General features: G+C 37.2%; 6 protein-coding genes and 1 long non-coding RNA gene across 13 annotated transcripts in view; 4 read left to right on the top strand and 3 right to left on the bottom strand.

The window, feature by feature from the left end:
* Positions 1-38,465: 38,465 nt before the first annotated feature.
* Positions 38,466-43,894, bottom strand: LOC137833246 (uncharacterized). Its single transcript, XM_068641606.1, has 2 exons — positions 43,640-43,894; positions 38,466-39,185 (listed from the first exon to the last, which is right to left on the bottom strand). Exons 1-2 carry the CDS (start codon positions 43,892-43,894, stop codon positions 38,466-38,468), a joined length of 975 nt encoding a protein of 324 aa, XP_068497707.1.
* A 2,241-nt stretch (positions 43,895-46,135) lies between these two features.
* On the bottom strand, positions 46,136-67,086 carry LOC137830955 (long chain acyl-CoA synthetase 8-like). The gene is made up of 11 exons (XM_068638387.1): positions 65,775-67,086; positions 65,601-65,681; positions 65,193-65,462; positions 64,814-64,945; positions 64,549-64,722; positions 63,293-63,522; positions 62,783-62,900; positions 62,435-62,566; positions 62,187-62,321; positions 61,900-62,106; positions 46,136-46,504 (listed from the first exon to the last, which is right to left on the bottom strand). The coding sequence occupies exons 1-11, from the start codon at positions 66,219-66,221 to the stop codon at positions 46,340-46,342; spliced, it is 2,091 nt and encodes a 696-aa protein (XP_068494488.1). The 5' UTR covers positions 66,222-67,086; the 3' UTR covers positions 46,136-46,339.
* A 9,655-nt stretch (positions 67,087-76,741) lies between these two features.
* Positions 76,742-80,336, bottom strand: LOC137830956 (heterogeneous nuclear ribonucleoprotein 1). 2 transcript variants are annotated; one of them, XM_068638388.1, is made up of 6 exons: positions 79,479-80,336; positions 79,362-79,402; positions 79,063-79,226; positions 78,877-78,976; positions 78,015-78,184; positions 76,742-77,749 (listed from the first exon to the last, which is right to left on the bottom strand). In XM_068638388.1, exons 1-6 carry the CDS (start codon positions 79,529-79,531, stop codon positions 77,216-77,218), a joined length of 1,062 nt encoding a protein of 353 aa, XP_068494489.1. In that variant the 5' UTR covers positions 79,532-80,336; the 3' UTR covers positions 76,742-77,215. The 2 variants fall into 2 exon arrangements, with proteins under 2 accessions (XP_068494489.1, XP_068494491.1); XM_068638390.1 differs by having other exon boundaries at positions 79,345-79,402; positions 79,479-79,639.
* Positions 80,337-89,094: 8,758 nt separating this feature from the next.
* LOC137830957 (zinc finger protein CONSTANS-LIKE 9) lies at positions 89,095-94,600 on the top strand. 5 transcript variants are annotated; one of them, XM_068638392.1, is made up of 6 exons: positions 89,095-89,485; positions 90,163-90,836; positions 91,375-91,602; positions 93,040-93,344; positions 93,749-93,880; positions 94,016-94,600. In XM_068638392.1, exons 2-5 carry the CDS (start codon positions 90,285-90,287, stop codon positions 93,876-93,878), a joined length of 1,215 nt encoding a protein of 404 aa, XP_068494493.1. In that variant the 5' UTR covers positions 89,095-89,485; positions 90,163-90,284; the 3' UTR covers positions 93,879-93,880; positions 94,016-94,600. The 5 variants fall into 5 exon arrangements, with proteins under 5 accessions (XP_068494493.1, XP_068494492.1, XP_068494496.1 ...); XM_068638395.1 differs by having other exon boundaries at positions 89,124-89,311; XM_068638391.1 differs by having other exon boundaries at positions 89,098-89,485; positions 93,749-94,600.
* An 18,039-nt stretch (positions 94,601-112,639) lies between these two features.
* Positions 112,640-113,377, top strand: LOC137833247 (uncharacterized). Its single transcript, XM_068641607.1, has one exon. The coding sequence runs from the start codon at positions 112,640-112,642 to the stop codon at positions 113,375-113,377; it is 738 nt and encodes a 245-aa protein (XP_068497708.1).
* Positions 113,378-135,582: 22,205 nt separating this feature from the next.
* On the top strand, positions 135,583-135,960 carry LOC137833248 (uncharacterized). Its single transcript, XM_068641608.1, has one exon. The coding sequence runs from the start codon at positions 135,583-135,585 to the stop codon at positions 135,958-135,960; it is 378 nt and encodes a 125-aa protein (XP_068497709.1).
* A 3,732-nt stretch (positions 135,961-139,692) lies between these two features.
* Positions 139,693-144,179, top strand: part of LOC137830958 (uncharacterized) — a 9,465-nt gene continuing 4,978 nt past the window's right edge. Inside the window, exons 1-3 of one of the 2 annotated variants that reach the window (XR_011084296.1) lie at positions 139,693-139,936; positions 140,032-140,263; positions 142,698-144,179. The exon at positions 142,698-144,179 is cut by the window's right edge and continues 3,386 nt beyond it. This is a non-coding gene — a long non-coding RNA (uncharacterized lncRNA). The remainder of the gene's footprint in view (positions 139,937-140,031; positions 140,264-142,697) is intronic. The other variant, XR_011084297.1, reaches the window with a different exon arrangement.

Raw genomic sequence — 144,179 nt, forward strand, 5'->3', positions numbered from 1 at the left:
TCTTGGTAAAGCTCTCTTATGTGGTCAAATCCAAGAATTTGGGCACCTAGTTTTGAAAAGAGTGTGTGCCGTCTTGAAAGAGCATCGACCACTATATTGGTGCTCCCTTTCTTGTATTTGATTACATAAGGAAATTGTTCAAGAAATTCCATCCATTTAGCATGTCTCTTGTTGAGCTTGTGTTGGCCCTTTAAATATTTTAAAGACTCGTGATCACTATGGATAACAAATTCTTTGGACACAAGGTAGTGTTCCCAAGTCTTTAGGGCTCGCACAAGAGCATAGAGCTCTTTGTCATAGGTGGGGTAGTTGAGGGTGGCACCATGGAGTTTTTCACTAAAATAAGCAATGGGGTGTCCACCTTGCAACAAAACCGCACCTATGCCTACCCCCGATGCATCACACTCTATCTCAAAAGTTTTGGAAAAATTTGGGAGAGATAGGATGGGTGCATTGGTGAGTTGAGCTTTTAGCCTTTGAAAGGCTTGCTCATGCTTTTCATTCCAACAAAATGCAACATCTTTTTTTACAAGTTCATTCAAAGGAGAAGCTAGGCTAGAAAAATTAGGCACAAACCTTCTATAGAAGCTAGCTAACCCATGAAAACTTCTTACCTCACTTACATTTTGTGGAGTTGGCCACTCGCGGATGGCTTTGATTTTCTCGGGATCTACATGCACCCCCTTTTTGTTTACTATAAAGCCTAAGAAGACTACACTATCTACACAAAAGGTACACTTATCCCTATTGGCAAAAAGACTATTTTTCCTAAGGACTAGAAGAACTTCCCTAAGGTGGCTTAGATGGTCTTCTAGGGTTTTACTATATACTAAGATATCATCAAAGTAAACTACTACATATTTACCTATACAATCCCTCAAGGTGTGATTCATAAGCCTCATGAAAGTGCTTGGAGCGTTAGTAAGCCCAAAAGGCATCACCAACCACTCATATAATCCAAATTTGGTCTTAAAAGCGGTTTTCCACTCATCACCCTCCTTGATTCGAATTTGGTGATATCCACTTTTAAGGTCAATTTTGGAGAATAGAGTTGACCCATGCAATTCATCAAGCATATCATCAAGCCTCGGGATTGGATGCCTATACTTGATGGTGATGTTGTTGATTGCTCTACAATCACAACACATACGCCATTTTCCATCCTTTTTGGGCACCAACAAGACAGGTACAACACAAGGGCTTAGGCTCTTTTGAACCCAACCCTTCTCCAACAAGTCTTGAACTTGTGATTCTATCTCCTTTGTTTCCTCGGGGTTGGTTCTATAAGCAGGCCTATTTGGTAGGCTTGCCCCCGGTATAAAGTCAATTTGATGTTCTATCCCCCTAAGAGAAGGAAGCCCAATGGGTCCTTCTTGAGAGAATAGATCTTCAAATTCACTCAAAAGGTTTTCTACTTGAGGAGGTAAAACCATGAGTTCACTACTTGTGGCAGTGCATGTAAGTGCTCCTTTACAAAAGATAAGGCTTGGTTGTTCAACAAGAAGCAAGTTTTCAAAAACATTTTCAAGAGGTTTTTCTTGTTGACCAACCTTGTAGGAAGGAACACTCTTCTCCCACGCCTTTCTATCCCTAAGGATTTTCTCTTTTTCTAGCTCTCTTTTTTTTGTTTTCCTCATCCCTCTTTTGTTTCATTTGTATTTGGTCTTTCACCACTTGAGAATGTGGTAAAGGACTAAGTACAAACTTCTTATATTTATGGGTGAAGGAAATCTTGTTAGTGAGACCATCATGCAAGGTTTTCTTATCAAATTGCCATGGTCTCCCTAATAAGATATGGCAAGCTTCCATAGGCACTACATCACATAAAACTTTGTCTTTGTAGTTCCCTATGGAAAACTTGATTTCCACTTGCTTGTCTACATGTAGTTCCCCATTTTCATTAAGCCATTGAAGTTTGTAAGGTTTTGGGTGAGGAACTACTTGTAGCTTAAGCTTTTCAACCATCCTAGCACTACAACAATTACAACTAGATCCACTATCCACAATGAGGAAACATATATTTTCTAAAACATTGCATCTTGTATGAAAGATGTTCTCCCTTTGTGTTTCCATGGATGTGCTAGGGTGATTGTTGAGGGTTCTCCTAATCATAAGCAATTCTCCCTCTAATGGAGCTACCCTCTCATCCTCTCCCCCTTCCTCTCTCTCACAAGGCTCATCCTCGCCACTAGTGTACTCATCTACACCTTTAAGAAACAAAGTCCTTTGGTTTGGACATTGTGCTTGCACATGCCCTCTACCATAGCACTTAAAACCGTCCAGCCTCAAAACTTTCGGCCAAGAAGATAGACGAAGATCGAGCTTTAATGAAGAGTTTGTAAAGTCTTTTTCTTCTTCTTAGCCTTGTAAAAAGTGTATAGAGTAGTTAGGAAGTTTTGGGCATTGTATTTTGGGCCAAAGTAAAGAAAGATGTAAATAGAAAACAAAGTAATGTGTAAAATAGTAAAAGAGGGGTGCAAATAGAAATGTAGGCAAGGAAGGCATGAGTCTCCACATGTCTTCTCCTTAATGGAGAGGATTTGCACCAATAAGGTGGTGACATTTGTCACACTCTCATTTGAGAGTTTTTGAGAGACTTTATCCTATAAATAGGAGTCTCTTATACATGTATTTCTTTAACTTTGAATTAGTAATGAAATGCTGCCTAATTTTGGCCATTCTACTTGTTCTTAAGTTCTCCCTAGGTTAGTCTCCTTCAAGACTTAGCCTAGACTCTTTCCTAGTGAGTTGGCCTCACCTCTCACTCTCACAAATTCCTACTCCACTTCAGTCCATGGAAACTCCTCTTGAGTTTCTTTAATGCTTCCGCTCATCATATCTCTTTCATCATTCATCCAAAGAAGAAATTACAAAGATCATTACTAGAAGAAGATCGTTTTTCCATCATTTGGTATTCAGAGCTATGATTGTAAGATCTTCTTCTATTTTTTTCTAAATTCCGTGTTGTTCATAATGTTCTTGATTGTCTTGAATGTTTACCGATTGATTTTGTGTTTTTTTGTCTTTTTGTTCGGTTCAAATTAATTGTTCTTACTTGAACCTTCATGTATGTGCTTTTAGGTGTTCTTGTGTTCATGTTCATGTGTGCTTTTGAATTTTTTGAGTTTTCTTCAAATTTGTTCGGTGAAATTTTCATATAATTGAGTCATTTTGATTTTATAATCATATATGTTTTGTCTAGAGTCATGTTTAGTCAAAATTTGTCATAAACTCCATTAATTGAACTTTTTGAAGTTTTTTTTCAAATATCTTCATAGATTAGAGCTCTTGAGTGCTTTTGATTTTTATTTTTGAGTTCATAAATTGCTACTAGATCATTAGCAATTTTCTTTAAAGTTAGGTTTCCATTATCATCTTCTCCAAAATTCATTTTCGAAAATTCTCGAAAATTTTCCGAAAGTTTTTCGTGGTTCAAAAAGCGATTCCAGTGCTGTGCATGTTAATCTGAACCTGTTTGGAGATCTCATTGGATATTTTGTGCGGACAGTGAATCCAGAGGTACGAATAGCATATTTGGTGTGATTTGTGTTGATTGTTCTTCATCTTCTGCTTCATTTTTCTTCTTCGGCTTCATTTTGAATCGGTGTGCGAAGATTGATCGAAGAATAGTAACCGCCAATCGGAGGTTAGTGATTTCCGATGACCTAAATCGGAATCGCGCGTGGAGGTATTGGAAACGGAAGAATAGCAAACGGCAGTGGCGTTTTCCAGCGAAACCGGTGAACGGAGAAGACGATCAGAGAAATCTGTTTGAATCACGATCGAGTTGGTTTGGTGAATCGAAAATAGAAGAATTAAAACAGTGAAGAATGAATTTATTCATGTAAGTTCTTCTTCCGCTTCACTTCCGATTCCGAAGATTTGTGATTCTGCTTTTGCGTTCATCTGGTTCTTCATTTCATTTTGGAGCGATTTTGGAAATCTATGATTGGAATCGGTTTCTGTACTGGATTGTTAAAGCATTGAAGCAATTTGTTTTATTCGTCGTTTTGTCCTGAGCAATTTGAACACTAAAGTTCTTTTCGGTACAAATCGAGAATCGTGATTGAGACGTTGAACGAACGGATTTGTGTTGGATTAATCAAAGAACTGGTGCGGCGTTCTCTAGTGACTAGAGTAGAGGAACGAAGAAACTGCATTATATGATTGTGCACACAGCTTCGTCTTCTCAAACGTGGAACTGAAATTGAAGATGTGTATGAGAAGAAAGTTTGTTCCACCTTCATATGTGAAAAAGAAAAAGCTTAGAGAAGAAATGAAAGAGCTTGTAGAAAAAGGAAGAAATTTTATATACAGAGAAAAAGAATATGTTAGAAGAGAAAAGGAGTTTAGAGAAAAATTCCAAGCTCTTGTCAGAAAGAAAGAAGAGAATGAGAAAAAGGAAAGTACAAAAAACTCTTTTTTTCGAGTTGAATCAGATATCGATAACATTTTATCTTCTCTAGAAAACCCTTGTGAGGATGTGCTTGAAGAAAAATCTATGTTTGGAGCTGAACCAAATATAGATATAAATATTTCCTCCACAGAAAATACAGAAGAATGTTTGATTGAAAAGGAAGAAGAAGAGGAAACCCACAAAGAAGAAGAGTCTTTTATGACACCCCCTGAAAGCATGGTTGAGAAAGAATCCTTAAAGGGGGATTGCAATACTTTGAACTCTTCTTTTCAATTATATAATGCTCATTCTTCTTCACAAAAATATCAAAAACAACACTATGTGATGTTGTTGCCTAGCTTGGGCAATAAACAACACAAAGTGAACAAAAATATTTTTGAAATGGGCCTTATGTTTTTCTTTAAAAAGAATTTTAAAGAAAAGGGGACTTATTTTTGTTTAGTTTTCTTTTCTTTTAATTTTCTTCTAAAAAGGAAATTTATCTCATGTTTGTTTGATGTTTATTGCAGATTAACATTTGACCCAGGAGGAAACCATCAAATAAACAGAGGTTGCTGTCATTGAGCATCATTCAGATCTGAGGACAGATCCTTTTCAAGAGGGAGGGGATGATGGAAACCGTCCAGCCTCAAAACTTTCGGCCAAGAAGATAGACGAAGATCGAGCTTTAATGAAGAGTTTGTAAAGTCTTTTTCTTCTTCTTAGCCTTGTAAAAAGTGTATAGAGTAGTTAGGAAGTTTTGGGCATTGTATTTTGGGCCAAAGTAAAGAAAGATGTAAATAGAAAACAAAGTAATGTGTAAAATAGTAAAAGAGGGGTGCAAATAGAAATGTAGGCAAGGAAGGCATGAGTCTCCACATGTCTTCTCCTTAATGGAGAGGATTTGCACCAATAAGGTGGTGACATTTGTCACACTCTCATTTGAGAGTTTTTGAGAGACTTTATCCTATAAATAGGAGTCTCTTATACATGTATTTCTTTAACTTTGAATTAGTAATGAAATGCTGCCTAATTTTGGCCATTCTACTTGTTCTTAAGTTCTCCCTAGGTTAGTCTCCTTCAAGACTTAGCCTAGACTCTTTCCTAGTGAGTTGGCCTCACCTCTCACTCTCACAAATTCCTACTCCACTTCAGTCCATGGAAACTCCTCTTGAGTTTCTTTAATGCTTCCGCTCATCATATCTCTTTCATCATTCATCCAAAGAAGAAATTACAAAGATCATTACTAGAAGAATATCGTTTTTCCATCAGTAAGAGCTCTACTCTATCTCTTATCTCAAGTGATAGGCCACTAAGGAACCTAGCTATGATGGTTTCCTCTTCCTCTCTAATAGAGGCTCTCATCATATAGAGCTCCATCTTTTGTCTATACTCCTCTACACTCATATTTTTTTGTTGGAGTCTTTGGAGCTTGTCCATCAACTCCCTATGGTAGTAAGAGGGTATATGTCGACGTCTTAGGGCTCCCCTAAGGTCATTCCAATATGTAATGGAAGGTTCCCTATGAAGACGTCTATCTCTTTCGAGAGAGGTCCACCAATACATGGCATTCCCTTGGAAACTAAGGGTGGCTAAGGGTACTTTTCGTTCCTCACTTACCCTATGGCAAGCAAAAAGTTGCTCTACCTTCATCTCCCAATCTAGATATACTTCTACATTTTCCTTTCCATGAAAATGAGGTAGGTCTACTCTTGTTTCCCTTGGCACCTCTTGTTCCCTTTGCCTAGTTCTTCTAGGGGGTGGTTGGTAATAATCATTGATTCTACGGCTTCCCTCCCCTAGAGACTCAATACTTTGAGAATGGGATGCATGAGTTTTTTTTTATTTTTGTGATTTTTGTGACTTCTCTTCTTGAGCTTTAGCCAACTCATTGATTTTGTTCTCATTCTCCAATTGTCTAAAAGATATCAATTGTACCGCTTGGGATACTTCTTTTAAAAGAGTTTTCAAAGATTTTACTTCACTTTCTATAGACTTTGGAGAGTGAGAAGAAGAAGACATGGCTAAAACTTTGTGTATATAGGTGTTTTACTTTGAGAAAGTTTAGGAAAGTTAGAGAAGGTAGTTTTCCAGGTAAGGGAGGTGAGTCACAAAGGACTACTTAAGTACCAAGCCTTTTCCTTGCCAAAAACTATCCCCCAATATCTTCACACAAGACTTTCTCTTAGTGAAACACTTAGAACACAAATAAGTTGAGAAATAAATGCAAGAAAACAATGCAAGCTAACTATGCAATCAAAGCTAGTCGGTTTAGCACACAAATTAAACAAAAATAAACATGCAAAACGTAGTTATGAAAGCAAAAGAAAAGCAATTACAAACAAGTAACAATTACTAATCAAGAATGCTATACTATTCGGCCCTAGGTGAGGCTTCTTGGACACTTTGAGCCCTTGAAGACACACTCACCGTCTAAAACGTAATTAAAAGAGGTAATTAACAATAAACCAAGTTGCAAAGGAAATATGAAAACTCCCTTTGTTGTTCCTCCTTTTGGTTAGTGCACCTCTTTGTTGTCTTGATTGTTGATCTCCTAAGTGTTTGTAGTGTTTGTTTCAAGGAAGCTTGTTTCGGTTTTGGCTTTGTCTCCTCCTTAGAATGTTGGCTTTAATTCTCCAATTTCCAGCACCTATTCACAAGGGCTAAACCTTAAACCAAGTCAAATTCCATGCACATAAGCACCAAGGGAGAAATTAAATTCCAGCACCCAAGAAGAGAGGTCAAGGAACAAAAGCAAGAAACAAATTTAATTGAAAGAAAACAGTACCACCAAAAGGATTTATAATATGACAACTTAGAAAGAGATTCAAGAAATTAAAGCAAACAATTAAAGGTACTCAATAAAAGGTTGGCACACAAAAGAATTCCTAAAGAAAAGCACTAGATTAGATGACCAAATAAATAAAAAAACAGCACCACTGGAAAATGTTGTGGGCCAGAAAACGTGTTTGTTCCCCGATTTATGCTGATCTGTATTTTTGGAATTTGGCTCTGAAATTTGTTATGCAAGATATTCAGGATCTTATCTAAAATCTGGCTTTGGATTCACTCAAAACGGATGCACCATTTTTTTTTAATAAATTTTGCAAAATTGGTGTTCGGTTAGGCCAGCTGGAGCGCTTAAGATTTGCACTCTGATTTTGTAAGATTTATCATTTTTTTTCTGTTGCTTCTTTTGACCTCATTCTTTTTTTGTCTTTTCTATAACACTTTAAACTTTCATTTTCCAGAAAATCAGAATTTTCCTATGGGTGGAAATATTTTTCTGGGTTAAAACAGCCAAAACAGAGAAGGTGTAAACAGGGGAATCCTGGAAAACTGGAAAAAACAGCAAGATAACCAAAATTTAACACAATGGAATTGTAAGACGGAAATTGTGTAAGAACTAAGACACAATTATGAACTCAAACTAAAAATAAAAAAACACCAAAGGATCAAAGAACAGCAGATTCAAACAATTTAAAGAGACCCAAAAGCAAGAAACAATCAAGCCAATAATAGGACTACTAAGAATTGTTGACAAATATGGATTCACATGACTTGACACAACATTTATAGATTCAGAAAATAAAGACTCAAAGCATAAAATGAAGCAAAATTAAGAAAGCAATAAGGACTCAAATTCCTAAAAGAAAAACAGCCACTCCATGGTGTAAGGAATCCTATCACAAGCTGCACAAAATTTGTTCAAGATCAATTGAACAATTGTGCTTTGGTTGGATCTTCCATAAGCACACCAAGAACAATTTAAAAAGTAAAAAACAGCAAGACAAGTATGGAATTTAAATGACAATATGAAATAAAGAAGAACTAAAATTGAAAAGACAAGGAGCTACTCATCTTGAAGAACCAAAGCTCATGATACCAAATGATGGCATTTTCATGTGTTCTTCTTGAATCAAAGTAGAAAATAGGGTGCGGAAGCAATGGGTGAGATGATCAAGACCCTCCTAGGAGTTGTGTTGGCCTTGTAGGTGCATGATGAGTATGGTGTTTGAGTGGTTCGGCCAGCTCAAGGGAGAAGGTGAAAGGATTGAAGTTTAGAGCCTAGATTTCTAGGAGAAGTAAAGCTTGTGCACAAAAATGGCAGCATAACCTTACTCAATTAAACTTGAAAAATACAATGAGATAGCTTTCCTATTTATAAGCTATCTTGGACGTAAATGGTAAGCTAACATCTAAGGAAAAGAAAACCAAAATTAAATCTAAATGCTAAGCCATGTGCCATGTGCAATGACCGGCCACATAACCCTAGTTTCTAGAATGTTTCCATCAAAAGTGCTTTCTACACTATCCTATCTACTAAGCACCCCTAATGGGCCTTTATGCAAACATATACAAAGCCTTCTCTCTTCCATCCGTGGCTTCATTTACTTGTGTGTGAGCATGTTTGGCCATGGATCTTGTAAGGGGGCCTAGACGGTCTAGCTCCATGGATAGCCTCCCTCCTTCACGTCCTAGACGCTCACCTTCACGTCCTAGACGCTCACCTTCACGTCCTAGACGCTCACCTTGGTCTTGGTCTTGGTCTAGACGCTCTCCTTGGCTTGTGCCTTGGCTTCCTTGGGTAGGTGTGCTTGGCCCTCCTCCATCACCTACACCTTGTATTTGCAAGTTTATTGTGAGTAAAGTTATGCTGCCATTTTGTGCCAAGCTTTGCTTCTCCCTAGAACTCTAGGCTCTAAACTTCACATCCTTCACCTTTCCTTGGGCTGGCCGAACCTCCCAATATTCATACACACCATGCACCTTCAAGATCAACATCACTCTTAGGAGGATCTTGCACACACTCATACATAGCTTCCGCACCATATCTTACATGATTCAAGAAGACCTTCATGAAATTTGCCATCAAAATGGGCTGCTGATCTTGTAGGCTCTGCGGTTTGTTTTTAAGGCCAGTAACAATCAGGCGGAGTATGAGGCTTTGATAGCTGGAATGTTGCTAGCTAAAAAGATGGAGGCGAAAAGTAACTATCTGTTGGTAACAGGACAGGTTACAGGAGAATACCAAGCCAAGGACCCCAGATGGACGCATACCTATAGTATGTCCAGATTCTGAAGGAAACTTTCGTGGTGTTCGAGTTAGTACATGTCCCTCGAGAACAGAATGCCTGAGCTGACTTGCTAGCAGAGCTCGCTAGTTCAGGCAAGGGAGGCAGGCAGAAGATAGTCATATAGGAGACCCTGAGGACACCTCGAACCACCATAGATAGCACAGTGGAAATCCAGCAGATAAGCACCTCAGAAGGTATTAAGAAGTCACCGGTTGTTGACTCAAGAAACCCTGAAAATGCCCAGAATAAGAACATACACGTTATCGGGGGTAGAGTCAATGCAAGTTTGCCTGGTTGAAGGAGGCGAAACCTGGATGACACCCTATCGATGCTACTTGGCTTATGGGATACTCCCGCTAGAACCCACATAGGCTAAGGTCGTTAAGAAAAATTCGAGCAAGTATACCCTGATCGACGGGGATTTGTTCAGACACAGGTATACTCAACCTACCCTAATATGTGTAAGTGGTGAGCAGTGCACGCGCATTATGGCAGAACTTCACGAGGGGATATGCGGGAGTCACATCGGTGGTCGAGCTCTCTCGTCGAAGGCCGTTCCCGCAGGATATTATTGGCCAACCATGGGGAAAGACTGCACGAGGTACGCACATTGGTGCAAGCAGTGTCAACAACATGCTGACTTGCACAAGGCGCCCCCAGAAGAGTTGAGGTCGATCTATAGCTCATGGTCATTCCATACCTGGGGAATCGACATTCTGGGGTCATTCCCTTTAACAGTGTGACAAATGAAGTACCTCGTGGTTTCCATAGAGTACTTCACAAAGTGGATAGAGGCTGAGCCAGTAGCGCAGATCACAACCCATAAGGTCCAGCACTTTGTGTGGAAGAATATAGTATGTCGCTTTGGTGTCCCAAAATGGTTGGTGTCCGATAATGACACCCAGCTTGCAAGCCAGCAGTTGGACAAGTTGTGCATAGAGCTTGGGATAACAAGGTGTTTGCATCAATCGAACACCCCCAGACGAACAGGCAGGTCGAGTCTGCCAACCGAGTTCTGCTCAGAGGTCTGAAGAGAGAGTTGGAGAAAGCCAAGGGGACATGGGCAGAAGAGGTTCCTAGAATTGTGTGCGCTTACCACACCACTTCCCAGTCCACTACCAAGGAAACACCCTTTAGCTTGATTTATGGTTTGGACGCGATGATTCCTGTAGAAATCTAGGAGAACACACCACGTTTTCAGAACTTCGTGGCTGAAGAGTCCAACTAAGAAAGAAAGGTGAACCTGGACCTACTGGATGAACAAAGAAGAAGCAAGAATCAAGGTTGAAGCCTTGAAGAGAAGGGTGGAGTACAAGTACAACTCTAAGCTGAGACGTTGGCAGTTCCAGGTCACTGACCTGGTGATGTGAAAGGCCACCTATACCAGCTAGAAAACAAGTTGTCTCCCAAGTGGACTGCTCCCTTCCGCGTGACAGAGGCCCTTGGGAATGGAGCGTACAGGCTTGAGACCTTAGAAGGTGGAGCAATCCCTCGTACATGGAACACGACCAACCTTAAGTTTTATTTCAGTTAAGTTATTGCATTGTACATAGTTTTTAGGGAACACTCTTTTTCCCTTATACGGGTTTTTTAATGAGGTCATCCAATAAAATATTCAGTTAAAGAGATATATTTGTAAAGTATTTTGTGCAGTGTAGCAGGTGAACCTCTCCCTTAGGTTGGAAACACATAGATTGGGAACAATATGGTTCCTAGTGAGCCTCCCTCTTGCGTGGGAACGCCAAGGTCGAGACAGAAGGTTCCCAGTTAAAATCCTCCCTTGTCCCTAGACAGCAAGGACAAGGTCAGTTAATGGACCTCTCCCTTGGGTTAGAAACACCAAGATTGGGAACAATATGGTTCCTAGTGAGCCTCCCTCTTGCGTGGGAACGCCAAGGTCAAGACAGAAGGTTCCCAGTTAAAATCCTCCTTTGCCCCTAGACGCCGAGGACAAGGTCAGTAAATGGACCTCTTCCTTGGGTTAGAAACACCAAGATTAGGAATAGTATAGTTCTTAGTGAGCCTCCCTCTTGCGTGGGAACGCCAAGGTCGAGAATAGTATGGTTCCAGTTAAATCCTCCCTTGCCTCTATACGACAAGGACGAGGTCAGTAAACAAAGTAAACACCTCCCTTGGGTTAGAAACACCGAGATTGGGAACAACATGGTTCTTAGTGAGCCTCTCTCTTGTGTGGGAACGCCAAAGTGAAGAGCAGAATAATTACCAGTTAAAATCCTCCCCTGCCTCTATGCGGCTAGGGCGAGGTCAAAAAGAAGAACCTCTCCCATGTCTTGTAAGGCAAGGCCAGTGTGGTTCCCAGGTGTATATCTCCCTTACCCCTATGTGGAAAGGTCGAGTACAACCAAGTGAACCCCTCCCTAATCTTGTAAGACAAGATCGAGAACAGTACGGTTCCTAAGATCTCCCTTGCCCTTATGTGCCAAGGTCGAGAGCAGCGCCCCCCCCCCCCATCTTTGTTTAACAAAGGATAGGACGAGGTAAGAGTTCAGCTAACACCACCTCTACCCTCATACTACGTCGAAGAAAGGTCAAAACCAAGCGAACGGTAAAGAAGCGCGCTACCTACGTCAGAAAGGCCACTAAAGCGTTGTTAGACTAAAGGCAAAGTAGTTAACAACAAGTAGATATATCTAAGAAACATATATATATATATATATATATATATATACATTCACAGATGACAATTGTTCATCAAACAGCCAAATAATTACAAAAGAGGTCACTCTTTGGCATTGACCAGCTGCCCATCAACGACCTTCTTGGACAAACCGGTTTGAGAAAGATCCACCCCAGGGTGCGCACAGGCAACCTGGGCCATGGCATCCTCAAACCCAGCAGCATAGGCGTCGACAACATCGTTGGTCAACTCCTCCTTGGACTGTTTGAAGAGTTCTTCCTTGCGGGCTAACTCTTTCTCTAGTTGGCCAAGCCGTATCTCTTGCTGAGTTTGTTAGAATATTTGGCCTTAAATGAGAGGGGGTGTATTGTTTAAGAGAGATTTTTTAAAAAATTTTCAGGTTTAACAAAATTCTTTGTGTGAATCCAGAAAAGGAATCAAGTTTGCCAAGAGTTTAAGCAATAAAACAACAAAGCAACAAAAAAACAATCGGTTGTTTCTTCGAAACAATCGGTTGTTTATATCAGTAAAGCTTAAAACAGAATGTAAATGAGTTCAGAGTAAGAGAGAGATACACCAACAGTTTATACTAGTTCACTGTTAAGCCAAAAGCTACATCCAGTCCCCAGAATACCACTGGGTAATCCACTAAGCAATCAAACCAGATTACAAAACACAAACCACCAAAGTAGTGACCTTGAACCCTTCAAGAAACACACTACCTTTGGAAAAACACACCAAGAGTATTGATCTTGACCACCTCAAGAACACACAACATTCTTTGGCAACACAACACCAGAAACACAGCAGGTTTAGAAGGGATTACACTTGTTCGCAATACAAACTGAAATTAATACAATTGCAATCCTATTCCACTCTCTTTGAAAACCCAACGCTTGATGTGAATGTTCAAATATTAGAATTAATCCTTTCACAACTGAAAAACTCAAAACTGATTCTCTTTCTTGTTTGAAAACATAAACAAACCATTTATATTTTCCAAAGATTGGTCAAAGCAATTAATAAAGGAGCGTATTCAGTTGAAAAGCCTTTAAAGCAAATTCAACATTCAAAACATAATTATGTTAGGATTTTCAAAGAAACAATCGGTTGAAACCACAAAACAACCGATTATTTGGCTTGACAGTTAAGTCAACAAAACTAAAACAGTTTTCAACCTTTTCAAAACTTCTAAGAGTAAAACAACTGGTTGATTCGACAAAACAACAGGTTGTTTTTCACTTAGTTGGAAAAACACTTGATATCAAAAAAGGTTTTAAATTACATCAGTTTTAGATTCAACAAAGGACTGGATCAGATTCTATTCTACGTAGAACCCACCCAGAAACAACAGCAACACCAGCCTTTCATCAAACATCTTGGATTTGGATTCTTCAAAGCACTTGATCACTCTTGATCAACAGAGTTTATCTTTCCTCAAGCCTAGTCATCTTCGCCTACGACTCTTTTGCTTTCTCCTGCAAGCCAATGATCTCATTTCGGAGAGCCAAGATCTTTGCGTGAGCCCTTAGAGTTTCCTAGGACTTCTCGAACATAAACTTCTTGGTCTCCTTATCAGTTTGGCGAAGAACTGACACTTCCAGATACAGAACGGTTTCACGACGTTTGAGCTCCTTGATCTGAAGTGCATGTTGGCTAGCAGCCTCCTTCAGCTCCCGCATTTTGGCCAGGTTGAGGATAGAGGCAACAAGGAAGTCCCCGAGGCACTTGGTTGCGTGCTCTTGCAGGGGGTCTTCGTCCATACTCTCCATCCTGTCCCGGTCTTGGAAGGATTGAAAGGCCTGTTGGAGGAACGTGAGCAAGTCAGCAGGAGTTGTGCCATGATCACCTCCAGAGGCACTCTCCCTTCCACCTTCGTGTACCACGATGTCGTGAGGAGAAGAGGCACCTCCAGTTGGAATCACGACATTAACTTTTCTTTTCCTCTTGAAGACGAGCCCTAAACAGGTGTCCTCGTCCTTAGAGGAAATGGCCTCAACAACCCCCTTCTGCCTATGATCTACAGGGGCTAGAGCAGGAGGGCCTGGGGCAGAAGCAGCAGGAGCCGAGATATCGTCATCAAAAGGGCCAGGAGCAGCTTTACGATGGAGGGCCACCTCAGCTAGTTACCTCCTCTTCTCAGCTGTAAGCACCATGCCTGCATCAGAAAACAACAATGAGCACATAAGTCAAGAGTAACACACGAAGCAGAAACAAAAAAAGGTACCAATGTAGCCCTTGAGAGCCTTAGGGTTTGTTCCTGCCGGTTGACTTGTTTCGTCGGTTGATGCTAACGACTCCTGCCTCCCTTCAGTCTCGGCTGAGAACATACCTTCTTGATCAAGAAACCTCTCACCTGCAAAAGACAAAGGGGCGCCCTAACGGTCGTTTGCACTCCGACGCTTAAGTCAGTATTAGGGCAAAGAAACACCAAGTGTGTATATTAGCTTCAGTCTTAGAAATTGCGTACCTTACTAGGGTTCTTGGCACCCTTTATATAGGCTGAAACTAGGGTTTACCTTTGTGTTGTTGCCCTCGACTAGGGTTCCTTGGAAATGTCCTTATGCCGCTATTCGTAGAATCTTAGCGAATCTGGCACATGGATTTCCCTTAACTGGAGTGCAACGACCGACAGAGTGGTCACTTGGGTACCAACTTGTGCACCTATTCTCTAGCGCCATTTGCTTCGTGGGTGCTCTAAGCATTCATGTGCCATGCATGCAGCTTCCTGGGAAACCCTAACCCTAATGAGCCTTAACGCCCCCTAGGATTATGCATACGTGTTGCGCCTTCATGCGTCATACACACCACGTGCATGGATCCCTCGTGACTTAGGCTTCCCACACATCTCGTGTCTTTAATTGTTATCTTAATAAAACTTTAGGGCCCACCTTTTGAGCCCCCTCCCCCCCCTCACAACGTCCTGACGACCGATGCCCGATTTTCTTCCCCTTTTAGTGGGGTTCGATCTCGATCACCAACATCGGGGCTTAGGATGCGAATAAAAGACTAACCAATTCTTCGGTAGGTGAGCCTGGGGCCCACCTCACGTGGCCCCCTTCCATTACCAAGCATCGGTGCATTATGTTTGAGGTCAGTCTCTAGGTCGATGGTCGAGGACTGGTCAGGACATAAGCTCCCCAGTCTCGAGCTGTAACTTGTTCCAGCGAAGAGACTATGTGGTCGCGCTGGGTGACCTACGTGGCACTGAGTAACGGGTATGAATAGTGCCCCAAAGTGACATCTCATCATTTCTTTGTTGGTGAACGTACACGTGTTAGGATCAATGGTTGAGCCTCGTTGGTGCTTGAACTTCTTCGTGTACTGTTTAAACACTTTAACCCTTACGCTCTCTCCACTGTTTCACCACTTACGATTACACGAACCTTAATTTGGCATTTGCGAAAGAACGCTCTTTTCACTTTCTTCCAAAACTTCAAACCCTCGAACCTCATCACCCGAAAGGTAATATTTTTACTTCCCAGTCATTCCGCTATTTGTGATTTTCGTTGTTTGTAACATGCTCATTTCTGCCAAAGACTGTTTATGATTTCTACTGTTTAAGCTTCAAGTCTCTGTTTCCTGGGTTTCTCTACTTTTGTCGAGTTGGGCCACTTTCGACCTTCTAAAGTTTTTCTTTATCTTCTTCCTTTTAGCTTTTCCATCCGAGATGACCGAATGAGCCAAACGAGTTCCCGAACCGGCTCCTCCCTTGGACTCCAATTCCACATCGACTTCGTCGTCGTCCCCTGTTCCACCTTCTTCGCCAGTGCCCCCCTTCCTGCCTTGTTCTATAAGTCTCTATACGGCTGGGCTCCGGTGGACCTTTTGGAGGAAACGTCCACCTTTACTACCCTTAAGAGCATAACAGCCTATAGGAAGAAGCAATCTTGCCATCCATCATGTATCTTTGGCAAAGACCATGATAAGTATGTGCGGATGGTGGAGGGCTTAGGCGACAATCTCCTTCAGCAGCAAGTGGCCGAGATTCTTGGGGACCTCTTGTTTGCCTCCAACCTTGCACTTAACAAGACCCAAGAGTCCGAGGACCTCAAGGATAGGATGGCAAATCTCGAGGAGGACTTGGCCACCAGAACCAAAATCTTTACCAACCGCGAAACTGCCCTATACCTGGAACTGGAAAGCCTTCGCCAATCTAAGAATGACGCCAAGGCCCTCCAAGACAAGGGCCTAGAGGTGGTTGAACTAGAGGCGAAGATCTTGCCTATACGTATTCGTGCAGTTGAGCTTGAAGATCTCGTGGCCGAACTGAAAGGAAAGGTGTGATGAATATCAAGAAGAAGAGAATGAGGTTGAAATTAAAGATGCTCAAAGACACATTAGCTCATAATCCTTTTTACCTCAAAGGATTACAAGGAGCAAAGCTAAAGAGTTAGGAAGTAGGCTTCAAATGTTTTCTCTTTTTGTAGTTTATTTTGTATAAAATTTAAAACACATAGAGTAGTGTTTAGGAAGGTGCTAAAGAGGGAAACCTAAGACACCTCTTTTGTATAGCATTTATAAGCGTTAGCTTTAGGAAAAATCTAGAAGGTGCCTCTTCACTCTCCATTTAGGCACTAGAATTGGAAGAGTTAGAAGGCTACCTTGTAAAGCTTCTCTTGTAAGCTTATTTTGTAATAAGTGATCAGTCCTTCTCCCTATAAAAGGAGGGCTTGAGTCTTTGAAATGATAGAATTGATTTTGTGAGTAAAGAACCTCTCCCAAATTGGTGAGTGAAATTGAGAGAGACTTGTGTCTTCTTCTCTTCTAGTCTTATCTTGAGTGCATTCTTGGACTCTCAAGTGGCGGCAACTACACTCATCTTGAAGTCATTCATCCTTCAAGTGGCGTGCACACCTCCAAGATCTTCAACCACATAAGTTTCCTTGTGCTTTTCATCTTCTTATTCCATTTCCATTCCAAATCAAAATTCTAAAACATGTCTTTGAAGTTTCTTGTCTTTTCAATCGGTAGAACTTGTTGTTTTGTGTTTATGTTCGGTAGTTTCTTTTAGTTTGTTGGTCTTGTGATTGTAGTTGTGTTTTCTTGATTTTTAATCGGTTCATTTGTGTTCTTTCTTTTTTAATCGGTTCATATGTCATAATATGGGTTTCTATATGAGTTTGGCTTGGCTACTTGTGTTTTGGTGAGTTCTTGAATGTTAAGAACATTGATCCAATTCTTAAAACGTGCCTAAGCATATTCCAACTCTTGTTGAATCCATAACATGTTCATATTATATCCATATCATGTTATTGGAATCATATCAAGGTGGCTAATATGGAAAAGAGGGGCACGTAGCGTGAGATCCTTCTGGGGCGGGTTAAAGGCAAGTTGGCCGAGAAAAGAGAGTCCTTGGTCGGGGCGATTGAATCCTTCAGAAGGACAGAGGAGGAGCTTACTAACGATGTTGTTAAAGCTTACGATGAGGGGTTTCAAGACGTTGTCGCTCAGTTTGCCTGTGCACATCCTGAGGTGGATCTTACCCTTTTTGGTGAGTCCAAATGCGTTGTGGACGGCCAGATCGTGCCACGAGAGTGACTCCCTTTGTAATTTTGTTTTTGTCAACATCCAAACTTTCTTATATGTATACTTTATAAGTATTTATTCCCTTTAACTGTTGCCTCCATTCACTGTGCTCTCCCTACAACGCCTCCGGTTTAGGTTCGCCCTTTAGGTAGCACGTTAGCCCCGCATGCTTGTTCGAACATTGGAGTTAATACGCAAGAAGGGACGTATGTCTCCCCTTCCTTTTGATGTTTCTACCCCAAGTGAACGACACTTTCTCAATTTCACCCTTGTTGTACGAAGTCGGGAAATAGCTGATCTCGCCCTTGCTACAAAAGTCAAGGGACGAAACTTTGATATTCGAACCATACTTCCTTTCGCCTTGGTGTGCTTATGTGGGAGGGTTCTATTGGGAAGGCCAAACTACCTCTGTTCTCCGCGTATCACTTCAAGGAAGGAGGTTCCTTTAGTTTTAGCGAACCGTACTATTCTTCGCCTAGGTGAATTTACACAAGAGGGGCTTATTGGGAAGACCAAACTACCTCTGCTTCTCTGTGTATCACTTAAAGGGAAGAGGCTCCTTTATTTCGGCGAACCATACTTTTCTCAGGCTTGGTGAACTTACACAAGAGGGAGGTCCACTTGGGGGACCATACTACTTCCGCTCTTGACTTATCACTACAAGGGAGAGGTTCGTTTATTTTGGCGAACCATACTATTCTCGGGCTTGGTGAACTTACGGGTGGGCCTTCCTCATCACCAGGTCAACGACCTGGAACTGCCGAGGTCTCAGCTTGGAGTTGTTCTTGTACTCCACCCTCCTTTTCAAAGCTTCAGCTATAATCCTTGCTTCTTCCCTCACTTCATCCAGTAGGTCCAAGTTCACCTTTCATTCCTTGTTCGATTCCTCGACCACGAAGTTCTGGAAACGTATTTTTTTCGGCAGAATTGCACACTTTTCTTTTTTAATTTATCATTTTTTTTGTACTTGGAATTTTTTAGTACTTCTTTTTTCTAATCTTTTATAACACTTTGAAGAACACAAATCCAGAATTTCAGAAATTTCCAATGAGTAAATCAATTGTGTTGAAGCTGGAGGAAGCTTCTTCCCTACCAAGGCTTGATGTGTGTTTGATGAAGAAAATGGCTTGAGTGCTTTGAAGATTGTAATAGGTTTCTAGATTGATTTGTAATTAGGCTTGTAAGTGTGTATGATTGCCTTTTGCTGTGTAACCTATCCTAGATGCCTAACCAAGTCTAGATCAAGCACATGATGTGGTTAAATGGTTTTTGAAAAGTCTTTTGAAATGTTTTTAACAGTTTTAAAACAGTACACAAATAAATCTGTTTTATGGAGAAAGAATCTGTTTATTTCTTCTCTGTTAAAAAGGCTTTCGTTAAATAGTTTTTGAAAAGCTTTTTAAAATGTTTTTAACAGTTTTAAAACAGTACACAAATAAATCTGTTTTATGGAGAAAGAATCTGTTTATTTCTTCTCTGTTAAAAGGCTTTTCTAAATTTCTGTTAAGGCACCAAGGGAAAGCTTAGTTCGTTATTTCAGTTAAGCTGAGCTGGTCTGTGTGTTATACTTTAATCTATTTTACTGTGAAAGAATAGGTTTATTCTTTGGTGTGCTGAAAGGTTTTTCACAAGTTAGTTAGGGCACCAAAGGTACCACTCAGACAGTTATTTCTGTTAAGCTGAGTTGGCAGTTTTTACAAAATAAATCTGTTAAGTTCAAAACTGAATCTGTTGTTTTCTTAACTGCTTTTCAACTATTTTTTGAAAAGAAGTTAGAAACTGTTTTCTATATAAACAATAACTCTCTCACATGAATAAGGGCTGAGAAATTACGCTTTTGACAGAGATCAAACAATTTCCATGTGAGAAGAAGGATTGAAAGAGTTTTTGAAAGGTTTTCCAAAGAGATTTTCAAGTGTGCTTGTTCTAGGAAACCTTGAATCTTGGTGAAGGTGCTGGTGCAGTTCTGCAGCAAATTGAACTACTGGTTTTGAGTTCTTGCATCTTCTTTTCAGGTGTAATCTTTCCTTTATTATGTTTTGTAAAGGTGTAAGTGTTAGTCACTCCTTGATAGGGTTTCTTGGAGTGCAAGGTGTGCTGAAATAGGGTTTTTCAGCATTGTGTGTGTTGTTCTTGTAGTGTTCAAGAATTGCTGGTTTTGTAAGTGATTGGTACTGCTTTTAGTGAATTCCACCTTGGGGTAAGGTGAGACTGGATGTAGCTCTGTATGAGTGAACCAGTATAAAAACGTGTGTATCTTGTATTCCCATCCCTGCACTCTTTTCTGGTTTTTTGCTTAATTCTGTCAAGAACTAAATCTGTTCTTTTTAAATTGAATCTGTTAATTCTGGGTTAAGTGAAAACTGTTCTTCCTGATTTGTTGAAGTTTTCTGATCATAAACAAGGTTGCTGCATATAATGGTTTAAGTGAATTGTGAACAAACTGATCATTCATTAAAACCTGAGAAAGGATCATACTTCTTGAAAGCTTGTGTTGTGTAACTTTTGATTGATTTCTAAGCATAGCTGTATCTTTCATCCTCACAATATTAAGCTGATCTGGTTCTGGTATAATTCTTTGTTGAACACAATTTTACATTGAACAAAATTCAAATTGTGCCAAGACTGCTCTGAAGAATCAATCTGTTTCATGCAAAAACAATCTGTTCTTTTTGCCTCTGGAATACTGAAAAATTGTGTGTTCTTGCGAAAATTTTATAAGCTCAATTCACCCCTCCCCTCTTGAACTTAGACACTAATAGACCCAACAAATTGCAATAAATCGAAACAGTAAGCACGTTTTCAGAAAACAGAGAAATCCTAACAGGAATAAAAAACAGAATTAAGAACTAGCAAAGACATAATGAAAATGATGTATAGGAACTTGTATAGATCTAAAATACAAGTATGAACTCAAAACTAAAACAGAAAATGCACAAAAGGATCAAGAATCAAACACATAAAACTGTATTACACAAAATCAAGAAACAAAAATCACAATAAAAGGACTACAAGGAATTGATAATATTCTTGGAAAAACATGACTATGACAAAACTTGTATGGATTCAAAAAGGAAAAAACACAAACACTTGATAGGCACAATTAAGAAAACAGCAATAAAACTCAAAATAAGCCTAAAAACATAAAGATAAACCGCAAGAATTAAAGAGCTCTTGAATTAAAGTGCAACACAACTCAAAATTAAACAAGAACAAACCTAAAAATCATGATACCACATGATATGATTCCACTAGGTAGATATGAATGATTCTTTGACATTCTATGGAATAAACTTGAGTTGGAGATAGCTTAGGCACTTTTAATAGAATTGGATCAAGGTTCTATGTTTCAAGAACTCACCAAAACTTGCACCAAACACCAAACTCATATGGAAGATCCATCTATTGTCAATTGAACCGAACAAATTGTGTAAAAAGGCAAAAGCACCGATTAAAATGAGCAAGAACAAAAATGCACCGAACAAATCAGCTAGAATTGAAGAAGAAACAAATAGAAACAGCCAATGAAACTAAGAACCGAAGCAAAGCTGAAAATAGACTGAATTGCCGAACCAAAAAGAAGCTAAACATGTTTTAGGAATTTCATATGAATATGGAGATGAAAGAAAGAAGAACTTATGGAGATGGATGCTTTGGTTTGATGATCACGCCACTTAGAGGATGAAGACTCCAAGATGAGTGAGCTAGTGCCGCCACTTGAGAGAACCAAATGCTCTCAAGATAAGACAAGGTGAAGGAGAAGACAAGTTCTCACAAATTCTCTCTCAAATTGAGTAGAGTTTCTCTATTGCTAATTTCCAATCTGCATTTTACAAGAGCCCACACCTCTATTTATAGTGTGAGGATGCTGAAAAATAGGTGGGAAATTTCAAATAAAACTCATTTGAAATTCCCACCAAAAACAAGTCACATGGGAGGTGTGACCTTTTTCTACTATGACACCTCCTAAAAACTACACCTACACCACTCTCCTAAGTCACATGGATAATGTGACTTTATTTTACATTTTCACACTTCTTTATTTAATATCCACACCTCCTACAACTATACAAGAGTAATTCAAATGATGCTCTTTTATTTAATGCTTAGCCTTGCCCCTCATGGGATGGACTTGGGCTTTTTGGGCTTTGGCCTTCTTGGGCTTGGGCTTGGGCTTTGGGCTTGGGCCTCATCTTTATTTTATGTTTTCTTTTAATTTTGAGAAGACTAGAAGGAAGAACTTCAAATGTGAAGGTGAATGTCCTCTTCCTTCATTAATAAAAGCCTCATTTATTTGATTCTCATAAGGAAACGTGGTGAGTTTTCCTGGATTTCTACTGGATCATAGCGTCTGAACCGTACACCAAGCTGAATGGTGTTTCCTTGGTCGTGGATTGAGGGGTAGTGTGGTAGGCCCACACGATTCTAGGAATTTCTTCTGCCCAGGTCCCTTTGGCTTTGTCTAGCCTTCTTTTCAGACCTCTGAGCAGAACTCGGTTGGCCGACTGGACCTGTCCGTTTTTCTGGGGGTGTTCTACTAATGCAAATATTTGCTTTATTTCCAACTCCGCACATAGCTTGCCCAATTGTTGGCTTACAAACTAGGTACCATTATCGGATACCAACCTCTTCGGGATTTTGAAGCGGCACACTATGTTTTACCACACGAAGTGCTGGATTTTATGGGTCGTGATTTGTGCCAGTGGTTCGACCTCGATCCACTTCGTGAAATATTCTATGGCAACCACGAGGTACTTCACCTGTCGTATCGCCAAAAAGAAAGGCCCCAGAATATCGACTCCCTAGTTATGAAATGGTCATGGGCTGTATATCGATCTCAACTCCTCTGGGGCGCTTTGTGCCAATCAGCGTGTTGTTGGCACTGCTTGCAACGTTGGGTGTATCTCGTGCAATCCTCCCTCATGGTTGGCCAGTAATTGTAGAATCAAGTGTGATCAAAGCTTTGAAGAATCCAAATCCTAGCATTTGATGGAAGGTTGGAGTTGCTTCAAGTTGTTGTTGTGTTTTAGAGTAGGATCTAGGGTAGTTTATCTTTGTAATCCACTCTTTGTTGAATCTAAATCTTAAATGTTTTCAAATCTTTTAAGTTTAAAGTGTTTTTCAAACTAAGTGAAAAACAACCTGTTGTTTTGTCGAAACAACCGATTGTTTTATACTTAGGTGTTTTTCAAAAAGTTTGAAAACTGTTTTGGTTGGTTGACTTGCTTTCAAACCAAAACAATCGATTGATTCGCTCTTTCAATCAATTGTTTGTTTAAAAACTCTAACAGAATCAGTTTTGTTAGTTAAGTGAGCTTTAAATGATTTTATAACCGAATACGCTCCTGCTTTAAATGCTTTGACCATTCTTTGAAATGCTATAAATAGTTTGTTTATGTTTTATAACAAGCAACAAGAAAGAAAAACATATTTGAGTCTCTCAAAGTGCTTTCAAAGATTTGAGTTTTCACTTTGAGCTTTGGTTATTCAAGAGAGAAGTGGAATAGGATTACATCTGTATTGATTTCAGTTCATTCTATAACAAGTGTAATTCGTTTTGAATACCTTTGTACATTCTGGTGTTGTGAAGCCAAGTAGGGTTGTGTGCTCTTGAGGTTGTCAAGATCAACATTCTTGGTGTGTGTGCTGAGCCAAAGGAAGTGTGTTTCTTGAGGGGATCAAGGTCACTTCTTTGGTGGTGTGTGTATGTAATCTGGTTTCTTGCAAAGAATTTCATTCTAGCTTAAAAAGTTTGCGAAAACCCCCTTTAAACAATTCACCCCCCCTCTAGTTTAAAGCCATACATTCTAGCAATAATATCATGCACAAATGGCTTTTGACGAGAGAGACCAGCAACTGATATGGCTACCGCATATCCCTTCGTGTAGTTTTGCTATGATGCACGTGCATTGCTCACCGTCCACACATACGAGTATGGGATGAGTGAATCCGTGCCTGGATAACTTCCCATCGATCAGGGTGTACTTGCTCGAATTTTTCTTGATTTTCTAAGCTTCTGCAGGATCTAACCGGAGTATTTCATCGGCCAAGTAGCGCTGGTAGGCCGTCATCCACATTTCTCTTGATTTGAACTGGTGAACTTGCGACACTATCTCCCCAACAACCGGGTACCTGCTTATTCTGGGTGTTTTCATTGTCTCCTGTGTTAAAGACCGATGACTCATCTTCGTCCCTTCCGACGTGTTGTTGTGCTAGACTTCTGCCATATTTTTCGTGGTAGTTCGAGGTGTCTTCAGGGTCTCCTGAATCACTGTCCTATACATGCCTTCCTTGCCCGAACTGGCGAGTTTCACAAGCAAGTCAGCTCGGGCATTTTGTTCTCTGGGTACATGGACTAACTCGAACACTTTGAACGACTCCTTCAGGACCTGGACATAGTCTAGGTATGCGGCCATATGAGGGTCTTTAGCTTGGTATTCTTATGAGAATCAAATAAAGGAGGCTTTTATTAATGGAGGAAGAGGACATCCACTCTCACATTTGAAGTTCTTCCTTCTAGTCTTCTCAAAATTAAAAGAAGACATAAAATAAAGATGAGGCCCAAGCCCAAAGCCCAAGCCCAAGCCCAAGAAGGCCAAAGCCCAAAGAGCCCAAGTCCATCCCATGAGGGGCAAGGCCAAGCTTTGAAATACTCTTGTATAGTTTTAGGAGGTGTGGTTATTAAATAAAGGTGTGTGAAAATGTAAAATAAAGTCACATTGTCCATGTGACTTAGGAGAGTGGTATAGGTGTAGTTTTTGGGAGGTGTCATAGTAGAAAAAGGTCACACCTCCCATGTGACTTGTTTTTGGTGGGAATTTCAAATGAGTTTATTTGAAATTTCCCACCTATTTTTCAGCACCTTAGGCTATAAATAGAGGTGCTTCCTTTGTAAAATTCAGATTGGAATTTTATAGTAGAGAGACTATACTCAATTTTGGAGAGAATTTGTGAGTTTTGAGTCTTCCTCTTCTTTGCCTTATCTTGTGAGCTATGGTGAGCTTCAAGTGGTGGCACTCCATCACTTATCTTGGTTCAAGGTTCCAAGTGGCGTGAATGGCTTCTTCCAATTCTCAAAATCCAGCAAGAATCTTATTCTATAAGTGTTCTTCTTCCCTTTTCTTCAATTTTCCATTCGGTAGTTTTGATTCCTAGAGTTTACTTCTTTTTCTACCATTTATTTTTGTGTTTCCAGCATTGTGTTCTTAATTCTGTCCAGTTTTAATTCTTGTTCTTCTTTCCTTTTGTTTTGATTCAATTTGACAATACATGGACTTCAATATGAGTCTTGGTTGGTGCTTAGTTTTGGTGAGTTCTTGAATTTAGAACATTGATCCAATTCTAAAGTAAAGTGCCTTTCAAATCCAGCTCAAGTTGTTCCTAAGAATGTCAAGAATCATGTGTTCTTGTAGTTACATTCACATCATGTGGTATCATGAGTCTTAGGTTCTTCTTGTTTAATTGTTGAGTTGTGTGCACTTTATTTTCAAGAGCTCTTTAATTTTCTTGCAATTTAAGTTTCTGTTTTAGGAATTAATTGAGTTTTCTTGCTGTTTTTTTCTTTTATACCAAGTGTTTGTGAAAAGGTTTATGGCACTCATTCTTCTTATGAGTATGGTTGCTCTTTTGGAATGGCATTATCCTTCCTAGAGTTTACCTTAAGCTTCCTTGCACTTGTTGTTAAAATTTGTGTTGTGTCTTTTAATTTTGTAATCATGTCAAGTTTTGTCTTAGTCATGTTATTCCATAATTGTCATTACTTCTAGTCGTACTTTTATTGCTTTGATTGTTTCTTGCTTTGGTGTCATATAATTTTCTGAATTGATATTGATCCTTTGTGCATTTTCTTTTTAGAATTGAGTTCATACTTGTATTCTAGACCTATACAAGTTCCAATACATCATTTTCTATTATGTCTTTGCTAGTTCATCATCCTGTTTTTTTATTCCTATTAGGATTCCTCTGTTTCTGAAAAAAGTGCTTACTGTTTTTCCTTATTGAAATTGATTTACTCACTGGAAAATTCTGAAATTCTGGATTTGTGATATTCAAAGTGTTAGAAAAGAATAGAAAAAAGAATCATTCAAAAATTCAAAGTACACAAAAAATGATAAATAAAATAAAAAAAGTGTACAATTCTGCCGAAAAGAATACGGTAATCTGGCAGCGATGTTTAAAAATTTATTTCTCTCAATTGGCTTACTGTTTTTACTTCTTTCAAGTGCCATTATTGAGTTAACATCTTGAAGTTTCTATGGTTTAAATTTCATAATCCAGTTCGCTCTACATCATTCCAGTTAAATCAGTGAAAATCAAGCACAGTTTGCATTAAAAAAAATTTCCAGTAGCTAAATTTTTGTTTTCTTCATCTACTCTAGTGCTTTTCCTTAAGTATTCTTTTGTGTGCCTACTTTTCTCATTGAGTTCTTTATTTTCTTGATTGTCTTTCATTCTTACTCTTTGAGTTTGTCTTACATATAGTATTCCTTTTGCAATTACCTTTCCTTGCTTATACCTTTTCTTGTTTGTCTTTATTGTTTCATTGGTTTTGTGGTGGTTGCTTTTGAGATTGGTGTGCTTGCTTTGACATATTTCATTTGAGGATTCCAAGGCCTCAAGATCAGATTGGTGCAAGAACATTATTTCTTTGAGAGTGATCTCTTTTTTCAGCCTCATTTCACTTCGGCAGTTTCATTGCCAAGCTCACTGTTTTTGCTAATTTTGTTTCTTAACTTGTTTGTTGTTTTTGTGTGTTTGCTGTTTTTTATTTGCAAAATGGCTGGCTATTCAAGTGGTGCATCTTACAAACAGCATTCTCCTTCCAAAGCTTCAGTCCTTGGTGAAGAAGAACATAGAAGAAGGAGGCATCACCATCATTCTCATGAAGAGAGCTATAACCGTGACCAAAGATATCACCAAGTGTTCAACATTTCTTGTAAAAAAGTCCCTAGTTTTAATGGTGATAGTGATCCTAATGTGTATTTAGAATGGGAGACTAAGGTTGACCATTATTTTCATGAGTATAAGGTCCAAGATGACCAAAAACTTAGATTAGTTTCTTTATCCTTTTTGGGCTATGCCAAAGAATGGTGGCATAAAATTGTAATGGACATTATATATCGCAAGAAACCTCCCGTGGTTTCTTGGAATGCTTTGAAAGAGTGTATGCGCGCGAGGTTTGTTCCTCCTTCTAGGAAGGAACACTTGTTGAAGTTCCAAAGGCTTCCTCAAGGACATAGGATGGTAGATGAATACTTTAAAGATTTTGAAACAACTTTGACTAAAATGAATATGCATGCTAATGAAGAGTCAAAGATTAAATTGTTTGTACGTGGTTTGAAAAGAGATATTAGAGATTTTGTAGAATTAAAAGAATATTCTTCTTTAAAGAGCGTGTTTCGCAAAGCCATCAAGGTAGAATCATATCTTTTGAACAAAACTTTCAAAAATACTCATGATGATGATTTCTACAACTCTTCTAGGAAGGATGCAAACAAAATTTCTCCTTCCAATTTTTCCAAACAAACCATGTTTCCAAACAAAGTTTCTACTACAAATCTTTCTACTCCTAAGTCACCTACCAAAACTCCCTCGTGACCTGGCCTGTAACTAACAAGGAATCGCTTTTTGCTAATAGCCCTTTTGATGCCATCTCTTTCGCTAACAGCATTCCCGCGATCAGGGCCTCACACTCTTCCTGGTTGTTGTTGGCCTTGAAAGCGAACCGTAGGGCCTTCTCGATCAGCAACCCATCCAGACCCTCCAAAATAAAACCCACTCCACTACCTTCTTGGTTTGAGGAACCATCTACAGAGAGTACCCACTTGAAATCTGCCCCTTCCTGGTGTGTGGCTGCCGATGAGAGTTCTACTACGAATTCGACATAGATTTGGCCCTTAATGGGGCCTCTAGGTTCGTAGTGTATGTCAAATTCAGATAATTCCACCGCCCATCGTGCCATCCTTCCCGCCACATCTGGTTTTTTGCAAAACCTTGCAGATTGAAAGGTCCGTCATCACTATCACGGTGAAGCTCTGGAAGTAGTGGCGGAGTCTTCTTGCTGAGAAAACCACCGCTAAGGTTGCTTTTTCTAAGGCCTGGTATCTCACCTCCGACCCCTGCAATACCTTGCTGACGAAATAGATTGGCCTTTGTACCTGGTCTTGCTCCTGTAATAGGACCGAACTGATCGCCCTTTCCGTAACTGCGAAGTATAAACGGAGTGGGGTACCTAACTCTGGCTTGCACAACACCGGAGGGCTGGCCAAGTACTCCTTCAATTTGACGAACGCCTTCTCACACTCACAGGTTCAGACGAACCTGTTGTTCCTCTTCAAATACTGGAAATAAGGGTGTCCCTTGTCTCCTCCTGCTGATATGGATTTCACTGAGATTGGGCTTCTCATAGTTATTATGGCAGCGCACTTCTCGGGATTTGTCTCGATTCCTCGTTCAATGAGTAGGAATCCCAAGAACCTTCCTGCCTCCACACCGAATACGCACTTCTCCTGATGTGATTCCAATAGCAAGATATAGATTATTCTTTGACATTTTATGGAATCAACTTGAGTTGGAGATTAAATAGGCACTTTTATAGAGATGGATCAATGTTCTATGTTTCAAGAACTCACCAAAACTTGCACCAAACACCAAACTCACATGGAAGTTCCATTTCTTGCCAATTGAACCGATTAAATTGAACAAGAAAGTAAATGAACCGATTGAAACTCTAAAGAAAGCAATTGAACCGAACAAAACATGAAAAGAAGCTACTGAACCGAATTAAAACAGTGAGAGATTGAAAAGAACCGAACAAAAGTGTAAGAAAAGGAAGATGAACCGATTAAAAGAAACTACACTTGTTTTGGAGTTCATATGGACATGGAAATGGAAGAACTAGATGGAAAAGAGAGAAGACTTATGTGGTTGAAGAACTTGGTTGATGAACACGCCACTTGAAGTATGAATGCTCCAAGATAAGTGTGGGAAGCCGCCACTTGAGAGAACCAAGGCACTCAAGATAAGACAAGGTGTAGGAGAAGACAAAGTTCTCACAATTCTCTCTCAATTTGAGTAGAGTTTCTCTATTATAATTTCCAAATCTGCATTATGAAGGACCTAAGCCCTCCTTTTATAGGAGCAAGGGCTGGTCATGAAGCTTACAAAACAAGCTAACCAAAAGTCCCTTGCATGCTACTCACTTCTAGCACCTAAAGTGAAGCATGAAGAGTCACCTTCTAGAAAATTCTAAACTAATGCCTAAAGATGCTTTTACAAAAGAGGTATCTAAGGTTTCCCTCTAAGCACCTTCCTAAAAACTATATATTTAAACATTCTACATTTTATAAAAGAAACTATAAAGAGAGATATTTATTTGAAGCCCATTCTTTGACGGCTTGTAGACTTCTTTGGCTTTAGGCTTGATCCTTACTTTATTTTATGTCTTCTTTTAATTTTGAGAAGACTAGAAGGAAGAACTTCAAATGTGAGGGTGGATGTCCTCTTCCTCCCTTAATAAAAGCCTCCTTTATTTGATTCTCATCATACTCCTCGAGTTGGAGAGAATTCGTCCACGAATTCTGAATCCCTGCATATAACAAAGTCAGTTTAGTTTTACAATTAAAAGTGGAAGAAAAATGTAAACATGACTTATCATTTGTAAACAATGGGAGTTCAGAAAAGGAGGTTCTATAAATCGACCAAGTTGGAAAAATTTGTTTGGGAATGATGATATCTTTTTTAAAAAGACCTCTTAAATGGTGAAAACCATTAGGAGGTATGAAATCATCCGTAACACTTTTTAACCAAGATGGTGTTGAAATAGAAACCTTGGGTAATGAAAAAGATAAGGAAGGAAAACACCATGGAGGTGAAAGGATAAGACTCATGTCAACTTGGCTTTCTTTGTCTTTTTCATTTTTACGTGAGGGAGGTGGGTGAGGTAGGTCTTCTTTTACCTTGTTTGTCATTAAGGTTTTTTGTGGACAATGAAGAGTTATGTGCCCAAAACCTAAACATTTAAAACATTTTATATTGGAAGTTTTGGTAGGTTTTAGGAGTAGAAGAATTTGTAGTAGAAACTTGTTTTGTAGACGTGGTTTTCAAAAGATATAATTCCATCTTGATGGCTATGCGAAGCACTTGCTTCAAACAAGAGTACTCATTTAATTCTATAAATTCTCTAATATCTCTTCTTAAACCACGGACAAACCATTTTATCTTTGACTTTTCATTAGCATGCATATTCATTTTAGTCAAAGTGGTTTCAAAATCTTTAAAGTATTCATCTACCATCCTATGTCCTTGAGGAAGCCTTTGGAACTTCAACAAGTGCTCCTTCCTAGAATGAGGAACAATTCTACACTTCTCCGGATACAACTTTAGCCTATACTTTGCTATCAGCTACGTGATGTTCCCTCTGCTGGGAGGTGACCACCATGTCGTCTACGTACGCTTGGACATTCCATCCCAACATGGGCGCTAGTACTCTGTCCATTAGTCGTTGGTAGGTGGCCCCTGCATTCTTTAGTCCAAAGGGCATGGCCTTATAGCAATAACAAGACAACTCTGTCATGAACGCGGTCTTAAACTCATCCCTGGGGTGCATCATGATCTGGTTGTAGCCAGAGAAGGCATCCAGGAAGTTGAGTAGCCTGCACCCGGAGGCACTGTCCATCAAGGCATCGATATTGGGCAGCAGGTAAGAATCCTTTGGGCAGGCTTTGTTGAGATCCGTGAAATCTACACACATCCTCCATTTCCCATTTGCTTTCTTTACAAGTACCACGTTGGCTAGCCATTCGGGGTACTGGATTTCCCTGATGTGGCCAGCTTTCAACAGCTTCTTTGTTTCTTCCCGTATGACCTTACGCTTCTCCCGTTGAACTTTCGCCTTCTCTAGCGGACAGGTCGGACGCTAGGGTCCATAGTGAGGTGATGACACAGAAAATCAGGGTCAATACCAGGCATGTCGGCGGCGATCCATCCGAAGGCGTCAAGGTGTCGCTCTATGACCCCGGCGACTTGATCCTGTGACTCCTTACTCAAAGATTGTCCAAGTTTGAACATCTTTCCTCCTATCTCCTTCTGCACCACACCAAGCAATGGAGGAGGGCCCAAGCTCACCACACTATGAAAGCCAAGCTTCCAAGACTAAGACCGTCTAGCCATGACGAGAGCGTCTAGCCTCAAAAAGGAGCGTCTAGCCCATGATGAGGAGCGTCTAGGCCATGAAGAGGAGCGGCTACATAAGGAGCATCTATAAAGAGTCCTAGACCGTCTAGCTTCACATACACATGGGTCAAGCTACGGTTTGTGAAGAGAAGGCTTTGTTGCATAAAGGCCCATTAGGGGTACTTAGTAAATAGAGTAGTGCTAGAAAGTAAAAGAGAGTGAACATTCTAGAATGGTGCTTACTTGGCCGGACATGAAGCATGTGCCATGTGCCTTGTCATTGTTGCATTTCATTTGGCTCTCATTTCATCTACACTTTGCTTAAAACTTACGGCCCTATAGCCTATAAAAGGGAAGGCCATCTCATGTATTTTCCAAGTTTATTGTGAGTAAAGTTATGCTGCCCATTTGTGCTCAACTTTGCTTCTCCCTAGAATCCTAGGCTCTAAACTTCAATTCCTTCGTCTTTTCCCTTGGGCTGGCCGAACCACCCAATAACCACACATAACATGCACCTACAAGATCAACACCACTCCTAGGAGGATCTTGCACACACACATCCATTGCTTCCGCACCATCTCTTACATGATTCAAGAAGACCTTCATGAAATGCCATCATTTGGTATCATGAGCTTTGGTTCTTCAAGATGAGTAGCTCTTGGTCTTTTCAATTTTAGTTCTTCTTTATTTCATATTGTCATTTAATTTCCATACTTGTCTTGCTGTTTTTTACATTTTAATTTGTTCTTGGTGTGCTTTGTGGAAGATCCAACCGAAGCACTCTTGTTCAATTGATCTTGAACAAGTTCTTGTGCAATTTGTGATAGGATTCCATACACCTTTGAGTTGCTATTTTCTTTTAGGCTTTTGAGTCTTTATTGCTTTCATTATTTGGTTCATATTATGCTTTGAGTCTTTAATTTTCTGAATCTATACATGTTTTGTCAAGTCATGTTCATCCTTATTGTCAACAATTCATAGTAGTCCTTTTATTTGGCTTGATTGTTTCTTGATTTTGGGTCTCTTTAATTGCTTGAATCTGCTGTTCTTTGCTCTTTTGGTGCCTTTTTTAATTTTAGTTTGAGTTCATATTGTGTTTAGATCCTACACAATTCTATTTCACAAATTTCCATTGTGTCTAAACTTTGGTATCTTGCTGTTTTTGTTTCCAGTTTTCAGATTCCCCTGTTTTCACCTTCTCTGTTTTGGCTGTTTTGATCCAGAAAAATATTTTCACTCATAGGAAAATTTTGATTCTCTGGAAAATGCAAGTTTAAAGTGTTATAGAAAGGACAAAAAAAGAATTAGATCAAAAGAAGCAACAGAAAAAAAATGATAAATCTTTTAAAATCAGAGTGCAAATCTGAGGCGCTCCAGCTGGCCTAACTGAACACCAAAATTGAAAAATTTATTAAAAAAAAATGGTGCATGCGTTTTGAGTGATTCAAAAGCCAGATTTTAGATAAGATCCTGAATATCTTGCATATCAAATTTCAGAGTCAAATTTTAAAAATACAGCTCAGCATAAATTGGGGAACAAACACATTTCTGGCCCACTTTCCAGTGGTGCTGTTTTTTTTTTTATTTGGTCATCTAATCTAGTGCCTTTCTTTAGGAATTCTTTTGTGTGCCAACCTTTAATTGAGTACCTTTTATTTGTTTGCTTTAATTTCTTGACTCTCTTTCTAGTTGTCATAATCTAAATCCTTTTGTGGTACTGTTTTATTCAATTAAATTTGTTTCTTGCTTTTGTTCTTTGACCTCTAATTTGGGTGCTGGAATTTATTCTTCTTTGGTGCTTATGTGAATGGGAACTTGACTTGGTTAAGGTTTAGCCCTTTGCTAGGTGCTGGAAATTGGAGAATTAAAGACCATCATTCTAAGGAGAAGACAAGGCCAAAGCCGAAACAAGCATTCTTGAAAAACGCTACAAACACTTGGAAGATCAACAAGCAAAGACAACAAGGAAGTGCACTAACCAAAAAGAAGATCAACAAAGGGAGTTCTCTTATTTCCTTTGCAACTTGGTTTATTGTTAATTACCTTTTTTAATTACGTTTTAGACGGTGAGTGTGTCTTCAAGGGCTCAAAGTGTCCAAGAAGCCTCACCTAAAGGCCGAATAGTATAGCATTCTTGTTTAGTAATTGTTACTTGTTTGAATTTGCTATTCTATTGCTTTAGTAGAAATGCTTTGCATGTTTAATTTTGTTTAAATTTTGTGCTAAACCGACTAGCTTTGTTGCATAGTTAGCTTACATTGTTTTCTTGCATTTATTTCTCAACTTATTTGTGTTCTAAGTGTTTCACTAAGAGAAAGTCTTGTGTGAAGATATTGGGGGATAGTTTTTGGCAAGGAAAAGGCTTGGTACTTAAGTAGTCCTTTGTGACTCACCTCCCTTACCTGGAAAACTACCTTCTTTAACTTTCCTAAACTTTCTCAAAGTAAAACACCTATATACACAAAGTTTTAGCCATGTCTTCTTCTTCTCACTCTCCAAAGTCTATTGAAAGTGAAGTAAAATCTTTGAAAACTCTTTTAAAAGAAGTATCCCAAGCGGTACAATTAATTTCTTTTAGACAATTGGAGAATAAGAACAAAATCAATGAGATGGCTAAAGCTCAAGAAGAGAAATCACAAAACTCACAAAAATCAAAAAAAACTCATGCATCCCATTCTAAAAGTAATGAGACTCTAGGGGAGGGAAGCCTTAGAATTAATGACTATTACCAACCCCCCCCTAGAAGAACTAGACAAAGGGAGCAAGAGAGCCCAAAGGAAGTAAGGGTAGACCTACCCCATTTCTATGGTAAGGAAGATGTAGAGGCCTACCTAGATTGGGAGATGAAAGTAGAGCAACTCTTTGCTTGCTATAGGGTGAGTGAAGAGAGGAAGGTACCCTTAGCAACCCTTAGTTTCCAAAGCAATGCCATGTATTGGTGGACCTCTTTAGAGAGAGACCGACGTCTTCATAGGGAGCCTTCCATAGAATATTGGAATGACCTTAGGGGAGCCCTAAGACGTCGCCACATACCTTCCTACTACCATAGGGAGTTGATGGACAAGCTCCAAAGACTCCAACAAAAGAACTTAAGTGTGGAAGAGTATAGGCAGAAAATGGAGCTCTACATGATGAGAGCTTCCATTAGAGAGGAAGAAACCACCACCATATCTAGGTTTCTAAGTGGGCTCAACCTTGAGATAAGGGATAGAGTAGAACTATTACCCTACCAAGACTTGAATGATTTGTTTCAACTTTGCATTAAAGTTGAACAACAAAATTTGCGCAAAACTTCAAGTCTAAGGGTGGGTTCTTACTCCAACTCTTATCCCAATAAAGACTTTAAAAGGGAGGGTAGTGCACCTAGAGACGAATCCAAAGAAACTACCAAACCCTTAGTGAAAGATGCCTCCACCCCATATATCCGTGCTAGGGACACCAAGTGTTTTAAATGTTTTGGAAGAGGGCATGTGCAAGCGCAATGTCCAAACCAAAGGGTTTTGTTTTTAAAGGGAAAAGATGAGTACACAAGTGGTGAGGATGAACCTAGTACACAAGAAAAGGGGGAAGGAGAGAGGATAAATCCTTTGGAGGGGGACTTATTGATGATTCAAAGAATCCTCCACAATCAACCTAGTGCATCCAGTGAGACACAACGAGAGAACATTTTTCATACTAGATGCAATATTTTAGAAAATATATGCTCTCTTATTGTGGATGGTGGATCATGCTGCAATTGCTGTAGCACTAGATTGATTGAAAAACTAAAACTACAAGTAGTTCCTCATCCAAAACCGTACAATTTACAATGGATCAATGAGGATGGAGAACTACGTGTAGACAAACAAGTGGAAATCGAGTTTTCTATAGGTAACTACAAAGACAATGTTTTATGTGATGTAGTACCTATGGAAGCTTGCCACATCTTATTAGGTAGACCATGGCAATTTGATAAGAAAACCTCGCATAATGGTCTAACTAATGAGATCTCGTTCATCCACAAGCACAAAAAGTTTGTACTTAGTCCTTTACCACATTCCCAAGTGATAAAAGACCAAATACAAATGAAACACAAAAGGGATGAAGAAAAAATAGAAAAAGAGAAAAAAATTGGGAAACAAAAGGCGTGGGAGAATAGTGTTCCTTCCCACAAGGTCATTCAACAAGTCAAGCACATTGAAAACACCTTTACAAACATGCTTCTTGTTGAACAACCTAGCCTTTCCTATGGTAAAGGAACACTTGCAAGCATGAGCACAAAAAAAGAGTCTTTCAAAGAAGCTTGCATAGACCAAGACTATTTCTCAAATGTGTTAAGATATCCCCAAAACAATGACAAGTTATCTATAAGCACCTACCAATTTTTGTATGAAGTAGTGCCTAGAACAACTTGCCATGTCTTATTGAGACAACCATTGCAAAATGTACAAATTTTCATAAACAATGGTTGTACCAACGAGACTCTCTTTGCACATAAGAGAAAAAGTCTACAAGAAGGAGAACTCATGGGACAAATGAGCGTTGATGACACTCTCGAGCTTTTAAGAGGAAAACTTTTGTCACCCATGAGAAAAGAGGTTCAAAGACATTACTTTAGGTACAACTCGTGTTTTCAAAATACACCTAAAGCAAAGTCTCAAGAACTCTACCCTCCTTCACCTTTTGTAAAAGATCCTTGGGAAGACACACATTTCAACTTAGAGCTTCCTAGGGCGACAAAAGGTCTTGATTCATTCTTCATGGATATGGATAAACTCGTCCTAAGCAACGTGACAAGCCTCCATGATTTATTGTCAAAAGATAGAACTTCAAAATTTGAAAACATAGCTCTTACTTCTATGCTTCACGAAATCATGAAGGACACTCACAAATCTTAGGATAAGAATCCTATTCCTTATAAGCATGCATACAATGGAGTAATCCACAAGATTACTCATATTTCTCCATTTGAAGTTGTATGTGCTCTATGTCCTCTTGCCTTTTTAAAGTTGTTACTATTTCTTCAAAGGATTATGCCTAAGGGAAAAGTAACTACTTTTGGAAATTTTCGAAAACATAAGAGGATTAGAGGGCACCTACAACCCTCAAAAGGGAGATATTGTGAGAAGTTGGCCAAAACAAGAGAAAAACAAAAATGGCAACTTCACACATTTATTTGTTCTCCAAAAGCTCACCCTAACTCATTTGCTTTGTTTCAAGATTCACATAGATTGATATTTGATCCGGGAGGACACATCTTGACGAAGCAAGAGGCTGCTATCCGAGATCAAGAATGCAAATCTGAGGATAGATCTTCTCAAGACGGGGGAGATGATGGACACCATCCAGCCACAACCATTCCTTTAGCAAAAGCCTTGGATTTGAGGACAAATCCTTTTCAAGAGGGAGGGGATGATGGAGGAGGGCCCAAGCTCACCACACTATGAAAGCCAAGCTTCCAAGACTAAGACCGTCTAGCCATGACGAGAGCGTCTAGCCTCAAAAAGGAGCGTCTAGCCCATGATGAGGAGCGTCTAGCCCATGAAGAGGAGCGGCTACATAAGGAGCATCTATGAAGAGTCCTAAACCGTCTAGCTTCACATACACATGGGTCAAGCTACGGTTTGTGAAGAGAAGGCTTTGTTGCATAAAGGCCCATTAGGGGTACTTAGTAAATAGAGTAGTGCTAGAAAGTAAAAGAGAGTGAACATTCTAGAATGGTGCTTACTTGGCCGGACATGAAGCATGTGCCATGTGCCTTGTCATTGTTGCATTTCATTTGGCTCTCATTTCATCTACACTTAGCTTAAAACTTACGGCCCTATAGCCTATAAAAGGGAAGGCCATCTCATGTATTTTCCAAGTTTATTGTGAGTAAAGTTATGCTGCCCATTTGTGCTCAACTTTGCTTCTCCCTAGAATCCTAGGCTCTAAACTTCAATTCCTTCGTCTTTTCCCTTGGGCTGGCCGAACCACCCAATAACCACACATAACATGCACCTACAAGATCAACACCACTCCTAGGAGGATCTTGCTCACCTTCATTCATTGCTTCCGCCCCATTACTCTACATTGATTCAAGAAGAACTTCATGAAAATGCCATCATCTTTCCTCCTATCTCCTTCTCCACCACACCCCCAACGGGCTCGGGCCAGTTTTCTCGGATGATCTCTTCACGGGTCATTCTATCTTCCCTCGGTGGTCTGGTTGTGATTAAAAAAACATTCCTCTCTTCGTCTTGAGGTTGTTCTCGTAGCACTTCTTAGCCTCCCTTTGGTCAGACTTGATGGTGATGATTGCTCCCTCGAGGGAAGGCAATTTCATCTTCATGTGCCTCGTGGAGGGAACTGCTCCCAGCCAGTTCAAGGTCGGTCTCCCCAACAGTATGTTGTAAGTCGATGGTGCGTTGAAGACTGTGAATGTTGTCTGATCCTGCCTGTTGACCGGAACGCAGGAGCTTGCCTCGTCTCAGGATCGACTTGCGCACCGCTTCAAACGTCCGTCCTTCTCCAAGATCCACCTCAAGAACCTGCAAAAGAACAGAGCGGCGCCGCTGTGGCCGATCGCACTTCAATGCCCAAGTCAGTAACCGAACCACCAAATACTAAGAGAACAAGAACCGTGCAAATTCTCTCTCACAGTGTGCTCTAGAACTCGCAAGCGTAAAGAGTATAATCTGAACGTGCGTACCTTAGAAAGTTCGTTGAGAACTCTTATATACCTGGTTTCTTTCTCTCTCCTGGCAGTTACAGACTTGGACACGTGGCTCGCATCTAGTCGTACACGTGCCTTCACCTGGAGCCTCCTTGACTTGGGCGCTGCTTCTGACTCTCTTCTTGGCTAAGTTATTTATGCATGGTGCTGCCCAATACATAGATAACTTGGGAGTGCGATCTCTACTGGAACTGGCGAGTTAGGGTGCCCTCATACACCTTCCCTGTGGTCTCGCCGGCCGCCTTCATAATCTGCACCACCTTCATCTCTGGCGATGTGCTTTCTTTGGCGATCTCCAATCACTAGGTCGCCTGAGTTTACATCTGGCGACTTCATCTTTAACCCGGTGATCGCCGGTTCTGGTATGCTGGAGATCGGAACACGCCAACTTAATAACTGGCGACTTCACGAGCCCCCCGACTTCCTTCCCTTCTGCCAACTTGGCGCCTTGTCAACACGCCTATACTGTAGCTGGATGCCACGTCATCACTTCCGACTACCAGGGCGGTACATTGTCCTCAATTCGATGTGCTCGCAAACCTCCACCTCGTCCCCTGCAAAACCATACAAATATCCAGTGTAGGGCTTTAATTGGTCCGTAGACAGCTGTAACCGGTTGAAGGTTGTCAGGAACATAACATCGGCCGAACTTCCTAGATCTATAAGGACACGACACACCCTTCTCCCGATTGTGACCAGCGAAACTACCATCGGATCATTATCGTGAGGTATGACATCTTGGAGGTCAGCTTTCGTGAAGGTGAGGTCGACATCGGGAATCAGGTCTGTCTGTAGTACCTCGTATGCCATCACCCCTCGTGCATACTTCTTTCGCTAGGAGGCAGTACACCCTCCTCCGAAGAACCCTCCCAAGATAGTGTTTACCTCTCCGTGGATAGGCACCTCATGCCCCTTATCCGCTCCCGCAGCTACCAACACCTGGTCGTCTTGTGCCTCTTAAAGATAGTCTTTCAAGAAGCCGTTCTTCACCAGTTCATCTAGTTGATGTGCTAGGGCCAAACAATTTCGTATGTAGTGGTCATTTGCCTGGTGAAACTCACACCAAGCGTTCTTGTTAGGCCCCATCTTCATATCTGTCTTCGTTGGTACCTTTAATTTTGCTACTATGTTCGGGATGGCGATCAACTCCTTGAGTTCCACACGAATGTTATGCTTCGGGGGTGGGTCCTTTCGCGCGCGTATGGGTGTCCACTCATAAGGCTTTCCCGCCCCCTTTTTCTCCGTGGTTGCCTCATGCACTCTCATTTGTGGAGGTCGTGTTGTTGCTCGAGGTCGGGCGGGGCCGACAAGACCTTGTTTTTGTGTTACTCGATCATCTGCGGCGATGTGTGCTAACGCCCGACGCCTAATCTTTGTGAATGTCTTCGGGTAGAACCTTAGTAGTGACTCACAGAAAGGTCCCGGCAACATTCCCTTGACAAAGGCATGTACTATCATGGCTTCATCAGTGAGCTTCAACCTTACCACCTGAACACCGAACCTGTTCAGGTAGTCCTTCATGGACTCCCCCTGGTACTGTTTGACATCGAAAACCTCATAAGCAAGTCGGGTGAGGGCCTTGTTCACAAGGTACTGCTCCCTGAATAGTGTAGCAAACTGGTCGAAGTTGGTGATGTGTCTGTCGGGAAGGCTAACGAACCATTCCAACACCGCGCCCTATAGCATGCTCATCAACATCTTGCAGTACACAGTGTTGGACCCTCCAGTGAGCATCATCTGGGTGTGGAACGCTGTGAGATGAGCCTCTGGGTCCTCTACTCCTGTGAAGAAGACTTTCGGGCTCAGAGTCATTGTTGGTAATGTCATATTCATGATTGCTTGCGAGAATGACATGGGATGTGCCCTAGGTGGTGCCGGCGAGGCACGTTTTTCCGTCGCGCGTTCCCTGACCTGTTGCAAATCCCTACGTAGTTCTTCATTGGTTCTGCGCAATTCTGCATTGTCCGCTCGGGAAACCGTTACTTCTTGATGAGTTGGATAGACACTTAACAAGAAACAACACTTTAAGGAGGCTTAAGGTCATCTCAATGGAGGATAATGCCATCCAAGAGAGAAGTCAAACTCATTGAACAATGAGTGTCATGTCCTTTTCACAAACCCTTGGCGGAATTGAAAGGAAAGCAAGAACAAATCAAGAACACAAATAGAAACACAATTGAAATATGTAATTAACTAAAACTGGACAGAATTGAAAGAGGAAACATATCTACCGATTAAAATCATCCAAAGAACACAATGAACCGATTAGAAACTCAAGAACAGCACAAGAACCAAACTAAACGGTACAAATTGATGAACAAGACATAAAAGCTGAAACTACCGAATGAAAACAGCAAAGGAGATGAAAAGGAATGGAACTTAGATGGTTGAAGTCTGACTGGAATGGATTAGGAGAATGATCACGCCACTTGGTGATGGAGTCCCAAGATGAGTGAAGGAAGCCGCCACTTGAAGCTCTCCAAAAGCTCACAAGATGAGACTATGCTAAGGAGATCAAAATCTCACAAAAGGCTCTCTCAAAATGAGTAGAGTTTCTCTATATCAATTATCCAAATCTGAATTTACAAGAGCCCAACCTCTGTATTTATAATAGAAGGGGGCTGAAATGAAACACAAATGAAACTCAAAGTTCCCTCCAAATTCAAATGCAAATTAGTGCCACCTAGTCATGAAGTAAGTGTGATCCACTTCCTATTTTCAGCACCTCCTAAAATGCGTCTACACCCCCTAAATATTCACACTTTTTATTTAATATTCACACCTCCTACAACTATACAAAATTATTTCAAATGATGCTATTTTATTTAATGTTTGGCCTTTCCCTCATGGTTTGGACTTGGGCTTCTTGGGCTTGGACTTTGGGCTTAGGCCTCATCTTTTGAAAAGACTAATAAGAAGAACTTTAAATGATTTGGCCCTTGTCCATTCTTCCTATTAACAACATCTTTTTTATTCTCATCACTTCCACTTGGAAGGCACGCATCGTATCCAAGATTTGATGCGTGGTAACGTTGTCCCCCCCGGAGGGTACCTTTTTGCGGATCCAGCAGCTGCTTGCCTCGTGCTCCTCATATTGTTGGTAAAGACCTTTAATGTAACTGCGAGTGGGACCTTGTTTTAACGGGACCCACGGTGGCCGCCAAATGTTCTTGTCGATTGACTTGTTTCGCCGGTTGACGCTAACGACTCTTGCCTCCCTTCAGTCTCGGCTAAGAATATACCTTCTTGATCAAGAAACCTCTCACAAGCAAAAGACAAAGGGGCTCCCTAACGGCCGTTTGCACTCTGACGCTCAAGTCAGTATTAGGGCAAAGAAACACCAAGTGTGTATATTAGCTTCAGTCTTAGAAATTGCGTACCTTACTAGGGATCTTGGCACCCTTTATATAGGCTGAAACTAGGGTTTACCTTTGCGTTGTTGCCCTCGTGATGGATATCTACCAGGAGAGGATTTTATTAATGAAGGAAGAGGATTTTCACCTACACATTTGAAGTTCTTCCTTCTAGTCTTCTCACAAATTAAAAGAAGTCAAAGAGAAGATCAAGCCTAAAGATAAAGAAGTCTACAAACTCTCAAATAATAGGCTTCATATTAAATATCTCTCTTTATAGTTTCTTTTAAATTGTAAATAATATAGAATAATGTTTAGAAAGGTGCTTAGAGGGAAACATGAGACACCTCTTTTGTAAAAGCATCTTTAGGCTTTAGTTTAGCAAATTCTAGAAGCTTGGGGAGTGAGCTTAGTAAGGGGGGTGTGATCTTAGGAGCTTTTTGGGTAGCTTAGGGAATAAGCTATGTAAATGACCAGCCCTTACTCCTATAAAAGGAGGGCTTAGGTCCTTCACAATTCAGATTGGAATTTTATAGTAGAGAGACTATACTCAAATTTGGAGAGAAATTGTGAGTCTTGAGTCTTCTTCTACCTTTGCCTTATCTTGTGAGCAATGGTGAGCTTCAAGTGGCGGCACTCCATCACTTATCTTGGATCAAGGAACCAAGTGGCGTGAAGTGTTCTTCCAATTCTCAAAATCCAGCAACATTCTTCTATAAGTGTTCTTCCTTCATGTTCTTTCAATTTCATTCGGTAGATTAGCTTTGCTTGTTGTTTCCTTTCATTTGTACTGTTTAGTTTTCTGTTTTCCAGCTTTGTTCTTTGTTTCTATTCAGTCCAGTAGCTAGCTTTTCAATTCTGTCCAGTTTTTAATTCTTGTTCTTCATTCCTTGTGTTTTGATTCCATTTCACAAGCAAGGCTTGGTTGAGGACAGAATATTTTCTTGGAGTGGTTTGAGTGCTTTCTTGGGCATTTTTCCAGCAACCTATATCTCACTGTTTTTAATTGTTTAACAAGTTTCTTTCACTGTTTTGTTTTCTGTTTTTGTGTATTTTCTGCTCATGGCTCATTTCTCTAGTGGAGAGTCCTCCAAACCGTGCTCACCACAAAAGGCAGCCCTTTATGAGGACTTAAAGAATGTCAAGCAATCCAATGCTCACTATCTTGAGGTGATAAGGAAGATGGAAGCACGACTCTAAAGTTTGGAGTTAAACCGAGAAGAAATGCATCAAAACCGTGAGAGAAGAACTCCTCCTCCTAGTCGGCATTCTTCACGGCACTCCCATGGTTATTATGAAGATAATCCAAGGCCAAGACATCATCACCATGAAGAGAGGCGCCAACATGTGGCTGGCCCTTGTTCTCCAAATGTAAAACTTCCTAGTTTTAGTGGTGATAGTGATCCCAATGTATACTTAGGATGGGAGGCTAAGGTGGACCAAATTTTTGATGTAAATGGGGTTAGGGATGAGCATAGGGTTAAGTTAGCTTCTTTAGAATTTTTGGACTATGCCATGCAATGGTGGCATCAATACCTCATGGACATTGACCTACACAAGAGGCCGCCCGTGGTCTCTTGGAACGATTTGAAAGCATGTTTACGCGCTAGATTCGTACCCCCACACTTTAGGAAAGACCTTATCTTGTGAGCAATGGTGAGCTTCAAGTGGCGGCACTCCATCACTTATCTTGGATCAAGGAACCAAGTGGCGTGAAGTGTTCTTCCAATTCTCAAAATCCAGCAACATCCTTCTATAAGTGTTCTTCCTTCATGTTCTTTCAATTTCATTCGGTAGATTAGCTTTGCTTGTTGTTTCCTTTCATTTGTACCGTTTAGTTTTCTGTTTTCCAGCTTTGTTCTTTGTTTCTATTTAGTCCAGTAGCTAGCTTTTCAATTCTGTCCAGTTTTTAATTCTTGTTCTTCATTCCTTGTGTTTTGATTCCATTTGACAATATATGGACTTCCATATGAGTCTTGGTTGGTGCTAAGTCTTGGTGAGTTCTTGAATTAGAACATTGATCCAATTCTAAAGTAAGGTGCCATTTATGACCAGCTCAAGTTGCTCCTAAGAATGTCAAAGAATCATGTATTCTTGTAGTTACATTCACATCACCTCGACTAGGGTTCCTTGGAAATGTCCTTGCGCCGCTATTCGTAGAATCTTAGCGTATCTGGCACATGGACTTCCCTTAACTAGAGTGCAACGACCGACAGAGTGGCCACTTGGATACCAACTTGTCCACCTATTCTCTAGCGCCATCTACTTCGTGGGTGCCCTAAGCATTCACGTGTCATGCATGCAGCTTTCTGGGAAACCCTAACAGGCCTTAACGCCCCCTAGCATTATCCATATGTGTTGCGCCTTCATGCGTCATACACACCACGTGCATGGATCCCTCGTGACTTAGGCTTCCCACACATCTCTTGTCTTTAACTGTTATCTTAACAAAACTCTAGGGCCCACCTTATGAGCCCCCCCCCCCTCCACAACGTCCTGACGACCGATGTTCGATCTTCTTCCCCTTCTAGTGGGGTTCGATCTCGATCTCCAACATCGGGGCTTAGGATGCGAATATCAAAGACTAACCAATTCTCTGGTAGGTCAGTTTGGGGCCCACCTCATCTGGCCCCCTTCCATTACCAAGCATCGGTGCATTATGCCTGAGGTCAGTCTCTGGGTCAATGGCCGAGGACTGGTCGGGACAGGGTTGTACTCGAGTTTGATAAGCTCCATCGTGCTAAACACCGCTCCCAAGTTTGAGAAGAACTCGCATACCTCCCGATCTTGTGAGGCCAAGTCCTCAAGACACCTTGGCTTTTTGAGCCCTGGTTTCTCCACCCAATAGAAGGGAAACCCGTCCAACAGGGCAGGGTCGAACTTGCTGCAGCATATCTTGAAGAACTTCCCTTTGAAGCTCTTGTATGACTGTTGAAAGAGAGTTAGAAGAACTCTCCCAGCAACCCCATTGAAGCTCATCCACAGCTTCTTTCCTGGATTCTTTGCTTCGAAGAAGTACAAGAAGACGTCCATTGATGGCGTATGGCCAAAGTGGTTGCAGAGTATAGAGAAAGCCCTGACGAACGCCCAACTGTTAGAGTGTAGCTGGGCAGGGGCCACGTTGACCTCAGTGAGAAATGCGCCCTCGAACCCTGTGAATGGCAAGCAGAGCTTGAGCCTTTTAAAGATGGTGGAGTACGCGAAGAAGAAGGGTTCTTCTGGGTCTGCATGGTAATCAACGCACACAGGTTCACCTTCCTTGCAAGGCAGGACTTTCACGAACCTGTCGTGCTCCTTCCCAAAGATGAAAATTTTTTCTTTGGATTCGCCCTCCTTATACGCCTCTATCTCCTTAAAGGAGGTGATGTTTGAGGTTTCTGCTAGAAGGCTATCAGGAGCCCAACGGTATAGTGTTTTGTAATCGACAGAGGGAGGTGGGTTCGGTGTAGTTTTGGTTTTAGCTATCTCGAAAGGAAAAGATAAGGAAGGGGGGAGAAAAAAGAAGAAAAAACGAAGGATTTAGAGGAAGAAGATGGTGCGACTCAGGAAATCCCAAAAACAGAGAATGCGCGAACCAATAGCGTAAAATGTAAAGTGCAGAAAACATAAACAGTCCCAGAACAGTTATAGCATGTTATGAGCATCGGAATCATAAACCAGGGGCGATCATAAAGCAAAGAACATACCTTTAGGTAATTAGGGTTCGAAGTTTGAAGTGGTTAAAGAAGAAGAGATAGCGTTTTGAGAGCAAGGAATGCTTAAGAAATGCTAAGTGAAGTAATGAAACAGTGAAGGAGCGTAAGGGTTTAACGTATACGAAGAAGCGCAAGCGGCAACGAGCCTTAGCCGTTGATCTTGCCACGTGTACGCTGATTAAAAAAGTATGGTGAGACGTCACTTCGGTGCACTATTCACACCCTGTCACCCCAGTGCCACGTAGGTCGCCACAGACAATCACTTAGCATCTTCACTAAAACAAGTTACAGCTCGAGCCTGAAAGGCTTGTGTACAGTCCAGACCTTAGACATCAGCTAAAGAAGAGGTCGACATCAGACGTCGACATCGGACCTCGATAGTCCGAAAGTAATAATAGGCCACGCAAGTTGGGCCCCACAAACAGTATAAGTTAACATGAGTTAACACCCAGATACCAAAAAGACTTAAATCACAAGAGGATCATGCAGGGGTGTGTATAGTACATTCGGGTACGACACAAGCAAGTGTTCCCTGGAGGCGCTAAGGCCCGTAAGGGTTAGGGTTTCCACGGAAAGACTACATGCATGACACGTGAATAATTAGGCACCCATAGAACAGATGTCGCTGCAACGCTGATACATGAGTTGGTACCCTAGCGGCCATACTGTTAGAAAGATTGCACTCCAAAATAGGCAAGTCTTGTATCGCGGTTGCGTTAAGCTTGTGCAATGCGTCACAAGATGCCTCACCAGTGAACCCTAATTCCACTTAAGGAAAGATCGTTGAGGGATAGGGAGTTGACCTAATTACAGTCTATATAAAGGGTGGTAAGAATCCTAGAAAAGGTACGCCGTTTCTAAGACTGAAACTGCTTTACATACTTATTGTTTCTTAGCCCAGTACTGACTTGATCGTCGGAGTGCAATAAACAGGTAGGGCCCCCTCTGTTTCAACGGAGCCACTCTCAGCTACCCAAGGAGAGAGTGGAAACCACCAGGAGATAGGAGGAGTCACCATCTACCCAATGACGGCTGAGTCAACCGGCAAGAACATTAATGTTATTGCTAATTTTCATTGTTTGCATATAGGTTTTCAATTTTGTTCACTAGAATCACTATTGGATTCGTTGGGAGACGACTTGGGGTCATCTGACCACTTTTATACTATCACCTCTCTAGCATTAGACAAGTTTACGCTAGAATCATCATAATTTGACAGCAAAACGACAACTATCAAATGGCAATTCTAGAATTTTAGAAATTTATTGGATTCAAAACATGTTCAAAATCATTAGCTGCATGAAGCAATTCACTCCAAAAAAAAATGGATGTTTTTATAGTCCTTGTTTTTGGTGTATATGTAAATTTATGACAAGAAAACTTTTGAAGTTACTTGGTAGAACTAAATTGTGTTTGGATTATTAAAAGAAAAAAAAGGTTGAGACATAGCTCACTATGGAAATCGAAACTAGTATATCATAACTACTTGGTAGAAAACAAAAATGTAAATCTAAGTTTAATGTACACATATTAAGAAATATTTAATGGAAGCAAAACATTAAGTATCAGTTAGCATGACTTATTTATCAAGTGAAATTATTGCTAATATAACTATTGCACTTTGACTAGTTTATGAATGTATTTTGCTATGCCATATGAAATACATATTACAATTACAACCAATAAACACATAATATATACACACACTACTTTCAGATTTTGAGAAAAGAAACAAAATGCATAACCTACACTGTATAATACGTTGACAAAAAAATTAAAGACTTCATGCATACAACTTCTGAAGATCATCTTTGAACTTGGCTTTCAACTGTTCTCTCTTTATCTTGAGAGCATTAGTAACTAATCCAGATTCTGGTGTCCATGGATCCGGAAGCAACTTGATCTTTGCAGGAATTTCAGACTTCACCAGCTTTGTAGCTTTTGCAACCTGACATGAATAAAGGTGTAGCAAACAAACCATTAATCTTGTAACATACCATGCTTATTAACTTATAATTATAAATAAAACTATATTGTTTGGAAAATCGAAATATAATTTCTACATGTCAAGCTTCACTTCAACTGGAAATAATGTCAAGTTAAAACAATGATAGGTGTTAAAGTGTTAGCAATGTAGGAGAATAAATCAAAGTAAATGTAGAATGAATTGTAATTGGATAAAGAAGAGATAAAATGAAGAACAAAAGTTGTGTATATTTTATTAATTCATTGCTGTTAAAAAAAAATCATAAGAGAATGCTCCACAATCACAAAATGAACTCATAAAAAAAAATGAATCCCAAAAATTGCTTAGATAGACACATAAGGTCATACTCCTCATTGGGTAGAAAGTAATCATACTTGTTCTATAAAAGAATAATCATTACAAAAGTTAGCTTTCACTTAATAGGTAGAGCATTGGTGAAAGAAAAATTAAAAGCAAAAGAGCAAGCCATGCGTCTGAAGACGCAATCTATTTTCATTAAATGAACAACAGATGATGAAGAAGTATATGCATCATCTAATGAGGAAAAACTCATCAGGCAGAATGTTCCATAGAGGAAACCTTCATCATGAACAAATATTCTCAAATTCTAGCACTCTTTCCTAAAAGGCTTCTTCAGTACTCCAAGTTCTGATCTTAGCAATTTGAACTTGCCTTTTGGGAGTGTCTGTGTCATAATATCAGGTAGTTGATCTTTAGAACTACCTTGGTCTCATCAAACTTATATAATCCATCTCCCTTGGTCTCATCATCTTCTAGGCACTGCTTTTCATTTGCCACTAATGGAGAAGCAACAAATTTACAATTCTTCATGTGAAACTTCTTTAAGATCTCCTTGGCATGCTTCTTTTGGTAGATGAAGATTACATGATTGTGGTATTTCCATCCCAAGAAAATAGTTTATTAGACAAGGTTTGTCAATTCAAATTCCTGTTCCATGTTTGTTTTAAATTGGCTTATATTTTCAAACTCACTCCTAACAACCAACAGATCATCAACGTAGAGGCAAATATTACCTGATCATAATCTCGTTTGACGTAGCCTTGTTCCAGAAGGTATTCATAAAATTTTTTTGTACCATATTCTTGGGGGACTGTTTTAGACCGTAGAGAGCTTTATGAAGATTGTAAACTTTTTCCTCATTGGTCATAATCGTTCAACTATATTTTTCCTACTAAAAAAGGCTGAACCTAAAAAAAGGAAAATTTCCCAATTCGTCGGTTATCGACAACCTTAGTATTAAAATAATTTTTTGCATAATTAGGAGATAAGTACATGATTAATGCATTTTTTTTTTCTATTTATTAGGACAGATTTGATATCTTTTGGTGATTTAATTTTATTTGTATAGCTTTAATTACCTATTATTTATTTATTTAATTAGGTTGTAAATAGTCTATAAATTTAGACTGTAACCACATTTGTAAATACATTCATCAATATATTCAATCTTCTTCTTTCAACTTGGTATTAGAGCTCCTGATTTTGGAAGACTTTGCTTCTACATTTCTTTTAGGCATCCTTCATTGTTGCAACCTGTTTTTTGCTTTTGCATTTTTTTCCGGGAAGTTGAAACCTTTTTTCCATTGACCATCCTTGCACCACTGACCGTCGCCCACCGTTGTTGATCGTTGCCAAATATTTAAAGGAGAACACTACAAATACATCACTTGCTTTACAAGCACACGGGGATGAATGGAAGAAAACATGATGTTCCATTTTGATTGATGGTTGGACTGATAAGAAAGGAAGGAGAATAATAAACTTCTTGGGGAATAGCCGAAAGGGAACCGAGTATCTAAAGTCCATAAATGCACCTGTTATATCTAAAACAGGTACGAAAGTTTCTAAAATGATGGATAACATTAGAGGTGGGAGAAGAAAATGTCATTCAAGTTACGACCGATAATGCAGAAAACTACAAAGTTATTGGTCAAATGTTGATGACAATGAGGAAAAGGCTATTTTGGACACCATGTGTTGCACATTGTATTAACTTAATTTTGAGGGCTTATGAGAAGAAGATCCCAATCAATGTTGTAAAAATCGGGATCTAAATCGTAAGATCGTACGATCTTGTGATTTTTTAGAAGAAAACATGCAGGATTGCATGGTGGATCATAAACTGAACGAATCGAAGCGATCCAGCGAGTCAGTGGCCGGATCAGAGGATTGTTGAGTCTCTCTGATCCGTGACTCAGTCCATTAAAAAAAAACTAAAAACGAGGCCCATGAGGCCAAAAAGTGTTGCACAAAAATACTCATCAGAAACCCTAAAAAATCCCTAATATCAAACTCGCAACTTCACAACTTGTGCCTCTCCGCTGCTTGCCCCTCTTGCTGCATCACTGCTCCTTCTTTTGTTGTCCTAGCTCCTCCCGTTGTAATCACAACTCCCCACAATCTCCCCTCTCTTTTATTTCATATGTTGTTGTTTGTGTTTGCGGATGGAAAGGTTGAGATTTTATATTTGTTGTTGCACACTATTGTTTATCAATTTCTAGATAATTTTTTATTGCATTTGGTGATAATTATAATGGCAAGTGGAAGAACTGATCCTGCATGGATGGGAAAGCAAGGAACCTAAAATGTAAATGTTGTGAGAAAGTATTGACAGGAGGGATTTACATATTAAAGCACCATTTAGCAGGGACTTCAAAGGATGTGAGAGCATGTATATTAGTGCCGGAAGAGGTTAAAAAATTAATGTTGGATACAATTGCTACTCTTCAGCAAAAATTGTTAAAGAAATCAATGTCTAGAGAAGACAATAGTGTGAGTAATTCAGAAAATGCTAGAAAAGGACCAAGTGAATAAGAGATAGGGGACTCATCAAATATTTTCAAGAGAGGGGGAACTCAAACTACTATTAATTCCATTTTCATGAAGAATGACATACAAGATGCATGTTAAGAAATTGCTCTGTTTTTCTACAATAATGTTATTCCTTTTAATGTAGCAAACAATGAAAAATTTAAGAGGATGCTTGAATTAGTTACAGAACATGGTGTTAGATTTAAGCCACCATAATATCAAGAAATAAGAGTGAAATATTTGAAGTAACAGGTTGAGAAGTCAAATCTGATTCTGGAAGAACATAAACTGTTTTGGAAAAACACTAAATGAACAATAATGACATATGGATGGATCGATAGGAAAAGGAGGATTATACTTAATTTTCTGGTAAATTGTCCAACAGGAACTATCTTTTTGAAGTCTATTGATGCATATGACATATGCAAGACAACTGAAAAAATCTTCAAAATGGTGGATGATATTGTTGAAAAGGTTGGGGAAGAAAATGTCATCCAAGTTGTAAAAGATAATGCAACAAATTATAAGGAAGCTCGGGAATTGTTAATGCAAAAGAGGAAAAAGTTGTATTGGACCCTTGTCAGCCCATTGGTAAGAAAATTACAACCTACATTTACTCAATAATTGATCTTATCTCCTTGTTACACAAATATAGTAAAGGAAAATATTTTATAAGACCAACAATATTCATTTTTCCACCTCTTATCTGACTTTAGGATGCTTGAATAAGAATAAAGGATCACTTATTAGGATATTCACATCCTCGGAGTGACAATCCAATCAATTTGTAAAAAGTAAAGATGGAGGGTTGGTGGAAAATTTGATATTGGACAAGGAATTTTGGAAAAACATTTCAAATTACTTGAGGGGTGTTCTTCCCCTGATTAAAGTGTTGTGCATGGTTGATTCAAACGAGAAACCAACCATGAGATTTATTTATGAAGAGATGGATATTGCAAAAGAGAAGATACAAAGTCTCTTTAATGGAGTTAGTAAAAGGTAATTTTCCTTTCACTTATATTTACTTCTAAATAGAAATATAGACTTGTTTTGGAGATTAATTTATTTATTTTTATCTTATTTAGCTACACTCCCCTTTGGGAAGATGGGACAACCAATTGCATATGTCATTGCATGTTACAAGCTATTATCTTAATACCATGTTACATTATCAACCTAAGTTTAAAGTTGATTATGAGGTGAAACGTGGAACGTATGACTTTTTGGAGAGGTTGGTGGGAGACATTATTGATGTTCAAATTGAGAGTTTCAAGAGCAAGTTTGGATTTTTTGGTAGTTAAATAGTTGTGGTCCAGAACTACAAAGATTAGCAATTAGAGTATTGAGTTTGACTTGTAGTTCATTTGGTTGTGAGCGTAACTAGAGTGTTTTTGAAAGGGTGAGAATTTAAATTATTGAAATTGATTTTATAATTATTTTTTAGATGATAATATGATGTGTTATCTAATTTTATAATTATTTAGGTCCACACTAAGAAAAGAAATTGTTTACACCAAATGACCAAGAATGATGTGGTGTTTGTGATGACTAATTCAAGATTGATGAAGAAGAAAGATGTTAGAAAAACAAAAGACTATAATATTGATGATTTTGCTTCTGATGATGAATGGACTTTGGAGGAAAATGAAACATTAGATGGTTTAGATGAAGACATATTAGTTGAAGTTGGATAAGATGATGTTAGTAAAGGTGGTGGTGTTAATGCATCCATGTATGATTTGGAGGTTCCTCCAATTACTGATAATGATAAAGGACATGGTGGAGCTGATATTAATGAAAATGAAGATCATTTGGAGGAGGAAGATGATTATCATATGATTAATATGAATGATTTTCTTGGATAATATATTTGTACAAAACATTTATGAATTTATTGGTTAATTATTTTATGCATGACCATTCTATAAATTATGAATCTATTTTTAATTATGTTATGTATAGTAATAACTCGAGCAGTAACTCTTCTGAGTTGAGTTATGATCCTCGAGTTACGAGTTGAATATCCCAACTTGTTTAAATGGTGCATTGCCTCTAATTGATGTACTTCGATTGGTCGATTTAAATCAAAAGCCAACCATGGGGTTCATTAATGAAGCACTGGACCAAGCTAAGGAGAAGATACAAAAAGCTTTCAATGTTGTCAAAAAAAAGGTATTTTAGTTAGCTAAATGTTTATTATTTTTTTGTTAAGATGGTGATTTTGAAATTGAAAACAAAAAACTAGCTTAATGTAATATATTTTGGTTAGTTATTTGCCTTTGTGGAACATCATTGATGAAAGGTGAGACAAGCAACTTCATAGGCCTTTGCATGCTACAAGCTATTTTCTTAACCCTCAAATGCATTATCGTCCCAGATTTAAACCAGATTTGGAAGTGAAACAGGGTCTAATGGAATGTATAACTAGGATAGTGGAGGATGAGGATGAAAAACTCTTATTGATGTTCAAAATGATGATTCCGAAAAATGAGCAAAATATTTTGGTTGTCCCTTGGCTACTAGGTCGAATAATTTAAGACTCCAACAGATTGGTAGCATTCTTATGGTGATGAGTACCTTAACTCCAAAATTTTGTCATTCATGTATTGAGCTTGACATGTAGCTCCTCAAGATGTGAGTGTAATTGGATTTCCTTTGAGATGGTAAGTCAATGTTAAAATATATCTCTAAAATAAGTCCACTACATGATTATCATATTTTTCTTTGCATTTGTTTTGTTTAGGCCCACACAAAGAGAAGAAATAGCAATGAATGATGTTGTTTTTGTTATGGCTAATTCAAAATTAGCTAAGAAGAAGAAAACAAGAAAACCAACTCAAAATAATATTGATCTGAGTGGACTGTGGAAGATGAGCATAAGCATAATGAAACATTGGATTTGGATGAAAACTTGGTTCTAGTGAAAGTTAAGGAGGATGAAACTTTGCATAGTCATGATTTACACATGACTTATTTGAATGGTGGAGGAGATGGAAATGATGGAGTTGAAGGTCTCTATGCAGATTATGAATTTAATTTACAAGAAAATTTGGTTTAAATATATTACTATTTTATTATTGTTTGGTAACTAGAAAGGGGTTACTCTTATGTAACTTGGATGTGGTGTTTACACCTGATTATGTACTCATTTATATATATATATATATATATATATATATATATATATATTATGAGGTTCAATTATGAATTTTGAGTGAAATATAATGATAGTGTATGTGTATACATTTTCATAAAATCTGTAGGATCTTATGATCCGTGTTACGATCTCCCGATTTTCGATTCATATTTCTCTTTCCGATCTTGAGTGAGATCTCAATTTTGACTACCATGCTCTTAGTTGCATCATGCAGACAAAACTTAACTTTCCCAAAACCAGTTATCTTACATGATCTCTTACCAAACCCTTTTTCAAGTTCTATAAATTTTTGGAACCACAGACCGTTAGGTGTCATGTGAAACGAACATCCGGAGTCCAAGATCCATTTGCAATCATCAGTACTACTCAACACCATGAGAACATCTGATGATCCATAACCTCTTCCACTAGAGCTACCTCACCAAATGTAAATAGTCCATCAGACGGTCTACCAGACCTAGAAAGTTTATTAGGGTTCTAACCTTATTTTGCCTCTAAGGACAATACCTCCTTGTGCAACCTTCCTTCTTTCAGTGATACCATTTGTAGACGTTTACTACATTTTTATCACGAGTCTTGGACTTTGACCTCCATCTAACTCCTCCTTCGTTATCTCTGGTAGACGATCTCCCCCTTGGTACAATGTCATCCCTAATATTGGACGTCTTAAAGTAAAATTTCTCGTTCAATTCTTTTGAGTTTAGAGCTACCTAAACTTCCGAGAGAGAGAGTATCTTCCATACAACAAGGTCCCCTTGAAATGATAATGCGTCTTAAGTAGGGAACACAACAATAACAACACTTGATCCCCATCATCAATATGAAAATCAATATTCTCAAAATCAAGAATCAATTTATCAAATTTGTCTAGTTGTTCGTTGACTGTCTTTTTACTACTAATTTTATATGAGTACAACGCTTGCTTCAAGACTTCCGGTATGATTTTTATTTTATTTTTTGCAGTATGAGCGAGATGAAACTTTTACCCTTGTTTTCATGGTCTTCAAGCTTGTTATCTTTCCCGTCACTAAAAGTTTTTTCCATTAATAGGCTTGCCTTTGTCTATGATATTGAACCAAGTGGTGTTCAAGCTTTGAAGAATCCAAACCCTTTGAAGGATGTTGATGCCTTGGTTGTGCTTGATGTTGCTATGCTGGTTTAGTCTAGTTCTGGGGTAGTTTGAGTGTTGTAATCCACCCCTTGATTGAATCTAAAGCATAGGCATTCTCAATCTTTGTGAAAGTAAAATGTTTTCAAACTAAGTTAAAACAACCGATTGTTTTGTCGAAACAACCGATTGTTTATACTTAGATGTTTTGAGAAAAGATTGAAAACTGTTTTTCAAATGGTTGAACTGTTAAAACCAAAACAACCGATTGTTTGTTTTGGGACCATAACAGAAAAACTGTTTTATCTTTGACTGAGCTTTAAATGACTTAACTGCTTACGCTTCAGTCATTAAATGCTTTGACCAATCTTTTAATGCAATTTAAGAGTTTGTTAAGATTTGATAACAAACTACATCTTTGAATATATTCAGAAAAACAGATTTGAGAAACAATCTTTTACAAGTTTTTGCTAAGAGTTTTTGAGTTTTTCAAAGAGCTGAGATTGCTGAAAGTTTGTGATTGATCAAAGTTTGTGGAATAGGATTCTGCTTGTATTAATTTCAGATTATCTTCTGTAACAAGTGTAATCCTTGTACTCTGTGAAACAAGTTTTTGTTTCTGTGTTTGCTGAGATTGGTTGTGTGTTCTTGAGGGGATCAAGATCAGCAATCTTAGTGTTGGTGTGTTGGCCAAGAAGAGTGTGTGCCTTGAGGTGTTCAAGGTCTCTTTCTTGGTTGTGGTGTAAGTGATCAAGTTGTGATTGCTTAGTGGATTTACTCAGGGTTTCAGGGTTTCTGAGAAGACTGGATGTAGCTCTGGATTTGGAGTGAACCAGTATAAACATTTGTGTGCAATCTCTCTATCCCTAACTCTTTAAATTCAGTTTTGATATTGGTTAACTGGTATAAACAACCGATTGTTTCGGTAAAACAACTTATTGTTTTTACTAGTGTTGTGACTTTTTCTTTATGTTTTGAAAAACTGATTTCTTAATCAAGGTTTTCTTCAAGTAATTTCATTCAAAGCTTAAAAGTTTGCAAAAACCCTCTTTAAACAATTCACCACCCCCCCCCCTCTAGTTTAAAGCCATATTTTCTAACAATTGGCATCAAGAGCTTGGTTCTTGAAAGTTCTTCAAGTTTATCCAAAAATCTTTTTTTCATGGCTGGAAAACTATCTTTTGAGGAAGGTGCTTCAATCTACAAACCACCTTTATTCTGTGGATTGAATTACAAATTTTGGGAAGCAAGAATGAAAATCTTTATCGAATCTATTGATCAAGGAATTTGGGATTCAATTGAGAATGGTCCTTACATTCCAAAGTTTAAAAAGAATGGTTCTTTCATTGCAAAACCTTGGTCTCAATGGACCACTGATGAATGTAAGATGGCCAAGCTTGATTGTACTGCTCAAAACATAATAGCTTCTGCACTAGATACTATGAGTTTTTCAGGATATCAAAATGCAAAACTGCTAAGGATATGTGGGACACACTCAAGGCTACTCATGGACACAATGAACCAAAGGAGGCAATGACAAAGAGTCAAGCAAGAAGGAAAAGAAGGCAAAATAAGAAAAGCCTCAACCTTTGCTTCATGGCCAGAAGGGAGGATGACTCAAGTAGTGTAAGTTCATCAAACTCCTCAAACTCTGAAAATTATGGTCAATTGCTTCAAGCCTTTCAAGAAACACATGAAGAAGCCAACCGATTGACTCTCTTAAACAATCGGTTAAAAGAAAAGAACAGCTGGCTTGAAAACAGAGTAAAGACACTGGAAGAGGAATTAGAAAATTCAAAAACAGATTTTGAAAATATGGAAATCATTTACAAAAACTCCTCATGCAAGTGTGATACTCTAGTTTGTGAAAATTGCAAAAATCTTGAAACGAAGGTCCACTATCTTGTTAAAACAGTGGATAAGTTTTCTAAAGGCCAATCCAACTTTGAGAGTGTTCTAGCATCTCAAAACTGTGTTTTTGGAAAAGCTGGATTGGGTTTTAATCCACAAAACAAACAAGATAGATTTTCAAAATCATTTTCGAAAATGCCAGAAAAACAATCGATTAGACCATAGAAACAACCGATTGTTACATGTTTCTATTGCATGAAAAGAGGCCATTCTGTGAGGTTCTGTAAAATCAGAAAATATGTTGTTCCTAAAGGTCTTATGAAGTGGATTCCTAAAGGTAATAAAGCTTTAATTGATGAGTATAAACCAAATGGACCCACATTCATAAGGGGACCAAATCTTTGTATTGAAAATCTTTTTTGTAGGAAATCTTGGAGGAGAGCAAGCAACTATGGTACTTGGATAGTGGATGCTCCAAGCACATGACAGGGGACAAATCAAAGTTCATGAGTATCTCCTTTAAGCAAGAGGGTCATGTCACCTATGGAGACAACAACAAAGGAAGGATTCTTGGGAAAGGATCCATAGGAGACAAAAAGACATCTTGGTAATCCATGATGTGCTTTATGTAGAAGGCATAATCTGTTGAGCATTATCCAACTATGTGACAAGGGATATCAAGTGATGTTCAAGTCAAACACATGTGAAATCTGTCTACCCAACACCAAAGAGGTAATGTTGGTAGGTAAGAGAGTTAATCATGTGTATCTTCTAGATATCTCTTCACCGTGTTCAATTGGATGTCTTCTATCCAAGCAAGATGAATCTTGGCTTTGGCATAGAAGAATTGCTCATATTCACATGAATCACTTGAACAAGCTAATTTCAAAGGATCTTGTGATTGGACTGCCAAAACTCAAGTTTGAGAGGGATCACATTTGTGCAGCATGCCAAAAAGGAAAACAAGTGAAAAGTTCTTTCAAAATTAAAAATGTTGTTTCATCTTTGAAACCTCTTGAACTTCTTCACATGGATCTCTTTGGACCCTCAAGAACTATGAGTTCTTAGTGGAAATTATTATGCTCTTGTTATTGTTGATGACTATTCTAGGTACACTTGGACTCTTTTCTTGGAATCAAAGAGCGATGCCTTTTCTGCATTCAAAAAGCTAGCAAGAAGGTTGCAAAATACAAAGAATAGCAACATAGGTTCTATTAGAAGTGATCATGGAGGAGAATTTTAGAATGAGAAGTTCAGCAAATTCTGTTAGAAGTTGGGAATTCTGCACAACTTCTCTGCTCCAAGAACACCACAGCAGAATGGAGTGGTAGAGAGGAAGAACAAGTCTCTTGAAGAGCTAGCAAGGACAATGCTTAGTGAATCATCACTCCCTAAATACTTTTGGGCAGATGCAGTGAGCACCTCATGTTATGTGATGAATAGGGTGCTTATAAGGCCTATTTTGAAGAAAACTCCATTTGAACTCTTCAATGGAAGGAAGCCTAACATCAGTCATCTCAAAGTCTTTGGCTGTAGTTGTTTCGTTCTCAACAATGGAAAGGAAAACTTGGGAAAGTTTGATGAGAAAGCGGACCTTGGTATCTTCATAGGGTATTCACTCACAAGTCATGCATATAGAGTCTACAACAAGAGGTTGATGACTGTAGAAGAATCAGTTCACGTTGTCTTTGATGAGGTAGATCGGAGAATCAATCAAATCCCAAAGACCAGTGCTGAAGAAGATGAACAGAGCATCAGTTTGGAGAAGCTGGAAATCTATGCAGAAAAACAACCGCTTGATTCGCAGAAACAACCGATTGATTCGCAGAAACAACCGATTGATTCGCAGAAACAACCGATTGAAATTCTGCAACAGAGTGAGCTGCCCAAGGAGTGGAGGATTCCTAGAGATCTGTCAGTGGATAACATCATAGGGCAGATAAAGGAAGGTGTCTCCACACGTAGCTCCATCTCAAACTTCTGCAGGCACACAGCTTTTGTCTCTCAAATTGAACCAAAGTCAATTGAGGAAGCTCTCAAGGATGAGAAGTGGGTTGAAGCTATGCATGAAGAGTTGAATCAGTTTGCAAGAAATGAGGTATGGTTTCTTGTCCCTAAAACTAATTAAATGAATATTATTGGTTCGAAATGGGTTTTCAGGAACAAGCTAGATGAGGATGGTGTGATCATAAGGAACAAAGCAAGGCTAGTTGCCAAAGGCTACAATCAAGAAGAGGGCATAGATTATGGTGAAACCTTTGCTCATGTTGCTAGATTGGAGGCTGTAAGGCTGCTGTTGGCTTTTGCGTGTATGAGTGGTTTCAAACTCTTCCAAATGGATGTCAAGAGTGCCTTCTTGAATGGCTACATCAATGAGGAAGTCTATGTAGATCAACCACCGGGCTTTGAAGATCATAAGTATCCCAACCATGTCTTCAAGTTGAAGAAAGCCTTGTATGGACTGAAGCAAGCTCCAAGACAGTGGTATGAGAGGCTTAGCAACTTCCTGCTATCTCATGGATATGAAAGAGGAATGGTAGACAAGACTCTCTTCATCAAGAAGTCAAATGCAGAAATAATTTTTGTGCAAATCTATGTTGATGATATCATCTTTGGTGCTACACAAGACATCTTGTGTGAAGAATTTGTGGCTGCAATGAAAGGTGAGTTTGAAATGTCTATGATGGAAGAACTGTCTTTCTTTCTTGGATTGCAGGTTAAGCAAACAAAGGATGGGATCTTCTTAAGTCAATCAAAGTATTGCAAGGAGATTCTCAAGAAATTTGAAATGGAGAGTTGCAAAGAAGCAAGCACTCCAATGCCATCAAGTTGTTACATGGATGCGGATGCTGCTGGAAAGGGTGTAGATCAAACAAAATACAGAGGATTGATTGGATCTTTGCTTTATCTAACAGCTAGTAGGTCGGACATCATGTTTGCGGTGTGTCTATGTGCAAGATATCAAGCAAATCCTAAAGAGTCACACTTCAAAGCTGCAAAAAGAATTCTGAAATATCTCAAAGGAACATCATTTGTTGGATTATGGTATCCTTCTCACTCTCCAATTCATTTAATTGGTTATTCAGATTCTGACTTTGCAGGTTGCAAGCTAGATAGAAAGAGCACAAGTGGCACTTGCCACCTTCTTGACTCAAGCCTAATCTCATGGCATAGCAAGAAGCAAGCATGTGTTGCTCTCTCTACTGCTGAGGCTGAATACATTGCTGCTGGAAGCTGTTGTGCACAGATTCTGTGGCTCAAACAACAACTTGCAGACTTTGGATTACAAATCGGCAAGGTTCCTTTGATGTGTGATAACACAAGTGCCATCAATCTTACCAAAAATCAGATTCAACACTCAATGACCAAACATATTGAGATAAGGCATCATTTCATCAGGGATCATGTAAACAATGGGAATTGTGAAGTGAAGTTTGTGGAGACCAAACTGCAGTTAGCTGACATCTTTACCAAAAGAGAGGTTTTTCTTCTTAAGAAATGAGTTAGGTATCCTTGATCTTAATAATCTCTCCTAAATCTGTTTTTGATACATGCTAAAGTCTATTTGTGAAGACATAGGGGGAGAATTAATTGGTTCTTGTATATCTTTATCTGATACTGTATAATCTGTTAAAATCTCTGATATAAAAGTGTTTTTTGTTGCTGCTAATAAAAACAACCGATTTTTTCGTGTCAACAACCGATTGTTTATCATGTTTTATGCTTTGAATATGTAAAAATCTAACATGCTGTTGTAAGAAGCATTGGATAGTATAAATGTTATGTTTGCAGGTACTGCTTCAGATTCAATCAGATCAAACACAAGCACCAGGGATTTGTCTTCATCAAATAGGGGGAGATTGTTGAACCAAGTGGTGTTCAAGCTTTGAAGAATCCAAACCCTTTGAAGGATGTTGAAGCCTTGGTTGTGCTTGTTGTTGTTGTGTTGGTTTAGTCTAGTTCTGGGGTAGTTTGAGTGTTGTAATCCACCCCTTGATTGAATCTAAAGCATAGGCATTCTCAATCTTTGTGAAAGTAAAATGTTTTCAAACTAAGTTAAAACAACCGATTGTTTTGTCGAAACAACCGATTGTTTATACTTAGATGTTTTGAGAAAAGATTGAAAACTGTTTTTCAAATGGTTGAACTGTTAAAACCAAAACAACCGATTGTTTGTTTTGGGACCATAACAGAAAAACTGTTTTATCTTTGACTGAGCTTTAAATGATTTAACTGCTTACGCTCCAGTTATTAAATGCTTTGACCAATCTTTTAATGCAATTTAAGAGTTTGTTAAGATTTGATAACAAACTACATCTTTGAATATATTCAGAAAAAAAGATTTGAGAAACAATCTTTTACAAGTTCTTGCTAAGAGTTTTTGAGTTTTTCAAAGAGCTGAGATTGCTGAAAGTTTGTGATTGATCAAAGTTTGTGGAATAGGATTCTGCTTGTATTGATTTCATATTATCTTCTGTAACAAGTGTAATCCTTGTACTCTGTGAAACAAGCTTTTGTTTTTGTGTTTGCTGAGATTGGCTGTGTGTTCTTGAGGGGATCAAGATCAACAATCTTAGTGTTGGTGTGTTGGCCAAGAAGAGTGTGTGTCTTGAGGTGTTCAAGGTCACTTTCTTGGTTGTGATGTAAGTGATCAAGTTGTGACTGCTTAGTGGATTTCCTCAGGATTTCTGAGAAGACTGGATGTAGCTCTGGATTTGGAGTGAACTAGTATAAACATCTGTGTGCAATCTCTCTATCCCTAACTCTTTAAATTCAGTTTTGATATTAGTTAACTAGTATAAACAACCGATTGTTTCGGTAAAACAACCGATTGTTTTTACAAGTGTTGTGACTTTTGCTTTATGTTTTGAAAAACTGATTTCTTAATCAAAGTTTTCTTGAAGTAATTTCATTCAAAGCTTAAAAGTTTGCAAAAACCCTCTTTAAACAATTCACCCCCCCCAGTTTAAAGCCATATTTTCTAACATATGCTACTAGAGTACCTTACGTATATACTTTCCTCCATTTTGAGAGATTGTCTATTTTCAGTGTTTTGCGGAGTATTCACTACCTCAGCCATTGTTATCTTGGAAAAATCCTAGCTATTTTAGAGAGGAGATTTTTTACTCAAACCTTAGGAAGGCAAACTAAGATTTTTTTTCATTACATGTTGATCACGTAGTTGTTCACCAAACAAAACCTTATACGTGTGACCAACAGTATGTAAATTAACTTCTTAACAAAAAATTTATCCTTCGTTCTAACATCTTCAAACTCTCTTTTCAAATTTAGAATCTATATATCTCACCAACTTTGAGCTCTCAATTAAGTCTTGATCTTTGCAACCCATAGATGAAAGTTCTCACATAAAAAGGGAAGGTAAAGATAATTGTTGGAGATCTCACATCAATTAGAGATATAATCAAATTAGTGGGTGCAAACCTCACTTTACAAATCAATTTTGTAAAAGGATTAAAGTCCATTTTTTAATATGGTATCAAAGTCTATATTAGCAAGTTTGATAAGCCTATTGTGCCACCTATTATTGTGTCACTATTGGATTACTCATAAATATCTAGTTTAACACTCAAAATGTTCAGTCTTCGGAGTGAGAGGTTGTATTAGAGATCCCACATTAATTAGAGATATAGTCAAATTATAGTATATAAGTGGATGCAAACCTCACTTTACAAGCTGGTTTTGTAAGTTTGAGTTAGGTTTAAAGTCCAGATTTTAAGAGTAAAATGTTGGAGACCATTTTTGTTTTGCAGTTTTTTTGTGTGTGATATTTATTAGGCTTCATATATTATTAGAAGATAATAATCTACAGCCACAAAATGAACTCACATAAAAAATGAACCCTTAGAGTATATAGGCAAATAAGGCCGAACTACTCATCATACTTTTTCATAAAAAGACAATCATTGCAAAAATTAGCTTCCTCTCAAGAGATAGCTTATTGGTGAAAGAAAAACAGAGAACAAAGAGTAAACTGTTTTTTCAGGACGTTGTCAGATGCTACCTATTTTCATTAAATGAGCAACAAATGATGAAGAAGTGGATGCATTGCATGATGAGGAAGAAGCCATCAAATAAAAAGCCCGACATGTGAAAGTTTCATCAGAATGAATAAATATTATCAAATTTGAACAATAGGTAAACTGAAAGAACAAAAACCCCAAGGGGAATTCCCTAACATAAATGTGAGGAAATATAGATATTATAGATTAGTTGAGGATTTCATATCTTTTGTTTTTAGGTGGAGGCTCATGAATAATATGATAAAATCGGTGGAAATGTATAATATGATAAAATCACCAATTTTCATTCTGGTAATTGAAAATCTATGAGTTATATCTTGGTTATGTGCTAGCAAGCAAGGAAGGAAGTGTGCAGAAATTAGCTAACCTTAGAAAGAGATTGTAGGACCTGGGTGACAGTTTCATGTTTGTTACACATATCAGGAAAATCTTTGTACTCAATACCAGCTTGTTGGGCCCACCTCTCCAGGGACTCATAAGAAGCAACAACTAGAGCCACACAGTAATTGTAAAAGGGGTCTGCATAAACCATTATATTATCCACATAATCACATGATGATAGTGCTGCCTCAACCTGTAATTAAGAAAAAAAAAGGAAAGAACAATTAATGTACAACAAGTTGAAAATTTGACTAAAAGTTCTGAAGGCCTAACCTTTCCAAGAGAGACATATTCTCCATGCTGAAGTTTGACAATATCCTTCTTCCTATCTATGATCTCAAGACACCCATCAGAATGGAATTGTCCAATATCGCCAGTATAAAACCAACGCATACCATTCTCATCAACCTGTACTAAGTTAAAAAAATATCAGCAAAGGTAGATTTTGGAGCATTTGAATGAAAATTAAAAAGGAAAGATTAATAGGCATATAATATCACTGAATGTTAGAAAATTACTACCTTGAACACTTCATCAGTTTTTTCTTGATTCTTAAAATAACCAGCAGTCACACTGAACCCCCCAACTACAATCTCTCCCCGTGGCATTGGTTGGTCTGATGTCAGATACCCTCCCTCTTCCCATGAAACAAGCTATACAACCACATTAAAGAAGTCAAGCTCCTCCCATTTAAGGTTCATAAGTGGTACTAACTGCAACTTATATTGTGCACTGAGTTTAATTATGCACAAACATGAGATTGTAATTTGTAATACTTCATGAGTGCTACATAAATGAATGCAATTTTTGTGATTATGTAGGGTTTAGAAGAACACCACATTGATTTTTCATTGGAATATATGAATTACCTTAATGTAGGAACAAGGAAGAGGTGGACCAACACGCCCCACCTTGTGGTCATACCATTCTGAGAATGCAGCCCCTGCAAATGTTTCTGTCAGGCCATATGCTTGCCCAATAGTAGCCCTGTTGACAAGAAAATATATAAAGACAGAATGTTGTCAGAATTCAATCGAGAATAGGAGAAGAAAATGACTGAGAAAAGTATGATTTTATTAACTGATTTATAATCTGTTACATTACATCACAGAACTTATATCTATGCTTAGGTAAATAATATTCCTAAGAGTTGAGTCTTGAACCAAGATCAATAATGCCCTGCAATCTATATAGCCTGTCTTATCAGTTAGATAAGGCTTTTGCTATTGTTGTTGTATCTTACACAGTTACACTTACTATCAGATTGAAAATCACATTGAAATCAAACTATGCAAAGCAGATAACTTCTTCCAACACCTAGATCCATGAAAAGTTAGTTCTAATAGTATGCAGTATAAAGATGGGACAGGAATCCTTACCCCATGCAGATATTGATAAAGTGTTGTGATTCTTTAGATAAAGGGGCTCCCCCACAAAGCATATAACGGAGTTGTCCTCCAAGTGCTGCACGGATTTTCTTAAAGACAATGGTTTCCCACACCAACTTCTCCAATCCCCAAGCTCCAAGCCAGCTTCCTCTTACAGCACTCAGTCGGCACTGGTATGCAAAATGAAAAAGATTCTTCACAAGCCCCCCTTTATCCTCAACCTAAGTAAATTATACAAAAGTGAAAGGAAGAGAATAACTATTTAGTTGCCTATATATTGAAATTATTATATTTTCCATATAGATGTATATAAAAAATGTATAATATATATGGTAAAAATAAGATATTAGTTTGATGTAATTGTTGATAGATAGACCTAACATATGGAGTAATAAATTATGTGGAACATATTTTTTCAATCTAATTGTATTTAGACGATAGGCATGAATGAATATTTTTTCAATCTAATTGTATTTAGACGATAGGCATGAATGAATATATAAAAGTATCCTTTCCACAATATTTGACACGTATAAAGCAATTAACAGCAAGGGAAAGTGACAGAAAAAATGCAAGTTTTTACAATTTGTAAAAAACTATTCATCCAACTAATCCCCCTCTAACTAAATTGTCTCCCTTTAATTCTTTCAAGAAAGAACCCTCTCATATCATCCTAAACATTATTGAACTAAAAGAGTCAATGTTTAGGAGAAACAATTAGAAAAGAGTTCACTATAAATTAATGTATCGAGAACTTTGCTTCTATAGCATAATATGATCCATGTAGCAGGCCTTATCAAGTGGGATAAAGTTGTGCGTTGTTCCCTCTACCTTGTTCAGATCTCTCACAAAAAAAAACCACAATTGTTCTAAAATTATATCAAAACTAAAATGAAATGAGATACTGTGAAACCTAATAAATAGATTCGTTAATCTAGCCGCTATCTCTCGTGGGTTTGTTTGTAAAATTTCATTTGGTGTTGCTAAACCATGTATTCAAATGGTTGGATACCAAAATCAAAACTCAGCCTACAATGAATGCTGTGCTCTTCCTCTTTGCTGATGTATGCTGCTAAACAAGAGTAGCCACGGCATCTGACCATAAACCATCCATGAGCTAAGATTGAGTTAAGTAGTTAACGAATTGGTGAAGTACTATACTATTTTTAGAGTTAGGAAGCAAGCATGCCATTTTCTTTCGAATTTACTTTATACATAAAATGTTAGTTTGATAGTTTGATTCACACCTTTTTTACAACTCCATCTCGAATACGATCGATAATAGCAGGTACAGCTGCCAAAAGGGTGGGCTTTAACACATTGGCATCTCCCCTGGTTCCTTTCTTGATTTTACTGGATGAGTCAGTCAAAGTCAGAATAGAGCTGTAACCGATGGCACAACCTGCAGTTAGCATAACAGACTGGCCAACCACAGTAAGTTAGAGTCTTCTTAAGAGATAATATCATCAACTACTTTTACAGTTAGATAGAAGAACACTAAGAGGAAATTACCTCTGCTGCCATTTCAAAAACATGAGCAAGGGGCAAGTATGCCATGTACACATCCTTGCTACCTAAATTTGGAATCACTGTCATAACAGCTGTTGTTGTGGCTACCATGTTCCCATGAGTAATCATAACACCCTGTCAAATCAGAGGAAACCAGGGAACTGAGAATTATTCCAGACAGGAAAATTTTCATTGCATTTATTCAATATCTTAGTATGGTCACCCAAAGTCATTGTTGACAATAAAGTCATACCAACACAAAAGTGCTCATGTTTCTGAACAAAGCACTTTGCAAACATGCATCAATCAAGAATGTGAATAAGAGTTTGTACACACAGAAAGGGACACCTGTTATGTTACAATAGTTGAAGAAGAAACAAACCTTTGGCAGACCTGTACTTCCACTTGTGTACATGATAACCGCAATAGCATTTTTGGAAGGCAAGTTTGATTCAACAGGATTTTCTTTACCAAGTTTCTCAACTTCACTGAAAGATGCAACTGTGCAGTTGCTCAAACTTCCTGAGAAACCATCTTCATCACTGCTATCATCTTCAAAGTAAATTACATTTTTGATAGAGACTAGTCTTGATCTTATTGCGTCCAACTTCCTCAACAACTTGGACTCGCATATCAGAGTAGACACTTCAGTCTGTTCACATCCCAAAGCATAAAGTGAGAAAATGTCTACCACTTTCAGTTTCTATAATCATTCACCATTTTGGATTTCCCTCCTCATCAAATCCAACTATTTTCATCTCGTTATACAGTCTCTAAAATAACTTCTTACCTCGTTTAGCGAATGGACCAAGGCATCTTCACCAAGTGTAGCATAAATAGTAACAACTGTTAGATTCTGCCTGAAGCAACCCTGAAGTTTAGCAAGATTTTCATCACAATGTGTGAATGCACAAGAGTTAAAGCAAATGGAAATGGAATGCTTGAATGAATGAAGGAAATTTACCTGAAGGGCAATGAGCCACTCAGCCCTTGTGTCAGAGAAAATGGCAACACGGCTATCAACACTGTGCCCTAACTTGATAATTCCAGATGCAAAATTGCACACACAAGCAAACACCTCTTTATAAGTTTTCCATTCATAGTCTCCCAAGTGAACCTTCTCAAACCTTCTGCCATCACTGGATGAAACAAACTCCTTTTGCAGTAATTTTCTTGTTCCAAGAAATGGATTGTGGTTGTATTTTTCACAGGATTGCTCAAACAGATGAGCCATGGTTGGGGCTCCTTCCCAAGGAACTTCAACCAACTCCTTTTTTCGAGCATTACGCACTGCATAACCTTCCTCACCACCAACTTCTACAGCAGCACCTCCATGGTCGTTCCTCACAACCATGCCACTCATACTGTTCAGGCATTTTAACCAAGAGGAACTACTATTTTGATCAACCATTTCCCTTTGTTTGGCAAGATATTCCTCAAAGTTTATTCAGATGGAGAAATGGAGCACAACACAATCTTGATTTCCTGATTCAAATGGTGCAAGAAAGCATGCAACACAACTTTTGTTCAATGATATCACAATTAGACAACAAAATACACGATCAGTTGAATAATGTAATCAAAATGAAACACAAGAATCTCAATTGATCAAGCAATTGAATGTGATTATCCTATGAGTTTCAACTACAAACAAAAGGGACTGAATTCTTATTTTTAATAATACTTTTTTTTCACAATTGAATTCTTATTTTTAATAATATTTTTTTTTGGGATTAGAACATAATTGTTGTTATTTGAAACGTTAATTGTTGTTATTTGAGACGTTGGATTGCAACACGAAAACTTTATATAAAAAAATGATTTCAATTGAAAATCGGAAAGTGTTCCCTTTCCAACTGCCATAATCAATACTTGTATGAATGTTCTTGAGACCAAGTAAACCTTTGACCTGGACATATTCAAAGCAAGACTTGAGGTGGGAAACAAAAAAAACTTGCATCAAAACCCTGCAAGAAAAGAAAAACTCAAGAAATAAACTAGTCAATCATACAGAAAAATCAACTATTCAATTCAACCATTCAAATTCCAGAAAGTCAACTTTTCAATCATACAAAACTTCAGACAAATGAACTATTCAACCATTCAAAATTCCAGAAAATCAACTATTCAATCACACAAAATTCAGAGAAATGAACTACTCCACCATATAATACCCAATGAAGTATACTGTATTAGCCAAATTTGGAATCAAAATTCATTATGTTGGAAGAATTGGTTAGTTGCATCCAGCAGAACTCATGGTGTCTTTTAATCCTACTTGTAACCTATGAAGTTCGGACATACCTCTTAAATGGTGTGTTCACACGAACATCGATACTAGTAGGACACTTGTAAGATATGTATCAGTCTTATTCAAAAAAAATATTTGTTTGATTTCTGAAAATTTTAGTATGGTTCTATCACAATTTTAGAAAAAGAGAATGAATTAATTTTCTAAAAACTCAAATTTATTGTATAAAATTTTAATATGATTATAAAAATAAGGAATAAATCTTTTTGAATCAGTCATGAGAAGCAAACAGAAACATACTAGTACACATAAATCTTTATTGTTAATTTTATAATTCATAGTTATATAAATTATATAATATATAGATTGTGTCCCCGTAGTCTACATGTTAGGAGATTATACGATTATACATATTTGTATATTCGTATTCGTATCGTATTAGTGTTTCTGTTCGTATCTATGCTACATAGATAAAACCAACTTTTAGTTTTACTTTCACAAGTAATAAAAACTTTACTTAACTTAAAAATTACAATAAATTATTTTTTTTCAACTTTAATTGAGTTCAACTCAGAGTAAATTCCTACGTGGAATTTAAACACACATTTAAGGAAAACGTTTTTATTTTAAAAAATAATGTTGAGTTATTTAGGCATTAGTAATTAAACGTATTTATCTCTTTATTTGTTTTTCTGGTGCCCGAGGAAAGAAAAAAAATATAAATTCGTGTTTGGTTTCTTATCTTATAGAATGTCATTTACTTTTAATTTAAAAAAAATAAGTAAAAAAGTAAAGGAAAATACTTTTATGCAAAGTGAACAAATGTTCAAGGTTTAGAAAATTGAAGATTTCAGTGACAGTGACTCTTGTTTGTTTAAGAAGAAATTAGAGAAGAAATTGGGTAGAATTTTTGTATTTCTATTGTCTATTTGATTGTGATTTTTTTTAATTATAAGAAAAAAAATCCCCAAATTAGTATGAAATTGGTGAAGATATTTCTTTTCTTTTATTTTCAATTTCTGGAATTAAATCATTTTAAACATAAAAAATTAAAAATAATAATAATTAAACAAATAATAAAATAAAATATTTAATAATTGGAGTTAAGCATGCCATATTATCATTGTAAAATTTATATGATATTAATCAATTAAATTATTAATTATATAATTTTAAGATAATTATTCTAAAAACAAAAAATACTTTTATATATCTTTTATATTTTTGTTTTTCTTTAGTATCATCTTTCAATTTCTTTTTTTTTATTTCATTCTCTTATATTTGACATCTACTTCATTATATTCAGTGGTAAATCTTGACAAAAAAATTTGGGGTTAATCTCACCACTTGTAAGCTTTATTGTTGATTATATTGAATCGATTTGTTTGTACTTATTTTTAAAGGTAAGTACTTTTTTAAAAATAAGTAGACTTTTTTTACAATATTTTCCTAATCTACTGATTTAAAAAAAAATTACTTATTTTGATAACCAAATTCTATTTATTTCTTAAATAAGTAATTATTTAAAAATGAGTATTTTATGTTTAAACAAATTCATTTGTAAGAGTATAGTTCACACTAGTATCATAATTGTGATATTTCAAATATCACTTTAGCAAATTTTAGTGAAAGAAGTTAATTTGGATATACTTAAATAGATTTAAAAATAAAGCATGTTTTGAATCAAAACTTTATAGTATGACTTTCCATATAATTCTATAACTCCATTAAATTAAATGAGTGAATTAATAGAAGCAGTTATGTACATCTACCTAATCAACAAACAAAATTGAAACAATTTTTTTCATTATAATTTTAAAACCCGATTAATAATTAATTTCTTAATGGTACAGTTCTTATATCTCCTCTCTTTCATTCAATTTATATAGAAAAGAAACAAGAAAAAATTATTGATAAACTTCTTCATCTACAACTTTCTCTTATTTATTAACATCATGTTTACATGTAAAAGTGTTTAACCCTAATAAAAAATACAAATAACACAAATAAAATAGTTAAATATATATTTTTTAACATATAAAAAAAAGTTAGATAAAATTAAACATACATAAACATTACATATGTCAACACATTTTTAATCATAATTCACCCAAATAACTTATTCTTAACACTAGATGTATATTATCATAAAATATTCGTGTACCAAATAGTCTAGACATACATGAACTAGAGCTTACTAAGGAAGACTTTCAAAATTCACTCTCTATTAGAAAGAAATCTACCATTAGCAAGTAAGGTGGCAATGGCGACATCTAACTCATAAATAAGGTGTGCACTATTATAAAATCTTAAGGGACAAGGTAGAAGACCCTGCTACATAGACCACCTACCCGAAAGAAAATATTAATGAATGAATTAAGCGTGTACGTACAAATGCATATGACACAAATACTATTCACTATTTATCTAAAATGACCAAGCATAACTTAAATTTTCACACGGTCAAGACTTTATTCGACTTCTTACAACACATAAGTAATGTGCAACCAAATCTATCTCTAAATATAAATTTGTAACATTTACTGACATAAGTTTATGAAATACATAAGTTTATGAAATACATAAGTTTATGAAATACATAAACTAATGAAACAATAATACAAATGAGTATGCAGAAAATTAGAGAAGAAACAAAATTCAGTATTATCTACCCCTCTCGCCAAAAACCCACTATCAATATATGTTGTCATATGCCTCATACAAAAAAATTCAAATTTGAATTCGTTATTTCTTTCCTTACACTCTTATACACACTCATGTCTTCGAAATCAATTGACACATTGTAAGTAGGTGTTGTACTAGTTTCTCTCTCTATGTAAGATGGTACCATGACCATACACAACATTAAATGGTGGCATGCCAATGTGGTTGGGGTAATCATTATTATACCAATACTCTGCCCACTAGAATACGAAAAGTCAAGTTTAACATTTCTTACTTGGAATGGATAAGGTAGAGCACCAAAACTTCAAAATGTCCACAAATGTTGCTTCATTAGTTCATCAATGGCCAATTCTATAGTGTTAAATCTCTTAACATTCTTATTATCACAATTCTACATCATTTGTATAATGTGTTGAATATCAAATGAAAGTTGCTTAACTTCAGGGGTGAGTTCTTTTAAGAGAGTATATTTTCCTCCATGACTGATGTAAACCTTAGAAGGTTAGGAGGATCTTAATCAACTCAAAAGGTGTTAGAGAAATGAAACTTCATGATTTTATACTCATAATGGAGAAAGCATGAACCCCTATAGTGAAATTGTTGAAACAGTTGGTTCTGGAAGGGCAAGTTGAATAGAGCTTGTAGACTCTCTTTTTTAGCAAAGTAAACTATATTTTTTAGCACAAACACAACAAAGATTTATACTGGTTCACCCCAAAATGTGGGCTACGTCCAATTCTCCCTTAAGTAGACAACTTAGTAGATTTCACTAAACAAAATAATTGTTTACAATGAGTACACCAACATCTCCATATTACAAACAAGTCCACCAACTACTCCTAGTTTTACCTATCTCGTTTTTTTCTCTAAGATCAATACCACTTAAAATAACAAAGAAACACTTTCATAAAGAGCACAAATAAAGCTCACAAGGGTAAGGCTTTACACAGTGAAAAATTACAAATTTTTTCTCACCACCCGATATATTAGACGCTCTACTTAGCATATAGGAACAAATTAATTTTTTCTCAATAGATGTTGTATATGGCTTTTGTATCTTTAGCATATTATTCATTCTCTTTATATAGGCTTCAAACGATTATGGTTAATCATGCATCTTCTTAAAATTAGATCTTCATCTTTGTTGTAGTATACATTCAGAAAGGAAACTTCTTATCTAATTAATTTTTTGCATCTTAAACTTCAATCTGTTTATGGAAACATATTTAAAATATGTTGTAATAAAATTAGATTAATTAGATTCAATCATAGTTATATAAGAATGACAAACTTTTTTATTAGAAATTTATTTTGAACGTTAAGTTCAAATTGTTTCCAAACTTATATATTTTAAATATTGAAGTAAATCTTTGATTCTAAATCATTTAACAAGATTAATATGCAATTCGTTAGAACTTAATAATCATTAAAGACATATAAATCATAGTAGTTTAAAATTAGCAACTCCTAATAGGCTTAGCTTGATAGACATTCTAACACGTTAAAGACTATAAAGTCATCTAATGTGTTGAACGCCAACATAGGAATAATTATTACTGTTCTTTCTTACTTCTAGTAATCACTTCATATCTTATATTGTTTGTTATCATCAAAATCTCATAAACTACTTATATACAAAAGATCATTTAGTGGGATCTTAACTGTCTAATGTCTCAACAGAAACTCATTCAGTTTGTATTAGTTTCAATGTAAAAAAAGGTAAAAAAAAACAAAAGAAAAAATGGATTATGAAAACAGAACATGCCACCTTTAATGAAGAATCAAATGACAAGTGTATGGAGATTCGCAACTTGAGAAAGTCTCTCAAGAGAATAACAAAAGCAAGAGTAGAGAACTCTTCAAAAGGATAATTTCATTCAATCTTCAAAAGTGAATTTACAAATGAAGGAGACTCATTTTTATAGATTAGGAGGTCGACCTATGAGTGGAATGGACAAAAACACTTAGTTAACTTTGATAATCAAAAGCTAACTCCACTGAGCATGATTAGATACTTGTGATAGACACTCCCGAACGCTCTCCTTCTTCCTCGCGATAAATGTTCCCTCTTACTAGGATGTGTATACTGCTAATAAGGTTGTTCAAGATTTTCAGAATGAGAAGAGAACGAAAATTGAAAGGTTCTTTTTTATTATGGATTTGAGGTTGCAGCAACACCACCAGTAAAAGGTTGAGAGCGTCCACTTAACTATTAACATATCCTAGAAGAATATAGGGATCAAAAAGATTAAGAAGATGAAAAAGGGATGTTGGGAATTTTTTTTATTTTTTCTTAAGGGTAAAATGGAAATTTCACCACCCTTATGGTGGTGTAGGAAGAAATTATGGGAGTGCAAGAAGAAAATTCACAAAAACTCTGCTCAAAACACGATAAGAGAGTTTTGTAATTGTTGTGTAATGGATTCTTACATAAACATAAGGAAAATTTTCATGCACCTCCATTGGTTCTTCATCTCCATATAATTTTAAAAATCCAAACATACCCTTATCAGTATATGTTAGGGTTTAGGTTTTCTAGGTCACTTGTTCTTCATTTTCTAGGTGACTCGTGCTTTGTTGGAATGGTTGATTGTGGGTGCGTATGGCTGGTTGTAGTTAATGGTGGTCGTTTGTTGTTGGTGGTACTGAAGTTGGTGGTGTTAAAGGTTGTGGTGAAGTGGATGATTGAAGTGAACTTTCTTTTAGCTTTTACTTTAATCTTTTTTCACTTTTTTGTCTATTGGATTAAGCAATTTGTAACACCTCCCATTTGAAATGTACACATCAAATTGAGCAATCTGAAAGCTTGAATAGAATTTGGGATTTCATACCAGGTTGTACAATCCATTTTGTGAATTTAATTTGTAAACCAGATTGTACAATCCAGTAGACAATCTCGAACCTGATTTTAGCTTTCGAATTATCAATCTGATATATTACAAAAAGCAAACTAAATTGTACAATTCGGTATGAAATTAAAAAAAAATGTGCACTGAATTGTACAATTTGGTATGCATATCCTGGATCCGATTAAACATACCAGATTGTCCAATCCGATATATTAATAAAAATAAAGAAAACTGGATTGTATAATCTGGTATCAAAGCAACACAACAAAGAAAAAACATGGTCTAGGAGAGAATTATGATAAATAAGGATTTTTAAGAAATGGCAAAAAAGTATTTTTCACATTTATTATAGAGGTGTAGGAGGAACCGATAGAGGTGAAGGGAGAATTTGCCTTAACAATTTGAATTTTCTTCCAGAATAAACCAAAAATTCTCTCTCCACCTTCATACTTCCGCATGAACTTCCATATTAATTGTGAAAAGTAGATTTTAATCTTTTTAAAAAATTTAAATAACCATAAATGAAGCATAATCTCTCCTTTTTAAATAATATCAATTGCACCACCACACACGTTACCTTCTTTTTAACTGCAACACTTTCATTCTTCTTCAACCACAACATCTAAAAGAGTAGTTTCATTATTTGAACGTGTGTGAAAGGATTTTGACAACAATATTCATTGTATTTAATGTTTTCGATTGCGAAAATAATTTTTTTAAAAAAAAAATTATACTTCATTATTGCACTTTACAAATTTTGTACTAAATTTCGTAACTTTAAAAAAATAAAAAAATAAACTAACAAAAACGCATTCACTATTAATAAAATTTTCGCAAAATATACCGCAAACATCAATATTTATCATTAGAGCTACCACAAACATTCACCACCATTCTAAAATGTTTAAAAAAAAAATCACAATCGTGATATTATTGAAATTAAAAATAAAGATGAAAGGTGCATGGTGAATTTGCCGAAAATATATCCAAATGCTTCTGTTTTTTAATAGGTTCCCACGGCTCCAATTTTAGCTCTTGTATTTTTCTTTCTTTTTAAAAAGAATCACGTTTTTGAAAAATAAATGAAATAGTAATTTTTAAGAAAATCAAAATTATTTTAAACTGAAATTTTAATTAGTTAATAGAATACTTTATTTTAAAACAGTATTACATTTTGTGTTTTTATATTTGTAATAGAAATCTGTTTTCAATAATTAAAAAATAGTATAAAAATTGTTATTATTGTTATGCATTTAATTAATTACTTTAAGTTGATGATTTTAATTAATTTATATAACTTTATTAAATATGTGATAGTTATTAGTATTGTAAATTTATGTATATGTAAAATTAAAAGTATAAAACATTAACTTCAAAAAATACAAACAATTCAATTTTGAAAGTGTAAATTTATTATTTATCACAGGAAAACTTCTAGTTCAATTTTAAAATATTAAATTCTCGTCATTTTCTTGGTTTAGAAGGTATAACTACCACACATTCCAGAAAATTAATTTTTGAAAATACTATTATTATCCAAAAAATAAACCAAATTTAAAAAAAAAAAAAAACTAAAGTCCTTATAAATTCTTACCATCATCTCACAGATGTAGCTAGATTAATAGTATTTTAAGTACTTCTCACTTCATTGCAAAGCTTATCATTTCAAGCATTCCAAATTTACTTTTTCATTTTTTTTCAAGCATTCCTGATGGCATTTCATGAAGGTCTTCTTGAATCATGTAAGAAAAAGTGGTGCGGAAGCTATGAAGGTGTGTGAGCAAGATCCTCCTAAGAGTGGTGTTGATCTTGAAGGTGCATGAAAGGTATGATTATAGGGAGGTTCGGCCAGTCCAAGAAGATGTGAAGGAAGTGAAGTTTAGAGCCTAAAATTCTAGGGGAAGCAAAGCTTGGCACAAAATGGCAGCATAACTTTACTCACAATAAACTTGAAAATACAAGGTGTAGGCTCCTCCTTTTATAGGCTAAGGAGAACCATAATGCAACCCTAATGCTAGTCAAATGAAATGTAAAATGTGAAGCACATGAGTGCACATGGCACATGGGTGCACAAATGAGCACATGGGGAGGGGTGTGTCTAGTTTTTATGCTCACCCCCTCCATGGGCTTTCTAGACTGGCCTTGGTAAATTTAGAGGTTTTTTTAGAAACTCTAAGTTTACCTAGGGTGGTGTTTTAGGTGCCAAAATTAATTCTAAGAAAATTACAAATAAAGTTCATATGCTAATTTTGACAAAAAATTAAAGTCTACTCTACACTAGAGTTTATGGCATTTGAACATGTAAAATGACATTTGAATATGTAAAAGAACGTCTTCTTGGATCCTCTTGGCCATAACTCTATGGTTGGCCCAAATCTACCCTTTGGTGGGCTTGTGCTTGGGCCTCTTCCATCAATTCCAATTTACTGTAAGTGTAATCTCACTTCTTTTTATGGAGCGAAATCTCACTTATTATCAACTTTTTTGCTTTCAATTTCAAAAATTATTAGTAATTAAAATATATTAATACCATTTAACAACAACTTATAAATTAACTATTTATATTTAAATGCATCCATAGAAGGCCTTGATTCCTCCCCCACCTTCATTTTTCTCAACTAAGAAATACACTTTCAAGACTGAAACTCCATAATTTCTTCTGCAACCTCATTTTAAAAAATAACAAAATTAATTATTCCAAATTTAACAATTCATCAATTTTAAATTCTGAATTTCTCAGTTGTAGTGCTTGGCGTGTATTTTTGAATCCAGAAGATAACTTTCAAACTATACAACTCTACAATTCTGAATATAATATTTAATTTCAAATTATGGAATTCATAAGAATTTATTTATTCGGAAAAAAATTCCAAATTTTACAATTCAAAGATTTAATTAGACTTTTCAATAAGGTACGGATATGCAAGAAGGCAAGGGAGGTGCAGGAAGAAAACGGCCACTCCAATGTGTAAAATATTTTAGTTATTAATTATCCTAATATCTAAACCAATGTCTAATTCGGAATAAGAATTGTTATACTGCATACCAATTTATTAAAATCTATACTTACATTGAAATGTATAAAATAAGACATGGTAAGATATAACAAGAACAGAACAGCACAAACAGTTTCTCAATTGTCACATAAATGCAATTTAATTACAAGATTCATTTAAAAAAGGGAAAATGAGCTCCTAAACAAAAAACCAGGAATGGTGTGACAGCCAATCAAACAGCTTCTGAAAACACCAAGCTCTAGTAGTAGCCTCTAACTCCACAAAACTTTTTAAGAATGAATGAATGAACAAATTTAGTATCAGTGATCTCTGACTACAAAAGGAATTTAAACAAATCATGAGCCATTATGAGTCATTGTTCGTGCTGACCGTATTCCAGGATGAAAAAGGGTGTATGAATGTTAAAGGGTTGAAGAGGGCTATGAAAAACTCCAAATCTGGAATAGTAGTTAGTACCATCATCCATAAACAAAGTAATAATAAATCCAAACAAGCAAGCTGTGTATGACTTTAAATATAGATGCTTAGCGGTGGGAACCTACAAATACTTTTTCATCAAACAGATCCCCAGAAACTCTCCAAGACAAACAAATGTGGAGACTACTCCCTCCGAACTCAAAATACACAAAGCAAGGGTCATATTTTGTGGAGTTAATATAAATTAACAAATTTCAACTACCTCAATCCTTATCTTTAGCCCTAAGCACCACCATCAATATACATAATTGAGGATAATTCAGTAGAAAAAAATACTTATTTATTATATGAAAACGACAAAATATTAAATGAGCTTAACTACTATTCTTGAGAACTTTGAAACTAGTTAATTTTGTTCATATTTAAGTGCAGACAGAGGTAGCAGATAGGATATAAAATGTCTAATTGGCAACGTCATGAATTTAACTCCCCTCTGACATGAAGAAAATGTCTACCATTCGATGCTAAACGCTAAAATCTTAAGTGTCTTAGAAAAAAAAGAGTTCAGATCAGTAATCTGCCTCTCTATGATCCAATTTACGAATGCTAACATGGAATGCTGTCAAAAGAGCCCTTAGAATAGTGACATGAGAACCCTGTTCAAGACTAATTAAGATCTATCTCATGGATATGATCTAACTAGGCATGTAACTAAATCACAGCAACTGCAGCAACTAGTTTAACCTGAAAAGGTTGAGTCAACATCTTTAACATAGGCTAGCCAAACATAACTTAAGGAAAGATGGAGAACAAGTACTCTTTCAAACAAATTTCTAGTAAGTATGACCTACAATAATACACAATGACACAACTCCACCACGATTCTAACTAAATATCATATCCGGAATTGTGACAGACTAACTTGCAAACATCTGAATATCACAAAAGCACAATGTGCCTATCTAAAATCATATAGGCTGATAACTCATGGGAATCTCTAGATTGATGATGCTCAGGAAGCTCTAGACTGATGTTGTTTCTACCTTCTGTTGTCTAAGCATTAAATAAAACTGACATGCTAGTGGCTCTTCTGACTTCTAGAAAGTGGTCACCTGCAGTAAGTGCCTTGTGTCTAGAAAATGCTTAAACCTGCATGCAAATTCTACTGCAAAGCTTAGTAATCAAACTATCTTGTGTAAGGATGGTAACGACTACTGCCACCATAGCTTCCCCTACTGGGATACACTCCACCTCCAGCTCCACCATAACCAGCACCTGGGCCTGATTCATAACCCCCACCAGTGCCCGGACCACCATAGCTCCCATAGCCCCCAGCACCTCGTCCATACACACCTAACCCACTGCTGCCATAACCAGCACCAAGACCACCCATGTATGATCCGTAGCGACTAGAGTAGCCAAACGATGATTCTCCTCGAAAGCCAGCATAGCCACCAGCACCACTGCCACCATAACCCCCAAAACTACCACCAAAGTCATCTCCAGCCCCATACCCACCATAATCGCCAAGCCTACCCGCAAACCCTCCACCAAGTGACCTATAAGAACCAGGACCATACCCGCTACCGCCAAAACTTCCATAAGAATCACCAAATCCACTGAATCCATCATTGTAAGAACGTGCCCTAGAGTCACTAGCAAACGGAGCAAGAGAAGCTGGGTTTGAGGATTTCTTTGGTTCAGCCTTCTTGATCTCAACCTACAACAAAGAAGTGAGTCAACCTAGGTTTATTTATAAGCACAATTTTATTTTGCCTGGGTTGCACGAACAAATAATAAACCTGAAGCAACACCACTCTCTCCAGCAATAGCAATAATTTAGTAACAGAAGCATGCATTCACACAATAAATTATCTAGAAGCAAAATTCTTTCAGAACAAAATCTTTTGCCGTTATAACAGACCACCTACCTCCTCTTCACAACTAGCACATCCATTTTTAAACACGTGAAATAAAACACTCACCTGAGTACCAGCCATATCAATCATGCTCCCATCTTCCAAAATATTATCCACAACCTTTTCACTATCAAAAACTATAAAGCCAAACCCCCTTGATCGCTTTGTAGTGTGGTCCCGTATAATCTCATGCTCTACCACCTTCCCATAGTTGGAGAAGAAGTTCTTGAACTCATCTGCAATCCACACACCAAATATAAATCAAAACACACAATAAGTTCCACAGATCCAATAAAGATGTAAACACCTTGTTCATCCAAGTTTAATTCCACACCAGACACATCACTCCTCAAGAAAATAAAACTCTCACCCAAGTCCCTGCAAAACTAATAAAATCATTCACGTTCATTGTTTATTCCAGAGACCAGAGTGCCATGTGCTTAAATTCTAACATGGCTAATATTTGTCATATTCAGTGCTTAATTTCTAGTATTGCCAAAAACATTAGTGTATTAAGACTTTTTGTCACGGGTTGAATTCGGTCTGGTCAAAATTAGGGTTGATCTCTTTTTTTCTTCAAAAAAACGAAATGACAACAAATAATAAATAGTAAAGTAATTATTTTTATTATCTTACTAACATCTTCTCCATTATTCTAACATGACTAAGTGTATATGAGTCAGTTTTACCCAAATCCCTCTTTCCGAGGCACGTTCAAACTCTGTTCTCACATTTCATTGCCGTTAACGGAGCTGAAAGTGAATTCAAACCAAACACAACATTTGTATGTAACCTTCAGTGCAAAATTCATGAAGAACATTTGTGATTAAAAGTAGGGTTTCCCCACACTTTTCTTATCTAAAACAACCTAAACATGAATAATGGATAAATAAAGTGATAATTATTATTATGTGAACGAGAATTGGACCTTCGGATACTGATGTTGGAATACCGCCGACGAAGATCTTCTTGGTTTTGAAGTCATTAGCCTGCGACGAACCCTTGGGAATTGTCCTCTTGATCTCGACCTGGAAGGAGCAAAACGCCAGAAAGGGATCAAAAAGGTGGGTTAAAAAGTTCAAAACGCAGGAAAAGAGCGAAGAAAATAGAGTACCTGCTTGCCGTTGATGATGTGGTTGTCCTGAATGACTTGATCAACGACGGAGGGATCCGCGTAGGTGATGAACCCGAAGCCCCTGGGTCGACCCGTTTGACGGTCTTTCATGATAACGGAGTCCGTTATCTCGCCGTACTTCTCGAAGTACTTTACAAACGTCTCTGATAAGAAAAAGCAAATCGAATCAGAGAAAATTAACAAAGCGGATCAAAGAAAATCAACATAACTCTGATAGAAATTAAGAAATTGAATAAAAGAATATCAACGAATAAAAGAAACCGCGTGGCTTTTAAGACCTAGGGTGGTGTCTTTGGCTAACCCTCCGATGAAGATTTTCCTGCAGAGAAAGGAGAAAGTGATAATAGAAGCTTGAAAATGAAGGAGAATGAGAAAGAAAGGTGAAGGAAACAAACCCGGGACTGGCGCCGTCGCCGGAGTGAGGGTTGTCGGATTTTCTAGAAGCCATTGTTGCAGATCGAAATCTGCAATGTGCGGAGAGCTATGAAGAGAAAACAGAGCCAAGACAAAAAGAGAGACAGAGGACTCGCTAGGTTTTCGGAGAACCTTTGTGTGAGTTGTACTCGTGGGCTGTGCTTCGGTTTCTTTCTTTCAAACATTTGGGCTTTGTCACATCCATTCACACTATACTTATAACATTACTTTTTACATTCCCATAAATTCTTCCCGTACCCGAAGATTTGAAAATGTTCACGCATATTGGTAGTTTGTGTTCTTGAAACTTCACTAAGGAGATGGTGGTGTTGAAAGCTAGATTTTGACACATCATTTCAACTAGGCTCATTCTCCTTGCAACATATCAATTTTGATAATTTTGATATGCACCCAAAACTTGCATATGAAAAGTTTGTTTTGCCCTTATTTAAAACACTTCTTAGGATTCATTGAGGCATTGAATCCTCATGGTTGAGCACGACTGTGGCGCAAGGAGAAGGAGTTGTCGATGGGAAAGAAGTGTGCACCGCAAAAGGCAACGTTTGGTTGGTTGTGCTCATTGAAGAATAAGGTAAGTTTTTCGTGAAATGGGTGACTTCCAGATATATATCCGAATGTGGTTTTTGAAATTCGGATGGGGAAATCTGAAGGTCTTCTGGATGTTGTTGTACGGAAGAACAAAGAAGAAGTGGTGGCTTCTGGATTTGGATATCCGTAAATGTCCCGGATATGGTAATCTAAAAGTCATTTATGTAGTGTGTGCGCGTTTTTTTTTTTTTTAATTTGAGACCATTTCATGAAATGCTTAGGAACATGGTGAGGACTAGAGGAGGAGGACCTTCTAATATGGATCGTGTGCGACCAACTGCATTTATGAGAAGGAAGCATGATGGTCCTAGTAATTTAGTTGCAAATGAGAAGAAGTGGAAATTGATGATGAAAGTTATCTAGAAGGGCCAGTGGAAAGTCATTACTAATTAATTATGAAGATCATGTGACGAGACAATTATGGGATGTTTTGGTAAGTAATGAACATTAATTGAGTGTGTTATTTATGTATTTGTTGATTATTGTAGGATCGTGGTGAACTTAAGGTCGTTTTTCATGGGAGAAAGGTGAATAAGTTAGGAGCACCACATGACGCATAGAGGCTGCAGTAGACATGTTTGGGTTAGGTGGTCTCATTCATGCAAGTTATGAGAATTTAGACAGATGATTGTTTTGTGCATTCGTAGAGAAGTGGCATGCAAAGACAAACACATTTCATTTACCTATTGGGGAGATGACCATCACTCTTGATGATGTGTCAAATTTGTTGCATTTGCCCATTGTTTGGCAATTTTATACACACCAAACCTTAGATGCAGATAGGGCGAATGACTTGTTGGTAGAATCCCTACATGTTGACCATGGAGTTGCAGCTTAAGAGACACGACACTGCTTGGGAGCTAATGTGCACCTCAGTTGGTAGAGAGATGTGTACGAGGACGCATGCTCAAGGACGCAATGGACTATAGCTGTCAGAATTTATTTGCTTCACCTTGTTGGTTGCACTTATTTGCTCAACGTGATCTCCATCAGTATGGATATGTGCAGATGATCCCTCGGCACCCATCTGTAGTTAAAGATGGTGACCTCACTACAAATGAAATGGATCGGTGATGGTTACATTTCAATGATTATGTCATACAGGATATAATACATTCAACAATATATGGAGTGATTTTGATCGATATCACATTCATATTTCTTTGACATGCCTGAGGATGATCGTCTAGGAGTCATACCCTCATAAGCATTTTCCCCCACAAACCAGTTACAACGCATCCTCAAGAGACATATCTTGAACATCCTGCTCTGGTATGTATGAACCATTAATAATTTATTGATTTGTGTTGATTTATGTTTAATATTATAACATTCATGGTTGTAGGGTATTTGTCGTAAAATTACACAGACATTGCAACCATTACTTAATCACGGTGATTTGGTGGAGGGAAGCATTGTGTGGAAATGAATACAAGGAACCTTGATGTTAACATGAGGAGCGATGAATGATAGAGTTGTGTACGTTAGGAGGTGTTCACGTATGAATGATTGATTTATTCAAAAATGTATTAGGGAAATTGTAATTGTTGTAATATTTTCATTTGTGAACGTTCTTGTTTGAACTTTAACAAATACTTACTTTTGTTTTAATGTCAGTAGGTTTATGCTTAAGTGTATTTGGTGCGTGGTTTTGTTTATATTCTTTAAATTGGTTTAGGGTTTTAAATTTTGTCCATTGAAAATACCAAAATTCATGACATTGTGAAATTTGTACTCCTTATTAAGAAATATGGTTTCTAGATATGGAAATTCGTAGGAAATGATGTGCGTTCCAGATATGCAAATTCGGAAGCATTGTAATGGCTTCCGGATAATGGAATCCATAGGCATACTTGTGGTTCTGGATAATAATATCCCTAGGCAACAATGTGGGTTATGGATAGTATTATCCGTAAGCAATGTTGTGTATTCCAAATAGTGATATCCATACTTAGGCAATGATAAGCATTGTAATGAACATTATTTGTAATGATTCTTTAAACTTCATTTGTCATATACTTATTCTAAATCGAAAAAATCTTTAAACATCAAAATGAAATTTACAAATGTTATAATTATAAGCACATATCATTACAAATGTTGTGATGTGAGTTGATTTTAGGATTGTTCATTTAGGTGACACTTTAATTTATGATTAAGATTTTTAAGCAATTAAGAGTGAGAACCTAAGGAAAATCCCCACATGCCATTATATTCTGACGCTCAGGTCGATTTATGTTTTAGTAAAGGGTGTTAGTTCAGGATCAAAATTATATATCTTACGGTGTTTATATATTTATAGTGGTAGTGTTGGCATTCAGTTGTACAAATGGTTAAATTAGGCTCAATATAATTCAATTGTCCATTAATCACGATGTGTAAGTGTTTCACTACAAGAAAAATCATTTTAGCTGTCAACAAAAAGTGAGGGTTATAAAAAGAAGTCACTAGCAAGGGTGAAGTCTACTCAAGTTGAACACAAAAATAAATGTCAAATATTGTGTCCACAATTGAGACCTTTAACTCACACTTAAAAATTATTAAAATAATAATAATAATAATAATAATAAGTTAGCATCTATAACGGGGACACAAAATAGATGCAATGAAAAAAATTAAGTGATATAATAAACTTGAGTCTAGAATGAAAACACAAAGTGAATGCAAGTTAAAAATTATTAAAATAATAATAATAAGTGCGTATAGAATGGAGATACAAAATAGATGCAATCAAAAAATAAGTTGCAGAATGATATTGTGTCCAGGATGGGGATACAAAGTGGATGTAAGTTAATATTTTATTACATTTAACATAGATCTAGGCGACACTAATATTTGTTTTCTAGGTAGTGTCCCCAATGGCGACAATTTACTCACATTTGCTTTCTCACGTAGTGTCCCCAACAGTGACGCTAAATTTAATTATTGTTAGAGATCCCATGTCGACTAGAGATTAAGACATTTCATAGTATGTTAATGGGTGCAAACCTCACCTTATAAGCTGAATTTATGAGGTTGAGTTAGGTTTAAAGTCTACTTCTTAATATAGTATCAGAGTCATTTCGAGCTTATCCTAACAATTGTTTGTTGGGCTTATCGAGTCACCTACTATCAGTCCGTTATCGGACCACCCATAATATATAGTCTCACACATATAAGTGGGTGCAAACATCACCTTATAAGTCGATTTTATGAGGTTGAGTTAGGCTTAAAATTCATTCGTAATAATTATTTAATTTTATATTCATTTTAGTGTCCCCCAAACCTACGTTATAGTTAAATAATATATTTTTCTTTATGTAGGCTTAGCCAACACTACCTCGTAAATTTGTGTCTCATTGGAGGTCGTCTCTAATGCATAGCCACCAAAAGATTAACTTTCATTTCTATTGGGACAGTAAGCCCACACTAGTCCCATGTAGCGTCTTTTTTTTTGCATTTTGCGTCGCGTATTTGGGGAATCTATCATCATTATTTCTTATAATGTTTATTGTACAATGATTCTTAATGATCTCGTTAATTCTTTCGCGTATCTAGAAGGAGGTTTGTGTGGACTGTCAAGATATCAAGTAGTCGGATAGGTCTTGATATTCGATACCTCAACAGTACAAGATCCATCAAAATAGATGTGGAATCATGGTTCATGGAGCCATGGTTTCTTGTCATTTTTAATGATAAAGATGTTATGTGTTTGTGTACAAAGGAATTTTAACATCTTTATGTATAATCTTTTTATTAAAGAAATTAAGTTTTTGTTATCATTTGAACTTATTAATATACTTTTAATTTTAAATCACACACGTATGGATATACATTATATGTAAGATATAATTTAATATTTTAAATAACTATTTTTAAAAAATTATTTCTTGAAAAGTATATAAATATTTTCAATAATATACATAATTAAGTAAATATATTTTAATTATTTTCAATATTCATTATTTATAGAGATAATGTAATATTTCAGTTTAACATGACTAATAAATATTCAACAAACATAAAAGATATATAAAGTGAGATTTGCATTCGTTTATATATTGTAAAACATTCTTATATCGAGTTGATGTGATATCTCTAACACACTTCTTCAAGTTAAAACCTGCCAACTTGTATATAATAATGCTATGTGTAGCGATCCGATAACAAATGATCCGATAAACCTAACAAACTTTAGTTATAATAACCTTTATATGACTATGATACCATGTTTTGGTTATAATAAACTTTATATGATTATGATACCATGTTAACTTAATCTTATAAAATCATTTCACACCTGTTTATATACTGTAAAATAAAATGTTTGTATATTCAGTGAATGTGTGATTTCAAAAAAAAATAAAAAAAATAGTTACCAAAGATACTAATTAATGACATCTGTTTTTAATTGAAACAAGTCAAACCACGATTGAACTCAACTTACGTTTTGGCAAATTAAGTTGAACTTATAACTGAAAAACAAACATGTCTTAATTTCTTTGATCGAAACAAAAATGATGGAATTAGGGTTTTAGCAAAGAGTTAAAATTGTTTGAGAAGTGAGCATGCAGAGAACACCAAAAGCGTTATTACCCAGGAAAAATCAAAACCCTACAAATTTCATGTTAGCATGATCTAACAAAACGGGGAAATGTCCATCAATAATAATGTCACTCATGTGATAGATACTCAGAGTTATGCCCCACAGAATTAATTGATTACTTTTATTACTATTATTATTATTATTTTATATTTTAAACATTATTTTCATCGTGTAAATGCATGAATGGATCCTGAGAAAATTAGTATAAGCCTTCTTATTTCTCTTGTATTGTTCTCATTGTTTCCACATTATTAGTCAATGTCAACTCATGCAAATTAATGAAGCAAAAATTAGTTCGTGTCTTTCATTCACAAATTTACGTTGATTACGCTAAATCATTTTGTTCCGATACCAATAACTATTTGAAAATTACAAAATACTGGATAATTGTTAAATTGATGTGAAATGGTAAAATATATTCATATTATAAAGCATTTTAAATTGATGTGAAATGGTATAAAATATATTCATATCATAAAGTATTTTAATTTGGTGTGAAGAAACTACTCCATAACATACGCTACTTTAATTCTAACCACTTTACATGTTTTAGGAAATTTATTTTACGTTTAATTGTTGTTTTCTAATTTTTGAATTTTTTTAATTGATTAACTTTCTCTATTTTAAAAATTAACTGAAATGTTTTATCTCTAGGCAAAATTCTTTTCTCTGAAGTCTTTAAATTTGTATTTCCCATTTTAAACAACCAAGAGCTTGTAATAATGAATTTAAGATTAAATAAATAATAAACGAAGACCACTTTATTGCTATTTGTGAAAATAATTTTTCATATATATAAATAAGGATACATAAAGATATTGTTTTAAGAGTTTAGATTGGAGGTGATATTTTAATATTTTATATGATATTTTTTTACTTATTAGTTTATATATTTTTTATGTCTCCTCTTGAAAAAAAAATCTAACAATGAGTATTAAAGGAAAAATTATTTTGGTGATCAACTCATTTTTTTTATCAAATAAATTATTATTATTTTTCTATTTTAAGGAATCTGTCTCTACCAATATATAAGTAAAAAAAATCCAACATAATAAGTTTTGAGTTGAAGATATATCTCTCCCCAATGTTTCTTTCTAATGGAATATATAATATGTATGCTAAAATTTTATTAAATAACATAATTTAAAATAAATAAAAAATAGTTAAAAAAATAAAATAAATATTTTGTTTCTTTTAAAGGGCAATAAAAAAAATCTGAAGTGTGGTGCAATGCAAACAGGTACTCGGAAATGAAGCGACAGTTTATGGATAAACAATGGGCAAGAAGTGGCACTTAGAGAGTTAGATTTAGTGGGGGAAGCACCACTACAAGTTACATAATCTTTTACAAAATAAACCAACTGTTTCTTTAGATAAGGCATTCATTTATATTTTTTTTCCACAATTTCAAAAGCAAACCAAATCATGCCCACTCAATCCACAATCACAATCAAGACACATGTGACATCCAACATCAACATCACAATAATTATATATTTTTTAAAAATAAATAAATTTCACTTTATTTTAATTTTATAAAACTGATTTATATATCTCGATTTTATTTCAATTTTATAAAACTGATTTATATATCTCGATATTTTATTTCTAATTCATGTGTAATTGATTTTATTTCTAGTTCATGTATAATCTTTAGTACATCTCCTTCATATCAAAATAGTTCATATTGGTAATTTGTTTCGTGTGTGAAACTAAATTTGATGAATGACATAATAACAAATAACATGATAAATCTAATACATGTTCGTTAAGATAAATTAAAAATTATTTTAATAACATATTAAGAAATATATTTTAAGCCTATTAAGAAATGAAATTTAAGTTTAATTTAACCTTATAAAACGACTTATAAGGTGATGTTTGCACTCATTTATATATTATAAAATGCCATAATTTTTAGTTGATGTGAAATTTCCAATATACCTTCACATCGATACTGCCAATTCGTACGTGAGACTATATATTTATGGGTACTCCGATAACGACCTGATTATGGATAAACTGATAAACCCAACAAACTCTTGTTATGATAAACTCAAGATGACTATGTATTAAGAATTATACTTCAAACTTAATTTAACTTTATAAAATCGTCTTATAAGATAAAATTTATAACTAATAATAAATAATGGATGTAGAATTTTTAACAAAGTTAAAGATGAAATTTATATTCACTTACTTATATATATGTTTTTAATTTGTAAATCTCCAACATTTTTTCAAGGTTCACCGTAACCCTATTTCATTTCCATGCTATTCACACATTCATGTCACTTCCTGCAGTATTTTTTTAAAAAAATATTTTTTATTCACAGCCACCACTTTGATCTTTAAACGTGCAGAAAACCACGTTTTTCGCTTTCTTTTTAGAAGATCAAATTAGTCTCTATGTAAATAATTCAATTAATTTTCAGCATAGAGTTCAATAATATTGAATTTACTATCAATTTGATTTTTCAATTATATTTTAGTCACGATTTACTTCCTCAAAAAACTTAAGAATGAGACGTATTGTATAATTTTGAAGCTGGGTTGATAAAGAATTATTATGATAAAAATAGAATAATTCTTAAAAGTAGATTTTAAGTCAAATTTAATATTAAGAAATTAATTTCAAGATAAATTTTATATTCATTTATATTATATTGAAATTGTCAAACTCTTTACATCAAAATTTTATAATTTTAAGATTTTATAATTTTAAGATATAAAATCTTCTAAAATTGATTTATAAAATAAAATTAGTAATAATTTATATAATATAAATTTATCTTTCGTGTAATTGATGTGGAATTTTCAACAACAATATAATTTTTTTTATAATATTATTTTAATATTATATAATTTAATGCAAATAATAGCATTATTTACAGTGAAATGATATATTTTTAATAAGTATTACAAACACTGGCGGTATTCTATGATCTATTCAAAATGAGTTTTTCTGAAACAATCACTTTTTTTAACTTGTCTAAGAGTGAACACATGTATCGATAGCAAATTACATATAATTCAAGAGGGTTTGTAAAATGTGTAAAATCAAGAGAATTAAAGAAAGCTTATTTTAATTTCTGTGATAAAAAAACTAAAACTTATGTGAATATTAAGGGATCAGAAGCTGAGAATCTGTCAAATAATAGGCCCAAAAATATGAAATTAGTTAATAAATTAATATAAAACTAGTCAATAAATCAATACAAAATTAGTCAATAAATTAATATGAAATTAGTGAATAAATTAACAGTACACGTGGAACTGACCATGATATTTTTCTTTTTAAAGAACCGACTATGGTATTTGATGTGTAAGTTTAATTTGATTATTCATTTGTATAACAGGTTTATGTAATAAAAGAAAAAAGTTAAATTACCGATAGATTTGATAATTATTTAATAACTTTTAATCAGGGTTTAATTTTTTAAGATGTAAAAAAGATAAAAATATTGACTATAGTAGTTGTATTTAAGAAGTTTAGTTATTATACAATAATGATAGAAGACTTTGTTAGAAGATATTGGATAGAGAAGTACGTTAATTAAAGTAGGCAGCAACTAATATAATACTAATAACCATATAATTAGAAAAATATTATGCAAATTAAATCATAATTAGGCAAGTGATTGATGTGGGTACCAAACCAAGCAAACCAAGCACCACAAATGCTTAAAAAGCCAACTCATAAGTAAAATATAAAATAAAATGAAACAAAATAAGATAAAAAGATAGTGAAAAAGTTAACATCTAACAAACCCATTTGCCCACTTCACCCAACATGTGATGCACTTTTAGCAAAGTTCAACCTTCCAATCACTATGTATTCATTATTATGTTATCATGTACCACTTTAATACAAATATAAGTAATAATAAACATTTTTTTTTTCATATTTCATCTCATCTTTTGTTCTTTTAATCTTAACAAAATCTCTAACTTTTTAATAATTCTTTTTAATTAAAAAAAAGTATCTTACAAATTTCAATGGAATTTGTTCTTATAATAAGATACATAAAAAAGATAGAACTTAAAAAGTTAATCATGTAGAAATTTAATAAATTAAACAAGTTTTTATATCTTTAGTAAGTTATTTATTGGATCCAAGAGAAACAAATGAGATATTCCATATAAATAAATGTATCAAGTTTTTTTACATTAAAAAAAGAGAAAGATCATATAACAATCACAGACACACAGGTGGATTGAGAAAGTGCAGGGAGAGAAATATAATAATATTAATAATAGCTGTTTTATTTATTTATTAATTATATTTTGTGAGGGGAGGGAGAGGAAAAAGGGAAAGCCCAACCTTTTCCTTTCATTGAGAAAAGGACATGGCCCCACTTGCATTATATTTTTTTCCTCTTTGGTTTGCACTTTTTATCACCTTTGCTTATGTCACATTACCTACACACTCTCTCTCTCTCTCTCTCTCACACACACACACACCATTTGCATTATTCTTCTTTTCTTTTCATATCTCATCTACATTTATCCATCTTCTATCTTCCTATTCCTTTCTATCTCCACTTCTCAACACACCACACCACACCAGTCTTGCCAGAGCAGAAGCCAGAAGAGAGGAGAGAGAAACACACACAAAAAGTAAGAGAGAGAAAGGCCCTTTTGTTCTCTTCAAAAAGTTCAGCAGCTTCTACTTCCAGGACTCTTTCTTTGCTTTTAAGTTTTGCATACAAATAATTTTTTTTTTCTTTTTTTCTGAAAAAGCCACACCCTTTTGCTTACTGATCTTGTTCTCTTTGTCTTCCTTGCCGTCAGGTAAATTTTCCTGCCTTCTGCTTTCTCATATCTCGTCAAAACCCACGTTTCTGTTCTGTGAATTTTTTTAAAGTTCATGTTTTTCTGGGCATGGCAGTGAAAAAGTTGAGAATTTTGAGAGACTGGTAATTGGTTTGGTATGTTGTGATTGGATTAGATGCGTTATTCTTGTTGTCTTTGATTCTCCTTTTGTTTTTCTGTTTATTTGGGTATATGATTCTTTGCTAGTTTAATCATGTTTCTGGATTTTTTAGTTATTTATTGCTATTCTTTTGAAAGAATCACTTTCTATTGTAAAATTTTGTGATGAAGGTGAAAATATTTTCTCCAATTTGTTAGAATATATTTTTCCTGTGTCACATCAAATCCTTAATATAAATCAGACAGTACATGCTTTCATTGCTTTTGATCTGTTTTTTAGTTTTTTGGTGTTGGCTGCAAGTTTTCATAATATTGGTCTAGTAAATTACCTTCCATAGCATCTATACCGTTGCTCAGATTCTTCAGAATGGGCAGCGGTATTCCCATTTTCGTTTTCCTTACATCACTATGTATCTATCTGTTCTTATTAACATGTTAAAATTTTGTTTCTTGGTAGCTGCTGAATTTACAGCATTAAAATTCTGTTTTCTTTGTCATATTATCTAATGGCTTCTACATTATGTGTCTTAATTCAGCTTCCGCATCTTCAGACAGGGAGAACTTCTGTTTTTTCAGAGTATATCTTGGTCTGTCAAGACTGTTACTAGGTGGAGATTCCTTGATTTATTCCAAGGGGCAAGAGAAAAAAAGTGTAAAGATGGGTTATATATGTGATTTTTGTGGAGACCAGAGATCCATGGTGTACTGCCGCTCTGATGCTGCCTACTTATGTTTGTCTTGTGATCGGAATGTTCATTCGGCTAATGCCCTTTCCAGGCGTCATTCACGCACCCTTTTGTGTGAGAGATGCAATTCACAACCTGCCTTTGTGAGGTGTGTTGAAGAGAAAATTTCACTGTGTCAGAATTGTGATTGGTTGGGTCATGGAGTCTCTACATCTTCAACACATAAGAGACAAGCAATCAGTTGCTACTCTGGTTGCCCTTCAGCGGCGGAACTGTCTTCAATATGGTCCTTTGTGCTGGATATCCCTTCCATTAGAGAGTCTACATGTGAGCAAGAACTAGGCTTAATGAGTATTAATGAGAACAACAAGAGTGTTGGAGTTCTACCTGAAAATGGGAATGTGTCTGGTTCAGATCAAGTTACTGATCTACCTTCTTTGGACAAGTCTTTGGTTGGTACATCTTCAGTACCCGAGTCAAGCTCCAAACCTCCAGCTGGACCTGCCAATGAATGTCTGCCAAAGGTATAGTTGGATGTCATCATCATTGTCTTCATGAATAACACCACCAGCACTAGGTGTATTGTACTTTCTAATAGCAGCACAGGAAATGAAACTGCAATTTTGAAAGGGATTAGTTAGTGCTCAGTCTTAATTTGTTTGATGGAATCATTTTTTTTGTTTTCCATGTAGCATCCTCAAGAGCAATGTAAAAATTATGTGCTGTATAATTCCTTTGGTTCAATTCTCAAGCTTTGTGGTTGTTTCATTTTCTATACAGCTACTTGCTTTCGTTACTTTATTGTTTCTTGGTCTAAGGCATGTTTTGGTTTTGCAAAACTAATAGTTTCCCTAATTTATTGGTACCTTGAAGTTGAATTGAAAACAAAAGCAGACATATTCCTGTCATCACTAGATTAGCTTAGTTAAAGGACCATCATGTATGGTTTTTTCAATTTATGTCTTGTTTACTGAAATGAGTTAACACAACTTTAATGTTATACGTTGAAATTCTGATAGTTTCATCATATTACATTGCTAATATCTCATTTTCAATACGCAGTTGTACTGTCCTGCTGCAAAATGCCCTGCATTATGTGAAGATGATAATCTATATGATGATTTTGACATGGATGAAATGGATCTAAATCTTGAGAACTATGAAGAACTTTTTGGTGTGGCCCTCAGTCATTCCGAAGAGCTATTTGAAAATGGTGGATTTAATAGTTTGTTTGGGACAAAAGACATGTCTGCAGGAGATTCCAGTTGTCAGGATGCCATTGCTGCCGAGGTGCTAAATGCTCCCCATCTCTTTTGTCTGTGATAATCATGGCTTGTTTTACTATTGGGGCATCACATGTTATGTTCTGTATACTTTATACGATGATGTTCTTGTGTATTCACCATTGTGCATTTTCTTTTCTCCTTGACCATGTGGTTATTTTAACATGAGAAAATTACACTGACACTCCCTGAGATTTTCTCGAATTACATTGGTACCCCAGTTTTTCTTAAGATTCTACACAAATCTCCCATTTGCTTTTGTTAGATATAACTTCCAATGTAATGGGCTTAGCCCATACTTTTTGTATGATTAATCTCTATATAAACATAACCCTATGTGTTTATTATACCCAAAAGATTTATCCTATATTTCTTTTCCTTTATTTTAATAGTTTTATAAACGTTACATTACATTGTCACCCCTTCATCCATTACATGTGCACCCCTATAAATTTTAAAAGCTTTACACTTATACCCTATGATAAGGGAGGCCTTTGTAATAGTGAGAAAAGCAGGGGGTGTAAGTGTAATTTAAGAAAATCTTAAAAGATGTTGTTGTAATTTACTCTTATAATTGTTCCTAACAGGGATTTTTAGGCAAGTTGCATTACTGTGATTTTAATTAGCTTTGAACTATTATTTGATCAAGAGTTTATTGGTGTGTATGATTCTATTTTTGTTTTTATGTTCTTCAAAACTATTCTGCAAAATAGCTTTTGAAAACTGTTTTTAAGAATGATAGGGAACACAAATTTTGTTCGATCAAGTGATTTCAAAAACAGATTTGAAATGTTAGCATTTATGATACAATGCTAGTGCTTGATCAAGTGTAATTATGTTATGTGATGGCTATTAAGCTATAAGATAGCAACTAATTTCCCTCTCGATGCCATTTGTTAGCTTCTAATTACCCCTTTGATTACTTCATTCTTTGAGTATTGTAATCAAGCTATAAATCAAGTAAGCAGCCCACTGTGGCTGCATCGAAATTTCTCTCAACAATTTTCTTTCAACAGACACAAGCATTTGTTAACTTTATAATTCTTCTGAAAATTGATCAAACTAATAATTGCAAACTTAGACATTAATCTGTTAGCCTCCACCTTAAGCTTTAGGAGGGTTGGTCGATGACAAAAACATTCAAAGTGCTGATGACAAAAAAAATATTTGCATAATGTTAAAGAAGTAAACACAGAATATAATTTTATTTTCATTCCTTAAATCTATGATACTTGTTTGAAGAGTCACATATACCTAGTTAACCTTCTTATGGTACATGCATTCAAGTGTTAAGAATGAGATGTTCACTGTACAGTGTGAGTGATGCATGATTGCATTGTGTTAGTTGCACTGGACATAGCATTTTAATTTCTTCTCTGGGGGGTTGTGTTGGTTAACATTTCTTTCATGCCATACTTATTTTCAGATCTAACTTTATGTCCAGGGGTCATCGGTTGGACTGGTCAATGCTACACAACCGGCTTGCAGCAACGCAGCATCTGCAGATTCCATTTTGAGTACTAAAACCGAACCGGTTCTTTGTTTGACGGGGAGGCAAGCTCAATCAAACCTTTCTTTTTCTGGCATTACCGGAGAGAGTAGTGCTGCAGACTATCAAGACTGTGGGGCTTCTTCCATGCTTCTCAGGGGAGAACCTCCTTGGTTTGCTCCTTGTCCTGAGAATTCCTTGCAATCTGCCAACCGCAGCAATGCTGTCTTGCGCTACAAGGAAAAGAAGAAGGCACGAAAGTAAGTGATTGTGACAATCCTTTTGAAATTCGATTTCGTAGAGGCCTCAATTTGCTTTGTTTTTCATAGAAGAGAAGCAATGTTGGTTAAAGACATTGGCAGCTGAAAGATTTGTTTTAGGATCTGCTTGGATGAATTTCTCCATAATCTCCTTCTAAGAAAAAAGATTAGTAGAAAAATTGAAATTAACTTCTGTATAAGCTAAGCTAAAGTTAGCTTATGCATGAGCTAGTTTGTAGAAACTACCGCATATAGCTTCTCAAACTTTTTAGTTTTCAATTTCTGCATAAACTATTTTTTGCTTATGAAGTTATAGAGGATCTCGTCCAAACATATCTATTTCAAAACTTCAAAACATGTTTTCTCTAAAGTTGATTGAACATCCTTTCTCATCATCTCATTAGGTTCGAAAAACAAGTGCGGTATGCCTCTCGCAAGGCAAGGGCCGATGTCAGAAGGCGGGTGAAGGGCCGGTTTGTGAAAGCCGGTGACGTCTACGATTATGACCCTTTGAGCACAACCAGAAGCTACTGAGAGTACAACTTTTAACCATGTTTTATAAAAGGAAACAGTCATATAGTTGCAAAAGAAAAACAGTTTCCAGAAAAAAATGGATGAAATTTGATGCATTCTTTGTCCCTTGAATGACAAGCTGTCTGATTTTATCACAGGAGGGGAGGTCTTGATGTTCTTCAAGGAGGAAAAAGGCTTTGTGTTCTCCATCTGTGTAAGCTCAGTATCTGGAGCTGAATCTCTGTCCTTCAGTGTGAAGGATGTTCCAAGTTGTGATGTTATCACAAAGTGCCCTCCTCAGGCAATGTGTCAAGCTTGGCAATTTGGGCTGCATAATTCTTTTTCAAGAATTCAAAAGCCTTCTAATCTGATTTCTTTGGCCTTAACCATACTTGAATGTTTGTGATGTGATGATTGATGTAAACTTCCCTCTGCTATAGTCACGAGTAGAAGCCTGAGATGGCATCATAAGTGGCTCAATTCAACAGTTCCAGATAAACAAACCAGAAAGATTGTAAATTGTAATATTTGGCCTCTTCTTGGCTTTGACATGTATAGCACACAATTTAGATGTATAATTTTGCCAACTCTTTTGATGTAATTAGACAAAATTGTATATTCAATGTCCCATGTATAGAATAGGATACTATGCATGTTGATGCCACCCCTATATTCTATTGGACATGTACCAATACAAGTTTTGTTTGTGACTCTTTGTAATTTATTTTATGCATTTTTTTGGACGAGTTGTTTTTTTTTTTAAACTTCATAAAATTGAAATTAGAACTTAAGTATAAATTCAATTTGGAAAGGTTCTTTCATTTAGTTTTTTTAAAATAAGCATAAAAAGGTTCTTTCTTTATCACACCTTTCAAATTGAGATCAAATGTTTCTTTTTTTCATTTTTTTAATTTCTTAAAAAAGTAAACAGTTATCTTAGAAATAATTTTGTTAAGATAAAAATAAAAACTAAATTTAATGAATACTCTTTTCCCCACTAATTTTTTATAAGTAAGAAATTTATAAACTCTTGTACTCTTTGGGATTTTTTTTTCTTCTATAATTTTCTTCTACTTTACAACAAATATGAAAATTTTAGATTGTAAAATCTGAAAATCGCTTTTTTTATATGAATAAAAACTTTTGATTACATATTCTGAATTTATGTATTGTGTATTTTATATTTTTATTTTCAAATTGTGCAATCTTAGTGTTATTTTATTTTTTATAACAAATTTCAAATTGTAAAATTCTGAAGTTTTTTACTTTGAGATTGTGCATGAATTATGTAATTTTAGATTCTTTCGAATGGTATAATTTAAAAGTTATTTTTTATTAGAGACTTTTTATGTAAAAATAACTCTTAAATTGTATAATTTTAAAATAATTTTTTCATGAAAAAACTTTTGAATTCTGCAATCTAAACACTGTTTTCACTTCCAAAATATGTAATATAAAATTTGCTGACTTTTGGATGGTATAATTAAAATTTTTTATTGACTTAGATTGTAAAATACATAAGCCATTTTTTATCTTTAAATTATATAATTTAGAAGTATTTTTTTTTTAAATTATGCAATTTGGGAGTATTTTTTACTTCTAAATTTCACAATTAAAAAATATTTTTATCGTAAAAAAACTTTCAATTAGATAATAATAAAATTGTATTTTTATATGAAAAAATTATGAATTGCACCATTGCACAGTCATTTTTAACTTCTGAACTTTTTTAGATTACACATTTTGATTTTTTTTATAAATAATTTATAAATTTTACAATCCAAAACACTTTTTATATTTTTTATTTATTTTCATCCATAATATAATATATAAAAAGACAACGAAGACAAGGTGGCTACAAGCAACAAAGGTGACACTGAGAAAGAAACAGTTTTTAATCAATTATAAAAATAATTAGTTATTTAATAAATATTTAAAAAATATTTAAAAAATAAAAAATGATGTAATATTTATAATAATAAAATAAAATTCAATATTGATATAAAAATAAAATAGGAAAAGAATTAAAAGCAAGTTATAGAGGATAATTTTCTTTATATAGACTAGCGGAACACATGTGCTCTGGTGTATGTGCATCCACATTTTTTAGTTTTTATTTTTTTTATTATTATATATATATATATTTAAATATAAATTTATGTGTATTTATATGTATGAGAGATATGTTATTGAATTTCGAGAGATTTGAGAAAAGAGAGAGATAAAATAAAATAAGAGAAAAAATTAAAAAACTGCTCTACATCACTGTTTTAAAGAGGAGAATCAATCTTTCTACTTTCATCCGAGTTAAGTGACTACAAATAAAATAAATTAACTTACCAATCTCTTCACTTTTCTATCAGTTAAGTGAGAACAAATAAAATAAAATTTTAAAATTAAAAAACTCTTTATTTAATAAAGAAGAATATCAGTTTAAAACAAAAAAAAGTAACCAATCTCTCCACTCTCCTGCTAGTTAGGTTAGAACAAAATAGAATTAACTCATCAATCTCTCAACTCTTCTATTAGTTAAGTCAGAACAAATAAAATAAATTTTTAAAATTAAAAAATTCTTTAATAACTTCTAAAATTATAAATTTTTTAAAAATCAAAATAAATTAATAAAACAAAATATTAAGCAAGAATAAAATAAAAAATAATTTAGGATAGTTAAAATGAAAAATCCTTTATATAGGTATAAATATAAATTAGTAAAACAATTTATATGTTAGTTAATAATATTGGTACACCTTCCAACAATAAGTAGCACAAGTTTTCTGGAAAGATTTTAATTATTTTACTGGGATTAAGGAGTGAAACGAGTTTAAGTATATGTATACTTAATTTGCATAAGTTTTTCCATGAAAAATTAAAAACAAAAAAAATAAAACTTACTTATTTATAATTTAATATTAACTTTTATATAAACTAACTTTAACTTTTAAAGAAATTGATTTCCTTATTTTTTCATACTTTATCTCTTAAAAGTCTTTATGGAGAAATTCAACTAAACATATTCATATATGAACTAATTTTTAATTTATGCACAAGTTTATTTATTTATTTGTGTAGTTTTTAATTCTTTTTTTCAATTATACATAAATTAATTTTAAATTAAGAAGAAACTCATTTTGATTTTTTTCTCATAGAAGTGTTTAAGGGAAAACTAGTAAACACAGTCTTAAAAAAACAAAAGGCATTGAGTTGGGTTTATATGATTGATTGAGTTAGATTTGTATTGATATGATTTAACTTAATCAAATTAGTTGGTGTGGTTATAGAACAATTCTGATTTTTAAAGTAGAATATTAGTTTTTATTTTTATTTTTTACAAATCCTTGTTTCTTTAATATTATTGCATTTTTATTTGAACCATAAACTTGAGGTTGATTCTCCCTACACCCAATCATATTTGTGAAAATACCAAAATGTTAATGAAATTTGCAAAAATACAAAAAATGTTCTTAATGAAATTGAAATTAGGTTAAGGGAGAGATCTGCATCCAATCACAACACCCCTTCGTTTCGCGCAGCAGCCATCACCGCCACCTTTGTGCTTGCGCAGCAGTTGCCACCGCCACCTTCGTTTTCGCACTGAACGGAACGGGCAACATCGTTTTGCCATTCTTCCGTTCGCATTTCTCCTCTGAGACAGCTGTATCCATTGAGAATGTTGGAAAAAAAAATATCACTTAGCTTCCGGATATAGAAATCCACAAGTCAAAAAATATACTTCCGGATGCCCACATCCAGAACACAGTTAACTATTCAATATGTACATCCGGAATTCAAAACCCAATTCCAGATATGTACATCAAAAAATACAGCGGATAATGATATCCGTAATGCATTTCTCTACTACAGACATAGGTGTCCGGGAGCTTCAATTACAAATGTTAATTGCTTACGGATGTTTATATCTAGAGTGTTTAATAATGACTTCCGGACGCTTGCATCCGTAAGGTTAAAATTAGGCTTTTGGATATCGATATCCATGACCACCCCAGCTCGAACAAAATGCGAAAAACCAGCTTAAATGTCTTCTTACCTCACAACAATGTCAACCAGCGAACCTTATAGTGCAAAAAGCTCATCTACCACCACACTAAAACCACCTCCTTTGCAACTTAAACCACCACCAAAGAGGAAAGCAAGTTTCTTTGCACTCTACACCGTTTTTTAAAATAAAGAAGACAATGACATAATGGGATTTTAAAAAGTTCATTGGGTGCAGGAAGCAATTGATTGGGTGCAGGAAGTAATTGCCTAAACTTGATGGTCTCTTTCAGCCCAATCAGAACGAGATTGGATCGGAAGCATAGAAGGTAACAGTATGAAGGCTTTTGCTTTCTGCACTTCCTCAATTTCTACTTCACACCTCCATAATTTTTGAAATGTCAATTTTGCTCTTAGGAGATTTATTTGAAAGCCACAAGCTCCACGGAGGAAGGGGATAGTTTTGACGACGTGTGGTAATGTTGGCGGAAAGGGTAAGAACGACATTTTTGGATTTCCAAAATTGTTTGGGATGTTTGATATTATATTTTGGAATCATTTTTTCAGAATAGTATAAAGTACATTCCAAAAAGTGATTTCTATAAGTTATATAGACGTGTTCCAAAATATAAAGTTTCAAAGATTTTCAGAATTGTTGATCAGAAGCTTATAATGATACATGTTCCGAAAAGTTAATTCTAGAACACGATAAATAAATTCTAAAAAATAAATCAATAATGTAACACTCCAACTATCATATATAAATAATGATTTAATTATAAATTAGAGTTGGTTTTTTATAAGATTTAATCACATAGATATAAATGGTTAGATATTATTTGATATTATGAGATATTGTAGATATTGTTAGATATCTCATATTTATGTAATGGGCTTAGCTCATATGTTTATTTTCCTATATAAACATAACCATATGTGTTCAATATACACAAGGGATTTACCCGATTTACTCTATTCTTTCTTTTCCTTTAATATGGTATCTAGAGCATAAGGTTAGGGTTTAGGGTTCAATTTTTATTGGTGAACCCACTATTCACTGGAATTTTCCAGCCACCGCCCCACTGTCTCGTCGGAGCTACCACTACCTCGTCGGAGCAGCCGCTGGAATCTCGCTGGAGCCGTCGTCGGAATCTCGTCGGAGCCTTCGCTGGAGACGCTGTCAGAATCACTGTCGGAGCCTTCATCTTTGTTGCTGCCATCAATTAACCGGTGACTGGATTTGCCCTTATCTTCTATGGCTTCTTCCGCTTCCGCTTCCGCTGCCGCTACCACTGTGGCTTCTTCCGCAGTCATTATGCCAGATTCATCTATTTATACTAATTACGTCAATGTTCATCTTTCCATTGACAAATTGGATGGAACCAGTTATGACACTTGGGCATCAGATATTAAATTATGGCTTAAGAGTCAAGGTTATGTTGATCATCTTACTCATCCTACTCTTGCTGAAAATGAGGTTTTCCATTCGTTGAAAATTGATGCTCAATTATGCATTGTTATCAAATCGACCATTCACTCATCTTTAAAACAAATTTTTCGTACCTATGAGACATGTTCAGAAGTTTGGGAACAAGCAAAATTATTATACACCAATGATACTCAACGTCTTTATGGTGTGTGTCAAAATCTTCTCATAATTGTTGCTCCCAAATTCCTTGATGGTACAATGGCAGAATATCTAGGTAAACTTCATGCTCTTCTTCATGATTTTAATGAGTTATTACCTCCTGTCTCTACTCCTTCTCAAGAACTAGAACAAAGATCCAAGTTCTTCATGATGATTATTCTCACGTTCGTGATCAAATTTTGGGATCTCCTATTGTGCCCAATTTTACTTCCACTTGTTCTACCCTTTTGCACGTGCCAGGTAAACACACTACTGATATAACGTCTCATGTTGATGACTCTTCTGCTTTAGTCTCTCAGCATAATGATCGTACTCGCCCTCACAAGTCGGGCAAAGGACATCACAAGTGTGACCATTGTGGCAAACTTGGCCACAAAATTGATGTTATGCCTTACATGGTCGTCCTCCTAGATCTATTGCAGTTGCTCAAATTGCCCCTGTGCAACCTTCTACCATGGACCATACTTCAATTGATACCCCAGGCCAGCCTGCTATTTTCAATGAATTTCTTAAATGGTATGAGAATCGTCAAAACCCTAGTTCCACGGCTTCTGTTGCACATTCAGGTACATCTTTTGTTGCCCTCACTCACTCCACTTCCCATGGCCGTTGGGTTCTAGATTCAAGTGCCACTGATCACATTACTGGTAATAAATCTTTTTTCTCTTCCCTATCTACTACGGGTTATTTACCTTCGGTTACCATGGCCAATGGATATAGGGTACCATCACATGGTGTTGGTACTATTAATCTTTTTTCTTATTTATCTATTGATAATGTTCTTTATGTTTCTGGGTCTCCATTTAACTTATTATCCATTAGTCGTCTCACCCGTTCCCTTGATTGTGTTATTTCTTTTACCAAAGATTCTGTTACTTTACAGGACCAGAGTTCGGGACGGATGATTGGCACCAGATGTGAGTCTCATGGACTTTATCAACAACAGATCTCTACACATGTTGGCGCAATTATGGATTCTCCATCTCTCATTCATGCTCGATTGGGTCATCCTAGTCTTGCCAAGATGAAGCAGCTTGTTCCAAGTTTGTCTGATGTGTCTACTTTATCGTGTGAGTTGTGTTAGTTAGGGAAATACATTCGTAGTTCTTTTCCGTAGTGTCTCACAACGTGCTTCATCTCCTTTTGCCTTAGTTCACTCTGACATTTGAGGACCAAGTCGTATTAAGTCTAATTTAGGATTTCAGTATTTTGTTACTTTTATTGATGATTATTCAAGATGTACTTGGGTATTTTTAATGAAAAACTGTTCTGAGTTGTTTTCTATATTTCAAATATTTTACAATGAAATTAAAAATCAATTTGGAATTTCCATCCGAATTTTGCACAATGATAATGGACGTGAGTATCTTTCTCATTCTTTTAAAAATTTTATGGCTTCTCATGGTATTCTTCATCAAACTTCATGTGCTTATACCTCAACAAAATGGGGTAGCTGAGCGCAAGAATAAACATCTTGTTGAAACAACTTGTACTATTTTAATCCATGGTGATGTTCCTTAGTGTTTTTGGGGTGATGCTGATCTTAGTGCATGTTATCTCATTAATCGCATGCCATCTTCAGTTTTAGATAACAAAATTCCTCATTATATTTTATTTCTACATGACCCTCTCCACTCTTTACCTCCCAAAGTTTTTGGGTCCACATGTTTTGTTCATAATTTTAGTCCTGGTCTTGATAAATTATCTCCTAAGTCACACAAATGTGTCTTTTTAGGGTTCACTAGATCACAAAAAGGATATAAATGTTTCTCACCGTCTTTAAACCGTTATTTTATTTCAACAGATGTCACCTTCAGTGAATCTTCCCTTTACTTTAAGTTTTGTCCTTCTCCTTCAATTTCTTCATCTAATCAAGTTAATATTCCTCTTGTTGTGCCTAATGCACCTAACGATTCACCACTGCCACCAACTCTTCAGGTGTATAGTCATCGTCAAACGTCTCATCGTCCATCAGCAGACTCTATTTCGGTGCCAACACCTCACCCCCCTCCGGCTCCTACAATTGAACCTCCGACTGTTGAACCTGATCTTCCTATTGCTATCCGTAAAGGTATACGTTCTACTCGTAATCCCTCTCCATATTATACTGCTTTGAGTTACCATAGACTATCTCAACCCTTTTATACTTGCCTTTTGTCTATTTCTTCTGTATCCATTCCAAAATCTGTAGGTGATGCCTTAGCTCATCCTGGTTGGCGTCAGGCCATGCTTGATGAAATGAATGCGCTTCAAAATAATGGAACTTGGGAACTTGTTCCTTTACCATCTAGGAAATATGTTGTTGGTTGCAGGTGGATTTTTGCTATCAAAGTTTGTCCTGATGGTACTATTGATCGTCTCAAAGCTCGTCTTATGGCTAAGGGTTATACCCAAATTTTTGGTTTAGACTATGGTGATACTTTTTCTCCAGTAGCAAAGATGGCCTCTGTTCGCTTATTCATAGTTATGGCTGCTATTCAACAATGCCTCTTTATCAACTGGATGTTAAAAATGCTTTTCTTAATGGGGATTTGCAGGAAGAAATTTATATGGAGCAACCTCTCGGTTTTGTTGCTCAGGGGGAGTCTTCTGGATTGGTATGTCGTCTTCGCAAATCCTTATATGGACTCAAGCAGTCTCCTAGGGCTTGGTTTGGTTAATTTAGCAATGTTGTTCAACAATTTGGTATGACTCGCAATGAAGGAGATCATTCAGTTTTTTATCGTCACTCGAGTGCTGGGTGTATCTATCTTGTAGTATATGTTGATGACATTGTTCTTACAGGCACTGATCACCATGACATCTCACAAGTAAAACAACACCTTTGTCAACACTTTCAGACCAAAGATCTTGGCAAACTCATATATTTCTTGGGGATTGAGGTAGCACAATCCAATACTGGTATTGTTATCTCTCAAAGAAAATACGCATTAGATATTTTGGAGGAAATTGGGTTGATGAATTCGAAATTTGTTGATACTCCCATGGATCCCAATGTCAAGCTTCTACCCAATCAGGGGGAGTCTCTTTCAGATCCTGAGAAGTACAAGAGATTAGTTGGAAAATTGAACTATCTCACTGTTACTCGTCCTGATATTTCCTTTGCAGTCAGTGTGGTGAGTCAATTTCTTAATTCTCCATGTGAAGATCATTGGAATGCAGTCATTCGTATAGTGAAGTACATTAAAGGCTCTCCTGGAAAAGGTTTGTTATATGGTCATAATAACCATACTAAATTCGTTTGTTATTCAGATGTTGATTGGGCAGGATCTCCATCTGATAGAAGATCAACTTCTGGTTATTGTGTCTCCATTGGTGATAACTTGATCTCTTGGAAGAGCAAGAAACAAAGTGTTGTGGCAAGATCTAGTGCAGAAGCAGAATATAGAGGTGTGACCTCGACTACTTGTGAGCTTATTTGGCTTAAACAATTACTTGAAGAATTGCAATTTGGAGAGGTTACTCAAATGACACTTATATGTGATAATCAGACTGCTCTTCATATTAGCTCAAATCCAGTTTTTCATGAAAGGACAAAACATATTGAGATTGATTGTCATTTCATTTGAGAAAAGATTATATCGGGAGATATCAAGACTAAGTTTGTTAATTCAAATAATCAATTAGCTGATATTTTTACTAAACCCTTACGAGGGCCTAGGATTGATTACATTTGTAACAAGTTTGGTACATATGATCTATAAGCACCAGCTTGAGGGGGAGTGTTAGATATTATTAGATAGAATTAGATATTATTTGATATTATGAGATATTATAGATATTGTTAGATATCTCATATTTATGTAATGGGCTTAGTCCATATGTTTCTTTTCCTATATAAACATAACCCTATGTGTTCAATATACACAAATGATTTACCCTATTATTTCTTTTCCTTTAATATAAATGAATGTTAATATTTTACATCTTTATAATTATTTATAGTATATTACAAAATATATAAGTTTTGTACAATAAAAATTCTACATCAGAGTATAAAATTATATATATATATATATATAAATATTCTAAATTCTTCATGAGTAATCATTCTAGACGAGATCTCAAAATCTTCCGAGACAATTTTTACTGAACATGTTTTGCTTCTACTTGTACAACAAATACATATTAAAAAAAAAACATAGGAATAAATGAGGTTTTTATAAGCCTTAAATATAGATGTTAATAAACTTAACAAATAATACAAACAACAAGGCCTATGACTTGACCTATAATCACAATAATGAAGACTTATGACTTGCTTAATCATAAGACTTAATCTCACTTTATAACACATATGGATCCATATTTCACTTATGATGATTCACTATAAACATCAAAAGTTACTTGAGAAGTGATTAGGTAGTTGGGTATTTCTCATAAAAAATATTGGTATAAATTACAACTATATATCTAGAGAATTCTCACCATCTGCTAATAAAAAGAGACATAAACTGGCTATTTAACATTGTGATGCTGAGTAGGTATCAGACAATCCCAAGTTTGACTTATAAATATCCTACTCTAGGACGTTATTATGAACTATCCAAATATTCACCTACTTGGTAACTTCCTTAGACCTCACTTGATTCCTACATTTCATCCTAATGTACCAAACTGTGACTTCTCAAATATAAAATACTCATGCATTAACATGGTCTTGACTCAATGAAACGAATTTTATGATTTTTTCTCAACTAACATTCTTTAACACTTACAAAAAAAACACATAACATGATTACGATTAAGATACATCACATTTATCTTACCAATAATTTAAACACACCATTCAAACATATACAACAAAAAAATATAAAAATATAAAAATAGAAAATATAAAAATAAAACTCATAGGTAACTCCAAAATCATTAAATAAAAATAAAAATAATTTCTATTTTTTATTATTAATTTATATATTTCTTTGAGTTATAAAAATATATTTTAAATAATATAAAATAAAATAAAAATTAAAAAAGCTTTAAATAATTAGATATGATTCAATATCTTATAAAAAAAAAATACAAATAAACTGAAAATTAAAATAACTAAATAAATATATGATCAATGTATAAATATGATCAGTGCATAACTAATAAAAATAAAAATAAATAAATAAATAAAAATAATGTGTAATTAAAGATAAAAAAATAAAGAAAATAAATTAACATAAAAAATTAATTAAAGATACATAAATTTATTAAAATTAATATAAATTATGATTTAGAGTTAAATAGTAAAAAGTAGGGAGTGAAGTTTGAAGATTTAAAATTTACTTACTCCAAAAGTCCTTTCTCTCTTTCTTTTCTTCACTCGTGAGTTTCACTGCCCATGATACTTGTTGAACATAATTAATGTAAGCTCTCTTTATTTTATAAAACTCTATGTTATTGAATTCAGAATGCAAGTTAGGCTATATAGCCGTACAAACTCAGAACACAAATAAGAAAATATCACACATGCATCCACTAATTTCATGTACTGAATAATGGGTGGTTTACTAACATGATATCAACAACTTGATTCTGTGAACTGCAGTAACTTAACTTGACAACTCCATCTTTCACTAAGTCTCTTAAGAAATGAAATTTAATGTCAATGTGTTTGCTCCTCCCATGAAACACTGGATTCTTAGATAGTTGTATAGTGGAATTATTGTCACATAGAATCTGTGTGTTCTTCTGCTATTTAAAAAACAGTTTTTCCAACACTCTTTGAATCCAAATACACTGACATGCACATGAGGTAGTAGCTATATACTCAGCTTTGGTGGTGGACAATGATACTATTGGTTGCTTCTTTGAGGACCATAAAATTGCTCCAGAACCAAGTAAAAATATAAACCCAGAAGTGCTTTTCCGATCATCTATATCTCCAGCAAAGTCACTATCAATGTATGCCACGACATTTTTGTTTTTCCTTTTCTTGTAGTGGATGCCTAATTCAGTTGTTCCTTTCAAGTATCTCAATATTCTTTTAGCTGCAAACTAGTGAGATTCAGTAGGACTGGACATAAATATGCTAATTCTGACTCCATACATTAAATATGGTCGGGTTGCAGTCAAGTACATAAGGCTGCCAACTACTTGCTTGAACATAATGGCATCAACTTTGGTTCCAGCATCATCCTTTGACAGTCTTGTGCCTGGAACAATTGGATTTTTAATTGAATTACAGTTGTCCATACCAAAATGTGAAAGCACTTAATGAGCATATTTCCTCTGACATACAAAAATTCCATTTGAACTCTGCATAATTTCAACTCCAAGAAAATATCTCATTCTTCCTAAATTAGTCATATCAAATTCAGACAGCATAGATCTTCTAAACTCATCACACATACTGCAATCATTTCCAGTATATATTAAATCATCCACATAATGACTCACAATTAAAATTTTACCTCCCTCATTTGATTTTGTAAACAATGTATGTTCACAAAGACATTTGTCAAAGCCATTATCAACAAAGTAAGCCTCTATCTTGTTGTACTAAGCTCTAAGTGCTTGTTTAAGGCCATATGACACCTTCTTTAATTTGTACACTTTGTCTTCTTCTTCCTTTTTCACAAAACCAGTGGGCTGCTGCACATAAATGTCCTCTTTAAGTTCACTGTGAAGAAAGACACTCTTCACATCTAACTGAAAAACAATCCAACCATATTGTACTGCTATTGAAAGTGTTATACGAATAGTATCAAGCCTAGCAATCAGAGCAAATACTTATGTGTAATGTAGTCCATATTGTTGTGCATACCTTTTGCCACTAGCCTTGCTTTGAACTTGTCTATCTCTCCATTCTCTTTAAATTTGGTTTTAAAGATCCATTTTACCCCTATTGGCTTCATTCCTTTTGGCAAATTTGTCAGCTCCCAAGTATGATTTTTCTCTATGGATTCCATCTCTTTCATCATTGCATCTCTCCATTTTTGGCTTTTGATAGCTTCTTCGAATGAAATTGGATCATCTCCAGTGACCATCATTACATTTAGGTCAGCATCATCTGATAGACCTTCTCCTTTTTCATAATTAATCATCCAAACCAGCTCTCTCCTATTCCTTCTAACCCTCCTTTCAACTGAAGTCACATAATTGTTAGGAGGAGCATTGATGCCTATGGAAATGTCCACAACATCCTCTTCATTTTGTTCCTCAATTTCTTGATCATCATTATGATCCACAACAATCTCCTCACTCTGTTCTTCAGTTCACTCATATATTCTTCATCTCCTCCCCAATCAAGAATGCCCTGTTGGTGTTCCTCATTCTGTTCCCAATTCCATCCCTTTTATTCTTCAAATATCACATCCTTACTTATCAGTACTTTCTTGTTGACTGGATCAAACAAACGATATGCTTTGGATTCATCACTTACTCCCAGAAGAACACATTGCCTGCTTTTATCATCCAATTTGACTCGATGTTGATCTGGTAGGTGAACATGTGCTATACATCCAAACACTCGAAAGTAATCTACTGTTGGTTTCACTCCGCTCCATGCTTCCTCAGGAGTTTTGTTTCGCACAACTGTTATAGGACACCGATTGAGAATATGTACACACCATCTTGCAGCTTCAGACCATAATACTGATGAGCATATATTTATTCACACTCACTAGCCTTATTCATAGATTATTGGACTATAATAATAAATAAATCCATTGTTTTAATTAATATTCTTATAATTGGGTTTATTTGGGCCTTAACTATTATTATTGTTAATTTTGTGTTTTTAGAGTAAATTATCCGGAGGAAGCATCTACCTTTGTGAATGAGCCAAATATGCAAAAGTCCAAGTTGCTTCTTGAACCAAAACGGGAAACAAGTTTCAAGGAGAAGAAAGAGAAAATAAAATCTACAATATCTCAGAAACATAATTGGAAGCAAATATTTTGTAAAATACAATAATTCTGGAAACTTAGAAACTGTTAACAAAATATAAACTACAATATTTTCCCAAGATCCTTGGAGCAGAAAAGCCTATAAAAGGACATAAGCATCAAGGAGAAAAGGGAGAGCTTCATAGGGTTTTCTTAGTTTATTTTCTTCTTAGTAATTCTTTTGTTTTGCCTCCGCATGGAAGGCTAAACCTTTTTGGTTGATTCCTTTGTAATTTTCCATTGAGTTCTGAGGTTTTGTTCAATAAAAGTTTCATTTTTCAATTCTTTATAGCAGTTGTTTTTATTGTCTAATCTTATGGAAAACTAGTTTTTGTGAGAGGTTGTACTTGAATGCATGATTGAGACTCTGCCTTATCTTAAACTTTGGTTTCTTAGTTAGTTCGCATTGTTCTAATTAATTTCTTGGGCGCATGATTCAAGAGAGAGGAGATAACCATTCCCATGGAATATACGCATGGAACAAAGTGGGTATTGATTAAACCAGTAGACGCATGCTTTACTAGTGAGTTTCAGTTGAATCAGATCGGCACATGTTCAATCTGGTTTAACTCTGTTGGAGGATTGAGAAAAGATTAATCTTTAGAGAACCTGTGAAGAATTCAATGGTGAAAGAACTTGGGGATCAACCACTTTTTATTTGTTATTTTAATCTTCTTTTATATTTTCTGCACAACTATCTCAAACCCCTTTTTTTATCTTTATTGTTATTGTTAACTTTTTATTGCTTGCAGATAGATTTTAAACCCTGATCAACTGATTTTACTATTGGATTCGTTGGGAGACGACTTGGGGACATTTATCCACAATTATACTATCATCTCTCTAGTGTTAGATAAGTCTACGCTAGAATCATATTAATTTGACAGCAAAACTACAGCTATCACCTATTTGGTAGGCTTGCCCCCGGAATGAAGTCAATTTGATGTTCTATACCTCTAATGGGAGGGAGCCCAATGGGTCCCTCATTAGAGAATATATCTTCAAATTCACTTAAAAGTTTTTCTACTGGAGGAGGTAGACTCATGAGTTCATCACTTGTGGCAGTGCATGCAAGTGTTCCTTTACAAAAGACTAGGCTTGGTTGTTCAACAAGAAGCAAATTTTCCAAAACGTTTTCAAAAGACTTTTCTTGTTGAATAACCTTGTGGGAAGGAACACTTTTCTCCCACGCCCTTCTATCCCTAAGGATTTTCTCTTTTTCTAGCACTTTTTTTTTTCCTCATCCCTCTTATGCTTCATTTGTATTTGGTCTTTTACCACTTGAGAATGTGATAAAGGACTAAGTACAAAATTCCTATGCTTATGGGTGAAGGAAATCTCGTTAGTGAGACCATCATGTAAGGTTTTTTTGTCAAATTGCCATGGTCTCCCTAATAAGATGTGGCAAGCTTCCATTGGTACTACATCACATAAAACCTTGTCTTTGTAGTTCCCTAAGGAAAACTTGACTTCCACTTGCTTATCTACACTTAGTTCCCCATGTTCATTAATCCATTGCAATTTGTAAGGTTTTGGGTGAGGAACTAATTGTAGATTAAGCTTATCCACCATTCTAGCACTACAACAATTACAACTAGATCCACTATCCACAATGAGGGAACATATGTTTTCTAAAACATTGCATCTTGTATGAAATATGTCTCCCTTTGTGTTTCTATGGATGTGCTAGGGTGATTGTTGAGGGTTCCCCTAATCATTAGCAATTCTCCCTCTAGTGGAGCTACCCTCTCATCCTCTCCCCCTTCCTCTCTTTCACTAGCCTCATCCTCGCCACTAGTGTATTCGTCTACACCCTTTAAAAACAAAGTCCTTTGGTTTGGGCATTGTGCTTGCATATGCCCTCTTCCATAGCACTTAAAACACTTAACATCTCTAGCTCGGATGGGTGGGGTGGAGGTTTCTTTTGTTAAGGGTTTGGTAGGTTCTTTTTGTTTTTCTCTTGATGTGCTACCCTCCCTTTTATATTCTTTCTTGGGATAGAAGCTAGGGTAGGAACTCACCCTTTGACTTGAAGTTTTGCACAAAATTTGTTGTTCAACTTTAATGCAAAGTTGAACCAAGTCATTCAAGTCTTGGTAGGGAAGAAGTTCTACCCTATCTCTTATCTCAAGAGAAAGGCCACTAAGGAATCTTGCTATGGTGGTGCCCTCCTCTTCCCTAATGGATGCTCTCATCATGTAGAGCTCCATTTTCTGCCTATACTCCTCTACACTCATATTTTTTTGTTGGAGTCTTTGGAGCTTGTCCATTAACTCCCTATGGTAGTATGAGGGTATATGTTGACGTCTTAGGGCACCCCTAAGGTCATTCCAATACTCAATGGGAGGTTCCCTATGAAGACGTCTTTCTCTTTCGAGAGAGGTCCACCAATACATGGCGTTCCCTTGGAAGCTAAGGGTGGCCAAGGGTACCTTACGTTCTTCACTCACCCTATGGCAAGCAAAAAGTTGCTCTACTTTCATCTCCCAATCTAGGTAGATTTCTACATTCTCCTTACCATGGAAGTGAGGTAGGTCTACTCTAACCTCCCTTGGGCCCTCTTGCTCCCTTTGCCTATTTCTTCTAGGGGGTGGTTGGTAATAGTCATTGATTCTAAGGCTTCCCTCCCCTAGAGACTCATTACTTTTAGAATGGGATGTATGAGTATGACTTTTTTATTATTTGTGAGACTTCTCTTCCTTGGCTTTAGTCAACTCATTGATTTTAGTCTTATTCTCCAATTGTCTAAAAGAAATCATTTGCACAGCTTGTGAAACTTCTTTCAAAAGAGTTTTCAAAGATTTTACTTCACTCTCAATAGACTTTGCAGAATGAGAAAAAGAAGACATGACTAAAGTTTTGTGTGTAGAAGTATTTTACCTTGAGAAAATTTAGGGAAGTCAAAGAAGGTAGTCTTCCAGGTAAGGGAGGTGAGTCACAGTGGACTACTTAAATACCAAGCCTTGCCTTAGCCAAAGACTATCCCTTAGTGTTTCACACAAAACTTTCTCTTAGTAAATCACTTAAAACACAATTAAGTTGGAGAAATCAAAATTTTAATGCAAGAAAGCAATGCAACTAACTAATTAACCAAGCAAGAATTAACAAAGCTTTAAGCAATACAAGACAATTAAAAACGTAACTATCTAAAGCAAAGAGATGTAATTAAAACAATTAACAATTGCTAAACTAGATAGTTCTACACTAATCGGCCCTAGGTGAGGCTTCTTGGACACTTGGAGCCCTTGAAGACACACTCACCGTCTAATTACGTAATTAAGAAGTGATTAACACAAGTTAAGTGGCAAAGGAAAAAGTGAACTCCCTTTGTTGATCCCTTTTTTTTTTTTCTATTGACACTTCCTTGGTTGTCTCCTCTTTGTTGGGCCTTCCAATGTATGTGGTGTTTTTGTAGGTGTTTGTTTCTGCCCTTGCCTTTGTTCCCCTTGGAATTGGGGAATTAATTCTTCAATCCAGCACCTATCAAGCAAACTAGACCTCACTCAAGTCAATTTCCACTCAATTAAGCACCAATTGATAATCAATCCACCACCAAGCTTTAGAGGACAAAGAGTTAAAACAAGAAACAAATTAATTGGAAAAACAGTACCACACAAATGGAGTTAAAATGTGACAACTAGAAAGAATTCCAAAGAAATATTAGACAAGCAAATAAAAGGTACTCAAAGAAAGGTAGGCACACAAAATGGATCCTAGGAAGAGCACTAGATTTGATTTCAAAATCAAAAACAGCACCACTGAAAATTGTTGTGGCCAGAGAGCGTGATTTTCCCTGATTTATGCTGAGCTTCCCTTTTAAGATTTGCTTCTTAAAATTTATATGCAAACAATTCAAGATCTCAACTAAATTCTGGCGTTGGTTTCACTCCAAACGCATGAACCATCTTTTTTTAATAAATTTTCTAAAATCAGTGTTCAGTTACGCCAGCTGTAGCGCCATATTTGCACACTGTTTTTATAATATTTATCATTTTTTTTCTATTTGTTTTTTTGAACTGATTCTTTTTTTTTCTTTTCTGTAACACCTCAATCTTGCATAATCCAGAGGATCAGAAATTTCCTATGTGGGAAAAATAATTTTCTTAAGCAAAACAGCCAGCACAGAGTTATGCAAAATAGGGGATTCTGTATTTCTGGAAAAAAAAACAGCAAGATATACCAAAAGAAAGACACAATGGAATTGACGAAAAGGAATTTGTGTAGATCTAAACACAAATATGAACTCAAGCTAAAAATAAAAAGGACCAAAGGATAAAAACACAGCCGTTTCAAATCAAGCAAAAAATACCCAAAATCAAGAAACAAATAAGCCAAACAAAGTACTACTATGATTTGATGACATTTTGGAAGAACATGACTAGACAAAACACATGGATTCAGAAATTAAAAGACTCAATTGAACACAAAATGAACCAAAAAAAATTGCAATAAGGACTCAAATACCTAAATAAAAACAGTAACACAAAGTATATAGAATCCTACCAAAAATTGCACAAAGATTGCTCAAGAACAATTGAACAAGATGCACCGATTGGAATTTCCAAACAGCACACCAAATCAAAGCAAAAAATAAAAAACAGCAAGACAATATGGAAATATGAAGAACAACACGGATTAAAGAAGAACTCAAAAAGAAAATTGCAAAGAGATACTGACCTTTGAAGAACCATAGCTCATGATACCAAATGATGGATTTCCTATGAGCTCTTCTTGGATGTTTGTAGAAGATGGTGCGAAAGCTTAATGAAGGAGATGGACAAGGTCCTCCTAAGAGGTGTGGTGACCTTGAAGGTGCATGAAGAGTGTGGAAATGGGGAGGTTTGGCCAGCCCCTTTGAAGGTGGTGAAATGAAGATCAAAACCTAGAAGCTAGGCAAAGAGTAATGTATGGCACTAAATTGGCAGCATAACAATACTCTATTCAATCTTGAAAATACAAGTGATGGGCTTCTCCTTTTATAGGCTAAGGAGGCCGTAAATGCTAAGCTAAGAGAAGATGAAATGCTAGCCAAATGAAATGGAAATGTGAGGCACATGGCACATGGAGCACATGGCCGTTCCTAGTGGAGAATCTTCTAGAAAACGTGAGCAATCTAGGTTAAATAAAAAAGGAGACAAGTTTATGCTTTCTAACACTACACTAACTACTAAGCTACCCCTAATGGGCCTCCATGTAGCATGTACAAGTTCTTCTCCCTTCCATCCGTTGCTTGACCCAAATGTGCGTGAAGATGCTTGGCCATGGACCTAGTGATAGTTCCTAGACGGTCTAGGCTTCCTCCTAGACGCTCCCTTTCTAGTCGCCCCTCATCTTGTGCTAGACACTCCCACATGGGTCTAGACTTGGCTCTTGTCCTCCATAGGGTGGTGAGCTTGGCCCTCCTCCATCAATTACTAGCTATAGTGTATGCACTTGAGAAATTTCGATCTTATTTTATAGGTTTTAAAGTCATTGTTTTCACTGATCATGCTGCAATAAAATATTTATTGAATAAAGCAGATTCTAAGCCAAGACTTATACGATGGATACTTTTGTTGCAGGAATTTGATTTGGAGATCAAAGATAAGAAAGGATGTGAGAACAATGTAGCAGTTCATTTATCAAGACTAGCAAATGATGAGGTAACCACATTGGAGCCGGAGGTTCTTGCTGAATTTCCAGATGAGAAGTTACTGATAATCAAAGAGAGGCCATGGTTTGCAGACATGGCCAATTTTAAAGCTATTGGAACAATCTCAGAGAATTTGGACTGGCATAAAAAAAGAAATTTTTTTAAGGATGCTAATCATTATGTGTGGGATGATCCTCATTTGTTTAAAATTGGTGCAGATAATTTGCTGAGAAGATGTGTTTCTTCAGATGAAGCCAAGAAAATTATATGGCAATGCCATAATTCAGCATATGGAAGACATTTTAATGGGGAAAAGATAACTGCAAAAATTCTTCAATCAAGTTTTTTTTTGGCCTTCGTTGTTTAAAGATACACATGCATTAGTACAAAGATGTGACAGGTGCCAAAGGACAGGAAGCATTTTTAGAAGACATGAGATGGCATTACAAAATATTCAAGAAATTAAGGTTTTTGATTGTTGGGGCATTGATTTTATAGGGCCTTTGCCATCTTCTTTTGCAAATGAATATATATTGGTGGCAGTTGAGTATGTTTCTAGATGGGTGGAAGCAATTCCAGCACAACACGCAAATTCCAAGACAGTCATTAAATTTCTTAAAAGGAATATTTTTTTTGCAGATTTGACACTCCAAGAGTATTGATAAGTGACGGTGGATCTCATTTTTGTAATACCCAGTTGAAGAAAGTTAGAGCATTATGGGGTTAGTCATAAAGTAGCATCAACCTACCATCCACAAACGAATGGGCAGGTAGAAGTTTCTAACAGAGAAATCAAGAAAATATTAGAGAAAACAGTAGTTGCATCAAGGAAAGATTGGTCAATCAAACTTGATGAAGCTCTGTGGGCGTATAGAACAACATTTAAAACCCTACCGGCCTTTCCCCATTTCAGCTTATTTACGGGAAAACTTGTCATCTTCCTGTGGAATTGGAGCATAAAGCATATTGGGCATTAAAAACATTAAATTTAGATGCTAAAGCAGCAGGGGAAAAAAGAAAACTTCAAATCCAGGAACTTGAAGAGATGAGGTTAAATGCATACAGTTGTTCAAAGCTTTATAAAGAACGCACAAAAAAATATCATGACAAGAGGATTGTGGAAAGAAGTTGCTTCTTGAACCAAAACGGGAAACAAGTTTCAAGGAGAAGAAAGAGAAACTAAAATTTACAATATCTCAGAAACAGAATTGGAAGCAAATCTTCTATAAAATACAATAATTCCCCCATACTCCCACGAAAAATACCTCCACAAGTAGCAAGACCAGGATATCCCCTAAAAAGGAAACTCCCATCTAATAGGAAGAGGACGTAGAACTTTACCAGTACGAGTGTTAATACCAAAACACTTGAACACGTTGAAATCAAACATATCATTCTTCATTGAAGTTTTAGACGAATTACCCACTATACAAGTTAAATCTTTAATAACCAAAATAGCCATAGAAACCTCAATCTTATTTTGAAAACGAGCATAATTCTTCATACGCCATATCATCCAATAGAAAAAGTTACCACAACAAGTTTAATCAATTTAACCAAAGGACTACAATCACTCTTAATAAAAGAAAGAAGATAATCCTTATTAGAGAAATTATAAGTAGGAAAAATGAGCCGAACCCAACTCCAAATACGCAAAGTGTACCGACCAGTCCTCGGGCGTCGTTGACTGCTGGTAGACGTGGGGCCACGTAAGTTGGGTCCCACGAGTGACATGGGCCAGCGCCTTGCAGACGACATGCCCAGGGTGTCGAGGAGTGCTCAGGCATCAGTCACGTAAGCTGGGTCCCACAAGCAGTACGCCTAGAGTGCCTTGCAAACGGTATGCCTAGAGGGTCGAGGAGTGGTCAAGCATCGGTCATCAGGATGTGCTGACGTGTCCTCGGACCTCGGCAAGTCAAACAGCGGAGCTGGGCCACGAGAGGTGGATCCTAGACAACACACCAGTTATCAATTAGGGAAAAGCCTAGATCACGAGGAGCCCATGCATGTGGTGTGGATGACGCATTCAAGCGTAACACAAGTAAAGAGCCACTGGAAGAGATAAAGCCCGAGAGGGTTACGTTTCAGGGGTAGACTGCATGCATGGCACGTGAACAACTAGGGCACTCCCAGGATGGAGGGCCCTAGAGATTAGGTGCACAAGTTGGTACCTAGGTGGTCATCCGTTAGAGGTTGCACTCTAGTAAGGGAGCCTTACGCGCTAGATTGCCCTAAGAGTGAGTGATAGCGGTGCTAAGGAACACCTTCAGTAAACCCTAATTGTGGTTAGCGGAAACAGCGGAAACCCTAGAGTATATAAAGGGTAGTATCAAACCTAACAAGGTACGCAAGTTTTCACACAACACTTACGCGAATACACACACAGTTTACACATAAAGCTTTTAAGCTAAGTTTTCGGTGTTTCCTAGCCCTAAGATTGACTTGAGCGTCAGAGTGTAAAGGGCCTCTAGGGCGCCCTTTGCCTTTGCATTTTCAGGTGTTTGATCGAGGAAAGGCACGAACGAAGGCAGGGATAATTAGGCATGTGATCGTCGTAGACGTACGAAGGCAATCGAGTCAACCGACAGGAACATTTGGCACCCACCGTGGGGCATGATTTAAAATATTGTCCCATTCACAAGAACGAAGAAGATCCATCAAGATGAGGAACACGAACAAAGGCGAAAGCCTCACCCTGTAACAGATCATGGAAACGATGCAGACCCTCCAAGAAATGGTGGTTGCATCAAAAGCGGATCAAGAACACATCTAGAATGATCTGGCTGCGTCGCTAGCAAGGAATGAAGAATTGCAAAGAACCAATGAAGAATTACGCAGGGGTTTGCAGAATCAGGCTAGGGAACGTGAGGTGGGAAGATCAAGAACCTGCGACACCACCTAGGGATTTCCCAATGCCATTCTCGCAAGCGATCATGGATGCCGTGATACCAGTCACATTCGTGGGGCCCAAAGCCACCTTCACAGGTGTAAAGGACCCATAGTCTCATCTCACGACCTTCCATACGCAAATGATGTTGGTTGGGGGCTCTGACGCGGTACAATGCAAGCTGTTCATGAGCACGCTGGTGGGCACAACGATGGATTTGTTCATCAGCCTCCCTGATGGCCACATGACGTCGTTCGCGCAACATTCTAAGCTGTTCAGAGAGCAGTACATCGCAAATCGGGCTCCCCCGCTCATTTCTTACGATCTTTTTGACGTAAGACAGTATCATGGAGAGTCCCTGAAAGAGTTCCTCAATCGTTTTGGGGGCACAGGTTGATGGCAAATTTCATGAAGGTCTTCTTGAATCATGTAAGAAAAAGGTGCGGAAGCTATGAAGGTGTGTGTGCAAGATCCTCCTAAGAGTGATGTTGATCTTGAAGGTGCATGATAGGTATGAACATAGGAAGGTTCGGCCAGCTCAAGGAAAGGTGAAGGATGTGAAGTTTAGAGCCTAGAGTTCTAGGGAGAAGCAAAGCTTGGCACAAAATGGCAGCATAACTTTACTCACAATAAACTTGAAAAAATACAAGGGATAGCCTTCCTATTTATAGGCTATAAAACCGTAAAAGCTAAGCTAAGTGTAAATGAAATGAGAGCCAAATGAAATGCAAGAATGACAAGGCACATGGCACATGCTCATGACCGGCCAAACACAAAAGAGGTTCTAGAATGTTCACTCAATTATGCTTTCTACACTACTTTAATTACTAAGCACCCCTAATGGGCCTCCATGTAACATGTACAAGGCTTTCTCTCTTCCATCCGTGGCTTCATTCAATTGGGCGTGAATGTGCTTAGCCATTGATCTTGTAATTGGGCCTAGACGGTCTAGGCCTCCCCCTAGACGCTCCATGTGTAGCCTTCCCTCTTCACGTCCTAGACGCTCCTTCCTTGAGTCTAGACGCTCATCATGGTCTAGCTTTGGGTCTTGGCTTTCATGGTGGGATGTGCTTGGCCCTCCTCCATCATCCCCTCCCCCTTGGAAAGGATTTGTCCTCAAATCCAGCTCGTCATCGTCATTGGTACCTACAAATGGAGAAAGATCAATTACATTAAAAGTGTCATGAACTCCATATTCAAGAGGTAGGTCCAATTTATATGCATTGTTGTTGACTCGCTTGAGGACCTGAAAGGGTCCATCATCTCGGGGACTTAGTTTGGACTTCCTTTGAGTTGGAAATCTATCTTTGCGAAGGTGAAGCCAAACTAAGTCTCCTTCCTCAAAAATTATTTCTTTCTTCCCTTTATTGTTGTATTTTGTGTACTTCTCATTTTGTTGTTGTATTTGGAGTTTAATCTTCTCATGCATTTTCTTGACAAAGTCGGCTTTGATTACTCCTTCCTTATGCACAAAATCTTGTGGATTAGGAAGAGGTATCAAATCCATGGGTGTGAGAGGATTAAAACCATATACTACTTCAAAAGGAGAAGCATTAGTAGTCTTGTGAACTACTCGATTGTAAGCAAATTCAATGTGGGCGAAGATACTCATCCCAAGATTTATGGTTGCCCTTCATGATAGCCCTAAGCATAGTCCCAAGAGATCTATTGACTACTTCGGTTTGACCATCCGTTTGAGGATGACAAGAAGTTGAAAATTGTAGTCTTGTTCCAAGTTTGCCCCAAAGAGTTTTCCAAAAGTGGCTGATAAACTTGGGATCTCTATCGGATACTATACTCCTAGGGAGACCATGAAGTCTCACCACTTCTCTAAAGAAGAGTCTAGAAATATTTTGAGCATCATCTACCTTGTGGCATGGAATAAAATGGGACATTTTGCTAAAACGGTCCACTACCACAAAGATAGAGTCATGGCCTCTTGCAGTCCTAGGAAGTCCTAAAATGAAATCCATGCTAATGTCTTCCCAAGGAGCATTTGCAATCGGCAAAGGGGTGTAGAGTCCATGAGGCATTGTTCTAGACTTTGCTTTTAAACATGAGATGCATCTAGAACAATGTCTTTGGACATCTTTCCTCATGTGTGGCCAACAAAATTTTGCTTTTAAAAGGTCTAGAGTCTTATCAACTCCAAAATGGCCCATGAGTCCCCCTTCATGTGATTCTTTGACAAGGAGTTTCCTATGTGTTCCTTGGGGAATGCAAAGTTTTCCCTCTTTAAAAAGATATCCCTCGGACACATAGTAACCTCCTTGCGCTCTATGTAGACATTGGGCATAGATGGATGAGAGTTCTTGATCGTCTTGGTAAAGCTCTCTTATGTGGTCAAATCCAAGAATTTGGGCACCCAATTTTGAAAAGAGTGTATGCCGTCTTGAAAGAGCATCGACCACTATATTGGTGCTTCCTTTCTTGTATTTGATTACATAAGGAAATTGCTCAAGAAATTCCATCCATTTAGCATGTCTCTTGTTGAGCTTGTGTTGGCCCTTTAAATATTTTAAAGACTCGTGATCACTATGGATGACAAATTCTTTGGACACAAGGTAGTGTTCCCAAGTCTTTAGGGCTCGCACAAGAGCATAGAGCTCTTTGTCATAGGTGGGGTAGTTGAGGGTGGCACCATGGAGTTTTTCACTAAAATAAGCAATGGGGTGTCCACCTTGCAACAAAACCGCACCTATGCCTACCCCCGATGCATCACACTCTATCTCAAAAGTTTTGGAAAAATTTGGAAGAGATAGGATGGGTGCATTGGTGAGTTGAGCTTTTAGCCTTTGAAAGGCTTGCTCATGCTTTTCATTCCAACAAAATGCAACATCTTTTTTAACAAGTTCATTCAAAGGAGATGCTAGGCTAGAAAAATTAGGCACAAACCTTCTATAGAAGCTAGCTAACCCATGAAAACTTCTCACATCACTTACATTTTGTGGAGTTGGCCACTCGCGGATGGCTTTGATTTTCTCGGGATCTACATGCACCCCCTTATTGTTTACTATGAAGCCTAAGAAGACTACACTATCTACACAAAAGGTACACTTATCCCTATTTGCAAAAAGACAATTTTTCCTAAGAACTAGAAGAACTTCCCTAAGGTGACTTAGATGGTCTTCTAGGGTTTTACTATATACTAAAATATCATCAAAGTAAACTACTACATATTTACCTATACAATCCCTCAAGGTGTGATTCATAAGCCTCATGAATGTACTTGGGGCATTAGTAAGCCCAAAGGGCATCACCAACCACTCGTATAATCCAAATTTGGTCTTAAAAGCGGTTTTCCACTCATCACCCTCCTTGATTCGAATTTGGTGATATCCACTTTTAAGATCAATTTTGGAGAATAGAGTTGACCCATGCAATTCATCAAGCATATCATCAAGCCTTGGAATTGGATGCCTATACTTGATGGTGATGTTGTTGATTGCTCGACAATCACAACACATGCGCCATTTTCCATATTTTTTTGGCACCAACAAGACAGGTACATCACAAGGGCTTAGGCTCTTTTGAACCCAACCCTTCTCCAACAAGTCTTGAACTTGTGATTCTATCTCCTTAGTTTCCTCAGGGTTGGTTCTATAAGCAGGCCTATTTGGTAGGCTTGCCCCCGGGATAAAGTCAATTTGATGTTCTATTCCCCTTAGAGGAGGAAGCCCAATGGGTCCCTCTTGTGAGAATAGATCTTCAAATTCACTCAAAAGATTTTCGACTTGAGGAGGTAAATTCATAAGTTCACTACTTGTGGCAGTGCATGTAAGTGCTCCTTTACAAAAGATAAGGCTTGGTTGTTCAACAAGAAGCAAATTTTCAAAAACGTTTTCAAGAGGCTTTTCTTGTTGACCAACCTTGTGGGAAGGAACACTCTTCTCCCACGCCTTCCTATCCCTAAGGATTTTCTCTTTTCCTAGCGCTTTTTTTTTTTGTTTTCCTCATCCCTCTTTTGCTTCATTTGTATTTGGTCTTTTACCACTTGAGAATGTGGTAAAGGACTAAGTACAAACTTTTTATACTTATGGGTGAAGGAAATTTCGTTAGTGAGACCATCATGCAAGGTTTTCTTATCAAATTGCCATGGTCTCCCTAATAAAATATGACAAGCTTCCATAGGCACTACATCACATAAAACTTTGTCCTTGTAGTTCCCTATGGAAAACTTGATTTCCACTTGCTTGTCTACATGTAGTTCCCCATTTTCATTAAGCCATTGAAGTTTGTAAGGTTTTGGGTGAGGAACCACTTGTAGCTTAAGCTTTTCAACCATCCTAGCACTACAACAATTACAACTAGACCCACTATCCACAATGAGAGAGCATATGTTTTCTAAAACATTGCACCTTGTATGAAATATGTTCTCTCTTTGTGTTTCAATGGATGTGCTAGGGTGATTGTTGAGGGTTCTCCTAATCATAAGCAATTCGCCCTCTAGTGGAGCTACCCTCTCATCCTCTCCCCCTTCCTCTCTCTCACTAGGCTCATCCTCGCCACTAGTGTACTCATCTACACCTTTAAGAAACAAAGTCCTTTGGTTTGGACATTGTGCTTGCACATGCCCTCTACCATAGCACTTAAAACACTTAACATCTCTAGCTCGGATGGGTGGGGTTGAGGTTTCTTTGGTGAAGGGCTTGGTAGGCTCTTTTGGTTTTTCCTTGGATGTACTACCCTCCCTTCTAAACTCCTTCTTGGGATAAAAGCTAGAATAGGGGCTCACCTTTAGACTTGATGTTTTACGCAAGTTTTGTTGCTCAACTTTAATGCAAAGTTGAACCAAATCATTCAAGTCTTGATAAGGTAAGAGCTCTACTCTATCTCTTATCTCAAGTGATAGGCCACTAAGGAACCTAGCTATGGTGGTTTCCTCCTCTTCTCTAATGGATGCTCTCATCATGTAGAGCTCCATTTTTTGCCTATACTCTTCCACACTCATGTTCTTTTGTTGGAGTCTTTGGAGCTTGTCCATCAACTCCCTATGGTAGTAGGAAGGTATATGTCGACGTCTTAGGGCTCCCCTAAGGTCATTCCAATATGTGATGGAAGGTTCCCTATGAAGACGTCTTTCTCTTTCGAGAGAGGTCCACCAATACATGGCGTTCCCTTGGAAACTAAGGGTGGCTAAGGGTACCTTTCGTTCCTCACTTACCCTATGGCAAGCAAAGAGTTGCTCTACCTTCATCTCCCAATCTATATATATTTCTACATTTTCCTTACCATGAAAATGAGGTAGGTCTACTCTAGTTTCCCTTGGCACCTCTTGTTCCCTTTGCCTAGTTCTTCTAGTGGGTGGTTGGTAATAATCATTGATTCTACGGCTTCCCTCCCCTAGAGACTCAATACTTTGAGATGCATGAGTAAGCGTTTTTTTTTTATTTTTGTGTTTTTTGTGATTTCTCTTCTTGAGCTTTAGCCAACTCATTGATTTTGTTCTCATTCTCCAATTGTCTAAAAGATATCAATTGTACCGCTTGGGATACTTCTTTTAAAAGAGTTTTCAAAGATTTTACTTCACTTTCTATAGACTTTGGAGAGTGAGAAGAAGAAGACATGGCTAAAACTTTGTGTATATAGGTGTTGTACTTTGAGAAAGTTTAGGAAAGTTAAAGAAGGTAGTTTTCCAGGTAAGGGAGGTGAGTCACAAAGGACTACTTAAGTACCAAGCCTTTTCCTTGCCAAAAACTATCCTCCAATATCTTCACACAAGACTTTCTCTTAGTGAAACACTTAGAACACAAATAAGTTGAGAACTAAATGCAAGAAAACAATGTAAGCTATCTATGCAACAAAACTAGTCGGTTTTAACACAAATTTAAACAAAACTAACCATGCAAAACGTAGCTATGAAAGCAAAAGAAAAGCAATTACAAACAAGTAACAATTACTAATCAAGAATGCTATACTATTCGGCCCTAGGTGAGGCTTCTTGGACACTTTGAGCCCTTGAAGACACACTCACCGTCTAAACGTAATTAACAAGGTAATTAACAATAAACCAAGTTGCAAAGGAAATAAGAGAACTCCCTTTGTTGATCCTCTTTTTGGTTAGTGCACTTCCTTGTTGTCTTTGCTTGTTGATCTTCCAAGTGTTTGTAGTGTTTTCAAGAATGTTTGTTTCGGCTTTGGCCTTGTCTTCTCCTTAGAATGATGGTCTTTAATTCTCCAATTTCCAGCACCTAGCAAAGGGCTAAACCTTAACCAAATCAAGTTCCCATTCACATAAGCACCAAAGAAGAATTAAATTCCAGCACCCAAATTAGAGGTCAAAGAACAAAAGCAAGAAACAAATTTAATTGAATAAAACAGTACCACCAAAAGGATTTAGATTATGACAACTAGAAAGAGAGTCAAGTAATTAAAGCAAACAAATAAAGGTACTCAATTAAAGGTTGGCACACAAAAGAATTCCTAAAGAAAAGCACTAGATTAGATGACCAAATAAAAAAAACAGCACCACTGGAAAATGTTGTGGGCCAGAAACGTGTTTGTTCCCCGATTTATGCTGAGCTGTATTTTTAAAATTTGACTCTGAAATTTGATATGCAAGAGATTCAGGATCTTATCTAAAATCTGGCTTTGGAATCACTCAAAACTCATGCACCATTTTGTTTTAATAAATTTTGCAATTTTGGTGTTCGGTTAGGCAAGCTGGAGCGCTTCAGATTTGCACTCTGATTTTAAAAGATTTATCATTTTTTTTCTGTTGCTTCTTTTGACCTAATTCTTTTTTTGTCCTTTCTATAACACTTTAAACTTGCATTTTCCAGAGAATCAAAATTTTCCTATGAGTGGAAATATTTTTCTGGGTTAAAACAGCCAAAACAGAGAAGGTGAAAACAGGGGAATCTGAAAACTGGAAACAAAAACAGCAAGATACCAAAGTTTAGACACAATGGAAATTTGTGAAATAGAATTGTGTAGAATCTAAACACAATATGAACTCAAACTAAAAATTAAAAGGCACCAAAGGAGCAAAGAACAGCAGATTCAAACAAAATAAAAAGACCCAAAATCAAGAAACAATCAAGCCAAATAAAAGGACTACTATGAATTGTTGACAATATGGATGAACATGACTTGACAAAACATGTATAGATTCAGAAAAATAAAGACTCAAAGCATAATATGAACCAAATAATGAAAGCAATAAAGACTCAAAATCCTAAAAGAAAATAGCCACTCAAAGGTGTATGGAATCCTATCACAAATTGCACAAGAACTTGTTCAAGATCAAATGAACAAGAGTGCTTCGGTTGGATCTTCCACAAAGCACACCAAGAACAAATTAAAATGTAAAAAACAGCAAGACAAGTATGGAAAGTAAATGACAATATGAAATAAAGAAGAACTAAAATTGAAAAGACAAGGAGCTACTCATCTTGAAGAGCCAAAGCTCATGATACCAAATGATGGCATTTTCATGAAGTTCTTCTTGAATCAATGTAGAGTATGGGGCGGAAGCAATGAATGAGAGTGAGCAAGATCCTCCTAAGAGTGGTGTTGATCTTGTAGGTGCATGATAAGTGTGGGTATTGAGTGGTTCGGCCAGTTCAAGGGAAAAGATGAAGGAATTGAAGTTTAGAGCCTAGGATTCTAGGGAGAAGCAAAGTTGAGCACAAATTGGCAGCATAACTTTACTCACAATAAACTTGCAAAATACATGAGATAGCCTCCCTATTTATAGGCTATTTGGGATGTAAGACCTAAGCTAATACATAATGAAATGTAAACCAAATGAAATGCAAAGCCTAGGCCATGTGCCATGACCGGTCACACCTAGCAAGGTTCTAGAAAGTTTCACTCAAAAATACTTTCTACACTACTCTAATTACTAAGTACCCCTATTGGGCCTTTATGCAATATATACAAGGCTTTCTCTCTTCCATCCGTGGCTTCATCCACTTGTGCTTGTACATGCTTAGCCATTGATCTTGTGAGAGGACCTAGACGGTCTAGGTCCACATCTAGACGCTCCATGGATAGCTTCCTTTCTTCACGTCCTAGACGCTCACTCCTTGGAGCTAGACGCTCTCCTTGGTCTAGACGCTCTTCATGGTTTGGGCTTTGGCTCCCATGGCTAGATGTGCTTGACCCTCTTCCATCAAAAGGTACACTTATCCCTATTTGCAAAAAGACTATTTTTCCTAAGCACTAGAAGAACTTCCCTAAGGTGACGTAGATGGTCTTCTAGGGTTTTACTATATACTAAGATATCATCAAAATAAACTACTGCATATTTACCTATACAATCCCTCAAGGTGTGATTCATAAGCCTCATGAATGTACTTGGGGCATTAGTAAGCCCAAAGGGCATCACCAACCACTCATATAATCCAAATTTGGTCTTAAAAGCGGTTTTCCACTCATCACCCTCCTTGATTCGAATTTGGTGATATCCACTTTTAAGGTCAATTTTGGAGAATAGAGTAGACCCATGCAATTCATCAAGCATATCGTCAAGCCTTGGGATTGGATGCCTATACTTGATGGTGATGTTGTTGATTGCTCGACAATCACAACACATGCGCCATTTTCCATCCTTTTTGGGCACCAACAAGACAGGTACAACACAAGGGCTTAGGCTCTTTTGAACCCAACCCTTCTCCAACAAGTCTTGAACTTGTGATTCTATCTCCTTTGTTTCCTCAGGGTTGGTTCTATAAGCAGGCCTATTTGGTAGGCTTGCCCCCGGAATGAAGTCAATTTGATGTTCTATACCTCTAAGGGGAGGAAGCCCAATGGGACCCTCATTAGAGAATAGATCTTCAAATTCACTTAAAAGGTTTTCTATTTGAGGAGGTAAATTCATAAGTTCACTACTAGTGGCAGTGCATGTAAGTGCTCCTTTACAAAAGATAAGGTTTGGTTGTTCAACAAGAAGCAAATTTTCAAAAACGTAGAGGCTTTTCTTGTTGACCAAACTTATGGGAAGGAACACTCTTCTCCCACGCCTTCCTATCCCTAAGGATTTTCTCTTTTTCTAGCGCTATTTTTTTGTTTGTTTTCCTCATCCCTCTTTTGCTTCATTTGTATTTGGTCATTTACCACTTGAGAATGTGGTAAAGGACTAAGTACAAACTTTTTATACTTGTGGGTGAAAGAAATCTTGTTAGTGAGACCATCATGCAAGGTTTTCTTATCAAATTGCCATGGTCTCCCTAATAAGATATTGCAAGCTTCCATAGGTACTACATCACATAAAACCTTATCTTTGTAGTTCCCTATGGAAAACTTGATTTCCACTTGCTTGTCTACATGTAGTTCCCCATTTTCATTAAGCCATTGAAGTTTATAAGGTTTTGGGTGAGGAACTACTTGTAGCTTAAGCTTCTCCACCATCCTAGCACTACAACAATTGCAAATAGATCCACTATCCACAATAAGAGAGCATATGTTTTCTAAAACATTGCATCTTGTATGAAATATGTTCTCTCTTTGTGTTTCAATGGATGTGCTAGGGTGATTGTTGAGGGTTCTCCTAATCATAAGCAATTCTCCCTCTAGTGGAGCTACCCTCTCATCCTCTCCCCCCTCCTCTCTCTCACTAGGCTCATCCTCGCCACTAGTGTACTCATCTACACCCTTAAGAAACAAATTCCTTTGGTTTGGACATTGTGCTTGCACATGCCCTCTACCATAGCACTTGAAACACTTAACATCTCGAGCTCAGATGGGTGGGGTGGAGGTTACTTTGGTGAAAGGTTTGGTAGGTTCTTTTGGTTTTTCTTTTGATGTACTACCCTCCCTTCTAAACTCTTTCTTGGGATAAAAGTTAGAGTAAGGGCTTACCTTTTGACTTGACGTTTTGCGTAAAATTTGTTGCTCAAATTTAATGCAAAGTTGAACCAAGTCATTCAAGTCTTGGTAAGGTAAGAGCTCCACTCTATCTCTTATCTCAAGTGATAGGCCACTAAGGAACCTAGCTATTGTGGTATCCTTCTCTTCTCTAATGGATGCTGTCATCATGTAGAGCTCCATTTTTTGTCTATACTCTTCCACACTCATGTTTTTTTGTTGGAGTCTTTGGAGCTTGTCCATTAACTCCCTATGGTAGTAGGAAGGTATGTGTCGGCGTCTTAGGGCTCCCCTAAGGTCATTCCAATATGTAATGGGAGGTTTCCTATGAAGACGCCTTTCTCTTTCGAGAGAGGTCCACCAATACATGGCGTTCCCTTGGAAGCTATGGGCGGCTAAGGGTACCTTACGTTCCTCACTTACCCTATGGCAAGCAAAGAGTTGTTCTACCTTCATCTCCCAATCTAGATAGATTTCTACATTTTCCTTACCATGAAAATGAGGTAGGTCTACTCTAGTTTCCCTTGGCACCTCTTGCTCCCTTTGCCTATTCCTTCTAGGGGGTGGTTGGTAGTAGTCATTAATTCTAAGGCTTCCCTCCCCTAGAGACTCATTACTCCTAGATGCATGAGTATGAGTTTTCTTTGATTTTTGTGATTTTTGGGATTTCTCCTCTTGGGCTTTATCTAATTTATTGATTTTTTTTCTCATTTTCCAATTGTCTAAAAGAAATCATTTGTACAACTTGTGAAACTTCTTTTAAAAGAGATTTTATAGATTTGACGTCACTTTCAATAGACTTTGGAGAGTGGGGAGGAGAAGACATGGCTAAAGTTTTTGTGTATATAAGTGTTTTACTTTAAGGAAATTTAGGAAAGTCAAAGAAGGTAGTTTTCCAGGTAAGGGAGGTGAGTCACAAAAGACTACTTAAGTACCAAGTCTTTGCCTTAGCCAAAAACTATCCCTCAATGTCTTCACACAAAACTTTCTCTTAGTAAACTACTTAGAACACAATTAAGTTAAGAAATCAAAACTTTTTTTTTCAATGCAAGAAAACAATGTATGCTAACTAATCAACAAAGCTAGACGGTTTATCACAAACTTAACAAAATAAGCATGCAAAGCGTCACTACTAAGCATAAGAAAAAGGCAATTACAAACAATTAACAATTGCTAATTAAGAATTCTATACTAGTCGGCCCTAGGTGAGGCTTCTTGGACACTTTGAGCCCTTGAAGACACACTCACCGTCTTAATCGTAATTAAGAGGTAATTAACACAAATTAAGTTGCAAGGAAATTAAGAAAACTCCCTTTGTTGATCCTCTTTTTGCTAATTGCACTTCTTTGTTGTCTTTGCTTGTTGGCCCTCCAAGTGTTTGTAGTGTTTTTCAAGAAAGCTTGTTTCGGCCTTGGCTTTGTTTCCCCTTAGAATGAAGGTTTTAATTCTCCAATTCCAGCACCTATCAAAAGACTAGACCTTACCCAAGTCAAGTTTCCATTCAATTAAGCACCAAAGGAGATATAAATTCCAGCACCAAATTAGAGGTCAAAGAACAAAAGCAAGAAACAATTTAATTGAATAAAACAGTACCACCAAAAGGAGTTAGATTATGACAACTAGAAAGAGGTCGAAGAAATATTAAGCAAGCAAATAAAAGGTGCCAAAATAAAGGTAGGCACACAAAAGAATCCTAAGAATGGCACTAGAATTAGATGACCAAATAAAAAAACAGCACCACTGGAAAATGTTGTGGGCCAGAAACGTGTTTTTCCCCAATTTATGCTGAGCTGTGTTTTTAAGATATGATTCTGAAATTTTATATGCAAGATATTAAAGATCTTAGCTAAAATATGGCTTTGGAATCTCTCAAAACGCATGCACCAATTTGTTTTAATAAATTTTGCAATTTTGGTGTTCAGTTAAGCCAGCTGTAGCGCCTCAGATTTGCACACTGATTTTAAAAGATTTATCATTTTGTTTCTGTTGATTCTTTTGGACTAATTATTTTTTTGTACTTTCTATAACACTTCAAACTTGCATATTCCAGAGAATCAGAATTTTCCTATGAGTGAAAATATTTTTCTGGAACAAAACAGCCAGCACAGAGAATGTGAAACAGGGGATTCTGGAAACTGGAAACAAAAACAGCAAGATACCAAAATTTAAACACAATGGAATTTGTGAAATAGAATTTGTGTAGGATCTAAACACAAATAGGAACTCAAACTAAAATTAAAAAGGCACCAAAGGATCAAAGAACAGCAGATTCAAAGCAATTAAAGATACCCAAAATCAAGAAACAATCAAGCCAAATAAAGGACTACTAAGAATTGTTGACATTGTGGATGAACATGACTTGACAAAACATATATGGATTCAGAAATTAAAGACTCAAAAGCATAATACGAACCAAATAATAAAGCAATAAAGACTCAAATTCCTAAAAGAAAAACATCAACTCAAGGTGTATGGAATCCTATCACAATTTGCACAAGAAATTGTTCAAGATCAATTGAACAAAAGTGCACCGGTTGGATCTTCCAAATAGCACACCAAAACAAATTAAAATGTAAAAAACAGCAAGACAATTATGGAAATAAGATGAACAACATGAAATAAAGAAGAACTAAAAATGAAAAGACCAAAAGCAACTCATCTTGAAGAACCCAAGCTCATGATACCAAATGATGGCAAATTTCATGAAGGTCTTCTTGAATCATGTAAGAAAAAGGTGCGGAAGCTATGAAGGTGTGTGTGCAAGATCCTCCTAAGAGTGATGTTGATCTTGAAGGTGCATGATAGGTATGAACATAGGGAGGTTTGGCCAGCCCAAGGAAAGGTGAAGGATGTGAAGTTTAGAGCCTAGAGTTCTAGGGAGAAGCAAAGTTTGGCACAAAATGGCAGCATAACTTTACTCACAATAAACTTGGAAAAATACAAGGGATAGCCTTCCTATTTATAGGCTATAAAACCGTAAAAGCTAAGCTAAGTGTAAATGAAATGAGAGCCAAATGAAATGCAAGAATGACAAGGCACATGGCACATGCTCATGACCGGCCAAACACAAAAGAGGTTCTAGAATGTTCACTCAATTATGCTTTCTACACTACTCTAATTACTAAGCACCCCTAATGGGCCTCCATGTAACATGTACAAGGCTTTCTCTTTTCCATCCGTGGCTTCATTCAATTGGGCGTGAATGTTGATGAGAATCAAGTAAAGGAGGTTTTTATTAATGAAGGAAGAGGCAATTCACCATCACACTTGAAGTTCTTCCTTCTAGTCTTCTCAAAATTAAAAGAAGACATAAAATAAAGAGAGGCCCAAGCCCAAAGCCCAAAGCCCAAGCCCAAGCCCAAGTCCATCCTATAAAGGGCAAGGCCAAGTATTAAATAATAAAGAATATTGTTGAAGGTGCTTAGAGGGAAACATTAGAAACCTCTATTGTTAAAGCATCTTTTAGTCTTTAGTTAGGAGTCTTAGGGGGGTGTGTTAGTAGATAGGTGTAGGAGTAAATAAAGAGGTGCCAAAATGAGAGAAGGGATCACACCTTCCTCATGTATTGTTTTAGGCGCCAATTCTAGAAGCTTTTTAGGAGGGAGTTTTTGAATTTGTGTAGCTTGCATTTCAGCACCTTAGGCTATAAATAGAGGTGCTCCCTTTGTATTTTTCAGATTTGAATTTATCTCAAGAAACTATACTCAAAATTGGAGTGAGCATTGGAGAGCTTTTGAGCCTTCTTCTCTAGTCTTATCTTGAAGGATCCATGGTGTCCTCAAGTGGCGGCAGCACACTCATCTAGGAGCAACCACACTTCTTGTGGCGTGATCATTCATCATTCATCCATCTTCATGAGCAATTCTCTACTCCTTCCTTTCTTCTTTGTTAATTCCTTGTCTTTGCTTGTTTCTTTGTTGTTTTTGGTTCGGTTTTTAAGTTTTCCAGCAGCTGTTCTTATTCTTCTTTGTGTTTGGTTCGGTACTTTTCTTTTTCCAGCAAGTATTTTCAGTTCTATGTCTTTCTTTTACATTTTGTTCGGTTCAGTTTGCTTCCCTTCCAATTCTATTCGGTGGATTTAAGTTTTACCTCTTTTTGTTGGTTCAATTTGACAATAATTGGATCTTCTATATGAGTTTGTGTTTTGGCACTAGTTTTGGTGAGTTCTTGTTCATAGAACCTTGATCCATTTCTATGATAAAGTGCCTAGCTCTTAACCAACTCAAGATGATTCCTAAGAATGTCAAGAATCATTCTAATTGTGCTAGTATTCAATTGGGCGTGAATGTGCTTAGCCATTGATCTTGTAATTGGGCATAGACGGTCTAGGCCTCCCCCTAGACGCTCCATGTGTAGCCTCCCCTCTTCACGTCCTAGATGCTCCTTCCTTGAGTCTAGACGCTCATCATGGTCTAGCTTTGGGTCTTGGCTTTCATGGTGAGATGTGCTTGGCCCTCCTCCATCACAGGTGGTGAGGCTGAACACCAAGGATGAAACTATAATGGTGCATGCGTTCAGGTAGGGGATCGTGCCAGGACCCTTCAGCGAATCGCTCATCAGAAACCACCCCAAGACTTTCGGCGAGATAAGGCGTCGAGCGATGGCTCATATTGTCGCGGAGGGAGAAGTCAACGAGAAGCACACATGCGTTGTTCCCACGCGTCCATGAGCAATGGGTCGACCTCAACCCTTGAGGGTGCAGGAGGCCACGACGGAGAAGAGGGCCCCAGCAAAGCAACAACCCTACGAACCCAGGAAGTCCCATACTAGGGGGCGCGCAAGGGAGAATGTGCCACCAAGGCACAACTTCGTAGTAGAATTGAAGGACCTGATCACCGTCCCCAACATAGCGGAGAGATTAAAGATACCCGCAAAGACATACAAGAAGTTGGGACCTAACAAGAACGCTTGGTGTGAGTTCCACCAAGCGTTTAGCCACCCCATACGTAACTGCTTGGCGTTGGGACACCCGTTAGACGAGCTGGTGAAGAATGATTTCCTGAAGGACTACTTGGTGGAGTCACAGGGAGCATAAAACTTGATAGCGCGAGGAGAGGATCAGGGGCACGAGATGCCCATCCATGGAGAGATCCATACCATCTTGGGGGGTTTCTTAGGTGGAGGATGCACCGCTTCCCAAAGTAAGAAGTATGCATGAGCGGTGATGACAGTAGAGGCGCAAGAGGCAGATCAAGCCCTTGACGTAGACCTTGTCTTCACCAAAGTCGACCTCCGAGACGTTGTTCCCCACGACAATGACCAGTGGTGATATCAGTAGTGGCTGCAGGGAGAAAGGTACACCGTGTATTGGTGGACCAGGGAAGCTCGACAGACGTAATGTTCTAGACGACCTTCAACAAGTTGCAGTTGTCCCCTAATCAACTGAGGCCTTATACCGGCTGTTTGTACGACTTTGTGGGAGACCAGGTGGAGGTGCGTGGGTACCTAGAGCTAAGGACCACCTTTACAGATGGTGCCGCATCCCGCACAGAGAACATCAAGTACCTCGTTGTCAATGCCTTCTTCGCTTACGTACTGCTAGGTAGACCTACGCTGAACAGGCTGAGGGCGGTGGCGTTGATGAGGCACATGAAGATGAAGCTGCCTGACTTGGGAGAAAAGGTGATAACCATCAAGTCAGATCGGAAGGACTTTAAGTGATGCTATGAAAATAGCCTTAAGACCAAGAGATGGGTGTTCATGGTCACCACTAGGGCACCAAGTGAAGAAGGGGTTGCCCATGCAAAGATCGCTCGGGAGAGGCGACCTGAACTAGAAGGAGACGTCCTGGAGAGGGAGATTGGAAGCAAGACGTTCAAACTTTGAAAATCATTAGGCCAAGCAGCACAAGACTAGATTGCAAGGTCATAACACGACATCTGGATGCCTTCGCATGGTCCGCCTCAGACATGTCAGTCATAGACCCAGACTTCCTATGCCACCGCCTCACCATGGACCCCCAGGTCAGGCCTGCCCGTCAGAGAAGAAGGAAGTTCAACGAGGAGAGGCGACAGGTCATAAAAGAAGAGACAAAGAAGCTGCTGAGCGCTGACCATATAAGGGAGATCCAATACCCTGAGTAGTTGGCAAACGTTGTTGAACCAAGTGGTGTTCAAGCTTTGAAGAATCCAAATCCTTTGAAGGATGTTGAAGCCTTTGCTGTGCTTGGTGTTGCTGTGCTGGTTTAGTATAGTTCTGGGGTAGTTTGGTGTTTGTAATCCACCCTTTGACTAAATCTAAAGCATAACCATCTCAATCTTTGTGAAAGTAAAATGTTTTTAAACTAAGTTAAAACAACCGATTGTTTTGTCGAAACAACCGATTGTTTGTACTTAGGTGTTTTGAGAAAAAGATTGAAAACTGTTTTTCAAATGGTTGAACTGTTAAGAACCAAAAAAACCGATTGATTCGAGGAAACAATCGATTGTTTGTTTTGGGACCATAATAGAAAAACTGTTTTATCTTTGACTGAGCTTTAAATGATTTAACTGCTTACGCTCCAGTCATTAAATGCTTTGACCAATCTTTTAATGCAATTTAAGAGTTTGTTAAGATTTGATAACAAACTACATCTTTGAATAAATTCAGAATAACAGATTTCAGAATCAATCTTTGACAAGTTTTCACTAAGAGTTTTTGAGTTTTTCAAAGAGCTGAGATTGCTAAGTTTGTGTGATTGATCAAAGTCTGTGGAATAGGATTCTGCTTGTATTGATTTCAGATTATCTTCTGTAACAAGTGTAATCCTTGTACTCTGTAAAACAAGTTTTGTTTCTATGTTTGCTGAGATTGGCTGTGTTCTTGAGGGGATCAAGATCAGCAATCTTGGTGTTGGTGTGTTGACTAAGGAGAGTGTGTTTCTTGAGGTGTTCAAGGTCATTCTCTTGGTTGTTGTGTAAGTGATCAAGTGGTGATTGCTTAGTGGATTTCCTCAGGGTTCTGAGAAGACTGGATGTAACTCTGGGTTTGGAGTGAACCAGTATAAGCATCTGTGTACAATCTCTCTATCTCTAACTCTTTAATTTCAGTTTTATTTGTTGTTTGCTGGTATAAACAATCGATTGTTTCTGTGAAACAACCGATTGTTTCTGTGAAACAACCGATTGTTTTTCTAGTTGTGCTTATTTTGTTTGCTGTTTTTGGTAAACTGAATTTCTTATCAATAGTTTCCTGAGATAAATTCATTCTTGTTTTAAAAGTTTACGAAAATCTTCTTTAAACAATTCACCCCCCTCTAGTTTAAAGCCATCCATTCTAACAAACGTGGTCCTTGTGAAGAAAGCCAATGGGAAATAGAGGATGTGCGTTGACTTCACAGACCTCAGTAAAGCTTTCCCGAAGGACTCGTACCCTCTACCAAGCATCGACGCCTTGGTGGACAACGCCTTGGGCTGCAGGATGCTTAGCTTCCTGAATGTTTTTTCTGGATACAACCAGATGAAGATGCATCCCAGGGACGAATGCAAGACAACGTTCATGACAGAGCTGTCTTGCTACTATTACACGGTGATGCCCTTTAGGCTGAAGAATGTAGACGCCACCTACCAGAGGTTGATGGACAGAGTACTCGCACTCATGATAGGGCGAAACGTGCAAACCTATGTGGACGACATGGTGGTGACCTCACAGGTGAAAGATCAGCAAGTGGCTAATTTAGAAGAGCTATTTACGACAATAGCTAAGTACAAACTAAAGCTGAACCCCGAGAAGTGCGTGTTCGGAGTGGAAGCGAGTAAATTCTTGGGTTTCCTACTCACCGAACGTGGGATAGAGGCGAACCCCGAGAAGTGCGCTGCAATCCTTGCGATGAGAAGCCCAATCTCAGTGAAGGAGGTGCAACAGTTGACTGGGCGGGTGGCTGCTCTGTCTAGATTTGTATCAGTTGGAGGAGACAAGGGTCACCCTTATTTCCAGTGTCTGAGGAGGAACAACAGGTTCATCTGGACCAGGGAGTGAAAAGGCGTTCCTCAAGCTGAAGGAGTACCTAGCCAATCCCCAGTGTTGTGCAAGCCACAACTGGGTACTCCACTCCGCCTGTACTTCGTTGTGACGGAACAGGTGATTAATGCGGTCCTTGTGCAGGAGCAGGACCAAGTGCAAAAGCCTTTTTATTTTGTGAGTAAAGTATTACAAGGGCTTGAGGTAAGATACCAGGCCCTAGAGAAGGCAACCTTGGCAGTAGTGTTCTCAGCAAGGAGACTTCGCCGCTACTTCCAGAGTTTTACCGTGGTAGTGATGACAGACCTGCCTATCCGAAAGGTACAAAAGCCGGATATGGTGGGAAGAATGGTACAATGGGTAGTAGAGCTTTCAAAGTTCGATGTCTAGTACGAGCCCCGAGGCCCTATTGAAGGCCAAGTCTACGCAAATTTTATGGTAGAGCTCTCCTCGACAGATGCACACCAAGAGGAAGCCAACTTCCGGTGGGTGCTCTCTGAGACGGGTACTCTAACCAACAAGGCAGCGGGGTAGGTGTCATCTTGGAAGGACCGAACGGGCTATTGATCAAGCAGGTCCAATGGTTCGCCTTCAAGGCTAGCAACAACCAATCAGAGTACAAAGCCCTCATCGTTGGCATGCTACTAGCCAAGGAGATGGGGACGCAGAGTCTTTTGGCGAAGAGTGACTCCCTATTAGTCACAGGTCAAGTGACAGGAGAATACCAGGCCAAGGACCCTTAGATGGCCGCATACCTAGGGTACGTCCAGATGCTGAAGGGGTCATTCGTGGTGTTCGAGCCAGTGCATGTCCCTAGAGAGTAGAATGCCCGAGCTGACTTGCTAGCTAAGCTCGCCAGCTCAGGCAAGGGGGGCAGACAAAGGACAATCATACATGAAACCCTGAAGACACCTCGAACTTTCACCGCAAATAACTTGGTAGGTGTCCACCAGATCAACACGACGAAAGGAAGGGCGAGGAGTCATCAGTCACTGACCCAGGAGACACTGAAGACTCCTAGGGTAAGCATATATCTAGTCCTGGGGGAGGAATCAATGCAGGTTTTCCTGGTTGAGGGAGGCGAAACCTGGATGACGCCCTACAAGCGCTACCTGGCTGATAGGATACTCCTATTGGAGCACACAGAGGCCAGAAAAATAAAGAAAAATTATGCCAAGTACACTCTCATCGATGGAAAGGTGTTCAGACATGGGTTCACCCACCCAATCTTGGTCTGTGTAAGCGGAGACCAATGTGCACGAATAATGGCAGAGCTCCACGAAGGGATATGTGAGAGTCACATCGATGGACGATCCATAGCATAAAAGGCCATTCGTGTGGGATATTATTGGCCAACCGTAAAGGAAGACTGCACGAGGTGCGCACAACAGTGCAAGCAGTGTCAGCAACACGCAGATTGGCACAAGGCGCCACCAGAAGAGCTCAGGTCGATTTACAGCCCCTGACCATTCCATACATGGGGAATTGATATCCTAGGACCCTTTCCCTTGGCAATAAGGCAGATGGATTACCTCGTGGTTGCCATAGAGTACTTCACGAAGTGGATAGAGGTTGAGCTAGTGGCGCAAATCACGACCCACAAGATCCAGCACTTCGTGTGGAAGAACATAGTGTGCCGCTTCGGGGTACCGAAGTGTTTGGTGTCTGATAACGACACACAGTTTGCAAGCCAACAACTGGGCAAGTTATGCTCAGAAGTTGGAATAAAGCAGGTGTTCGCATCAGTTGAGCACCTCTAGACAAATGGGCAGGTCGAGTCTGCCAACAGAGTCCGGCTCAGAGGTATGAAGAGAAGGCTCGAAAAGGCCAAAGGAACCTAAGCAGAGGAGGTTCCTAGAATTGAGTGGGCTTACCACACCACTTCCCAGTCCACCACCAGAGAGACACCCTTCAGCTTGGTGTATGGGTCAGATGCGATGATTCCCGTGGAGATCCAGGAGAGCTCGCCACGCTTCCAAAACTTCGTGGCTAAAAAGTCTAACGAAGAGAGAAAGGTGAACTTGGACCTACTGGATGAAGTCAGGGAGGAAGCAAGAATTAAAGCTGAAGCATTAAAGAGAAGGGTGGAGTATAAGCACAGCTCGAAGCTGAAGCCTCGCCAGTTCCAGGTCGCCGACCTGGTGATGCGGAAGGCCCACCCATATCAATTGGAGAACAAGCTGTCTCCCAAGTGGACTGGTCCTTTCAGAGTGACAAAGGCCTTTGGGAATGGGGCATACAGGCTTGAGACGCTGAAGAGAGGCGCAATTCCTCATACATGGAATGCGACCAACCTCAAGTTTTACTTCAGTTAAAATTTAGCATTGTACATAGTTCTTAGGGGACGCTCTTTTTCCCTTATAAGGGGTTTTTAACGAGGTCACCCAATAAAAATCGATTGAAGTATATTCTCGAATTTTTGTACAATGCAGTTACGAACCGTCGCCTTGCGTTAGAGGTCTTGAGAGTGGGAAAGGTAGGTTCACAGAGAACGCCTCCCCCTCAAGTGAGAACGCCAAGGTTGAACGAAATGGTTCACCAGAGAAATCCTCCTTCGCCTTTGAGCTATGACGAGGTCAGTTACGAACCGTTCGCTTGGTTTAGAAGTCTCGAGAGTGGGAATGGTAGGTTAACAGAGAAAACCTCCCCCTCGAGTGAGAACACCAAGAATGAACAAGTAAGGTTCACCAGTGAAATCCTTCTTTGCCTTTGAGCGAAGATGAGGTCAGATACAAACCGTTCCCTTGTGTTAGAGGTCTCGAGTGCGGGAAAGGTAGGTTCGCAGAGAACGCCTCCCCCTCGAGTGAGAACGCCAAGGTTGAACGAAATGGTTCACCAGTAAAATCCTCTTTCGCCTTTGGGCGGAGATGAGGTCAGTTATAAGTTGTTCCTTGGGTTAGAAGTCTCGGAAGCGGGAAAGGTAGGTTCGCAGAGGACACGTCTCCCTCGAGTGAGAATGCCAAGGCTAAGCAACGCAATTCACAATTAAATCCTCCCCTAACTTTAAGTAAGGGCGAGATCAGTTCAGAACCTATCCCATGGGTTATAAGTCTCAAGGGTGAGCGGGATGGTTCGTAGAGAATGCCTCCCCTCCCATTCGAGTGAGAACACCAGGGGAAAGAGGTAAGGTTCGCCAGTTAAATTCTCCCTTGACTTTATACAACCAGGACGAGTTCAGTTATGAGTTTCTCTTCGGGCTAGAAGTCTCGAGACTGGACAAGTTGGTTCATAGAGAACACCCTCTCTCTCGAGTGAGAGCACCATAATGGAGACAGTGCGGTCTAGAAGGACAGCACGACTCGCCAACGACATCAGTAAAGCACCTCCTTACTTAGTAAGATAGGAGCAGAGTCAGTTAGAAGGCCTCTCTCTGTTGTGCCTTATGAAGTAGGTTCGAAGAATGACAACTAGAAGTTCCCTCACATTTGTGTTTGAGGGTGATGTTAGTTACATGTTAGTATGCAAACCCCCACTGCCTAAAGAAGAGTATACAGTAGGGCGGGGGTAGGTAAGTGTGCTACCTAAGGTTCGAGTGTTCGTCGAAGGCGTTGTGTTACTGCGAGCCACTACACTGAACAATCAAACACGAAGAATGCAAGTCAAAGTAAGATAAAGTATATTATTCAACAAGTTAAGATAAAGAAAACATCAAGCAGGTTCAAGTAGTTAAAGTTTAAAGCAATTAACAATTCAGACAGTGAAAGCAAACCAAGCATTTATAAATATGAAGAAGATTGTTTTGTTGAAAGACCAAATACAAGCTAAGAGGGGGGGTGCCCTAGGCACAACTTGCCCATCTACGACGTGGTTCGACGTTGCGAAGGGTGAGGAGTCCATCTCAGGATGCACGCAGGCAACCTGAGCAAGAGCATCCTCGAACCCTGCAGCGTAGGCGTCGGCAGCGTCCTCGATGAGTTCTGCCTCAGTCTTCTTGAAGGTCTCAGCTTGTTGGGTGAGTTTAGCCTCCATCCGGCCAAGCTGCACCTCTTGATTAGTAGCCCTCTCCTCAAGTTTGGCCATCTTAACCTTGGTTTGCTCAGCCTCTTCTTCCAGCTCCACCACCTTGGTGCACAAAGGCAAGACCCTTGACTCAAGATCAGCATACTTTTGACCTTTGTTGAAGAGTATTTTCTTGGCCTCCTTTTTGGACTGGCGGAGGCTGCTTATCTCTTGATCCAGAGCAGTTTCACGATTGGTGAAGATCAGAACCAGTTGGGCCAGGTCCTCTTTCTTCTTCTCCTCCGCCAAAGCCAGGTCTTCCTTGGCCTTCACCTCCACCAAGGCCAGGTCTTCCTTAGCTTTAGCCTCCACCAGAGCCAGTTGCTCCTTGATCCTTGCCTCAGTCTTTCTTGTGAGGGCGTTTGATTGGGCAAGGAATTCGCCAAGACTGAGGCCCAGGCGTTCTCTTATTACATCCTCCTCCAAGTCCTCCGATGCCCCTCGCTGGAAGCTTTTGAGGGCAAGCTGAAGGACAGCGGGCAGCTCGGGGGCGAATGGAGTTTGCTCATCTCCAGGGGCGCTCTCGCCGCCACCTTTGAGCGCAAGGGGGACCGCGACGATGGGAGCAGAAGGGGCTGGGGAAGGCACAGTGATGGGAGCGGAAGGAGCTGAGGCACCAGGCACCCCTTGGCGACGAGCAAGGGCGTCAGCTAGCCTAACTCTCTTTTCTGCGTTGAGTACCATGCCTACACCAAGATAGGAAAACATGAGAAGACAATAATGGGGGTTAGCAAATACATAAGTATGAAGAAGCAGAACACTCAATAACAAGCAAACACACTGAAGTAAAAGAACAATAGTAGAGACGAATCGATGTAGCCCCTGATGCCTGAGGCGCTGAACTCATGTTTGATCAGTTGGGCAGTGTTGAACACTGCCCCTAGACTCGAGAGAACCTGACACACATCGCGATCAGGAAGGGCCAGTTCCTCGAGAGTTTTAGGTTTCTTAAGTCTTAGTTCCCTCACCCAGTATAGGGGGAACCCGTCCAACAAAGTGGGGTTGTGCTCGGTGCATCACACCCTAAAGAACTTCCCTTTGAAGCCCTTATGATGGAAACCGTCCAGCCTCAAAACTTTTGGCCAAGAAGATAGACGAAGATTGAGCTTTAATAAAGAGTTTGTAAAGTCTTTTTCTTCTTCTTAGCCTTGTAAAATTGTATAGAGTAGTTAGGAAGTTTTGGTCCTTGTATTTTGGGCCAAAGTAGAGAAAGATGTAAATAGAAAACAAAGTAATGTGTAAATAGTAAAAGAGGGGTGCAAATAGAAATGTAGGCAAGGAAGGCATGAGTCTCCACATGTCTTCTCCTTAATGGAGAGGATTTGCACCAATAAGGTGGTGACACTTGTCACACTCTCATTTGAGAGTTTTTGAGAGACTTTATCCTATAAATAGGAGTCTCTTGTACATGTATTTCTTTAACTTTGAATTAGTAATGAAATGCTGCCTAATTTTGGCCATTCTACTTGTTCTTAAGTTATCCCTAGGTTAGTCTCCTTCAAGACTTAGCCTAGACTATTTCCTAGTGAGTTGGCCTCACCTCTCACTCTCACAAATTCCTACTCCACTTCAATCCATGGAAACTCCTCTTGAGTTTCTTTAATGCTTCCGCTCATCATATCTCCTTCATCATTCATCCAAAGAAGAAATTACAAAGATCATTACTAGAAGAAGATCGTTTTTCCATCATTTGGTATTCAGAGCTATGGTTGTAAGATCTTCTTCTATTTTTTTCTAAATTCCGTGTTGTTCATAATGTTCTTGATTGTCTTGAATGTTTACCGATTGATTTTGTCTTTTTGTTCAGTTCAAATTAATTGTTCTTACTTGAACCTTCATGTATGTGCTTTTAGGTGTTCTTGTGTTTATGTTCATGTGTGCTTTTGAATTTTTTTGAGTTTTCTTCAAATTTGTTTGGTGAAATTTTCATATAATTGAGTCATTTTGATTTTATAATCATATATGTTTTGTCTAGAGTCATGTTTAGTCAAAATTTGTCATAAACTCCATTAGTTGAACTTTTTAAAGTTTTTTTTCAAATATCTTCATAGATTAGAGCTCTTGAGTGCTTTTGATTTTCATTTTTGAGTTCATAAATTGCTACTAGATCATTAGCAATTTTCTTTAAAGTTAGGTTTCCATTATCATCTTCTCCAAAATTCATTTTCGAAAATTCTTGAAAATTTTCCGAAAGTTTTTCGTGGTTCAAAAAGCGATTCCAGTGCTGTGCATGTTTATCTGAACCTGTTTGGAGATCTCATTGGATATTTGGTGCGGACAGTGAATCCAGAGGTACGAATAGCATATCTAGTGCGATTTGTGTTGATTGTTCTTCATCTTCTGCTTCATTTTTCTTCTTTGGCTTCATTTTGAATCGGTGCGCGAAGATTGATCGAAGAATAGTAACGGTGCCAATCGGAGGTTAGTGATTTCCGATGACCTAAATCGGAATCGCGCGTGGAGGTATTGGAAACGGAAGAATAGCAAACGGTAGTGGCGTTTTCCAGCGAAACCGGTGAACGGAGAAGACGATCGGAGAAATCTGTTTGAATCACGATCGAGTTGGTTTGGTGAATCGAAAATCGAAGAATTAAAACAGTGAAGAATGAATTTATTCATGTAAGTTCTTCTTCCACTTCACTTCCGATTCCGAAGATTTGTGATTCTGCTTTTGCGTTCATCTGGTTCTTCATTTCTTTTTGGAGCGATTTTGGAAATCTATGATTGAAATCGGTTTCTGCACTGGATTGTTAAAGCATTGAAGCAATTTGTTTTATTCGTCGTTTTGTCCTGAGCAATTTGAACACTATTAAGTTCTTTTCGGTACAAATCGAGAATCGTGATCGAGACGTTGAACGAACGGATTTGTGTTGGATTAATCAAAGAACTGGTGCGGCGTTCTCTAGTGACTAGAGTAGATGATGGAAGAGGACCAAGCACAAGCCCACATGCAAGCCCACCAAAGGGTAGATTTGGGCCACCCATAGAGTTATGGCCAAGAGGATCCAAGAAGACGTTCTTTTACATGTTCAAATGCCATAAACTCTAGTGTAGAGTAGACTTTAATTTCTTGTCAAAATTAGCATAGGAACTTTATTTGTAATTTTCTTAGAATTAATTTTGGCACCTAAAACACCAACCTAGGTAAACTTAGAGTTTCTAAAAAAACCTCTAAATTTACCAAGGCCGGTCTAGAAAGCCCATGTCGGGTGAGCATAAAAACTAGACACACCCCTCCCCATGTGCTCATTTGTACACCCATGTGCCATGTGCACCCATGTGCTTCACATTTACATTTCATTTGGCTAGCATTAGGGTTGCATTATGGTCCTCCTTAGCCTATAAAAGGAGGAGCCTACACCTTGTATTTTCAAGTTTATTGTGAGTAAAGTTATGCTGCCATTTTGTGCCAAGCTTTGCTTCTCCTAGAATTCTAGGCTCTAAACTTCACTTCCTTCACCTCTCCTTGGGCTGGTCGAACCTCCCTATAATCATACTTATCATGCACCTTCAAGATCAACACCACTCTTAGGAGGATCTTGCACACACACCTTCATAGCTTCCGCACCATTTTCTTACATGATTCAAGAAGACCTTCATGAAAATGCCATCAGTAGAGGAACGAAGAAACTGCACTCTATGATTGTGCACACAGCTTCGTCTTCTCAAACGTGGAACTGAAATTGAAGTGATTTTGAGAAGGTTAGTCATTCAATTGATTAAGGTGAAGCAATTTCTAGAGAGTTATTCCACTCTTAGGAGGATCTAGCATGCACACCTTCATAGCTTCCGCACCACTTTTCTTACATGATTCAAGAAGACCTTCATGAAATGCCATCATTTGGTATCATGAGCTTGGGTTCTTCAAGATGAGTTGCTTTTGGTCTTTTCATTTCTAGTTCTTCTTTTATTTCATGTTGTTTATCTTTTCCATAATTGTCTTGCTGTTTTTTGCATTTTAATTTGTTTTGGTGTGCTTTGTGGAAGATCCAACCGAAGCACTTTTGTTCAATTGATCTTGAACAAGTTCTTGTGCAAATTGTGATAGGATTCCATACACCTTTGAGTTGCTATTTTCTTTTAGGCTTTTGAGTCTTTATTGCTTTCTTATTTGATTCATATTATGCTTTTGAGTCTTAATTTCTGAATCTTATATGTTTTGTCAAGTCATGTTCATCCACAATGTCAACAATTCTTAGTAGTCCTTTATTTGGCTTGATTGTTTCTTGATTTTGGGTATCTTTAATTGCTTTGAATCTGCTGTTCTTTGAATCTTTTGGTGCCTTTTTAATTTTAGTTTGAGTTCATATTGTGTTTAGATCCTACACAATTCTATTTCACAAATTTCCATTGTGTTTAAATTTTGGTATCTTGCTGTTTTTGTTTCTAGTTTCCAGAATCCCCTGTTTCAAATTTTTCTGTGCTGGCTGTTTTGTTCCAGAAAAATATTTCCACTCATAGGAAAATTTTGATTCTCAGGAATTTGCAAGTTTGAAGTGTTATAGAAAGGAAAAAAAATAATTAGTCCAAAAGAATCAACAGAAAAAAATGATAAATCTTTTAAAATCAGTGTGCAAATCTGAGGCGCTACAGCTGGCGTAACGGAACACCAAAATTGCAAAATTTATTAAAAAAAATTGGTGCATGCGTTTTGAGTGATTCCAAAGCCAGATTTTAGCTAAGATCTTGAATATCTTGCATATCAAATTTAAGAATCATATCTTAAAAACAAAGCTCAGCATAAATTGGGGAAAAACACGTTTCTGGCCCACAACATTTTCCAATGGTGCTGTTTTTTTTATTTGGTCATCTAATTCTAGTGCCATTCTTAGGATTCTTTTGTGTGCCTACCTTTATTTTGGTACCTTTTATTTGCTTGCTTAATATTTCTTGGACCTCTTTCTAGTTGTCATAATCTAACTCCTTTTGGTGGTACTGTTTTATTCAATTAAAATTGTTTCTTGCTTTTGTTCTTTGACCTCTAATTTGGTGCTGGAATTTATTTCTCCTTTGGTGCTTAATTGAATGGAAACTTGACTTGGGTAAGGTCTAGTCTTTTGATAGGTGCTGGAATTGGAGAATTAAAACCTTCATTATAAGGGAAAACAAAGCCAAGGCCGAAACAAGCTTTCTTGAAAAACACTACAAACACTTGGAGGGCCAACAAGCAAAGACAACAAGAAAGTGCATTTAGCAAAAAAAGGATCAACAAAGGGAGTTTTCTTATTTTCCTTGCAACTTAATTTGTGTTAATTACCTCTTAATTACGATTTAGACGGTGAGTGTGTCTTCAAGGGCTCAAAGTGTCCAAGAAGCCTCACCGAGGGCCGACTAGTATAGAATTCTTAATTGGCAATTGTTAATTGTTTGTAATTGCCTTTTCTTTTGCTTAGTTAGTGACGCTTTGCATGATTATTTTGTTAAGTTTGTGTCAAACCGTCTAGCTTTGTTGATTAGTTAGCATACATTTGTTTTCTTGCATTGAAAAAAAAAAGTTTTGATTTCTCAACTTAATTGTGTTTTAAGTAGTTTACTAAGAGGAAGTTTTGTGTGAAGACATTGAGGGATAGTTTTTGGCTAAGGCAAAGGCTTGGTACTTAAGTAGTCCTTTGTGACTCACCTCCCTTACCTGGAAGACTACCTTCTTTGACTTCCCTAAATTTTTCTCAAGGTAAAATACTTCTACACACAAAGTTTTAGTCATGTCTTCTCACTCCTCTAAATCTCTTAAAAGTGAGGTGAAATCCTTGAAATCTATTTTGAAACAACTTACTAAGGATATTCAATCAATTTCATCTAAATAATTGGAGAATGAGATCAAAACTAATGAATTGACTAAAGCAAAGAATGAGAAGTCTCAATTTTCAAAAAAATTACATTCTCATGCATCTAGCTCTAAACATCATGATTATCTTGGGGAAGAAAGTCTTAGGAAAAATGAATATCATCAACAATTCCCTAGGAGAGCTAGGAAAGAGAGACAAGAAAACCTAACCAAGCATATCTCTCACACTCAAGCTAGAGAAATTCCATGTTTAGAATACCTTGGCAATGATCAATTAGCATCTCAATGTTTCAATGAAAGATCTATGATCTTAAGGGACAAAGATGAGAATAGTAGCCAAGAAAAAGAAGCTAGTGAGAGTGAAGAAAATGTAAAAATAGAAAAGCAAGAGAAAACCCTTGGAAAACAAAAGGCGTGGGAGAAGAGTGTTCCTTCCCACAAGGTCATTCAACAAGAAGGAAAAGTTGAAAATACATTTGAAAATATACCTCTTGTTGAACAACCTAGCCTTACCTTTTGTAAAGGAACACTTGCAAGCCTAGAAAAAAAAAGAAGAATCCTTAAAAAAGGCTTGCATAGATAAAAATATAGTAGATTATTTTACATACATGCCAAGATATCACCAAGTGAAGGTCAAGTCATCTATAGGCATCTACAAAGACAATTTTTTATGTGAAGTAGTGCCTAAAGAAACTTGTCATGTCTTATTGAGACAACCTTTGCAAAGAATTGAAATTTCCATGAACAAAG

Source organism: Phaseolus vulgaris, chromosome 6 (assembly GCF_000499845.2).
Source record: "Phaseolus vulgaris cultivar G19833 chromosome 6, P. vulgaris v2.0, whole genome shotgun sequence".
NCBI classification, from domain to species: domain Eukaryota; kingdom Viridiplantae; phylum Streptophyta; class Magnoliopsida; order Fabales; family Fabaceae; genus Phaseolus; species Phaseolus vulgaris.

Coding starts and splice junctions, on each gene's coding strand:
- LOC137833246 (XM_068641606.1), bottom strand. CDS start 43,894: ATGGACGTCTTCTTGTACTTCTTCGAAGCAAAGAATCCAGGAAAGAAG. Junction 39,186..43,639: donor TGGCCTCACAAGATCGGGAG/GTATGCGAGTTC, acceptor AGCATGCTATAG/GGCGCGGTGTTGGAATGGTT.
- LOC137830955 (XM_068638387.1), bottom strand. CDS start 66,221: ATGGTTGATCAAAATAGTAGTTCCTCTTGGTTAAAATGCCTGAACAGT. Junction 65,463..65,600: donor TGGTCCATTCGCTAAACGAG/GTAAGAAGTTAT, acceptor GGATGTGAACAG/ACTGAAGTGTCTACTCTGAT. Junction 64,723..64,813: donor TTTTTGAAATGGCAGCAGAG/GTAATTTCCTCT, acceptor GTGGTTGGCCAG/TCTGTTATGCTAACTGCAGG.
- LOC137830956 (XM_068638388.1), bottom strand. CDS start 79,531: ATGGCTTCTAGAAAATCCGACAACCCTCACTCCGGCGACGGCGCCAGT. Junction 78,185..78,876: donor TCCAACATCAGTATCCGAAG/GTCCAATTCTCG, acceptor TGTGGATTGCAG/ATGAGTTCAAGAACTTCTTC. Junction 77,750..78,014: donor TTGATATGGCTGGTACTCAG/GTGAGTGTTTTA, acceptor TCTTTGTTGTAG/GTTGAGATCAAGAAGGCTGA.
- LOC137830957 (XM_068638392.1), top strand. CDS start 90,285: ATGGGTTATATATGTGATTTTTGTGGAGACCAGAGATCCATGGTGTAC. Junction 91,603..93,039: donor AGGATGCCATTGCTGCCGAG/GTGCTAAATGCT, acceptor CTTTATGTCCAG/GGGTCATCGGTTGGACTGGT. Junction 93,345..93,748: donor GAAAAGAAGAAGGCACGAAA/GTAAGTGATTGT, acceptor TCATCTCATTAG/GTTCGAAAAACAAGTGCGGT.
- LOC137833247 (XM_068641607.1), top strand. CDS start 112,640: ATGGACCTAGTGATAGTTCCTAGACGGTCTAGGCTTCCTCCTAGACGC.
- LOC137833248 (XM_068641608.1), top strand. CDS start 135,583: ATGATTCCCGTGGAGATCCAGGAGAGCTCGCCACGCTTCCAAAACTTC.